The following is a 124,266-nucleotide window of genomic DNA, read 5'->3' as shown; positions in this document are numbered from 1 at the left end:
ACGAATTCACTTTTCGTATATTTTTTAGACGTTTTACTTCATGAATCATCTATTCACGGTAAGAAAAAAGTACCCAAAATTGAGTTCCTTTCACTCATCACGTGGCTTCCGTGGGACTAGGTAAAATTAAGTTAAAGAAGAAAACTTAATTTTGAAAAATAATAAAACGGAGCGGACTGGAACCGAACCATGGACGTTGAGATTACGGGGCCCGTGTGTTGACCACTCGTCTATCAACGCTTGCGAAAATGAAATGGTTAAAGGCGCATAAGAGCAACCTCAATGAAAATAAACTTATATTTGAGTTCGTTTATTATTACTCAATAGTTGAGTAAATTTTAACCAACGCCGCTTTTCTGATTCACTCAACGGCGGACCTCAAATGATAGAACCCAACGTTGAGTTTTTTTTTAACTTAAATTTGAGTATTTTTTCTTACCGTGTTGAGACCTTATTTCTAATGTAACATAAAGGAATAATCGTTTGGAATACCTCATCCCTTTGCATTATATACTTGCAGGGGTTATGGTTGGTCTATCATGCGGGGCATTTTACCCCAATGTTGTGGTGCGTTTTGGCCATTGTTGTCGAGCGTCTTGCCCCAATGTTGTGGTGCATATTGTACCATGAATCAGGCGTTTTGCCCCGCTATCATTTTGGAACCAATTTATAAAATACCTTGAAAATCATGAAAATTCATCGTTTTGTAGTTCGAAATTACTTGATCTTCGTAGAAAACATGGTAACGAACCATACACCATTACTTTCTTCTTGATGTTAGCTTCCATACGCCAGCAATTGACGATTTTTTTTTTAAACGGTGCATTTTGCCCCACCTAACCCTACATCATATTTTAATCACCCCTGCTAAATTGTACTCATTACAGTTATCTGTAACCTTATCATTCCCCTGTTTGTGTTTGCTTGTGAAGAGGATAAAATCTGATTCCATTTAATGGCTAAATTTCAACGACATTATTGTAAGTGTGCCAGTTATGGCAATGGCAGTAGTGCTCAAATTTGATGTAGTTTTTTATGGCTTTATTTGCATATGGCAAAATGAGTGCAGTTTCGAACCCCTTTGGATACGGTTTTGTTTTAAGTTTGCTCTCTGTTTTGTGCATGCGTTCGCTTTCATAGTTTTCGGCTGCATTTGCCTGATAAGCGCTGGCACTCTGCCCCCCGGACGGTTATACGTGTGTGATTGGTGGTTTTCTCACTTTCCGGGAAACTTTAGAATCGAGAAAGAAAACGTGATTCATCAAGTTTGGAAGCATCAGAAGAGATGTCGCTATCTGCGTTGTTTGATTTTTTTTTCTCTCGTGTTATGTCTGTGTTCCGGCAACATGTTGCCCACTATACCCCTCGGTTCATCCAAATGAGCCAACTGCCCTTACGTCAAAGTAGGTTCTATTGTCAGGTTGTTAACGTTGAAGATAAGCGAATTAAATTGTTGTCATTATACGCAGTAGTGAGTTATACAACGTTTTCCGGTGAATTTATTATCCTAATTAAAACTTATGAAATAACTAATTGTATTGTACTTTTGTTTTGATTAACTTGCTACACAATATTAAATCTAGTTTATTCTGTTGCCGATACAAACACTAATTGGAGACAAATTGTATGAAGGTAAATTGCAAACAAAAGCAAAATCTAATAAATTCTACATTTACAGCTTCGAGCTAACTCACATAAAAAACGAGTTTTGCTGCACAGAATATCCGAAAATTACTTCGTCAACAGTCTGTTTGTCTGTGCTATGTTCATTCATGTCGGTTTGTTGGTGCCCATACATCACAAATGTTCTTCTAATCTAAACTCACACATTCATACCAGTCTGCAAGTATGATACACGTCCAAAGCGTACCAGACTGCTGTTTCCGTGTTGCTCCTGTTTGACGCGTGACTGCTGAAAGTTTCAATTACAACTAGTGGTGCAAACCGCCATGTATTGTAGAAAATTTGTGGTATGTTTCAAGATGTGATAGAAGGTCTGCTTGGCTTACATCAGGCATTTGACCATTCACAAACTTGCCACCCGCCACTCAAAAAAGCTCGCTTTAGGTGCACTATTTAACGAGTTTTGTTGGTCTGCCCTAAAGCTGGGTTTAGACAGGGCAAGTCAATAGATCAATTCAGTTGAATTCAACTGACTTGAACGTTTAAACCATGCCATTCAACTCTATTCAACTGACTTGATCAACTCACTTGAATTGAAAAAAGTTGAACCAGGATCAACTTTTCAAGCCAATTGAATTGACTTGATCAATTGACTTGCCCTGTCTAAACACAGCTTTAGGCAGACCATCCGAACAGAATTTAATCCTTTTTAAAGCAAACCAAGGTCGAACATTCAATTGAGCCACACTATAAAATAGTGTATTCATGGTCACTTGTGGTCTGGAGCTCGGTCTGCAGTAAAGAAACAGCTATACACCCATATTCTTGTTTTAGTTCGACCCGTATTTTCCATACAAAAAACTTTTTTTTTTTTGTATGGAAAATACGGTTTGAACGAAAACAAGAATATGGGTGATAATGTGGCCATAATATCTGTAAAAATATAAACGCATTTTTTAATTATTTACACCTGTGTCTTGTACAGGTTGCACATGTGGACGTTTACAGGTGTTCACCCCTATTCTGTATTTCGTTTCGAACGAAATTCTCATACAAAAAAATATTTTTTTGTATGAGAATTTCGTTCGAAACGAAATACAGAATAGGGGTGGTTTTTATCGTCGGTAAGCATCGGAAGATAGGATTTTCTTGATTCATAAAATGTGATGAATTTTGCTAATTTTTTTGTCATTTTTTAATAAGGTTTTTAGACACATGGGATTTTTGGACAATATTCCAGAATATCGCGATCACTGCAGATCGCAACGTCAAGCATTTTGACGTTTCACTGCAATCTGAAAGATTGCAACTGCTCTCAATTTTCCTCATATTTAAGTAGAATTTTGAAGAAAATCGAGGAAAATTTGAGTCATGAGTGACCCCCGTCTTTGCGAAAGTGAACGGAATTCGAAAAATAAGTGAAATTCAACGGCCGTGTTTTCATAGTATTCCTTCCGCTACTCACCGATAGGTGACCAACCGCCAACTGGTGGCATTTCAATACATCTTCATTCATAAAATACACCTACGCACGTATTTACGTCAGATTCCGAGGTCAAAGCGAAAACTGTTGTTTACATCTGTTGGGACAAATCGAACTATAAATTTCGGTGAAATTAAGCGCAAAACTCCAACCTAATCCGTTCCGCCAGCTACTTCGAAGCCATTCTACAATGGACCGCAGCAGGCGGTTATCGAGCGAAAGTTCCTCCGGCCCGATTGCCCCCATCAATTTTGCCACCGATAAGTACCCATTCTGTATTGTATGGACACCGATTCCCGTGCTGACATGGTTCTTCCCGTTCATCGGCCACATGGGCATTGCCATGTCCAACGGAGTGATACGTGACTTTGCCGGGCCGTACTTTGTCTCCGAGGATAACATGGGCTTCGGTAGGCCCACCAGATATCTCCAGCTGGATCCCTGCTTCGTGGATGGTGGCACCGTGGAATGGGACGAGTGTGTCTCGAAAGCTTCCGTGGTCTACGGAACCCGGATGCATAACCTGTTTTGTGACAATTGCCACTCGCACGTCGGAATGGCCCTCTCGCTGATGAAGTACAAGCAGTACACTAACTGGAATATGGTTGTGCTGGCGTTTTGGATGTTCTTTGTCGGAAAGTATGTTGGCATCAAAGGATTCCTTAAAACGTGGACCCCGTTTTTGATAGTCTTGATAACATGCACCCTGGTGGCCGTCTATCTGAAGTAGGATTGAGACGTGCTGCTTCCAGCAGGTCAGGAATAATAGCAACATGTATTGAAGCAGAGGTTCTGGGCGGTAGATTTATTACTCTTCTTAAGAAGTTTATGTGAGGCAGACTTATAAATGTATTTATTTTAACTTATGTACTGAACTGATCAGTGGAATGTTTTACTAAGAAAAATAGAATAAAGCTTCTATAAACGTGGCACGGTCGCTGTTCCCCTATATCATAGAGAATTCATTACTATATTCCCGGTTAAGATAAAAGGCGTAACGCTTCGCTCTTAAAATGCTTCGCTAGTCCATACTAGCGAACTACGGATTTGTGCTTAAGCGACATTAGGTACCGCGAAGTGTCATAATTCTGAGCAGTGCTTAACTCCGCGCATTTCGCCAAATTTTGCAGTATATTACAATTTTATCTAACTATATATAAATAATATACAATTTATAATTATGTTGGACATTTTTAAAACTGCGTAAAATTAGGCCTCAGTTGCTCAGAATAATGGCACTTTACGGTATAAATAATTAAAATCAGTGCGCTGGGAAGCTTTTCTAAAGAATGGAAGCACAAAATGTTTGGATTTGGCCACGTCCCACTTGGGCGCGTTAGGGGTCGTTTCATAATCCACGTGGAAATTTGAATCATTTTAACCCTTCCCTCCTCTCTACAATTATACAAAAATATGAAAGAAATTGCTTAGTTGTGCATTTAAGTCTTCGATAAGCTTGTTTTCACAAAATTTGGAAAATTAATCAGCTACATAAAATATCATTAACCAGGCTTGCAAAATGCTCATTACAGCTAAAATGCTATTTTTGGTAATTATGAAACTATGAGTTACTATAATGATGATTTTTATTAGTGATTGCTCGCTCATCGTTATAGCTAATCGCTATTGTGACCTTCTGAAAGCTAAATTGACAGGTCATGCACACAGTTTACCTTCTCTTCTTGCATCTTGTAAATAAGAATGATCATTAAACTATTTCATAGCAAATAGCATTTTAGCTGTAATGAGTATTTGCAAGCCTGCCATCAACAATTGTTTTCATTTGATCTCATTGGTAAACATGGTTTATTTGTAATATATTGAATAATATTGTAAAATTAAATAGATAAATTAAGCAAACAATTACAGCTGTTTGATTAATAATTAAAAGGCTATGTTTATAAAAAGGTATTAGCCGATTTCACTCCATTTAAGACGCATGGCCCTTTTGCCTCATAGAATTTAACACTCTTGCCCCATGGCAGACTCAAAAAAGATTTGAGATGATTTTTTTTTGTAAAAATCTAAAACAACTTTTGACGAGATTTAATTTGCATTCAATTGCTGATTTATGAAAGCAACGTTATGAACTTGCAATACGATGCACAAACTCCTATATTTATCCACTATTTGCCATATATAGAACGTACAGTTGTTAAGGTGGCACTCTTGCCCCACCAGACGCTAGTTAGACAAATTTGATGAACGCAAAACCTAATTCAAGATCCAGGAAAAATATTACGAAAGGCTTAAAGTATGTTCCATTTAGAATTTGTCAATTCTCCAAGAGAAAATACCACACAAGAACGCTAACGGTAGGGTTAACTACTCCATTTCCAGCCTATTGACCACTTTGTCAAGCAGTTTTGGCGTGACTTTCTACCAGCGATTTCACAAAATTGGACCAACTAATTTCTATTTTTTTTATGAAACGCACAAATGTTGGCTACTTTTCTCGAGGTTCTAGAAGAAAAAATTTCAAAATAATGTTTTATTTCAAAGTTCTAGTGGTAGTAAACGTCATTTTAGCTGCTCAAATGAAGTGGTTAATTAAGAACAACCCGCACTTAGTGTTTCTTAATCTAGCGCAGTTTAGCACCAAACGGATTATTATTATCACTAATGGCTTCCAAATTTATTTACCTTTCCGCACGTACCGTTAGATTTGATAAAGAGAAACCAATCGTTGAGATATTTTCAAAAGTCTAACACAGGGCTGGTAGCAATCACTGCTGTTAAAAATAGTGATTTTAGTGACCATGTTGATGAAATAAGTGACCAAATAGTGACTTATAGTTGTGATAATAGTGACTAAAAAGTGATCTAGGAGTAAATTTTAATGAAAACTCTTAAGGCACAAGCGCAATGTGGGCGGAAGCGGAACGAAAACGGAAAGTTTGACAGTTGTCACAAATGACATCAAGATGCTTAACCGAAGTCGATTTGGGTCTAACTAGTTTTCAATCCGACAAGTAGGCTTACTCGGATTGGGCTTTTCCTCTGCCGCTGCCGTTCCGCTTCCACTGTCATTGCGCTTGGACCTTTTGGAATTTATTAGGAGCACAACTCCTGTGAGCTTCAGATGAAAATTCAAAGGACATTCTAAGCATAATTTCATAAAGTTTGTGGGAGAAAACGAGTCATTGGAAAGATTTTGAAAATACTAAAAGGAGGATTACAATTAAATTTGAGAATAACTCCAAGACATCTTCAAAGGAATTCGGCAAATGAATTCATGAGAGTTTGCTAAACAAATTATGAGAATAAATCTAAGGAATTATTGAGGAGAAAGCCAATGAATTCCTAGGAGACTTTCAATGTGAGTAGAATTCCAAGGGAAGGAGTGAGATTGAAAAGGAAATCTGAAATGAATTCAATGAATCTTCGGAGAATACTTTCTTTTTGTGGAGAATTTCAAGGTAAGCTAAAAGAAAATTGAATTCGGAGGATAGCTTTACGAAAATATTGTGGAATATTCCAATGGAAATCTCCGTTAAATATGGAATGGACTATTCTGAGGTTTTCAGAACTACTTGAAAGTTCCCAATTTTTTCCTGAAGTTAACCTGGAAGTTAATGAAACTGGCTTGAAGTTCTTTTGTAGTTTAAAAAACTAGCCTGAGCCTAACAATACTTCGCATCAAATTCTTAAACTTCCCTGAACTTTTTAGGGCTTCCTAAAGTTTTCATGGATCTCCTCTAAAGGTTTAACAATTCACTGAAGTTCTCTAAACTTCTTTAAACTTTATATGACTTCTCTAATGTTGACGTTTCCGGATGTTCATATAATTTTTATCACTTTCCAGAAAACAGCCGGCGCCGGTGGTGTAGAGGTAAGCGTGACTGCTTTCTAACACCCCGATGGGTCTGGGTTCAATCCCAGCCGAGGTCGGTGGGATTTTTCTGAGGCATAAAAATCTCTGGTCACGTCTTTCTTCGGAAGGGAAGTAAAGCCGTTGGTCCCGGCCCATGTGTGTTGAATGGGTGCGATATCCTACGCAGGTGTGGAAGCTGCCTTCCTGCACATTCGATTGCCGTCAATGGATGGCAATCGATGTCCGTCGGTGATTGGCACTAGATTGCGGAACAGAGACCGACGTTAAATAAAGGAAAGAACTTTCCAGAAATTCTCTCGGAGCTGTGCACAAGTTTCCGGAAATTCCCTTTGATTCTCTGATCTGTCTTGATGTTTTCGGTGTTTTCCTAAGGCTCTCAATTCTATTGAAGATCTCGGTTCTGCTCGAAAATAAATGGAATTCCCGTAAGCACCTTTAAATTTCCCTGAAATTATCTGGACTTCTGTGAAGTTCTTGAAATATTTTTGAAGTTTTCATAAATTCTCTGAAGGTCTCTGTACTTCCTTAAATTTTCGGAACATCTTAAGGGTTCTCGATTTTTTTTTTCAGCACATCATAGAACCACAAACGAAGTGACAGACGACTAACTGGCGAAGAAATCCATTAAAATAATGTGGTTCACTGTAATAGAATTTTATTGGAAGCATGTGCCATCATCCACCAGATGGGTTAGTTTTTTTGTTTTGATTTGAACAAAGTTGATTTTGTGTACAATGATTCTTTGACAGTGTGCAAAGAGTGCGTATCATTTTGTCATTTTTTTATGCATTTCAGTTTTGAGTAGAGTGAAAGAGATAGAACCAAAACATTCCAGTACATTTGGTGAAAATGCTAGTTCAATCTAGTAGTAGTGTTGCCATGTGGTACAATCCAGTAGTAGTGGTGTTGCCATGTGATACACTGAAAAATTGAAATAGTAGGTTAGTCACCAAAGTTTTCGAGCCGCTCCGTCTGTCACTTCGTTTGTGAATAGAACTATCCTGAATGTTTCTAAATTTACGATTATAGATCTTTAAACTGCCCCAAAACTCTGAGCTAAAGTTACGGAAACTGCTATTAAGATCTGAAATTTCCCAAAGAGCCGGAGGCGAACCAGCCTCAGGCTGAAAGCCTCCCTAATAAAGAAAACTTAACTTAACTTAATTCCACAAAGATCTCTAGATCTAGCTTTTCTGAGGTGTTTATAACTTCTTAAAAATTTACACAAGTTTTCTATATTTCTCAAGTTCGCTTGACACCTGTGAAGTTCTCTGAAATTCTAGGAACTTCATAAAAGTTCCTGAATTTTTTGGATGCTAAAGGAAACGCTTTGAGGTTCTTAAAGCTTCCAGTAAGTTCCCCATTTTTTCAGCGGGCTAACTTCCCATATGTTCCCGCAGTTTATTTATGGATCTTCACGAAAATTCCAGCTTTTTCTTTCCTTTCCTCAGAACTTCTCCAAAATTCCTACATTTTTTGTGAATGGGACTGCAATGAAGATCTCTAATCTTCCATAAAGTGAATTACGAACTTGAAATACATAATATATTTGTTTTCCTTAATTCAGACACTTTGAAAATTTTACATATTTTGAACTTGTACTTGGAATACGAAACTTCAAGACATTGAATATTTTTTGATCTTGGACTTATTAAACTTAAGTACGTTTTTCTTTAACTTTTTTAAAGTGAGAAATTCAATAAGTGCTAAACTTCAACATTCAATGGATTTGATTATAAAGCTGTTTCTTTAAAACTGATTGCCATGTTTGAGTTGATTACTGTTGTTTTTGATCTTCCAAAAAAGCATATTTTGAACGCATTTTAAAAATAGCTTTCTTATTATAAGTTTGGAATTTATCCATTAAAGTTCTGGAAAAACTCTGGAAAACTCAAGAAATTATTTAGAAAAAATAGTTTTTCTCTATCTATGTACAGAGTATAGATAGAGAAAGACGATTAAACGTCACAAAGCAAAGAATGATCAATCTTGAAATAAATTCACGCTAAAAAAGTTGAAAATAGTGACTAATTACAAGAAAAAGTGACTTTAGTGACTTGGGCTTAAAAAAGGAGACTTTTTAGTGACTGGCTTGAAAAAAGTGACCAAGCCACTAAAAAGTGCTGCAAATAGTGCTGGAGGGGCCGGGCAGGGCTGAATACGGATCAAAACTAACATATCTCTTGTGAAGTTAAGAGTAGTTATATTAGTTATATATATTAGTTTTATTTTCCAACTAATTTATCTATGCTTCTTTCTATTGTTTGGATCAAGTACAACTAATACTAATCTACCTTTATGTATGCTTTACTCCCTTTTATAACGTGATTTCAATGGACTAAGGAGAAGGAATAAAATTACTTCGAACAGGATATCAACAAATTCAGAACCATTAGAGACCAGAAATCAACAAGGCACCTGTGAGTTATATACTCGGAGAGGTATTTGATAAATAATCAAAAAGTGGTAAGTTAAAACCATAGTGGAGCCAAGGATCATGAGAGGTAATTGTCAATAATTCATTAATTAGTAGAAATAACCATATTATCCTATAATTGATACTACTATTTTATATATCAATGAAATTAGTCATAACAGAGTAAAAGAAAGAGTTTAAAAACAGATGGGGGAAGGACAATAGACACAAGTTGATACAATACATTAGACAAGTTGGGGTTAATACACAAGACAAAATTACAAAATAAGTGACGACAGAAGACAAGACTGGGACAAAAATCAACCGTAAAAAAAAATAATGCACAATTATATTATCAAAACTATTTGAATCAACACAAAAACAACAGTGACCAAACGGGCACCATAGCCTACGAAAGTCTGTGTGTTGATTTAAAACAGAGGCTCATAGAAGTAAAATTTATCAATAAAAGGGGTCCAGTGTAGAGTTTAAGCTAGTGTATGCTGCCACTGTGATCACTACCAAAAAAAAATGACCGTTAAATGCCTGTTCTATGAACAACTTGCGAGTGCTATGTCTGTTTGTCTGTGGTAGTACAGCCAACCTTATCTGCCATGTGTGCCATGTTATGCTTAATTTAAATGAATATAGCATAATCGGAAGAAAAATCCAAAATTCCGGGATGAACGGGAAAACCACGGAATTGCTAATAGTTTTCACTTGTGGTTACCTTTTTACTCTACATATTGCCGGTAGGTAGCTCACCCACGCCATGCTAAAACTGCCATCAGATAGGGGAAATGTTTCTATAAAGAAATCCCCCTCCCTTACTACCGATGATTTGTGTCTTGTTAGCTAGGGCCATGCCGAAATAAAACAATATTTTGAGATTTTCTTCTTCTAGAACCACAAGAAAAAAATCAAAATTGTGCGTTTCATAAAAAAATAGTAACTTGTTGGTCCAGTTTTTTTTTAAATCGTCACGCCAAAAGTCTGATGCGCAGATGGGCTGACAAAATCGGTCATTACTGTAATTTCATTCAATCGTAATTCCAAATATTTCTCGTTCATCTTCAAGATTGATGTTTACGCTCGTGTTTAAGGTACACTTTGGTGCAATAAGACCCTTGAAAAAGCGCATGGGTTTCGTAAAACATTAGAAAATGTCTTCAAAAAGGGGCTGACAACATCGGGTCATTATGTATTGCCGCTGGAAGCATAATTGCCCCATGTGTATATGAAACTCTATAGAACAAGGGAAAATAATGCATCCATCGGCTGTTAGTACCTACTTCACTTGAGTAAACATAGAAGCCTTTCTGGATAAAACTATTCGGATGAAGAAATTTTATCGACTTATGATTTTTATTTCAATGGCAACAATTTATTAACAGTCGCTTTACCAACTACAAACAAGAACTTATCATCTTTCGATTCCGCGTTCCTGGACATCAGTTCCTTCGTAGCCTGGCGCCGGAAGCGGATTCAGCCTTATAAACTAAAACACTGGTACTGGATTGCACCCATCGAAAATTAGGGGCATCGGTTTTCAGTGAACGGAACAATACTCTCGGGAGGAAGAAACGACAAGATGGGAACGAATAAAGAGAATCCTAAAACTTCTTAATCTTCTCGTTAATCGCATCGACGTTTTCCAACAGTTTCTTCCACTGTGGCACCGTTAGACTGATTCCCTTCTTGCCTGGCATCGTTTTTCCGTCCTTTTCGTAGTACTCACGCACATTCACGTAGACCTTATTCTTGAACTCACTCACCGTTACCTTGCGGTTGCGGTCCAACGGCCATTCCTCTTCGCCCTTGTCATTAGTTGTGCTGCCGGAAGTACCGTCAGTTTTGGTTTTCTTGACCGGAGTACGCTAAAATGCCCACGTTTATTTAGAATGACGATTTGAGTGCTCCGGACAATACTTACATCATCTGGTCCGGAATCGGAATCCGAAGTATCTTGCTTCTTGTTCTTTGGCATGTTTAGATTTTGGCTTCAAGGAACTGAAACCAAACGAGCACTTTGGAGGTTATACTTTCCAGCTGTGCGGAACGGTATTCGCTTTATTCTGATTGAATAAAGATAACTAATTAGAAAATGCTACTCACCGATCAACAGATAAATAGGAACAAATTTAGGATTAAGTAACGATAAATTTCTATTTAAACTCTGTATTTTTTAATAGTTTTGCCGGACAAAAGTGTAAGCGGATGCTTGATTGTTTGACAACTAAAAACTGTAAAGAGCGCGGTGGAATAGTAATGGGCGATCCCGATTAGATTTTCGTTGAATCGATTTTCCTATGATATCCGATTAATCGATAAAAAAAAATTTAAAGCGTATTAGGTCTGTTCCTAACAGGCGGCGCCGGTGGTGTAGTGGTAAGCGTGATTGCCTCTCGCCCCAAAGGGCCTGAGTTCAATCTCAGTCAGCGTCGCCGGAATTTACTGAGGCATAAATTCATTGATCACGACAAGGATCACTTCTTCTTTCGCTTGGTCCCCGGTCCATGAGTTGATGGGTTGATATATACCTATAATAGGTACACTAATGGCGGTAAGCTTCAACTCGGATTAACTTTTAATACCGTCCCTGTTTGGATGATGTGCAAAACATTTGCTTAAAGTTGCGTTGATTAGCACTCATGTCGACATCAAAGCAGCCAGACATTCTTGATCGGGATTTAATCCGAGGATAATACCGGTTGGAGCTTACCACCATAAGAAAATTTCAAAGCAGGGGTAAATCCTTCCTTTGCTACTGCACAAACTTTTCTACACAAGATATGTTGTGAATGCGATAAATTAGCAATAATTAATCACTTCATTCGAGCAGTTAAAATCACAAACGAAGTGACAGACGACTTACTGGCGAAGAAATCCATTAAAATATTGTGGTTAACTGTAATAGAATTTTCTTGGAAGCTTGTGCCATCATCCACCAGATGGGTTAGTTTTTTTGTTTTGATTTGAACAAAGTTGATTTTGTGTACAATGATTCTTTGACAGTGTGCAAAGAGTGCGTATCATTTTGTCATTTTTTATGCATTTCAGTTTTGAGTAGAGTGAAAGAGATAGAACCAAAACATTCTAGTACATTCGGTTAAAATGCTAGTTCAATCTAGTAGTAGTGTTGCCATGTGGTACAATCCAGTAGTAGTGGTGTTGCCATGTGGTACACTGAAAAATTGCAATAGCAGGTTAGTCACCAAAGTTTTCGAGCCGCTCCGTCTGTCACTTCGTTTGTGGTTAAAATGACGTTTACTACACTCGAACTTTGAAATAAACCATTATTTTGAGATTTTTTCTTCTAGAACCTCGAGAAAAGTAGCCAACATTTATGCGTTTCATAAAAAATAGAAATTAGTTGGTCCAGTTTTGTGAAATCGCTGGTAGAAAGTCACGCCAAAACTACTTGACAATGTGGTCAATTGACCCATTGGGGTGAGAAAGCAGTCACGCTTCCCTAATAAAAATTGTATGGTTAATTTGCTTAACGACGTGTTCTGGGTATCATCCAAACCATTTGTGGAATAGTTCAAAGATTTGGGTTATCGTTCGTTTATCGTTATTTTTTATTAGGATTACCACTACACCACCGGCGCCGGTTAAAGAATGTTACTTGGGAAGATTGATATTTACCAATAACAGATCGGTTAAAAAAAATCTGTTATTCAAGCTACCAACAACGATATTATTTGAATATTCTCTTCTGGGACTAATTTTCTCAATTATTACTACAAAATATGCGTGATAATTTTGAAATGATTTATTGACATGTAGGGTTTTTGATCTAATTTCCGTCCTACTAAGCACAACCCGCGCTTTACCTCTCTTTTCTGAACGGGTTTAAACAAAAATGGAATATTTCTGTCAAAGATGACTTGCAAATGTATTCACCTTTCCATACGTACCGTTGGATTTGATAAAGAGTCACAAATTGTTGAGATATTGTCTAAAATCTAACACTGCTTCTTGATTCTAAATTCGTTCTACGAGTTTTAATTCCGTCCTAACGCATTGAAACGCCATTAGATTTTCTTCGTCCAACGGATAAACGTAGAAAAAGAGGGTTCGCTAGGAGCCCTTCTTTTGTTTTGAGAACAATGAGCGTAAATATTCATACAATGCGCTCTAACAGGATTTATGTTGTAGCTAATGAACTAACGCATCGGAACAAACCTATTATTGATTAAAGCACGGTGAAATCATTGATATTATTGATCTTTTCTGATCAATAGAACGGAAATGGGCGATTACGACGAAGTAGCGCTCTACCCTATACATTTGTTTTCGAAAATAACAGCTGCAGCTCATCAAACGCAACAAAGGATTTCATTGAAAAGAAAATACCAACAAACGCCGGCTGCGGAAGCACAAGGAGAACGAAAAAAAGAATGTTCGTGCTGATCAGTGCAACCAGAAGAGTGGTCAGCAAAAAGATCGTTTAGATGAAAATAATGCAACTTATCAAATAGGGGATAGTACAGGTATACCTCGATATAACGTAACTGTCACTTTTGACTTCCATCGGCAATATCTCGCTTAAAACAATTGAATCTTATACATTATTATTACCTATAGATTGGAGATTATCTCATCTGTCCGATGTTGTTATTACTTTGCTTGTTTGAATGATCGTTTGCTAGAAATCGGTGGTGGAAGTCAATAGTGACAGTTACGTTATATCGAGGTACACCTGTACCAACAATCAATACGAAACTAACGATTTTAAATTGGCTCACCACTTTAGTAGCCTATTGGTCCCAAGCAAACGATTAACGTACCCTATTCTAGTCGAAATTCTATTACTACACTATGTTTGTTTTGGTTCGCTATGAAAGTTTGACAGATAACATCAGGGGTGTGTGGATTCATGCAGAACATGCAGGGGTGAGTGAAATAGCTTGGGACTGCTTGGGACCGTTGTTCTGGTACTGAGTGAGCCAAAAATAATAATGATTTTCTTCGGGACCCAGTGGTCTTAGAGTTACCTCTATGATAGTACGTTGTATTTGAAAAATAAAAGCGGGAAGGGATCTAATTGTAAATAATGAACTAATAGGCGAGGGGGCCTTATAAATAAAAATAAAAAAATTGCATTATAACACACCATCGACTGGAAATGCATTCGGCAACTTGGGATTTAGGTAGTGATGAAACTTCGCTACTTAGAACTATTCCACATCCGCAGACAGTACATCTGGATCAACAATAGAAAAGGACCCATCAGCATTTGTAAACAAACCGTTCCAAAGCCCTCTACTCACAAAGCCAAGGCCACCCACGCAAACCAACACCATCATTGGATAGAGGAAACTTCTATCTACACGATGATGGTGTTGGTTTGGTTGGTTGGTGTGTATATTATGAGCAAGACAAACTCGCACTTTTTTGCCTGTAGATTTGAAGAAATGCTTAAAATTTTCTCATCCATTCATGTATGAGTTAGCTAAAGAAGTATGCGTTTGACTACTGTGTTACCTGACTTATAACGAATATACGTTGTATACGATTACCCCGAATACAACGTATGACTCGTCTAATTTAAGGTTAAAGGTTAAAGTTCACATCTATGGAGTCTTTAATCAACACCATGCTGACTTCATTCTGGACTCTGAAAATGAATGTACTCCCAGTCGTTGGGGATAATGAAACATTGCAGTTCATTTTTGACAAAACTGCTAATTTAGGACTGTAATTTGGTTCACCACATCAAAAACCAACAAAATTGCTATTTGGACTTTTTACTAACGAATATTTATGAAGATTTCTGTGTGAACGAATCATTAAATCCACTGTGGAAAAATGAAGCGTTTCACACAGCAATTGAATATTCTTTATTTGTGCATAAAAACCAAAGACCCAACGACTGCGAATACGAAGAAGTCTTTGAATACAAATTAGCAGACTACGAAAAAATAAAATTTAAATTAAACAATGTCAATTGGAAATTAATTTTAAGGAATGTAGGAAATGTCGAAATTGGTATACTGCCCATAAATGAGAAATTGGCTAATAAGCCATTTTTGTCAAAATCGAGAAAATGGTGTTAGTTGATATGTGGCACTTTTGTCAAGGTCCCCACTGTATACAATTTTGAAAAAATTGATTCGTGCGGATAAACGACTTGAAAAACTAGATGGCTAATGTGCAATATAAATGAGAAATTGTCTAATGTGCATGATCAGTCTCAAACCGAGCGCAGCAACCAGTGTGTTTTTAATAGGGAATTTTTTTTTAACATCAAGTAAGATGGTTTTATAGTCAAGTGGACACAGGCATCATGTTGAAAATCGGAAGATTCAGGACTCTTTAATTAAATATATTATGGAAAGAATGTTTTTATTTATTTATGACAGCTTTATTGATGTATAATAAATGGAAAGAGCAAGGGAAATGAAAATGGTAAATGTTACAATATAATCACACATTATTATTATGCTCCTTCATTGGTATTATGATTCTTCATCCGATATGTCATCGTGGGTTGGAAAGTTATACCAGTACATTTTTTTGTCGGGAGGCAACAACGGTAGAATTTTTTGTATTATTCCTTGCTTACGTGTAAGTTCGACTCCTTTTGGTAACATCCGGAAATGCATCGTAGATGAAATTTCGAAATCAGCTGATTGAACTTTTGCTGATTTGTTCTCTGGTGAAGAAGTTGCACGATTTTGTTGCTCCAGAAAATTCATTGGCGTACGTAAAATTATACGATCCTCTTGAAAATATGATAAGCTTCACCTCATTAAGTTTCGGTCGAGGTCTCAGCTTGGTTGTCGGTTTGCATGTCATATCACAGGTAAAAAAATCAAATGCCTGCATTTTCACTGCGACGGAATTTTCTTGAGCAGTGTTGACACAAGTATAAAAATCTTCAAATGTATGAACTTCCCCTTTATCAGCTGATTTCATTCGTTTTTCAACAGCATGATGGAACGAATCAGCGGACATAAAGGTGTGTTCCGGTTCAAAATACTTAAATTCAATAACGTTAGTCTCAAGCAACGTTGAATTTACAAGAAGGATCATAAATAAGAACAGAATCCAGTTCTTATTCTGACTACTACAATTATCTAGCCAAAGCACAATATGCTTAGCGCTCCGCTCAATTTGCAGATATTTTAGAAAGCAGCTCGTGATGTCTGATGCCTTTCTTCCGCTAATGGATTCATCCCAAACGAAACCATAAACTAAACCATGCTTTGCTCCTCCAACTGGAGCAAACGTTTGGTGCAAAATGTTTATTCGCTTCGTGAATATGACGGTTTTATAAGAGTCCATCCTTGGTATTTGAACCACCTGTAATAAACATCAATACTCAATTAATATTCATGTGTTGTTATTGAATGCAAAAAAATACCTTTTGCAGATCAACGAACAATTATTGCTTTCTTATTGGTTTTATACTTTTGATATTCTTCGCGAGATGTGCGTGCCCGTAGATTATGATCGTGCCACATTTTGCAGGCTTCACAAAGATCAATTGCTGGTTCGTTTGTTGGTGAATCATGATTATGGCCAGCCTCAGCTACATGCTGATGGTGAATTTCACATACTTCGCATTCTTCTAGTCCAAGCTTGGTGAATTTGATGTTCATAGCTCGAAGTATGCTGTAGTAAAAAATATAATTTTTTAAATGTCCACAGATTTATACAAGAAAACATACCCGCAGTAATATTGGTATGAACACTTCGTATTTTCATCGGTCTGCTTTGCAATATATACATCAAACAAGCGTCTGCACGGGAAAAAAAGAGTTCCCATATTCGTGAACCACAGCCGTGAACCATAGTTCACGGTGTATATTTGAGAAAATTTTGGTCTGGATAGCTGGCCGTGATTTTTAGTTCACGGTCCGTTCCCGTTTTCGGGAACGGATTTTTTTCCAAGTGGCTGAAAGGTCCGAAGGCAAGTATTTAACATTTGGAGCATGGATCCGTCGATAGTGAGATATCGTAGGATTAGTATGTCTTCCGTGACCATCTTTTTCAGATCTCTGCTCTTTAATTTTTGAAGCATACCCCTCTTATCAATATTCCAGTCACGCGATGCTTCTTTCTTGAACGCGCGAGAGATAGTATTACTGAAATTTACAATTGATGTACTACAAACAAATACTACGCCTATTAAGAACAGAATTCATACCTGCAAGATTTTTCATACCCAATTGTGTTCAGAAAAAATGTTGCACAAACGTTCTGCGAACTGAAAAAGGAATCTTTCAAATGATATTTATATGTAAAACATTTCCGATGCACAACGGCACGTATGCGTCTACGTTTAACTTCGATCTGCAGAACGTTTTCCCGGATAAAACCTTTTTGATCGGCAGGCGTCTTGTTCCAATACGACTCATTGATGCGTAGCCGCATTTCTCTATCTATTTTAGATTCACAATCCAGAGGACATGCTGCACAATTTCCAGGCACCACTGTGTGTTTTATTCGCTTAATCGTTTTAGTCTCCAGAGCTACTGCTTCTCGCTTTGTGGGTTTACGACGCGGAATACTGTCATCTGGCTCCTGCTCACTTTCACTAGTGGTTCCGTATTGTTGTAGATAATTTAAAGCCATATCTAGCTGGAATTCACACCACAATAAACGAGAACGTATGCACGTTAGCCAAAACAAATGACCGTTTGGTGAATTTCCCTGAGATTGTAATTGAAAAAATGGCTACTATGATTAAAAATCAGCCTTTATAGAAAATGGCTATTAGTTTCGTTGTTTTTATTCAACGGCATGTTTCCGGCATAGGCAAATACTGTTATGTATATTTTAAAAGACAATTTTATCTAGTAAAACTTATTCAACCAACAAAAATGTTAAAATTGCATTTTTCTCGATTTCGTGCTTGAGGCACATTAGCCAATTTCTCATTTATGGGCAGTATAGACGTTCTCTACAAAATTTTAACAGAAAAAATTTCGGAAGAAATTCCTTTGAAGAAAAAAATACGCAACAGAAACACACAAATCCAGTCTGCTATAACAGACAAATAAAAAACTTGAAAAATCAGAAGCAAAAAGCAAACTTCATAAAAAACACAATAGTAGTAATAATTTATTAATTTATTTGGATATATGCGATCAACTGAATTTAGCTATCAGTACTGCATTTGAAGAATATAATGCAAAAACAGAACATGAAATAAAGTCCTGTCCAAATAACTTCTTTAATAACGTAAAAACCAAATTAAAATCTGACAATTTTCCTTCAATAATGCATCTCGACGAAAATGTCGGTGATAGCTCGGAAAAAAACTGCAATCTATTTGCAAATTTTTTTCAAGAAATACGACATTTTCTGAAGAAGATCCAGATTTTTTTTTCCAGAAGTTTTAAGGGACATTGGCCTCAATCAACTTCAAGTGCAGGATATTTTGCAGGCTTTAAAAAATTTAGACGCCTCAAAAGGTCCTGGACCTGACGGAATTCCTCCAGTATTTATTAAATGTCTAGCAATGGAACTCACACCATTTTTAATATGTCCCTGGAATCTGGAACCTTTTCAAAAACTTGGAAAAGCTCATTCCTAGTGCCTATCTTTAAATCTGGCCGAAAATCTGATGTACGTAATTATCGTGGTATAGCCATTATCTCTTGCATTCCTAAACTTTTCGAGGCAATTGTCAACGAAAAATTATTTCTCCAAATCAAAAATAAAATTACTGACATGCAACACGGCTTTTTCAAGGGTCGCTTGACCTCGACAAATTTACTTGAATTTATAGACTATTCATTGAATGCAATGGATAATGGAAACCACGTAGAAGCTCTCTATACAGACTTAAGCAAGGCATTTGACCGCATTGACATACCAATGTTACTCTTTAAACTGCAAAAAATTGGAATTAAGTCAGGGCTCCTGAAATGACTTGAATCATATTTAACTAACCGCCAACAAATAATTAAATTCAACGGAAAGAAATCGAGTCCAATTCAAGTCACTTCAGGCGTCCCCCAAGGCTCTCATTTGGGACCTCTTCTTTTTATTCTATACGTAAACGACATTTCTTTCATTCTCAAAAAACATAAATTGCTTATTTATGCCGACGACATGAAGCTCTTTTTGGAAATAAGAAATGAAGAAGACATAAATGTATTCCGGAATGAAATACACATATTCTACATATGGTGCAAAAAAAGTCTACTAGAATTGAATGTAAAAAAAATGTAACTTAATATCATTTAGCAGGAAAAGAACAACTTCAAATCTTTCAATTGTGAAAGAGTTAGGGATTTAGGAATTATCTTAGACTCTAAACTAACTTTCATAGACCATTACAACACAATTATTCACAGGGAAAATAACATGCTAGGCTTTATCAAGCGCTTTTGCTATAACTTTCAGGACCCATACACAATTAAAACACTATATATCGCCTATGTGAGGTCAATACTGGAATATTGCAGCATTGTATGGTGTCCTTTTTCAATCACGCACGAAGAAAGATTAGATCCGTACACGGTAAGAAAAAAGTACCCAAAAGTAAGTTCTTTTCACTCATCTCGGCACTATAGTGCAGGAACCCAAAAGTAGGTAAAGCGGACCAAAGTAATTTTTATTTACTTGTGGGCAATTCGTATGGAATTTTCCACTAGCTTTCTACCCAATAGTAAGTTAGTTGTACCCAAAAGTAGGTAAATATGATTATACTCAACGTTGAGTTCCCGCACTTTACTACCCCTGTTGGGTGGTTTTGCTCCTCCGTTTTTGACAACATTAGAAGGCGAAAAGGAGACAAACTAGTCAAAAGTAGGTAAAAGTGAACTTAAAGGTAAAGGAAAAAGGTACTTTTTTCTAACCGTGTACAAAAACAATTTCTATTATACGCTCTTCGTAAATTAGGTTGGACATCATTTCCTCTTCCATCATATGAAGCACGCTGCATGCTTATAAACATACAAACATTAAAAGAGCGTCGTGAATATGCAATGGTTTCATTTGTAAACGATATCGTTTCGCAGCGCATTGACTCCACAGAACTTTTATCAAAATTAAATTTCCATGCACCTACTCGGCAAATCTGAAATCGAAATTTATTTGCCATAAAACATCATCGCACAAATTATGCAAAATATGGGCCATTAAACCGCATGATGGCCTCTTACAATCAATACTGCGAAACCATTGACTTTACAATGTCTCGACATAAACTAAAACAATATTTTTACTCCATAAGGTATTATAACTCATAAAAAATAGGAAAGCTGACACTGCTTAATTTTTATTAAAGACAAAATTATAGTTAAAAGTATAATTTTGTCTTTAATAAAAATTAAGCAGTTTTGTCCAAAGTTGACGAAATAAATAAATAAATTTAAGAAAACAAAACTGTATTCGAATATGTACTAGTCTACGTTGGTTGACGAAATAAATAAATAAATTTTGCATAGCATTTGAAAGGTAAAATAAGACGAACTATACGTTGTATTCGGGGTAGTTGTATACAACGTATATTCGTTATAAGTCAGGTAGCACAGTACTGTCGCATTAATGGCCCTTCGCTCATTTTCAATGTCTATTTAATTTTCATACTGCCGTACTCTAGCGGAACTATCAACCTACCCTCTTTAGACCTTTCTCTAGCTAATAAATTATCAAACTAAAGCTCCATGTTAGATAGCATTTCCAATCAACTCTGAAAACAAAATAATGTTGAAAAAAAAAATTATAACCAAATTTTGGTCTTATGCACTGCACCTAAACCGCATCCTTGGTTCGAATGATTATTCGCTTACCCAAGCCCTACTGATGAATTTACGTTACGGTCGACCATCAGATGGAAATGATGTGAAAATTATAATGACGTTTTGCTACCTCTCAAATCGTATGGAATATTTTTTAGTACATCCACAGAGAACAGACATGGAGGCTCGAACAAAATTTCTCTAAAAACTTGTGTAAAGATTCCTATTCGACTTAAGCGCCACTAACGGCGACTTCCCCACTTAAAAACCCTCTTTGACAACATGATGGCACTGGCGTTGCACAAATTACACTAGACACTAAGTGCCAGTAGCGCCAAGTGGCAATTTTCAACAAAATTTATCGATACTAGCGCCAAATTGGTCGAAAGTGGAAAATTTATAGAGAAAATCAGGAGATGCTAACATCATGTAACGGCGACGTTCCCACTTATTTTACACAAGTTTCTGACCGAATTTGAACGTCTGTTCTCTGTGGTACATCATCAGTTTTGTAATTGCAAATCTGAAAACTAGGTGTCGCATGGCCAGTTTTACCTTTGCGTAAATTCATCAACACCACTTATCAGATGATATTGAGATAATCGTCAATTCGCATACTTGTCATCTTAATATTGGATGATTTTAGTTCAATTTTTGAAAGCCTACGTAGACGTAAATCAAACGAAAAATAATTTAATAGTGAAATATTTTTCATATTTCTATTGAATGATTATTGATTGATCTTGAATGGTATTTCGGAAAATCAGATGAAAATCAGTAGTAAGATTAATTTCAAATATTTATATTTTTATTTATTTGGAAAAAAAAGAAGACAAATAGACTTTCTGGGCAGAATGACATTATAGCAGGGGAGGCAGGGTTAAGGTCATTCGTGTGACGAATTTTAAAGAGGACGGAGGAGCAACAGCAGAAGAACAGAAGCAGCAGCAGAAGCGGCAGCAGCTGCAGGAACAGCAGCCGAGAAAGCAGCATCCCGGATTCGTGTAGCCGTGCCCGAGTCTGGAAACCTCGGTCCGGTCACGACACATACGAAACATATGTTAATATTCATTGGTCAATTGAAAGTAATACGCACGTTCTTGTGCAGAAACTTGTTTTGTCATTCAAAATTTTGGAAACATAGAATCTGTAGTCAACTGAATGCAAATTCATTCTACAAAAGGAGGATGGTTTGGTTCAGTGTGGTCACATAGAAGGTACACTCAAAAAATTCTACACGTTAATGCTACGTGAAAAATCACGTAGATCTCAATACGTATATTTTTTGTGAGTTTACCTGACGTAAGTAAAATTTAGTTATCAGTATTTGATGTTCATAAGGAACACATTTCATATCCACTTTTTTATCTCATAGCATTTATGTGAAAATCACATAAGTTGAAGGCACTCTTTTGACAGCTTGACCTTCACGTACATGCTACGTGTTTAACTTGTATGAAACAATAAGAAACATGGCCACTCTGCAGTACATACTGCAAGAGGTGTTAGCTGATTTACAGATTTTGAACGGTAAAAGTTATTTTATTGTATGAATAATGTGGTATAATTTGTATTATTTGTTTTACAGAGTGGGGAGTTGAATTTTTCGAGTTACAGGGCATAACTACGGACCAAATTCCAAAGTTCTTCCAACCTTCCAACTAAAACAATTTGGAAGTACTCTGTACTCTGAGATAATTTACTCCAGACGAACATAAACAGCCAGCAACCTTACAGAAGGAAAACAGTGTTCCCGCGAATCCACGAGAACTTACTCCAAACTTATAGATTATTCCAGCAATGAAACTTCCGGTGAAACCTTCCACTCCATCAGCTGTCCCCAAAGCAATTCCACAACCAAAACAATTAAGTTGAAACTCCACCGGCATCACCTGCCCCAGCATCAGCGTTTCACCGCCTTCGCCGTGATCATCTTGCGTTCGAAAATCTCCCTCAAGGATCCGGGCGACTTGCTGTTCGTGTTCATGGAACTGTTCCATCTTCCGAAGCGGCCAGAAATAGGCAGAATGCAGAATCACAAAATAATGTTATCCAAGGTGAAAAAAAGGTTTATCGCTATTGCAACACCAGTAAATGTGTTAGTTTAATGAATGCAATAAATAATAATGAGATAATTAACGCAAGTATTGAGGTATTTACTTTACATAAATCAATGAAATTCTATAGAAAAGTAAGTACAATTCATCCAAAAATAATATATTCTTCATTTGGTTTTAATTTAAATTATACCATGATTCTATTTAAAATCTACTGAAATATGTCGTTGTCAATACTGAAATTTCACTTAGCTTGTACGTGAAACTCCAATATTAAAATTAAGAATGGAAGCTTTCTTCACTACATGGAAGTCACGTAAGTAGCACGTGAAAAGTGCGATGGAAAAAATCCACATATGTTTTCACGTAGCATTAACGTGTAGAATTTTTTGAGTGTACGCATTTCACACCAAGTTGGACAAAGAAGGGCGTTTTTTATAATAAAAAGTGTGAATAAAGTGCACGTTTACGTGTAATCGTTTTAGTGCCTTCGGTGCACTTATTTCTTATGATGCAAACAACAAATGCTCTGAAGACGTCAATATAATTTGACCTACATGTGCGCTTTTATCACACTATTTGATTTTATATTTTTTATAATACTCAATATTTTTATAATACTCAAAACACCATTGCTGTACCACAGATTGGACATTTGAGGATACAGTGTTCAATCCTTGACAGCACCATGAGCTATCTTATCTTGACACCTAAGAAGGAGGAACGCCATGTGAGAAGCGAATACTGACCCCATCCAACTGTACTTCCGTTGCGGTTATCATAAAGAACCATCTTTTCAAGACAGCACATCCAATTGCTAATTCCTACAACAGTAAACAATATGACTCAACCAGCATGAGCACCGACACCGGCTTTTCAAATATTCGTTTTGCATACTAATGAGCGTTTAACCCAAAGACGACTCAGGCTTGTTTGTCTCGTCTCGTGCGGTTGTACTTCAATCACAAATCAAAGCAAAGGGTGCAGTATTGTCACATATTTTTCAATCCCGAGGTGCTGGGAAAATTGGTATGCAATTGCACCCAGGATTGACGATTGACAGACGTACGAACAGAATGCGACCGCCAAATTCACCAATTGTCCAATCGATCACGTGCTAAATGCACTGCTCGGTCAGCGCCAAGAATCACGCGTTATCACCGGTGCGAAGGCGACGCGTTCCTATTGGCTATTAAAGGTTATTTGACCATTAGCGATGGCACAGTGAATTTTTGATCGGCGCTACGCGTTGATATGGTAATGATGGCTTTTTACGCTTGTAAGTTGCGTCGTTATGACAGCCAACCCAACCATGTAGGTGTTATCCTGAATACTAACGCGATCGATTCCTTGGAGATCATCACGCACAAATATAAATGCTACGGTGCACGTTTGACGAACTGGTTAAAATGTATAAAAATGTGATTGTCACAAGCGTTTGGCTATCAGTCCGTGGAGAGCTGAGCAATAGAACAGAATGAGATTGTTTTTGCTGTGCTTGTTTTTGGGAGCAGTATCTGCAGAGGCTCCATTTGCCGGATATCCAGCATCGGGATGGCGTCCTCAAGGTGCCCAGTTTAGATTACCAACAGAATATGGAGCACCTCTAGTGCAGCAGAAGGTGGAGGTCGAGATCAGCAAAGAAAATGTCGCCCACGCTGCCCAAGTCGTTGAGGCCACCACTGAAGAGTTGTTGAGCAACGAATACCTTCCACCAACCACCACTGATCAAGTAAGGTCTAGAAGAGTTATTTAAAAATATTTGGTACTGACTACTTAATCTATTTTCAGCCTGAGCTAGACCCGATCCGTGTTCAGGGATTACCAGATGACCAATACCGAGATTTTCAACGATCCAATCTTAAACAAACACAACAAAGATTCCACCAGCAACAACCAATATTTCCACTGAGTGGCCAACTCCGTGCTGGCTCAAACAATAATTTGCAATTTGGACGTCAGGAACAGGCACAACCGACTCAAACTTATGGAGTACCAGATCAAGATGAGCCCAACTCCGATGATCAACCAGAGAATCAATATCAGGGTTTTCAACAAGCCTCTAGAACTAATCCAGCGACTCAACAAGCACAGCAGCGACAGTCGCTCTTTCCACAACGCAACCAACTTAGAGCCCAACAACCAGCTGCTAAAAATTTCCAATTCGGACGCCAGGAACAGGCACAACCGGCTCAGACGTATGGTGTACCAGATCAAGATGACAACGAGTCTGACGATCAAGACTTGCCGGAAAACCAATATCAAGGTTTTCAACAAGCCTCAAAAGTCAATCCAGCGCCTCAGCAACCATTCTTTCCACTGAGTGGCCAACTGCGTGCCATTCCTGCAAATAATTTCCAATTCGGCCGCCAGGAACAGGCACAACCAACTCAATCGTATGGCCCGCCAGAAAACGACTCTGGAGATCAAGACTTGCCAGAGGAACCAGAGCCAACCAATGTTCCAGATTCTGACAATGATGATGACGACAACCAAAAAGAACAGGGTCCGACCGACGGTCGTCCAGTTATTGCCATTGCCAATTCGTTCTCCGGTCAGTACTACGTCCTCGGTCAGGATAGCACGCTCCAACGGGTCATGTATGCAACTTCGCAATCAGATGACGATCGACGTAATATGGGATTCACCGCTCAGCTTCGTTACTCCCAGGTTGAACCGATCCGAGGACCTGTCTACGCGTACAACGAACAAGGTCAACTGATCAGAATCTACAAGTAGGCAGAAAGTCGGAAACACCCCAGTCCCACCAGTGCACGGTCAACGATATCCGGAGTGACCGTAGTTAACTATTCAAATCACGTTATCGTACAACGTATTTCGTATCGCACAACCGTTCGCATCTTTTCACACCATCCAACGAACACGTGAGGAAGATTTATTCTGTCTCCTATTTATTCACCTTTCTTGTAATTTATTTTCATACGTAAATATGCATCGATGAACGTTTTATGTTTCGGTTTCGAAAAGTAATAAATTTGACGATTTGATGATGATGGCAATTAAGTATGCAGTGATTTAGAAATATTGACAACTAAAGCCATACCCATAGCCTTGATCTAGAAAATGACTCGTGTGGATTCATTTGAACATGTTTCAATTTTATTGTCCGTTAGGGAATTGGTCGTCCACGCTAAACATTTGCTATAATCTTGCATTCTGCTGCATACAAATTATTGTATTTGTCGAAAAGTGAATGATCTGGTTGGCTTTTTTTTATCAAGTTCGTTAGTTTTATGGAGCCGATAATTCATTGTTCTTTGTTTGTAACGAAATTCACTTAATTCTATGTCTAGTAGGAGTTGGGCCGAATACTCGCGGCTTATCAGAGGATAGAGGGGTACATTGTCGAAGGATATGAAAAGGGGAGGAGCTTGGGAGTAGGGTTTCGTTGTCTCGTCAAAGCGATGTCGCCAGTATGAACGGTCGTGTGGTTCTAGATTCGTCTAGACTTCGACCGGCTATGGTGACCAGTGGGCGACGATGAGACTCATCGAGACGGGGGACAAGACAAACAAAAACTTATAGTAAAGAGATACAAAAGACAAACGAATTAAATTCTTATACTAGACATTTGCAGAAACACATAAATCGTCATCTGGTTGGCTTGCGCACAGCTTATCCACAGAAATATCTCTCGATTATGTTTCTCCTTAGGTGTACTGGCAACTTCTAACCACCGACAAGCATACATAACGCATTGAGTATTTTCACTACAATACATCGTCACTCAAACATTACCGCCATCTGGTGAGTAAACTATCATAAGCAAAGGCGGTGGTGCGTAAACGTCAAGCGCATGCGAATTAACTATCCGCGCCACAGAAAAAAAATATCAGGAAATTGATGGTTAAATACGTGTTCGACGACATACAAGCAAGTTTTATGTCTGTTTGTCTGTGCTATAGCTATTATACGGTAACCAGCGTAAACACATTAATGTGTATAATTTCACACATTTCGTGAAAAAAGGGGCCTACTCATAAAATGTGTAAACTGAGTTTACACATTTATGTGTAAACCCAGCAAACGTCAAAAGAAGTGTATTTTTTACACATTTTTCAAGAACGGTTTTTACAGCAAAATGTTTAAAAAGTAATCATTTCTAGAACTTAAATATAATGGGTGCTCATGGTTTTAAATATATTAACTTCGGATTTTTTTTATTTGTGTCAATGGTAAAATAAAGATTGCTCGATTATTGTATATATTTTATTAAAAACAGAAATGTAATATCAACAAAAATAAGTAGCAGCACCGGAGGTGTTGGTAAGCGTGATTTCCTCGTGATTTCCTCTCAATCCCAGTCGACGCTGCCGGGATGTTCTGTGGCATAACATCTCTGATCGCGCCGAGGATCACGCCTTCCTTCGGAAGGGAAGTGAAGCCATTGGTCTCCGGTTCATGAGTTGATGGGTCGATAGGTAGGGTCCAGGTATGGGAGATTCCTCCCTGGCATCGGTAGCATTGATGCTCAGCACGGGAAACAAATCAAGGGAAGAAAAACAAAAATCAGTATATGAAGTATATAAACTAAACTAAAACTAAAAGCTATGAAAAAAGTATAAATCACCTACCCTCTAGCATGTCCATCGTTACGCACTGTCCAGTTTGGACCGTAGTTCCTCAATATGCTGTTCTTCACTGAAATTTAGCAAATGGCGTAGGATGCAGCAAAGTTTGAAGTTTTTTTTTACCCATTAATGAGTATAAAAATACACATTTTTTGACTGGTACTACATTCTTAAAATGTGTATTTTTTACACATTTTAGGATCTCCAAATTTACACATTTTTTGACAGCTGCATATAAATATTAAAAATGTGTATTTTTTTACTCATTTATGTGTACGCTGGTTACCGTGTAGGACAGTGCTACCACCGGTTGGAAACTAATACCACAGACAGACATACACATTAGTACCAACAATCAATACGAAACTAACGAATTTAATTTGGCTCACTAGTTGACTAGCCTATTGGTCCCAAGCATACGATTAACGTACCCCATTCTAGTCGAAATTCTAGTACTACGCAATGTTTGTTTTGATTCGCTATTAAAGTTTGACAGATAAAATAAGGGGTTATTGGTTTTTCCTATGTTTCGAGGGGTGCATCGATTAGCTTTGGACCGAAGAGAATACCAAAGCTGAACCAAAAAGTTGAGCACGTTTCTTCGGGAATTTCTTGTCTTATAGTTACCTCTATGCTAGTCTCGGTCAAAACGTCCTATGTGGTTTTTGTGATTTTACCGTTTCTACTGAATTTTCAACGTTATTATTCACTGACTACATTAAAAATAGTATTGCAAAATGCAATGTTTCTAAAAAGTTAAAATAATAATCTGCCGAACTTCAACTTAATTTTTTTCAAAATTACACGTGCCCTCTTTAAATACACAGTCAAACTTTCATAGCGATTCAAAACAAACATTGTGTAGTACTAGAATTTCGTCTAGAATAAGGTGCGTTAATCGATTTGCTTGGGACCAATAGGCTAGTCAAGTAGTGAACCAATTTAAAATCGATAGTTTCATATTTGTCCACGCACTGGGAATCCTCTTCGATAAGCTCCAACGCCTGGCAACGGCTGAGCGAACTATCCGGAAATGGTCACTGGTTCAGGGGTTTTAGCTTTTGGGAGGGAGGGTACCAGCACAGGTACCAGGGTTCCACTGTTCAAGGACATCAAGATCCGAGCTTGATCTTTCAAAAAGGTAATCAGCTCGTCATACGTAGGAACCTTCTCTTTATCGTTACCTGTTGACCGTTCTCATTCCCTCATTGTGCTTCGATTCAAGCGACTGCACACCATGTGCACGAGCAGGGAGCTCCATAGAGATCTCCAAGCGCAATCTCACGAACACTAAAATCCAACATCCATACATAAAAATAAAGAAGAAGAAGAAACAAAAAGGTATCGCGATATCACAACTACACACAAAGAATTATCGTTGATACAATTAAAAAAAACATTGGTAGAATTAAAAGTTTGCGTTGGTTCTTTTTGGTAGAAAGTCTTTTGCATTCAAAACAAAAGTCAGCCAACTGTCAATTCAAAAGTTAGCCGCACCCTATTTTTAAAAGTAGAAACTTTCAAACCGAATTGTACTACTGTCAAAATAAAAACATGGCGGTTTTTAATTTGAAAGCAGATTGTTTCTAATCCACAACATACTTTTGGCAGGAAAGTGTGATATAGTTAAAAAGATATGGTCTATTTTGAATCTACATCAAAAATATTTTTAACATGAAAACGTTTACTTTTAGATGAAATACTTAAATCTTTTAAATATAAAGGTTATGTATTCAAAATAAATGTTTATAATATCAAGGGAAAAGTATAGCAGTATGAAAATGAAAAGTTTTCTCAAATATCACTTTTAAAATGAATGTTTACTATAGTTAAAATGATTTTTAAATCTTTCATTTTAAAAATGGGATATTATTGATATCACTATTCTTGTTTTCAAAATAAATGTTTATGGATCTTAAAAAGTTAAGCTGAGCCCAGGACGTGTGACTCTAAAAATATACAAGCCAAATATCCAGTCCAATCCTGAACAATTCTTTTTTATCCTTACACGACCCTCACAAGCTTTTTTTTTTGTGCATGATCGTTCTCATAGGGATAGAAAAGCAATGTTTGGATTTGGACTGGATGATTGATTTGTATAATCTTAGAGTTACACCCCTTGCCCTATTTGCTGTATCTAACATAGCTTTTTTGTGTATCAAAACACACGTATGCAAATCAGCATTGTTGATAATTAAAGAAATATCTTACAATAGAGGGACCATTCTGTTGGTTTGCATGTGTTTAGAGACTCAAGAATTTGGCTAGTCATTGTTGATAAAGGCAAATAGGAAATAATGTGAGAATACCTGATTTATTAAACGGATAGCATGGAAAATACAATGCAGGTTTTGTACCTAGTTTGAAACAATGCCTTCATTTTGAATCAATATTGAATGATATATTAATGACTGTAATAATAAGCCTGAAAAATACGTTTCAATGCTGTGCTTGTTCGCAGCACCAACACCCATTTTGCAGGCTAAGTATGCAGGCTTTTTACAATGAACTCAAAATGGAAGCACGGCTTCAAAATGGGTACAGAGTCCTTAATGATAATTAATTGTCAAACATAGTTTATTTGAAGATATTCAAGATTTATTACATCTCAGACGTTCTGGGATAGAAGTTACTGGGAACGGTTTCTGGAGCTACAGAACTGATTAATGTTTCTACAGCCTCATGCGGCTCCGATCGGTGAAATGACTCAGGAGCTGCCACCGCCGTTTCAGTGACCGGTGTGGATACGTTTTGTTCAGCTGTAGAAGATAAAATAACAACATTTAAAATAATATACAAAGATAAATAGAAATCTATCCTAATTTCTAGAAGAGTTGTTGCAAAGTTTAATATGTCTCGATCGATTTTTATTTTGGATTTTTGACTTACCAAGGATATGCAAAACAAATATTCAAGCGTAACTATTCAAATCAACGTAACTGATTTTGTGAACAATCACTTCAATCGACGATTTGATTTAACTGCTAACTCACCCACGTAAACACCATCATCAGGTAGGGGAATCTCTCTCCTACTATCTGGTGTTGTTAGTTTCTGTGAGTGAGCTAGCAGTTACCACAAATCGTCGATTGAAGTGATTGTTTACGAAATCAGATACGTCTATTTGCATAGTTATTCTTGAATATCAATAGATATTGGATTTTTTTTCATCATGTTTTAACTTTATGTAGGTACACGGCCAATGAGATCAACTCAAATTTGTGTTTTGTTCACTCAAATTCGCTCATATGTCGTTAACTCATAGACTGAGATAGTTTTCCGGTATTTTCCTCAAAAATCTGCTCGAATGTGAGAAAAATCGTTGAAAATTTTACAGTCTAGGTGTACAAAAATAACTTGCTACTTACCTTTCGGTATGGGCTCGGACCTATAGTCGCTATATTCATAGTCTGGCGGATAGAATATCGATCCATCAAAAAGCGGAACCGATTCAATATATTGTACACCAACAATTGAAAAGGTCCTATCAACTTTTATAAACCAAAAGTTGATTATTCTTTCCTCGACAATCAAACGCAAATTACTGGCATCATCGGATAGGGGAATCTTTCGCCAACCCAAAGATAGTGTTAGTTTGCGTAGGCGAGCCTTGAATCACGAGAAAACGGTTTTCAAAGTTTTGTTCGCAATAGCTGATGTGCTCTTTTCTGTTGTTGGTCGTGATTTGCTCGATTGGTTCCGCTATTTGACAGCTCATTTGGTTCCCGAGATTCTATCCGCCAGACTATGAATATAGCGACTATACTCGGACCCTACTTGAGTTTGTTGTTTGATAATAACAGGATCTGATGGTCGGAGTCCGGATGGCGTGTCATCTACTGTGAAGTAAAAAATAATAATAAGAAAAAAATGAGGTTATGCATTTTTTGTCAATGGCTGCTTTGCCTTAAAGGTTATGTCAGTTATTCTTTTTATGTTCTAAGTTCAAAATTATTTATTAATATTACTCACCAGCTAATGTATCGAAGCTTGGATCATCCTCTTTTAGGGGTTCCTCTTCGTCCCCGAAATCTTCAGAGATATCGGAATCATCTAGAGATTCCAAAATTTCAACCTCTTCACAGCAAAAAAAAATGTAATATCGATCAACGTAATTCAAGCTGATGTATGAAATAATGATGTAATAGCAAAAAGCAGATGCAATATTACATCAATGGATGTAATTTTGTTCGCAAAATCGATGTACATCGTACAATGTGATATTACACAACCGATGGATTGACCTGGTTGCAGCAGTTTCGATGTAATATTCAACAACTTTTTTTGCTGTGTTCCTCCTCACCTACATCTTCTCCTTCTTCCGCTTCCTCTTCATACATCTCAACGTCCAGAAATTCTGGCTGAGGTATCATGTTTATTTTCACTGCCCTGAATGTATATTTACTTACTATGAATCGACGTTTTAATATCGACGGGCACGAAATACAACCACTACACAGGACACGCGACTTGTAAATGTGAGCCAACGCCGATTGTGTTGTACGATTTGACAGTTGTACAATTTTCACGTTAAAAGAAAACACTTTTAAATCGACAACAGAACCGATGAAAAAACACTGTTAAATCAAACAAATCACTTTCATACTAAAATTTTTCACTTTTATTTCAATAAAAACAAACCACTTCTTAAAACAAAAGTGTAAAATATTCAATAGAACAATTTTTATATTCTGTGTGTACTGAAAAAGGTAGCGCGCGGTCTCACGCACACTTTTGTGCATCTGGAGAACTCTATTGCTCTGTCTGCTCCCCCAACGTCGTTAGGATTTTTACATGGCGTTCGAATTGGTCAGCCAGGCACAATATGGTAGCAGAAGATTCCTTTTTCACAGGCTATATAGCGAAAAGCGAGTTGATGTGGTTTTTAATTAGCAGGCGCTTGTTATCGAAGCGACTGACCAGTAAATCCCAAGCGATCCTGTAATTATCTCCCGTAATGCTAGTTGTATCAAGGAGTTGCTTGACGAGTTCCTTGAGTGCTGCCATCAAGTAATGGAATTTATCTACAGCAGCCAAACCCTTATTGTTGTGGATTAAGCTACGATAAGCATCATAAAATGGGATCCAATTGTCTATCTCGCCATCAAAAGTTGGCAAATCAATTTTTGGCAAGCGCACTACAGATATAGAAACCTGAGAGGTATTAGCAGCAACATGGCGGTTCACTTTATTTGCGGTGAGGAAGTCATGCAACTTGTAGCACTTGTCCTCCATTTCATTGCGTACCCTTTGTCTCGGATTTTTCATCCATTAACAATTCCAACTCAATTGAAGCGTTAGTAAATCGATCATATAATAATTCTAGCCTACTCAATCTAGAGTCGATCTTGTCTCGATCGACCTCGGCATCGTAATTATTGACGAAGTTCCCGATGGTCTGTATTGCGTCCGTAATGACGCTCACTGCCTTTTATGGTTCCCGAAGCGACGTCATATCGCCTGCTGAGATCGTCACGTGAAACACAGACCACCAATTACCACCACAATCCAAGCCAAATTCTTAAAAATCGATGCCAGTCCACTCAAAATCCGAAAAACTTGCTTACTCTACGAGAGTACTCACCAGTCGACACGCCAACCCAAGCACCCAACTCACAATCGATGGCGCAGGTTCTGTCGCCCAAACCTGGAAACGTGACGGCACAGGTTTTGACGGCCAAACCTGGAAACGACAGCAGTCAAGGTGTTGGTTTTGTCGATCAAACCCACGAAACGAATCCAATCACTAACGCACTTGCACGTTCAAATGGACTTTCTTTTCTTGTCCACTTTTCTTGTTTTACGGAGTAATTCACAGCATCCGATCTCCGATAAATGTTCTTTACACACGCGATATACTACTTTCGGTAATCGCGTACACGGACAAAGCGACGGGAGTCCAAACCTTCTCCACCAGACCAAACCACAGAAAAGGTGCGCCGTCCGATCGGCGATCGATTGTATTGCTCACAATTAACAACGGTGATGATGCTGCAGCAGCAGCGGTGAGGTCGCAACAAAGCGACGGCACGTATGAAGTTGATTCCACTTCGAACGGAACAATTCAAGACCAACCATTGAAAAGGGCTCAACTCCATTTTGTAAACAAACCTTGTAAGGCCATTTACTCGCGAACCAAAACCTACATTCGCAAACCTAAATAACAATCGGGTTGAGGAGAATTTCCCCTACCTGTTCATTGTGTTAGTTTGCGTTGGCGTACTTCGGTTCGCAACAAAATGGCCTTACAAGGTTTGTTTACAAAATGGAGGTGAGGCCTTTTCAATTGTTGGTCTTGAATTATCCGGTTCAAAGAACCAAAAAGATGTCCGCGCACTGGGAATCCTCTTCGATGAGCTCCAACGCCTGGCAACGGCTGAGCGAACTATCCGGAAATAGTCACTGGTTCAGGGGTTTTAGCCACAGAAAGTTAAACATGGTTAAACCATACCAAACTTTTATACCTACCGAGTCGATCAAGAGTGATCGAGCCAGGAGGATATTCCTACGTGATGTAGATGTTTGTGTTTTCCTGCTGTGTGGAGTGTAGAGCGAGATACAATTCTGTGCGGCGTGTGGGTACAATATTGCTGATTGCATCTGAAACTGGACTGTCCCAAAAATGCAAAAGTGTGATAAAAGTGCACGTTTCCGTCAAATCGTTTTGATGTCTTCGGAGCACTTATTGCTTGCATCATAAGGAATAAGTGCACCGAAGACACCAAGACGATTAGACGTAAACTTGCAGTTTTATCACACTTTAAAAACGCGCTTATTAGTCCAATTTGGTGTGAAACGCGCAATAGATTTAGATTTCTGCTTGTTCTGTGTCGCTTGTGCAGTGGTATCTCGGACCATCGCGTTGTCCGCGACAATATTTATTGTGGATAATAGGGTACGTCAATCGATTTGCTTGGGACCAATAGGCTAGTCAAGTCGTGAGCAAATTTTAAATCGTTAGTTTCCACCGGCTGGTACCTCTATGGTAGTAACATAGAGGTAACTCTAAGACCACTGGGTCCCGAAGAAAATCATTATTATTTTTGGCTCACTCAGTACCAGAACAACGGTCCCAAGCAGTCCCAAGCTATTTCACTCACCCCTGCATGTTCTGCAGAATCCACACACCCCTGATGTTATCTGTCAAACTTTCATAGCGAATCAAAACAAACATAGTGTAGTAATAGAATTTCAACTAGAATAGGGTACGTTAATCGTTTGCTTGGGACCAATAGGCTACTAAAGTGGTGAGCCAATTTAAAATCGTTAGTTTCGTATTGATTGTTGGTAGTAGCACAAACGAAGTGACAGACGGAGCGGCTCGAAAACTTTGGTGACGCACCTGCTAATGCAATTTTTCAGTGTACCACATGGCAACACCACTACTACTGGATTGTGCCACATGGCAACACTACTAATGGATTGTACCACATGGCAACACTAAATGTACTGGAATGTTTTGGTTCTATCTCTCTACTCTTTACTCTAAACTGAAATGCATAAAAAAAAAATTACAAAATGATACACTCTTTGCACACTGTCAAAGATCATATTGCACACAAAATCAACTATATTCAAATCAAAACAAAAATACTAGCCCATCTAGTGGCTGATGGCACAAGCATCTAAGAAAATTCTATTACAGCGAACCACATAATTTTAATTCTGGATCAACAATAGAAAAGGGCCCATCAGCATTTGTAAACAAACCGTTCCAAAGCCCATTCCTCACAAATCGAAGGCCGCCCACACAAACCAACACCAGCATCGTGTAGGTAGAAATTTCCCCTATCCGATGATGGTGTTGGTTTGCGTGGGTGGCCTTCGCTTTGGGAGTAAAGGGCTTTGGAACGGTTTGTTTACAAATGCTGATGGGCCCTTTTCTATTGTTGATCCAGAATTGATTTCTTCGCCAGTTAGTCGTCTGTCACTTCGTTTTTGGTAGTAGCATAGAGGTAACACTTAAGGGCCACCCACATTAGATCCGTTTGGGTTGCGTTGACGTAAATTTGACAGTTAGACAATAGATTTAGCTGTCACTTTGTCGCAACGCGTCTGATCCGGATCTAATGTGCGTGGGCCTTTAGACTAGAAGGTCCCGAAATAACGTGCTCAACTTTTTGGCTCAGCTCTGGTACCATAGAGGTAACTCTAAGACCACTGGGTCCCGAAGAAAATCATTATTATTTTTGGCTCACTCAGTACCAGAACAACGGTCCCAAGCAGTCCCAAGCTATTTCGCTCACCCCTGCATGTTCTGCATGAATCCACACACCCCTGATGTTATCTGTCAAACTTTCATAGCGAATCAAAACAAACATAGTGTAGTAATAGAATTTCAACTAGAATAGGGTACGATAATCGTTTGCTTGGGACCAATAGGCTACTAAAGTGGTGAGCCAATTTAAAACCGTTAGTTTCGTATTGATTGTTGCTGGTACTCTCTTCGGTCCTAAGCTAATCGATTCACCCCTCGAAACATAGGAAAAACCAATAACCCCTAATTTTATCTGTCAAACTTTCATAGCGAATCAAAATAAACATTGCGTAGTACTGGAATTTCGACTAGAATGGGGTACGTTAATCGTTTGCTTGGGACCAATAGGCTAGTCGAGTAGTGAGCCAATTTAAAATCGTTAGTTTCGTATTGATTGTTGGTAGTAGCACCGGTTGGAAACTCTAGATAGAGCTGGAATTAGGGCCTAACAGCTTTTGTAAACAATGACTTCCCCTATCCGATGGTTAAGGCCGGCGCACAATGCATACGTTTTCGGGTTTTTTGACAGATAATGCATGGGCTAACTGTCAAAAAACCTGAAAACGTATCTATTGTGCGCCGGCCTTTATTATTCTGAATTTACATCAAAACGCAGCCGTGCCACCGGTATAATATGGCTGCGAGGGTGAATTTCAAATTTTGAAATTCAGCCTGAACGCAACCATATTATACTAGTCAGTTATGCGCGAAATCGAAACGCGATCAAAAACCGACCAAACGTCACGTCAACGACAAAACCAGGCGCGAAAAGTTTATAAACAAAAATCATCGTCCTGTACCGTTGGTTTTTGATTGGTGTCGTAATTTGTAAATTTTGTTGCTTTGTTGGTTACGATAGCCTAACAGTAGAAATTGTGTATAAGGTCAAGGAAAAACAAGAAGACTACTAACAAGATCCGTTGTGCACGAAATAATTCGTAGATTATAATAACATTGATTCAATTTCACTATGCTCTTCAGTCAAGAGTGAGTATTATTAAGCTATTGGTCCTGATGCAGTAGTTTTGCAAATTAATCGATTCATTACAGCTACCAACGCTCGGTAGACGATGTCCAATCGATCATCCAGTATGCAAAGCTGGATCACAACAATCTCACCAACACGGCACAGGTAATTTCAAGTTTTGTGTGCAACAATGTTAGTGATATTTAAAATAAAGGTTTGCTTTTAGGCCATCTACTATCCGGATACCGACCAGGACATGTCCAGGTTGAAGCTTATCGAAGCGGATGATCACATTCTGCAACAAATCAAGGAAGGCAAGTCCGTATCGTTCAAAGGGGCTCTTAACGAGAAGGTAGTTATTTGCACCGAGTCCAGGACGTACGAAGTCAAGGAAGCGGAAATTTCGAACAGTCTACTTCTGGTTCCTCATTTGAAGCAAGCACAAGCCACCAGTCGATCTCCGATCAAAAGTCCCAAAGGTGGAGTAAATACCTCGCTGGATAGTAGTACGGAAGAAATGGAGGGGGTTGTGGACAGTATCGATGAGGTGGAGCGTAAGGATGTGGTAAAAATATTCCACGATTACTTCGAATGCCGACAGGTTAAACCAAAGTATAGGAAGATTATCGATTTGCTTCGGTTAACCAAGTATTCCGGGACGGAGAACGAACATCTTGTGGAACGGTCGCTGCTGTTTCGATTCAACCAGCTATTGGATACAGTTCAATGCAGCAAGGAGGAATTTCAGGATGGGCTGAGGAAGTACCGAGCGATCGAGATTGAGAATCGAATTCGAATGCTGGACAGCGAGTATGAATACCGGATAGTGACTTTGATGTTGGCGTTGATTGGGGAGAATTCCTGGAACCTGGATGAGATTGATAAGGCTTCGACCGTTGAATCGCTGGATGGTATTATTCCTTATGAAATAGTCGATGGCATCTTCGACGTTTACACGGAGAAAAGTGAACGGGTGCCGGGAAAATTCAAGTATCGCGAGGATTTGGTGTGTTCGTTGTTTGCGGAGAAAATTTTACTGCAGGGTTTGAAGTTCCATATCGACGATTTTCTGACCACGTGGCAGGCGACTTTACCCGAAGGATTCCATGCTGATGAGAAGTACCTTCGGGGGATTGGTATTGTAGATCGCGAAGGAACGGTTCCCTGCGTGAAAGGGTTAAATGAAGCGGATTTGCCAACGAATTTGCTCGTCCGATTGGTCACCTTGTTCCGGGCAAAAGAACGATGGAATTTGGAACAAATTCAGCCGTATATTGAGTAAGTAAAAGTCAGGGAAAATGAAGCGTAAGTGGGTGGAACTTACCGAATGTTCTTTTTTCGTTGCAGGTGTTTCACGACACCGACGTTGGGGGTGACGGCGATTCTGGCTAAACACACTCGATCGCTGGTCGTGAATGGGGTACGGATCTACGTTTCCAAGCACTAGCGCCGCTCCGTTTAAGGATATTTCTTTTGCACTACTTCACCGGTAAACGCCAAGAGTTCATTGTTTTAAGAATAAATCTGCTTTTTTTTTCAAACGCTTCGCTAGCTATGCACTTTTATGAAAATCACACGAATTTCTTCTGTTTCTTGTTACGTTGCTTCTTGAACTGAATGTTCTCCTGGACGACCTGTTGCACCAGTTTGATGGCGGATTGTTTCTTCTCGGATGAGAAATTGACGGCGGCGGCCGATGTGGGGTATCTGCAATGGAAATTCACACAAATGTAGATATGGAACAATCGAGCAGCTATATACTTACTTCAACTCCGTACGATCCATCACGATCGGAGACGCCAGCAGTCTGCTCAGCTCCAACCGCCTCGCCTTCATCTGGCGCTTCTCCCTGCCTTTGGCCAGTTTCCGCTCTTCCTCCTGTTCGCTGTCAACATCCGAGTCACTCTGGAATTCCTTTGCCACCTTGTCCTCCCAACTTCGGCTGTCGTTCGCTCTCCGCTGGTGCAGATCCATCTTCTCAATGTCACACGCTAAATTGACTCTTTCCTTGATCTGCTTCATCATCCGCTCGGACGTCGGATAGATCGGCAGATCTTCGGTTCTACCCAGTGATTGATTTAGCTTGACATAGTCCTTGACCTCGTTTGGTCCGATTAACAGCACCGTGATACCTTCCTTGCTGGCACGGGCTGTTCGCCCGGATCGGTGCACGTAGTTCTCCGTCGTTTTGGGTACCTGATAGTGAATTACATGGTCTACGTTTGGAATGTCCAAACCTCGAGCGGCGACATCCGTGGCGATGAGCAATGCAGCGGGATTTTGAGTGAATCGTTCCAGATTCTTCAATCTCTGCCGCTGTTGCATGCTGCCAAACAGGCTGAGCGGATCGCAGTTCAGATAGCCTAGTAAGGATACGAGACGCCGGACGCAGTCGATCGAATTGCAGAAGACCAGGGTTCGTCCAGGATGCCGCTGCAGGAAGTAGTACAGATAGTAGTCTTTGTGTTCGGCTTTGCACAGGATTCGCGATTCGATCAGCGTGTGAGCCGTTCCGTGCTGCTGGGTGATGTCCACCACTTTCGGGTTGGTCATCCCGATGATTTGGATCAAATTGTTCAACCTCTGACCGGTTGTCTCTTTAGTGAGGTGAAGCTTCTTGTTCTTCTTGGCTTTGGCCACCAAATGCTCCGGAAGATCGTGATCCATGGTCAGGGTAGCCGAAAAGATATAATTCCGTCTGAGTTTGGTAGCTTCCTCGTTGTTGTTGATCATCTCCAGTAGCTGCTTGAGCTCTTCAAAGTGTCCTTTCTCCAGCATCCGATCGGTTTCGTCGATTACCAAGAATCTGTTGGGATGGAAAATGTAAGGATTTATGGGTGAAGGACAGTTTGACCAACTTACCGAATTTCATCCACCTTGCAGAGATGCGGATTCCGGGCCTGTATCAGCTCCCACAGTCTACCAGGGGTCGCAATCACAATTTCGGGACATTTCTTCAGCATCCTCTCCTGTTTGACGGTGGCCAATCCTCCGAAAACGGTCGCTATCTGAATGTCGGTGTACTTGGTTACGGCCTTCAAGTGATCATTGATTTGGACGGCCAGCTCACGCGTCGGAGTCAAGATCAGTGCGTACAAAGGCTTATCCAGCTGCGTGGATTGCTTTTCCTTCTCCAAATCCTTCTCCATGCGGATCGAAGAATTGTCACCATTCGGCTGCGGGTAGTACTCTAGTTCCTCCGGGGGTGGTGTTAGTTCATGTCCTTCGCGATTTTCCTCCTCCTTCTTGGTACCTTTCGACTTTTTCGGCGGACGATATTGTTCCGAGGCTTTGAGCTTCAGAATTCCTTCCAGGAGAGGAATTCCGAACGCAAGTGTTTTACCACTTCCGGTTTCTGCCGCTCCAAGTAGATCACGTTTGCCCATGATTGCAACCGGGAGTGAAAGAGTTTGAATTTCTGTCGGCTCCCGGAACCCCTTGTCGGCCAGGGCACGAACAAACGGTTCCGATACACCCAACTCGGTCCATTTCTGTAATTAAGGAGATCTGGTTATGCAACTGTGCAATATTGTGGTTTTCAATGAACTTACAAAATACTCTGCTCCAGAGTAACTTTCCCCGGTTCCTTCCCCATTCATGGTACCATTTTCCTTATTTTTCTTCTTGTTCTTGCGCTTTTTCTTTTTCTTCTTGTCCGATTTGCTGTCGTCTTCGACGGGTTTCTGCAGCATGACGAATCTTCCGGGAACAAATTCCTCTTCGACTTCATCCTCATCATCTTGGTCCTCCCGAACGGATTTGTTCTTCCGTTTATCCGCTTTTTTCTGTTTCCTAGCGGGTTTGTCATCAAATCCAGAATCATCGTCCGAATCTTCGGACATCGGTTCCGGTTCCCGCTGCTTTTGTGCCTTCTTCTGCTTCTTTTTCGTAGGACGTTCCTCCTCACTGTCCCCATCGCTATCGCTGACGGCACTTCTCTTAGCGCCACCCTTTTTGGTCGGCAGCTCCTTCTCGGTGTCACTTTCATCTTCCAGAAGAGGCTCCTTCTTCAGTTTCTACGATCGAAAGATAAAACATTAAGCATCTATCGAGCAAAAATACATATTCTATACATACCTTTTTTTTGTCCTTGGTCACCAAGGTCCGATCGTAATTCTCCAGTATTTCCAACCCGATCAACCCAGCCAAATCACCCCCCTCGTCAGAGATCACCGGTCCGCTGAGTTTCACATGCTTCCAGGAGGCTTCCGGCAGGGTTCTCGGCCCACTTGACGGCGGAGGCGGCCTGTACCGGTGCTTGAACTTTTTAGTTTTCTGTACCATTTTGCTCGAGGTTTTTAAATTATTCAATCGAATTTGTAACAAACGTAACAACTTTTAGCAAAAATACACGTGCTGCAGCTGATAGTTAGCCGAAAACATGCGCACAAAACAATCTGCTGTCACAACAGTTTTATACCACTTCGAAAAACTGGCTGCGGCGGCGGTGTCTTCAAATCAGCTGTCAAAACACATCGTTCGGCCATCTTCGCTTCGCTTCGTGTCTGTGCCAGCCCAGCGTTTTTGAGTTGGTTGGCTGCTTGCTGCTGGACTTGGGGTTTCTCTCGGCTTTCTCTCCTCGACCGAACAAGGTGTGTGCATTGTGTGCTCCCGCTGTAGCCATAAAAAAAGTGGAAGATTTCCATTTTTTTCACACAATTTTTCCAGCGAGGAAGTCGAAGTAGTAAAAGTAAATGTTCGCGTATAACTATCGAATTCGGGCACAATAATCATCCGACAGTAAAGTGAAACCCAGAGTTCATCAAATTCCCAACGCGAAACTTCGACTGTAAAGTGACGAATTTGGTGAAGAAAAATTTTTTCACCTTCCGATCGCCATCTTTTTTCTTCGATCGACCGTGTGCGCGTGTGTGTTCCGAGTCGAGTACCCCAAAGCGGAGCGCTACACAGACGGAACAGTAGTTTTTCCTTTCGCTTGCATATATCCATCGAGGGGCCGAATCTTCGATAGTGTAGTGTGTTTCAAGCGGAAGACAGACGAACGACAACGGTGGAAAAGTGCACTAGCCAGCAACGCACATCAAGACGTAAGAATTTCAAAGTGAAGAATACATACTGTGTTCGGTCGACTCGTAGTTGAAAGCAGTAACTAGGAAAAAAAAAAGTAGCAGTTTTACGTTTTACGCAGCTAACAGATCCATTTTGTATCGGCTTTGCGAGGAAGAGAAAGCACGAGAAGGTAAGCATCGAGCTAGATTGGGTATGTTGCATTGAAAAATCAATAATTTTCTTTCTCTGCGCTTGACTAGGGTGCCTACATAGTACGCAGCATACGAAGACATATCTTTGGTGTGATTTAGACAGTAATGCGAAAATGACCGAACGCTCCTAGCAGCGAAATGCAAAAGCGTTGCCGCACAGCCTAAAAATGTTAATTTTGTGATTTTTTTTAACTGAAACGTAGTTTCATTATATAGGGGAAATGTATGTAATGTCGGCCTAAATGCCCCTAATTTGGGCCCATACATAAATTCATCAATCGACTAAAAACCAAAAATATCCATTAGTACCGTCCCAATGACGCGTTCATCTAGATAAAATTGATAAATAGCAGATTTCTAGCGATGGGTCCAATCTTAGATCAATAGGCCAACATTAGAGCCACTTCCCCTACATATGTTGGAGTGCTGCTGCGTTTATCCAAAAAAATCTCTTGTGAAAATCTGCGGTTTAAAAATGGCCGTGCTTAGAACATAGCAATCATAAATAATTTTAATTATTATGTTGTATCGTATGAACTAGTGATGGACTAGTACACTAAGACAAATAAACTTAAGAATTTCATAAGGCTCGACTTATGAACGACACATGAATTTCATAAGGGTGAATTGTAAATGATTTTCGGCTAACATTAGGTAGCTCTTATAAGCCTTTAATTTAATAATTCGTATCAATTAAAACTCATGCGATTTGATCTACCGAACAACGGGAGTCGCTTCTAGACCAGGTCTGGAAGGTCTATTTTCATTTAAAAACTTGAGCCGGGTTTTACACGGTTCGTTTTTACAATCCTATTAGGGGCTGTTCATTAACTACGTAGACATTTTATTGGGATTCTTGTGCGGGTGGTGGATTTCGCGTAAGTGCCTCTGCTTACGGGTCCACCCCACCGTTTTTGGCCCTTCATACAGCGATATTGTGAATTCAGATCGGTAGCTCAAATTGATCTTGCTATTAAGTGGAGCTGCATACAAGACAAGATCTTCGAAGGGATGGTGGCTACCTTACATACATACATACATTCTTGTGCGGGTCGCACAAAATTATGCGGCAGTACGTTGGGGGAGGTCTGCTCTAGACTGTTTTTGATTACTTCTCTGGGAGCATCTGGATCATTTGGTCCTCCACGTCTCAGCGCAACGTCTTCTTCACCACCGACTGAACCTCGCCTTTCCGATTGCCAACCTATGTTATCCGATGGACTTGTGATGTATTATCAAAATGTGTGACCTGCGAACTAAGATTGACGACTTATTCTTGGCTGCTGTTGAGTCCAACTACGATACAACCGTTCTTACCGAAACCTGGCTAAATGATCGAATGCTCTCAGCACAATTATTTGGCAGTGGGTTCTCAGTTTTTCGCAATGACCGGGTGAACAGTGTCAAATCACGTGGTCGTGGCGTCTTTATTGCGGTTTCCAAACGACTGAATTGTTGCCTCGTTCCTGCTCCGGTCAGTCACACAACATTATAAGCATCGGCGTTTATGTTCCTTCATCCTGACCGTAAATCTAATTTGAATTGCGTTGAGAACCATACCAGTATTGTCCCGATTACGTTACAACGATCTAGCTCTGCTATTTGGCGACTACAACCAGTCTGGGCTTGTTTGGCAGATTTCCGCGAATGATCATCCAACTATTAACATTCTTCGGTCGTACATGCCTGCTTCCTGCTGTGGTCTTTTGGATGGTTCCAGCCTGCATGGGTTAATGCAAATTAATTCTGTACCAAACAGAAACCCTCGACTGCTTGATCTAGTGTTGGTGAACGAAGCCGCCGCACTAGAGTGCAGTGTCGCCAAGGCATCAGAGCCTCTGATACATCTAGACACCGATCATCCAGCGTCGGAAGCATTCATCAATCGATCACTCCTGTTCTCTATGCAGACATCGTTGATGTACAAGGCCTGAACTTGCGTAGATTGACTACGGTGCATTTAATCAGTCACTGGTCCAGGTAGATTGGCAGTCACTTGACTTGTGTTCGTCCATTGATAAAGCCGTTAACTATTTCGACGAAATTGTGAGTCGATTAATAATGCCGATTAATGTGTGCCTCTGAGGAGACCTGTTCCAACACCTGAATGGTCTAATGCTCGATTTGCAGCACTTGAAGCGTGTGAGATCGAAGGTTCTTCGCAAATACATTCAGTCCCGTAATCCATTCACCAAGCGATTATTTTCGTTAGAAAGTAATTGCTACCGAATGTACAACTGTTTTCTATACAAGAAGTACTCAAGTCGTATGCAGACCAATCTCCGGCGTAATCCTAAACTATTCTGAACGTTTGTAAAGACAAAAAGGAAAGACGATGGGCTACTGGTTGAGATTCATCTGTGTGATAAAAGAGTCAACACTTCTTTAGAAAAATGTAACCTCCTGGCTGAGCATTTCAAGAGTGTTTTCAACGATGAGATTCAAAGATACTCCTAGTGACGCATTCAGCTTTGATATTTTTACGGTCACATAGGAGCTCGTCGACTCTACCATCCAGAAGCTGAAATTTTTCGAACGCTGTTGGGCCTGATGGCATTCCATCGTCCATACTCAAAAGATGCTCAACAGAGCTTTCCTCTCCGCTTTCAAAAGGAATTGAAAGCCAAGTTTCAACACGAAAACCGAAGCTGTTTTCATTGTAAGGAAGTGAGCAGAGCAAGAATATGTACAGCTAGGCTTTCGTTATAAGCGTGTTCTTTTTCATATTCATTTCGCGGTGATACACTCATAAAATAAATTACATAACCAGTGGAAAATATCCATGTGAATTTCACATAACTTTCATGTGATCCCATAATTGGAAATTGCACCACTAAATCCCATGAACATGAACATAACATATGATTTCTCATATAGAATTTCTAATGCTATGTGATATTCAGGTAAAAATCATTGTTTTTGTTTTTGGAAAAAATATTATGTGCGTTCCTAATAGAAACTAAGTGAAAACTTTTTTCAGTGTAGTGTAGCTAGTTAGGTGTCATAGAAAATTATGCGTTAAACACGTCGCTTGAAAGCTGAAACAACTCGAGCTCATTTTAGAGCTTCGAAAATGTAGATAATTGATAGCTAATACTAAAGAATCTACTACCGGAAAGCAAGACAATTGGGCACAACAGAGAATAGCTGAGAAGAACCATTCCAGAGCATTGGAGACAGCCTGGTCGTAACAGGACACCTCGGGCTTTCAACCGATCGCCTTAACATGTTGCGTCAGTACGGTGTTTTAGAGGATAGTCAACCGTAGACTCGTCCTGTACTAACGACTACCTTCCACTCCGAACACGGTACCCTGAATCAGTTTCTCCGGGATCATAAAGAAGCTGATCAGCATGTGGAGCTTGTCACTCCTGATATTGCCAAGAGGATTCCCTGAAGAATCTGGTGTCCCGCAAGGGTCAGTGATTGAAGTCTCTCGCTTCCTAGTGCGGATGTTCCGCAACTTGCCCAAAGATATGTTCATCTTTGTATGTGTCGACGACATCGTCCTGGTAGCTGTCGGTATCACACTCCGTGGGATTCCACCTGTCAGTAGAAAAGTGCTCCTATACCGATGTCTACTCAATAAACCATCAGGCTGCACGATCTTACTCCGACGGAAAAGTTGAAAATATTGGATGCAACACTAAGCATTTACTACCAACTCCAGGATCCCCGCAGTGTGCGTCATGTTCGTAGCCGTAACATCATCTAATGACAAACGAGCGATATTCATAGATTCAACTAGCACAAGGATCCGAAACTAAAAAGCACCCTTGAATCCAGAGAATTCAAAGGTTCGCTCCAAGAAGAAAGCGTTTTTCAGGATCCGGCGCACTGTGAAGGGCAGTGAAGAGCTCAATCATCCTGTGGCTCAGGCTGCCAATCAAGCTTCTTCACCAGGGTGGTGTCCTGGATCAAGCACCCACCCGGATATTTGGATGACTCTTTGGAGCAACAATCCCACATTATCTTATCCGGTTACCAGGGTGGCCAGCAAACCGGGAAATCCGGGAATACCGGGAAATATCCGGGAATTTGGAAAGTAACCGTGAAAACCGGGAAAAACCCGTGAATTCTGCATGAGAACCGGGAAAATAAATTAACCATATCATAGGAACAAATTTTTACATCAGAATTTCAGAATAAACCATTAAAACAGAGTGATCCTTTAGCAAATGAATGTCTTGTTCTATTTGTTGCATAATTTTCTTCAGTATACCGTCTTATTGTTTTTAGAATTTAATCACTCAGCAATATTGCAAATTGATTTTTGTCGTTTCAATTTCAGATGTAAAGTGCATGGTCCTCTAAAGAAAATATTGAAGATGCTGGAGTTTGGAAACAAATATTTGTAAAAACCGAAACTGAATTATTCTTTTCCGGGGTTTTAATTTTTCGTTGTTCAAAATTATCATGATGAATTCCAGAATTAACTTGGAATTCTGCTCTGAATTATCTTGGAATTCTGCTCTGAATTATCTTGAAATTGTTCTGAAATAAACCAGAAAACACTCCGCGTAATAATTACCGTTGAATTATTTTAGGAATTTTCTTCCAACCCCTTCTAAGAATTTATTGGAATCCTTCATATAATTCCCGTTCCCGCCTATCCGGAGACTTTGATTTTAACTCTATTCAAAACAAAAGAAATCTTTCGAAAATTAATTTATAAACCCCTTGGAGTATTTTAAAGAATTTCGTTCTAATTATCAGCAAATTTTTTGGAATCAATTTTGTTTGGGTTATGTGATGAATCATTCGCACTAGGGTTGAAATTATTGCCAGAACATTTTAAGAACTCTGTTTCTTGTTGAATTCCGATCATAATTCTCTTGGAATTCTTCTTAAAATTCATCTGTCATGTTCCTCACGATGTCCATACAAATCTCATCAGAACCACGTAGGAATTTTCTGCAATGTTTTATTTTTATTTTCACAATTCTTTTTTAAATCTACTAAAATTACCTAACAGTTTAATTTAGAATTTCTCCAAAGAAATCCTTCCAAATTAATCTAACAATTTCTATGGATTTCATGTAAGAATAATTCTGGAAATCTGCTCTTCTCCTTCGAAAACTGTGTGGGAATCCTTCTCAATATTTGTTTTTAATCAACACTTTGAATTCTTTTAAATTTTACTAAAAATTCCAGGGTTTGTCCGCCAGATTCTACAGATTGCTATGTAATTTGTTATTACCCTTAAAATGCTTCCAAGTCTCAGAGCGTGACAATTATGACTCCACGACTCATAAGTATGTTTTTTTTTTTTTTTTAAATCTGTGATCTTGAAAAAAATTCAAAATTTCACATTTTTTTTTCACATCCAGTTTCAGACTCAACACAAATTTCAAAGCTCCAGAATCTTGGGAATCTTCTTAAATCACTTTTTTTTTTATCCTATCAGTAAATTTTGTTTTTTTTTTTTTTTTTGTTGCATATTAACAACCGGGAATTTTTAAGATTTGAACCGGGAAAAAACCGGCATTTTCAAAATGAAAATTCACTGGCCACCCTGCGGTTACGCACTGGACACACCAAAGCCTCATGTGTTTCTGTTGAGCTAGAGCTAAACGATGACCAGACAACCACATATAAATCCTATACGTTTGGCAGTAGGCAACATCACGGGTCTTATTTAAATACGGCCCGCCTGACGTATACATGGTGGAAAGGAACGGAAAATCGTGTTACCGTAGAACCCCGTTAGTATGAATAGCTTAAATGGCATTTAAATGACGCTCATTTAGAATTTGTTGAACTGGCACCCCACACAGGTTTCCAATGACTTAACGCACAAGTTAAACAAATTCTAAATGAGCGCCGTGTAATTTCCATTTTAGCTATTGAAACTAGAAGGTCAGGCCCCTGCCGACAACTAGTCACAGTGCAACACTGACTCAAGCCCCGGTAACGAACAAGGACACCGAAAAAGGAAGATAGACGATACTAACCCACACCAAGTAGTATTACCAAGGACAAGCAGCAGGATGAACGACGATAGAGACCCAAGTCCGATCAAGGACAACGATACGTAAATTACGAAAATGATTAACAAAGGCATTAAACCCAACCGATCACACCGGGCAAGGACAAAATTTCAAGAGCCAAATCATGAATCTCTACACTGCTTAAACATAAAGACCAGGGGGTTGAAGCCCTCCTTTTCCATAAAGAAAAACAAAATATTCTTTGGTTCCAGAACCATAAAATTTGTAAAATATAATAGTTGAGTGGCGTCGCCCTAACCTCAATCTACCTGTTCAACAACTCCCAAAACTCAAACAAATAAATCAGTATTGGTTTCAATTCATACAAATCAGTGAAACCAGAAGACCCTGTGCCTTTTGAAACTGATTTAAATGTGAAAGTGATCCTAAATAAGGCCACTGTAATAGTTTGAGATCACAAAAAATTATCCTACACGAGATCTCAAAAAAAAAAATGGATGAATAGTCAAAAGGCCGTCAGTACTTTGGAAAATAATGGTTTCAAACGTTGATTTTTCCGAACTCGTTCACACAAATTAACACTTCTATCAGGTAAGCCCCATCTTTCACCTTCCTGATTGTGGCCCCCATACAAATATGACAGATGAGAAATTTCACAGTATCGATCTTGTTTTCCGCTAATCAACCGATTGTTGCCCGTCTACTAATTAAACGGTAGTCTCGCTCAGGTGCCGACGAAACCATATAAAATCAACCGATCATGTCGAGTGGCACTAGTCAGTAATTTTCGCCGTTGCATTAATCGGTCTATTTCGTGGATTTCGTCTACTGTTAAGCCACGCCCCTTATGAAATCTCATATACGTCGATCCCCTGCTACGACGTTTACTAAAGTGGGCGAGCTTTTGACTATTCATCCGAGACACTAAGGCTGTGTTCCATTTGGTGAATTTTCACTTCAATTTGGCAGATGGAAAATTTTCAAATAAACCTGCTATCCCAGCAGACTTATTTCTGACAGACAAGGAATAAACTTTGTCGGACGCTTTCTCGAAAATCGACCGATCAATAACAGAGGGATTTTCGAACATCTTAATTTATTTTCGAAGTGTCAAATTTAAGTGAAAAATTTCCAAATGGAACACAACCTCAAGTCCTAGATGCATGAAAATTGGTCCATGTTCGTGACCATGCTCAAATCCTACAATCTTTTTTGTTTTCACGGTTATGTCAACTCTTCCAGTGTACTAAAAATATTGTACAAGGTGGAGAGACATCGAATGAATTCCTTCCCCGAAATTAGCCAGAAATGCAATAACAGGACGGACAAAAGCAGCGACAGGTCGAAAAAGCAAAACGGTAGCAGTACCTACCTACGCTGGTGTGGTGGCAGGAGGTGTATCGAAGAGTTTTTTTTTTCAAATTCTGTTAAAATAAACGTACTGGAAACAAGAGTGAAGAATGCATGCTGACGTTGTAGTGTCACTGCGAATTCGTCCGGCAGCATCCCGGTCACCACGACATTTATACCTTGGACATGATTATAGTACCGTTATACCAACCGGTGGAAACTAACGATTTTAAATTGGCTCACTACTTTAATAGCCTATTGGTCCCAAGCAAATCGATTAACGTACCCCATTCTTGTATAAATTCTTGTACTACACAATGTTTGTTTTGATTCGCTATGAAAGATTGACAGATAAAATGAGGGTGTTGACGCCGGGATAGGCTGGCCGATACTCAGGGCCTGAGGTGCAGTAATCATTCTTCACAAACTTCACAATACAAAATAGTCCATATTTATTTTACAATATTTACAATTGCTACACACAAAATCACGGCCTCCCTGTTCGGTAATTTTTTACTGGGTTTTTGAACAGCTGAAAAAGTCAGTAAACTTAAAAAAATTGTATAAAAGTGATTTTTTCTTGAAATTTATATAGACTGTGTTCTTATTACATTTATTTGATGATAAAAATAAAATATGTTAAAATTGTTCGTTGCATTACGTGTGACCGTTATTTTCAGTTTACTGACTTTTTCAGCTGTTTGAAAACCCAGTAAAAAATTACTGACCCCAGTAAAATAATCTCTGTGTGTATGTTACTACACCCATTCCCGATCTGTGGGCAAGGGGTGGGTGCCAACGAGGCGAGCGAGCGCGCGCGGTCTACACAGAGTCCGTCTGTGTAGACGATGGACCGTTTGGTTCGGCGGTCAACTATCGAACTGTTCTATTGCTGCTGCTGCTTCTGTTGCGGTGGAAGTGGGGTAGGATGAAAGAGGTACATCTAATTTCAGGCTATAGAAAGCACAGTACGTTCTACCCTGTATGTGCCTATGCGACCGGTTTGATCTGCTTGTGAGAAGTGTGGAAATGTCCCAGACGATGAAACTATTGTTTCTCATCATATGGACGTCATCAGCTGTGTGCTGTATATAGCCGAGTTGGAGAGTAAGAGTGATAATCTTTTCTGCACTATGGGCACGGGGGTGACCATGGGGGTCAAAATATTATTAATCAAATGCGGTTCACGTTCGGCGTGAACAGAGGGGTTCGTGGATTTTCCTATGTTTCGAGGGGTGCATCGATTAGCTTGGGACCGAAGAGAGTACCAGAGCTGAGCCAAAAAATTGAGCACATTTCTTCGGGACCTTCTGGTCTTAGAGTTACCTCTATGGTTATATTCCTCTAATCTAGTACGTCAATTGCGGTAATTTTTTTTTAATTATAGTCACTTTATACCCCGTTCACATTACAACGTATATTACGTGATATACGCTGTCTTGCAATGAGCACTCATACATCTAGTTTTCACTGGAAATCCTATGTATGAGTGCTCATTGCAAGATAGCCTATATTACGTGATATAGGCTGTAATGTGAACGGGGTATTAAACGCTCTTGGGTCATTCGTGACTTGTCCGGGGGTACTACAATCATGTCTGTCGGTACTATTATAGAGGACCATGAGTACAACGCGAAGTAGAAGAATCATATTGATGCGCAAGACTACAAGAAAAGGGGATATAGGGGGGCTGATGTTGGAAGGAGTTTTACTCCTTTTGTGGCTCAGTTCCTACTTTGGTGAGGAAAGAAACACAACATTCTTTACGTTCGGCTGCTGACATATAGGCCTGATATTTACATCCTTATGAGCAATAAGTCTCCCGTTTACGGTCATATTAAAAACCGTTTTCTCTTCTGTTTTCCGCAGATCTCTATCATGCAGTTCCAAGGAAACGGACAACCCCATCCGGGAAGTTTTCGCCCACGTAGCGACAAACCGGATTTCTACAGTGGAAACGGTGGCCCCGGAGGTAAGCCACACTTTATGAACAAACCAGGTGGACCACCCTCGATTCCTCCCTTCAACCCGAACGGTTTTGGAGGACCTAAGCCCATGTACAGCCCTGGACCTAACGGGCTCGCCGGGGGCCGACCTGGTTTCAACAAATTCCGCCCAAACAACTATGGCGGCCCGAACGAACTCGGTGGAATGATCCAAAAGAAGGAATTTGGAGGACCCAAGCTATTCGGTACCGGTGTCCCTGGAATGATGGGCAATGGAAAGCCACTATATGACAAACCTCTCGATGCATTCGGAGGACCCAAAAAGTACAACACCATGCCAAACTCGTACGGTAGCAGAAATAGTTACGGTCCGAAGCCTGATTTCAACAACATGAGCAAGGAGGAACGTGCCAAGATCCAATCGCTCAAGGCCAAATTCCCAGGACAAGGTCTTGTGAAGCCCATCTGGAAGGACCTAGAGCCATTCGAAAAGGACTTCTACGGTCCTCACCCAAGTGTGATGGCCCGGACCCCGGAGGAGGTACAGGCGTTCCGAGAGCGTTCTCAAATCACCGTCATGGGTAATAGTGTGCCACACCCATCGCAGAATTTCGAGGAGGGTAACTTCCCCGATTTTGTGATGAATGAAATCAACAAGATGGGCTTCCCGAACCCCACGGCTATCCAGGCACAGGGTTGGCCAATCGCTCTCTCGGGTCGCGATTTGGTCGGAATTGCCCAGACCGGTTCGGGTAAGACACTGGCTTACATGCTGCCGGGCATTGTCCACATTGCCCATCAGAAGCCACTGCAGCGAGGTGAAGGTCCGATTGTGTTGGTGCTTGCGCCCACCCGTGAATTGGCCCAGCAGATCCAAACGGTGGTGCGTGATTTCGGTACCCATTCGAAGCCATTGATTCGCTACACTTGTATCTTCGGTGGAGCACTGAAAGGTCCTCAGGTAGGTTGGAATAGGGGATTTTTTTATTTTGCAATTTATGGTTTTTATCTGACGGCGGTGTTCTTTTAGGTTCGCGACTTGGAGCGTGGTGTTGAGGTGGTGATCGCTACCCCTGGACGTTTGATTGACTTCCTTGAACGAGGCATCACGAATCTGCGTCGCTGTACCTATTTGGTGCTTGATGAAGGTATTTGTTTTGTTTTTTATTAGAAAATTAACAAATTTTAAGAACTATCTTTGATTGTGTCACAAATAGCCGATCGTATGTTGGACATGGGCTTCGAGCCACAAATTCGTAAGATTATCGAGCAAATCCGACCGGACCGTCAGGTGCTGATGTGGTCCGCCACGTGGCCCAAGGAAGTCCAGGCGTTGGCCGAGGATTTCCTTCATGACTACATCCAGATCAACATTGGATCGCTGAACCTATCGGCCAACCACAACATTCACCAGATTGTCGATGTGTGCGAGGAGGGTGAAAAAGAAGGCAAGCTATTGGCGCTGTTGAAGGAAATTGCTAGCGATATCAACAACAAGATTATCATTTTCGTTGAGACCAAGAAAAAGGTGGAAGATCTGCTGAAGAACATCATTCGAGATGGATACGGAGCGACTTCGATCCACGGAGACAAGTCCCAATCGGAGCGTGATTATGTGCTGCAGGACTTCCGTCACGGAAAGAGTACCATTCTGGTGGCCACAGATGTCGCTGCCAGAGGTTTAGACGTGGAAGATGTGAAGTATGTGATCAACTTTGACTATCCGAACTCATCGGAAGATTATATTCATCGAATTGGCCGCACGGGGCGGTGCTCTTCGTATGGTACGGCGTATACGTTCTTCACGCCCGGAAACGGACGTCAGGCTAGGGAATTGCTATCCGTTTTGGAAGAAGCTGGACAACAACCGAATGTGGCGCTGATTGATTTGGCAAAACAGGTACGCTAGTTTGATTGTTTAAATAATGTACTTTGATTAAGTGTGGTCAATCAATGATGCTTATTTTAACCTGTATAGGCTCCTGGAGGTAAGGGTGGCAGATGCCGTTACAACGTTCGAGGTGCACTGACTTCCAATGGGTACAATCGGGACCAGAATGGTTTCGGAGGTGCAAGAATGTTCCAAAAGAAACCCTTCGAGAATCGTTACGGCGGACCGCCAAGTGGTGGTATGGGGCCGAACCGATTCAGCAATCCTGGACCGAATAAGTATGGTGGACCCGGTGGATATCGTGGTGAAAATAGTTGGAACAAAAATGCCGGAGGCTACCAGACAGTGCCACAGCACCAGTCCCAGAATGGAACTCCACAGCAGTCGCCACCGCAGCAGCAAATGTACGAACATCAGCAAACGCGGTTCTATCCGAAAAATACCATGTACCAGAATCCGAACCAGTACGAGGAATTCTCCAATCAAATGGTTGGAGGAGCTCCACAAGCTTTCAATGGCCACAATGGAACACGCTTCTATTCAAGCAAGCCCCATCAGGGAGCCGGTGGTATGCAGCAGACTCAGCTCGGTGGCCCAGGAGGACGGTATAATCCCAACAACCAGTACAACGGCGATGTTGGTCCAAAACCAGCCGGAGGTCGTCCTCCGTATCAGCCGAAGCAGCAGCAGTACAATAACAGCTATGCTACCGCCGGTACGGGAAATCCATATCCCGCTCAGTTGGCAGCTGCTGCGGCTGCAGCCGCTGCTGCCGTTGGTGGCGGACAAACCATTCCAACTGCTGGATTTACCACCGGATTCGATCCCTTGGGAGGCGTACAGGGAGCGATGGGCACATTCACATCGTCCTACCAAATTCCAGCCGCCGCAGCTTACTACTCGTATCCGGCGGCCACTGCTCCGCCACCACCACCACAGACCCAGGCCCCGCCAGTTGTTCCCCCCGTTCAGCAGTAAGTTTCCTGCTTCCACGAGAAATAAAGGTATACAGATATATACAGCACTATTGCATGCGAATTCAAATTTATCAACCGGAAAGATTGTTAATTTCCATATTAATTTTAATTTATTAACCGCAACGGAAGATGTTTGTTTTTTTTTTTGTGAAGAAGAATCTTCCCATTATTATTAACGGCGCAAAAAAAATATGTGTTTTCTTTTCACCTTTCGTAACATTTAGAAAGATTCCAATTTTTCCCTCTAATAATAATTACTACACGTAAAAGCGTTCTGTTGCAAAACAATGATATAGTAGAATAATATAATTGTGAATCTTATTATGAAGTAACAATTTGGAAATCGGATAAACAAGAAAACAGAATGAATAGTGACGTTTTGTCTATTTCAGAGTGTTGTTGGCGGTCAACGCAACCCATTCACGTATGTTTGTTAGATCGTAAGCGTAATTACCCACACAACAAAAAACACAGACACACTCGAAAATCCGAGAGAAAGAGAATAAGCAACACGTAAACATTAATCTTAATCTTTCAAAATACACACACGTATATTATAATAGCATATTGCATGCAGGCAAGAAGGTAGATTATCTATTTATTGAACGAGGAAATATTCATACCTAAGCAGACGAAGAAGGAAAGAAAAAAACTATGCATTTTCCAACATATTCATTAGGTTCTTTTTTTGTTGAGTCGTTTTTTTTTTAATTTTTTTTTTCTTAATGGTCAAAATTCAATTCCATGATGTTAGGGATTTCCTTTCAGTTCGACAGTGTTTTGCGCTACGTCTTTCGAGGTGTTGATGGTTGACGCTGGTGGGATCTGTTCTTCGAAAATTAGGGAGCAAAGAAATTTGCTTTAGGCTTCATAAGTCGCATGGCATGGTGACCGAAGAAATCGATTACCATCCAATCCAAAGAATTTTGGACTGGATTGGAAAGTTCCATGCTGGTTTTGGAGCTTATCAAGAATTTGTATAAATTCATATGGATTGAATAAGGAGAATCTACAAATGGCAATTTGTGGATTCTATCAACCTTGTCCTTAAAATTATCGCTACAATTCTGATGTCAATGTTAGGGAAATTTGCTTTGACGTTCGACACTGACAGTGTGTCCATCGGAAAGCAACTCGCCAGTTAAGTAAAATCGTTTCAAATCCCTCCGATCTGCAACCATCACCTTCAGAGTAGCGCAAAACTCTTGTTCTTATCTAAACTGTGTCGATTAGCTGTGAAATCACAGGAAAATTATCCCCACAAACATTCACAGCCATCATACTACAATCACTTTCATGAATCGCGTATTAATCATGCGAAACCAAGGGTGAAATTCAATACTATTAGTGATGTTCAGCTATAGCATATGTTCACTAATATTAAACCTCTGGCGTCCGGTCGCTTATGGAGCACCCCAGGCGTCTCAGAGACTCCAGAACTACCCCCTTCCCATATCCCAAGTATGTATGTGAATCGTTTGGTACAAACAAAAACAAATCGAGCTGTGAAGAAGAATGCAAAACAATGACTTGGAAAAATGTCCAAACTAGAGCGAATATTCATTTTTGAGTTCGTACACAGACTTTCGCGCGAGAAAGCGAGCGGAAACAGAAATCATTGCATCAAATTTTTCGGCACCAGAGAGCAAAACAATAAAAATGCAATCGATACGAAAACAGAGAAAACTGTTTCGGTAGGACTTTTTTAATACCGTCACAAACGTTGTGATTGGTGGTAGTTTACAAGTATAAACAAAATTACAAAGGAAACCAATCTGCTGCGGAAAGTAAGATGAATCAAGTGTGAAACGAAGAATCAAGAGTAAGCAACTAGCGAATAGTTACTAAAGAAAAACGGATAGGAGAAATCGATAAGAGCTAATTGGAGACGGCGAGCGCCTGAGATTTAAGTGAAATAAATGGAAAAATACACACATGTGATAAACGTCGATGTGTCACTTGTGAGAATGATAATGATATACCAACAAAATGAAGTAAACAAACAAACAAAACACACAATGAAGGCAAGAGACTTGAAAACTTTTTTGTTTTATTTTCTGGAATTTGTGATATTTGTTTAAAATTTCTTTCGTACCTAATACATCGCGCTAACGTTAATTAGAATGCTTATCCCGAAATAAATTTACGCGGACAAAACAAAATGGAACTCGAGAAAGTAAATTTGCGCGTACCATTAACAGAGACACAGAATTAGGAGCTTGCGACATTAAGTTCAAAGAACGGAACCGGTTTTGCCAAAAGCCAAAACACCGCCGTTAAATCTGTGTAATAAGCTACGTAGTAATTTTTTAGAGGCCACATTCCTTTAAATGAAGCATATTACTGAGTCTCGGGGTTGTCGCCCCTCGGATCCAGTAGTCATATTTGTTTTTTCTCATTGAAAACTCAATTCAGTACCTGTTCAAACGAAAAGTAAACAAGAATCAAGCAAAACATAGACGCGAAACATAGTGGAAGAGAACAAAGCGAATGATGAAAAGACGAATTTTAATTTAAGCATCAATTTGAGATGAAAAATACAAACTATTTAAATTGTTTAAGTGAAAAAGCAAATAACAGTAATCAAAAGTCGTCAGTTGAAGACAGTAGTAGTTAAACAAAGCATGGATTTCCTTCTCACACAACTCTAGTCCGAAAAACTGTTGTTTTTATTTTGTATTGTTTTTTTTTAAATCAATATTTATCATACAAAGGGGAAATCCAACGTGTGATAAGGCGGATCGCGCCTCCACCGTCGTTGCAAGACACAAAAGGTGATATCGGTATTTTTATGGTTCTTTTTTTGTATAGAGAAAGAAAAATGAAGAGATGAGAGGTTTTTCAATTCTCGTGAAAGATGCGAAAAGTTTCAAAAGTACTAGCGAAACCAAACAAAGAGTAATTTAGGAAAGGAGAGAAACAACAAGACGCGACAACACAAACTAGGACGTAAGTGAAAAAAAGAACTGAGCGTTTGTCTTCCCAGATAAAACAAAAGACGCTCATTAACAGTATTTTTCACACATAAAACAAGCACATTCACGCGCGCGCTGTTGTTATTAAATACATGGCAACTACATGACATTTAATGACATGAAAGCAAAACGATAGTTGACAGAGAGGAAACATGAACGGAAAACCATAACCAAATTGCCTTTAATGAACTGTGATCGTATCAAATCTCGTCTCGTTCCTTTTTCTCATCACTTTGTTGTAAGAGGACAAGATCGTAAAACTCCCCCCTCCCCCCCTCACAAGGAGGGGAAAGAAACTCATTTTGTACACCTTCATTTGTTGTATCACCTACAAATCTACTATATTTTTTGTTATTTACAAAAGCTAATAAGTACTAGAACAAATACATTCGTGTGTGATTCGGAGTTGTTCATACTCTGGCTGACTGATTATTGTTGTTTAAGAACTACTAGTTAGAAAGTGAATAAAATACATTCAATTGACGCAAAACGAAATGTATGCCAAAAGTATTCATATTGATACACAAACAAAAAAAAAACCCTTTATAAATTATGTTTAAAAATCAAAACGAAATGAAAAATTAAAATTCGTCAAATTGTTCCTAACCGAAAGCCACGCGGTATTTTTTTAGTTTTCTTAAAGCTAGAATCGTTAAACAAACCTATAAATAGCAGAGGAAATTTACTTCTCGAAACCGTAACAAACATAACACAAATGTTGCAATAAAACAAAAAAGTTAACCAGCGAACTTTCTTTCATAAAACATGAACCTAAAATGCGATTCAAGCAAACGTGCACGCATACGTATTCGGTGTACGGTTTGTTAATTTCTACCACATACCGAAACAATTTGTTACAAGCAAGATTGGTGCTCTTGCACTTTCTATTGGGTGATATTGTGATAAACATCGGAGTATGTCGTGTAGTAGGAAGCAGAAGCAAAAGCCAAGCAAACGAACAAGTCATTATCAATATACGAAACAAAACAAAGAAAAACTCGCATCTGTGAAAATGACAACCGAACTAACCACAATCCGGACATAAATACATAACACACACACACAAACAAACAAAAGCAAATCGGGTAACTTTGTAATACATTGTTGTTTGTAAGCAAACCTTAGGATCTATATTTGAGAAAGGTCATCCAGAAGAAACTTGATGAATCTTGTGCAAGGGTTTGCGCGGCGAACGGTCCGCGGAAACTGTGAAGTCTACAATAAAGTTTTTTTTAGGAAATACTTAAAAGAAGAAACCCAAACGCTCGCCTCTCTGTAGAGATACCAACAAGTTGATTGACGAGAAAATCGAATCAAAAAGTCACGAAAATGTTTTATTTATCTAAAACGAGAAATGTGTCACTTCTTATTTATGGAGCTATTTTTCACGAAACACACACACACAGGATACATTTTTTTTCGTATCAAAAGCAAACAAAAACTACCAACTGTGAGCGTCATGAAAATGATTTTTTGAAAAATGCATAAACTGTAAATCTCGTGTGAAGAACCGAAGCACACAATTCGGGAACATATAACAGGAGGTAGCGAGTGCTTCGAGCATGACGGTTGGATTGGTGTGCTCTCTGAGAGCCGGGCAACAATCCTGTCATTCGACGCCACGTCGATTTACACGATTCGATGCCCTAGTGTTCACCGATTGCGCAAGAAGCCTCACATATTTCGCTCCACTGGCAGATACTGCTTAGACGAAACGGAAAAGACCGAAGGAACATGAATAAAATCGTTTAATAAAAAAAAAAAAAACAGCAACAACAGTAAACTAATAAAAATTTATCAAGTTTAATGGGCAAAATAAATGTGGACTTTTTCATTTTTGTTGTTGAAAGAAACTCCCTTTAAAGACTGCTTATAGTACTATTTGGTTCGTGGAAAAGGAACAATCGAAACGAGTGTCTGACGTTTTTAGGCGTAAACTTCAAAGGACACAAAATAAGATCCATAGCACGATCCGGAACAGTCCACGTGAAATTCTGAAGTATACCACATGGCTGAGATTCAGACTCAAGAAGAACGGAGAATGATCATCCTGGAAAGGTTCAGAGACACCTGTCTGAGGTCAGATCAACAGATCATTAGGCTAAGTTTCAATTCAAACCAAATATGCCCCCAAGGGGGAAGAATGTAAACTTGTTGAAAAACGGAAAATTTATAGAAACAGTAACTGTTAAACGCTGTCCAGACTGGAGAGTTATAACATGTTATAACGGTTGTCAACTAATTGCAACACAGAAACCACCATCAAGATAGCGCTATAACATGTTTTAACTCTGTAGTCTGAACAAGGCATTAGGCCATTCTGCGCGGCGTGTGAGGTGAGGTGACAGTGAAGTGACAATTTTCACCTCGGGTGAGGCACAGAGAACAGACGTTCAAGTTCGGTCAGAAACTTGTGTAAAATAAGTGGGAACGTCGCCGTTACGTGGTGTTAGCATCTCCTGATTTTCTCTATAAATTTTCCACTTTCGACCAATTTGGCGCTAGTATCGATAAATTTTCTGTTGAATATTGCCACTTGGCGCTACTAGCACTTAGTGTCTAGTGTAATTTGTGCAACGCCAGCGCCATCATGTTGTCAAAGAGGGTTTTTAAGTGGGGAAGTCGCCGTTAGTGGCGCTTAAGTGGAATAGGAATCTTTACACAAGTTTTTAGAGAAATTTTGTTCGAGCCTCCATGTATGTTCTCTGTGGTTTTGATATCTTTCAAATTGGCGTCTTGCAGTGAAACTTTTCCAAGCTTTCGCAACCTACATTTCGGAGTGAGAACTACTAGAAGGAGGATAGTTTCCAAATTTTCCAAGTAAAACAGATGCTTTTTGGGGCAAATCGGTCCATGAGGAAAAACTAATAATTTCCCGTGAAAACTTTTGCTTGAATCGTGTAAGAAAACGTATTTGAAAACTATTTGTTATTATTTCGGTATGGATCGGAGATGTTTTCATGGAAAATTATCCATAACAAGTTTGCACCCACAGGGAGAGGTTAGTGTAATTTGTGCAACGCCAGCGCCATCATGTCAAAGAGGGTTTTTAAGTGGGGAAGTCACCGTTAGTGGCGCTTAAGTCGAATAGGAATCTTTACACAAGTTTTTAGAGAAATATTGTTCGAGCCTCCATGTCTGTTCTCTGTGGGTGAGGTGAGTCTCCGTGCAATTCAAATATTTTTTTGTATGAGAATTTCGTTCGAAACGAAATACAGAATAGGAGTGGGAGAGTCACCTCACGTGAAGTGACAATTGTCACTTCAGAAGTGACAGCGTGTCACCTCACCTCACACGCCACGCAGAATAGGCCTAAATATATTTAATAAAAAGATGAAGAGGAGCCCTTCAGCCAAGACAACAAATCTGGATCAACAATAGAAAAGGGCCCATCAGCATTTGTAAACAAACCGTTCCAAAGCCCTTTACTCACAAAGCGAAGACCACCCACGCAAACCAACATCATCATCGGATAGGGGAAACTTTCACGTACACGATGATGGTGTTGGTTTGTGTGGGCGGCCTTCGATTTGTGAGAAAAGGGCTTTGGAAAGGTTTGTTTACAAATGCTGATGGGCCCTTTTCTATTGTTGATCCAGAAATCAACTTTGCCAGAATCCAAGCGACAGATACAGTGAGTGAAGGTGGAAGCAACGCATAGAAAAATGAGCAAATACACAAACCCTTCTTCTGAGGATGTAATCTTTGCTATAAAATTCGTTCGAAGCATTTACCTTTACCACAGACAAACAGACGTAACTCTTCATTGTGTATCTTCGTTCATGCATTTAACGGTTGATTTGAATATTATTAGTTCCGCGAACTACTCGCCGCAGCGCTGGCATCGGATCACTTTGACGTTTCTATATATTCTATAGAACTTTTATGCAATATTGTTTACGAGTTAGCGAGCAAGCTTGTTTTCCGCGAGAAGCCAGAGAGATGTCGTTACTGAGGTTATATGTTTTGAGATACTATGTTTTCAAGAACAAGTTTTTCAAAGAGTTACGTCTGTTTGTCTGTGCCTTTACTGTCTCATAGCGTTTGTATGAGAAAATGGAAGAGTTGCCAGTCTTCTTGATTTGTTGTCTTCGCCTTCAGGCTAAATAAAATGTAATGTTACAACAAATTAACACGTAAATTGTTATGATGCCATGCTGGAGGGGGCATTGAGCCTGGTCGCCAGTGTAATGTTGATGACCAATTATACACCTTCCATGCAGCAATCAAATAGATAAAAATGAGATGGTTCTTAAATATTGACTTATGCGAGTCGATTGAAATCAGCCGAATATTAAATAAAGGTTACTACCGCGTACATACCATGGCTTATATCATGTAATCATGTAATCTAGGCTGTCTTGCAATGAGAACTTATACATCTAGGTTTCACTGGAAATCCTATGTATGAGTGCTCATTGCAAGACTGCCTATATTACATGATATAAGCCATAGTCTGTACAGGGTATAACCACAAACGAAGTTACAGACGACTTTCTCCGAAGAAATTAATTAAAATAATGTGGTTCTCTGTAATAGAATTTTAGTTCACCTTCCGCCCCTCACCGCCAGGTTCGCTAGTATTTTTGTTTTGAATTAATTCAAGTTGGTTTTGTGTGCAATGATCTGGCAACTCGCGTTCTCGCTCGCATTGACGGGGTGCTGTTTTCTCACTCATCGAAGGAAATTTTGATTAGAGTGAGAAAGTAAGGAACAGTCAGTGCGGGAGCCGTGTGCGTTACTATAGGTGCGGCAGAAGGAATGTAGTCGACTCTTTTGTTCTTACGGTGTTCTTACACATGATCCAACGTTACGTCACACTATATTATGCATAAGAACGTCGTTTTAATGAAAGAGCTGACTTGTTTCCTTCTGCCTCACCAATCGCTTTGATCACAACAATTGCGATTCTCCGTCGGTTCGTTTCGCTGCGCGAGTTAAAGTTTTGATCGTCGGAGGTTCTTTTTAAATAAAGATCTATTCACTACTGCTGCTACCTAAAGACTACTTCAATCAATAATTCCTACAGAGAACCTAGCACTCGCGAAAAGTGTCCACTATGCAAGTCCGGAGTCCAATCGGTCACCCGATTGCGGAATGCTGATGAAGCTCGCTGCTGTTGTCATTCTGTGCATCCGTCCTAGATGCTGACGAGAGCACCGACGATGGAATTTGCCAAGAGCGGTTGGCACCGGCGTTAACTCGCCCCTCCTTAGTGATGAACCTCCAGGGGCATCGTATATCCAAATGAAGATGTGTTTAGGTTTCCGACGTTTTTTCCAGGTTCCGATTTTCCACGATGATCGTTGGTGTTTGGCATCGTCTCTAGTTTGATATTTGTTGTTCTGCGGGAGAAAATGCTGAGGAAAATAATGATACCGATTATGGGGAGGATGGTTATCCCTCCAAAAAGGGACCAGTGTGGGAAATGCAGACTGTAGCTTTTTAAACGGAGTAAGTCCAAATCTTTCCGTGTTTCTGTTTGCAGTTTGTGGAGATGTTCCATACTAAGGTTCAATATAAAACTGTCCTTGGAAATAGCTATTCCGTCCAGATGAAGGTGGACCGGATTTCCAGCAGTGGCTCGAGTTCTGCCGGCATACGAAATGTTGTTGATTCGTATGGTGCAATTCTCGTATCGAATCAGATATGATTCAGTGAGAATTCTTTCATTGGTGCTGCAATCTGATGATAGGGTGAAATTGCTCATTGAATTCACCAGTAAATAATACTAATCGATGGGAACAATCTCCTGCTGTATGGGATTTGATGAATAGTTGCAAATGGCTGGTCTCGCATCTATTAGGTTTGGTATGCATGTAGACTCGGTTACTTCAATGTCCTCAATTCGATAAATGATGGGTTCTAGGTTCTTGACGATAAATTTCTGTGTCGGATGGATCAGGAAAGATCTCTCTGTGGTGTGGATTTGTTGTTGGTTGTGGAATGTTGGGAAAACATAGATTCTACGAAAAATTCTGGGGTCTAACTTCGGCATCTTGATGAATAATACGATCTCCTTGCGGTTGATGGCGATTGCTGTCTTGGCATAGGTTACGACTTCGGAATTTGAGTGAACTGTAATATTTTCTCTCTCTAAATCTCTCCAAAACATTTCAATTTCATTTTTTGATAGAATTTTTTCATTTAATAATCCTACTTTTGCTAAGGCTATGGTATCAATAATGTTGTTTATTTTATCATTTAATTCCTTAAGGTTGAAAAGAATATTTATGGAATATAGTTCCGAAGTTTTTGAATTGAACAGTTGAATAGCATCTTTTGTTTTAAATACTGTCTCTTTTAACTGTAATGCCATTTCTCGGTTAATCTTTACTTGTATATTGTTATTTGCTACGAGATTGTTAATGGTTGGATTGATTAACTTTAAATCATCTGCGTCGGGGGATCCGGCAATAAATTTCCAAACTTTTCCTACTGCGTCCCAACGTTTCTGTATCTTGGTTTGTAAAATAGTTCCTAGTGAGAGGTTTATGTCGTCAAATTTTTGGACTATCATATCTGTAAACTGCGTTTTTCCTACTTTATTAAATTTATCTCAAATCGGTTACATGGTGGTTCAAGATTTCTATGTTAAAATGATGTAGGTAATAATAGGAATGAATCTGAATTCTGCTAACACCTTGTTCGAAAACAAAAATTGGTTGATCTATCTTTTGTATTTGTAGCGTCTATGTTTGTCTCAATAGTATTGGAAGTATAAAGATTGTCAACATCTTCCGTTGAACTTTTGAGGATGATTTTGGGATGGTCTTCGCTGGAAACTTCTGCCTGTGGAGAGAAACCAGGCAGTCACTTCGGGGTTGTCCTGTTTGCTGCGATGCTACTGGGGGCCCTGATGACGATCGAGCCGGATGGCTACGGTGTCCTGATTTCTGCTTTGGTTGCTACGGTGGGGCTCGTGGTACCCGTTTGTGATATGTGCTTGGCTCCTTGGACCAATCGCTGGAATCTCTGATATTCCACTTTTGAGGATGTTTCGCACTAGCACTGAGTTTACGATTTTTACCGCGGAACTTATACGATTTTACGATTTACCTCTCACTCCAAAAGGCCTGTGTTCAGTCCCAGTCGGTGCAGCCGGATTATCTGAGCCATAAAATCCTCATCACGCCTTCCTCCGGAAGGGAAGTGAAGCCGTCCCCGGTTCATGAGTTGATGAGTCGATAGGTAGGGTCCAGGTATGAGAGCTAGCTTGCTGGCGTTGGTAGCATTGGTGCTCAGCACGGAAAACCAGATCGACGGAAAACAAATCAAAGGAAGAAAGAAAAAAAGAAATGAGATTAACAGAACTATATCTGTACAAATTCGGAATAAGTTTCATATTTTTGAATTTTCTGCAGAGCTAAATCCGCTAAGCTAAATCTAAACTTTTATCGAACAGTCCGCAATTAAAAACCCAGTAAAAACATTACTGACTGGATTAGTGTGTATATGTTATGTGCAACTTATCTGTTGTAATATTCAACGAATTGGTTCGGTATTGGTGCTTAGTTGAAAGTTCACAATCGCATAAATTGTTTCGTCCACGTCTTTGGAGTCGTCAGCAACATCTCGAAGCGCTGCCAATAGTTTTACGAATTTAATATCAATTGCAGCCGAGCAGACTCCGGCATCCTTAAGGCAGTTCTCCACGAGTCTTATCAAATAACTATCCGTTAGAAAATCGAATCCGTATTTGTACTTGAAGTTGACGACCAACCGAGCAAGGTCCAGCATTTCTCTTCCGGGGAGTAGCTGCACAGCAACCTGTATCCAATTGACCAAAAATCGCAACCCGGAGTCCAGCAGCGATGGCTTCTTTTCGCATCCCAAATCGTCCAGAGTTAGCATTTTATGCCTCAGAAATCCATTGACCAATCCGACCAGTTCTGGACTGATTTCCTGCCGGCCTTGGACATGGTCATAGCCAAGTTTATAACTATCGTTGAAATGTAATCCACAAAATTCCAACTGGAGCTTCCACAGCGGGAGCAAATCTGGGCTTGATTCCTGGGGCAGCATTTACTGAATTTGACCAACGATTTGCACAATTCAATGAAGAAGCCTGCTGCTTAATTTGATCCAAATGTATCCGCAGTTGAAGTGAGATGAATTTAACGATTTCTACCAAAATCTGATCCGGAGGGGATTTCCCACTGAGGATTTTCAATTTCTCTGATAGGGATTTCAGCGTTTTCATATCCAGAACAGAGTTGTTTTGAAAGTTGAGATACACAGCAAAAAAAAAATGTAAAATCGATCAACGTAATTCAAGCTGATGAATGAAAAAATGATGTAATAGCAAAAAGCAGATACAATATTACATCAATAGATGTAATTTTGTTCGCAAAATCGATGTACATCGTACAACGTAATATTACACAACCAGCGGAATGACCTCTGTGCAGCTGTTTGGATGTAATATTCAACAACTTTTTTTTCTGTGTACTTACTCAAAATCCACACGGAACTTGCCGTTGGCTCAGATTCTATTCTTTCAAAAATAGGGTAGTGAACTACTTCGGTCTAATCGCCCATTTTGGGCCTATCGAGCAGAAAACATCAAAAAAATCCATGATTTCAGAGTTAACAAGTCAATTATGGGTTTGGTACGATACTTTAGTCAATTAGCTGTCGAACGAAGTCAATGAGAATGCGTTATATGAAGCTTTGCACCCATAATTCACAAAAACAAAAGAAGCGCTCCGACCGAATCAATTTTTATCTTCATCCGAAAGGCCGAAGTGAATTCATTGGCGATTCAATGCGTTAGGCCGAATTTAGAATCCGTAGGCCGAGTTTGGCATCAAGAATCAGTGTTAGACTTTTGACAATATTTCAACGATTGGTTTCTCTTTATTAAATCTTACGGTACGTACAGAAAGGTAAATAAATTTGGAAGTCATCAGTAATAATAACATTTCGTTTGATGCTAAACTGTGCTAGATTAAGAAAGACTAAGTGCGCGTTATGCTTAATAGGCCGGAAAGGAGGTAGTTAACCCTACTAAGAATCTCCACTAATTGTAAGTACTGCTTGGAAGCCTCACCCAAGCTAAGAATTATTTCCAAATAAGGCAAACTCTTGTGGAATAATTCTGCCATTTCCATCTCGCTAAACTTCTCTATATATTACTTATGCGAAAAATTTCGCTGCCCGCTTCTGATACACACTGAACAGTCGATACAGCAGCGCCGTTGAGTTATCGAACACATCGTTGTAGATCCCTACTGCTTTCGCCCGGATCGCGAAATCGTCAGACTCGGACCAATGCCGCAACAATCGAATTGTGGTGGAGCAGATCACATCCATTCGTGTGCATCGTATATCGCCTTGAGCACCATCCGACTCACCCTTAGCAACAGCTCCGTGTGCTCTTCCGCCCAATGGCAATCTTCCAGCAAGCAAGCGCATTGCACTAATATGTGTCGTTTATTCTGAAAAAGTAAAATTTATTACACAGAATCCTTCTAAACAAAATCAACTCAGGCATAACATTTGATAACGGCACAAAAGCATTTGTAAACAAACTTTCTAAGGCCCTTTACACGCGAACCAAAGTACGCCCACGCAAACCAATACCACTTTCGGAAAAGTGATAGTTGCCCCTATCCGATGATGTTGGTTTGCGTGGGCGTACTTTGGTTCGCGTGTAAAGGGCATTAGAAAGTTTGTTTACAAATGCTTTTGAGCCGTTATCAAATGTTATGCCTAAACTAAACTTACCACCTTCCCACTGAACTTCACCGCCAAATTATGAATTCTAAGCACAAAGCGGCATCGAATTCCATCCACCGCCTCGCGACACACTCCAATCCTCAGTATTTCCAGCAGGTCCTCCTTCCTATCACCATCCTCCGACTCTCCGAAGACCGTCAAAAGTTCCATTACGGATGAGCGAATGCATACCGAGTATGCCCGTGTTCTGTCAATGTCTTCTCGGTCGCGGTTGACTCTGACTTTGGTTAGAAGCAGGGACTGAAGAAATCTGTAGCAAAAATGGCAACAAGCGCGATTCATTGACAGCTCAACATCGTTTACTTGTGAGCAAATGTAAACCCGATGTGTTCACCCCTAATCATTTTGGCCTATGATCTTTTATTATACAAAAGAAAAGCAGATAACAACTAAACGTCATAATGACATGCTGTTTGACAACAGGCTCTCCCTTTCAATTTTTGTTAGAGAAAAAGAGATAACATACGGTACCTCCTACTTTAAGCTAGTACATATGAGTAGATAGTGTTGCCGTGAGGTACACTCGAAAATTTCAAATGTAAGTGCGTCAAATCAAATTTCGAGCCGCTCCGTCTGTCACTTCGTTTGTGGTATAACCAACCGGTGGAAACTTACGATTTTAAATTGGCTCACTACTTGACTAGCCTATTGGTCCCAAGCAAATCGATTAACAAACCCCATTATAATCGAAATTCTAGTACTACACAATGTTTGTTTTGATTCGCTATGGAAGTTTTTTTTTTAACTGGTTCCTTTATTTGCCAGGCTCAGTCGTGTGTGACAGTTTGCGGAGCCAAAACTCAGTTCTGTTTGAATTTACATTTTAAACAGCAGTAGAATTCTAGGTTAGTATTGAGTACCATTTACTCGTGGCGAGCTCGAGGTTAATGGGTAACAATTTCGATTGGAAGGATCTAGGTAGTAAACTGGTTTCTGAAGCCTCCTTCAGATACTACTCTTGGACGGTTGACCAAATCCTGGGCAGGGGCAAGTAGCACAGAAACAGGAGGATATTAAGACTGGGACACAATGGCTGGAAGTTGTTTGGAAAGGAAGGGATGGTCCGTCAGACATACAAAGGAATTCGTAGATCGCCTGCATGTAGGGAAGATCACGGGTTCCCAATACATCTCTTACTTGAAAGGTTGGGTTGTCTACCTCGGGCCACTAGGGTATCCAACAGTCGTGCTCTGGAGGCGTCATTACCCGGGCAATACCAAACTGCGTGAACAATGTCATCATAACCGGTTCTACACCTACATATATTGCTGTCAACGAGGTTTATTATATACAGATGTGCGTCTAGCGAGTAGTGGTTGTGTTTGAACCACGCTCTCGATGAAACATTTGGAATAATGGAATGTAACCACCGCCCAAGAGAATTACTTGTCCAATCGTTTTGCCAACTTAAAAGAGAACTCTGACTACTAATGGGAAAATTCATCATGTGAAATTCTTCTACACACAAAAAATATTGAAATATAAATAGCATAAAACTTACGCTAAATCGCAACTCTCCGTACCGACGCAAAGGTCGGTATATAGGGAGAGAATGCAAACTTATAGCGAATTCGTTTATTATCGGGGTTAACACCAGTTCCAACCCAGTGCGAAACCGAACTTTTTGTCAGTGTGAACCTCAACCTGAGCTAGGTTTTAAAAAGAAACGAGCAAACTGACGTTTGTCAGAAAACAAGCAGACCCAATCTTGATACCCGATCCAGGTTGGAACTGAATAATAAACGAATTCGCTATTAGTATAAAAATGGTTTATGCGTGCAATAGTATAAAATCGAAATATGCTTACACACTAAAATTTAGATTCAAGTTCCAGCAAACTGAATTGCTGAACTGGTTCCAGCAAAATCACATTTCACCGACCATCCAGCATTCTGAAATGTTTTGCTGGATACTCGGTAAATTTTATTCGATCTGTCAAATGAAATGTCAGTTCTAGAAAATTCAATTTCACTTGTCGTATGTTTGATTACCAACTAAAATATTCGCAACTAATTTGCTTAATTCTAGCAAAATTTGCTCTTCGAAATGATGTTTAGTGTGTCACCAAGAATTAAGTGCAACATTTTTCAAGTATATTTATAAAAATCCATACTGAATTCCAGAAAAAATATCGTTTTTCCCCAATTTTTGCAGCACGAATAAAAATCGCAAGATGACAGGATCAGAGACACGTTTGTCTGCTTTGCTATAGAAATTAACCAAAAAATTGGTGTACCATGTACCAGTATACCATATATGATAAGCTTTGAATAAATAAAGATATTTAGAATGATTTTGTGACATCCAATGAATTCCGAACTAAAATTTTCCATTCCCTTCCACTGTAAATTAATTGCTGCTTCTATTTACTGAAGTATCAGCAAAATTTTGCTGGGTTTTCAGTGATGAGCTGTTACTTAATTGAAGGATCATTTTACTGGTTATCCAGCAAAAATATTTTGCTGGAAGGATTGCTGAACTTCCAGTTCGGTAAAATCCAGCAAAATATTGCTGGTTTACGGCAATACATATTGGGTGTGTGCAATGCATAGATACCGAGACTGTTTTCGCCTTGTTGTTAGACTGAATCAGTGTTGTCGAATAATGAGAGAGAACAGCCCTAATAAAAAATAACCATAAACGAACGACAACCACAGAGAACAGACATGGAGGCTCGAACAATATTTCTCTAAAAACTTGTGTAAAGATTCCTATTTGACTTAAGCGCCACTAACGGTGACTTCCCCACTTAAAAACCCTCTTTGACAACATGATGGCGCTGGCGTTGCACAAATTACACTAACCTCTCCCTGTGGGTGCAAACTTGTTATGGATAATTTTCCATGAAAACATCTCCGATCCATACCGAAATAATAACAAATAGTTTTCAAATACGTTTTCTTACACGATTCAAGCAAAAGTTTTCACGGGAAATTATTAGTTTTTCCTCATGGACCGATTTGCCCCAAAAAGCATCTGTTTTACTTGGAAAATTTGGAAACTATCCTCCTTCTAGTAGTTCTCACTCCGAAATGTAGGTTGCGAAAGCTTGGAAAAGTTTCACTGCAAGACGCCAATTTGACAGATATCAAAACCACAGAGAACATACATGGAGGCTCGAACAAAATTTCTCTAAAAACTTGTGTAAAGATTCCTATTCCACTTAAGCGCCACTAACGGCGACTTCCCCACTTAAAAACCCTCTTTGACAACATGATGGCGCTGGCGTTGCACAAATTACACTAGACACTAAGTGCTAGTAGCGCCAAGTGGCAATTTTCAACAGAAAATTTATCGATACTAGCGCCAAATTGGTCGAAAGTGGAAAATTTATAGAGAAAATCAGGAGATGCTAACACCACGTAACGGCGACGTTCCCACTTATTTTACACAAGTTTCTGACCGAACTTGAACGTCTGTTCTCTGTGTCAAAACGGCATTACCATTTTCACTTACTCGCCATCTGTGAGTCAATCGTCACTTTGATTCTTCAATAGAGTACACCTCGGTGCTCGGCCTCGACTGTATAAACATTGGTTTGACATTTCTCACACGTGCCAAATCGATCGAAATTTCTTCGTGCTTTGTTTTGGTTTGCTTACTCGCGTGGATTAAATTTGATCGGATACACCGAACCGGATATTTTTTTTTCACGATTTTACTAAATTCATATGCATTTTCGGAGTAACGAGTAAAGTTTAATGTCTACGATGGAAACCGCTAGCAAGAAACAGAAAATGTCAGATGAGGAGCGGCTCGAACTTGCCGCTAAGCTCGATAATGATTTGGACCAGTACATGAATTCTCTGGAGAAACGAAGATATACCGAAGGATGGCCTGAAGATCGCTGGGAAGAGGTTGGTGGCGCTCTTTGAAAATTTCAGCTATTGCTTGACAATTATAATCTAACTAGGAAATGGCAAAGCATCCATTCTTTACGCGCAAAGCTCCTGAACCCGGCGAGGAACTTAGCCCTCTGATGGAGGGTTTGCAGCAACTAAAATATGATCCCGAGGAGAACACTGCACAGGAGTTGGCCGAAGCCTATAAAGAAGATGGTAAGTTTTACATGCAGCATAAAAAGTTCCGTCTGGCCGTTCTTAGCTACACGGAAGCGCTCAGTTTCGGAGTTATTGATCCGGAGTATCAAGCTGTACTGTATAACAATCGAAGTGCCGCCAATTTTTTCCTGAAAAACTATCGCTCCTCTATGCTGGATGCTGAAAAGGCATTACAATTGAAGCCAGATTATGACAAGGCTCGATGGAGAGCGGCCCAGAGTGCCGGTTTGTTGGATAAATTTGATCCATGCGTTGAGTATTGTGATGTGATACTACGAAACGATCCCACTAACAAACAAGCAGTGGAGCTGAGGAAAAGTGTGCTTGCAAAGAAAACCACTAAGGCAAGGGACGCTCGTAAAACAACACAGGCGGAACGACGGAAGCAGGAACAACTGACAAGGACGCTTGATGCGTTAAAGAAACGTGAGGTTAAATTTGAAGAACCCGATGCTCTAACGAATGAAAAACGTTTGAAACCGATATTGGGTCCACTTAATGAATTTATGGTGAAGGCTGACAGCAATGGGGTGTTACATTGGCCAACGGTATTCTGCTATCCGCAGTTTTTGACCACTGATTTCCAGCAACAGCTGTCTGAAGAGTGCACGTAAGGATGACTAGGAACTTGGAAACGTCATGCATGTATGAAATTGAAATGTTTTTCCTTGCTTGTAGAATGGAAGATACATTGATCAATATGTTCGAGGAACAATTTGAACTTGACAGGGACGGAGAATACTTTCCACACAAATTGAACGTTTACTATGAAAACAGGTTGGCTGGTCGAGTTTGTAAGGTTGATGTCAAAAAGACCATAAAGGATATCATTCGTGAGAAGACGTAGGTTATTATGGTGTTAGGAAAACAAGTTTATAAATTAACAACGTAAATTTAATTACAGATTCTACATCTATAATGGGACGTTGGCGTTTTTCATAGTTCCTAAAGATTCGAAGCATGAAATGGATTTTTTGAATCAAACGCGGGTACCGCTACGATTACAGTGAGGTTAATTTTAATGCTGATTGTACGTAATATAATACATACCATAATCTGAAATCTGTTTGCACATACCTTTATCACAATTCAACATGTTCTGTTAATAAGTATCCATAAACAACGTAGACAATTTTCGAGCCACCCTTTTTTTTAAGATGTTTATTTCTTGAATTAGTGTGGTTTCCATTAGAAATACTCTGTATGAATTTTTAAGTGACACAAATGTGCCTTAGTTCATTTGAAATGTGTAATTATTATTTAAAGTTCCTAATTCTATCATGCCTGTTTTAAAGAATGACGACTTTGGTGTGATTGGTTTGTTGTAACTAATATCGAAGATAACATATCAAGAAGACTGGCAACTTTGCCTAAATCCAATTGACAGACACAGTAGCGCTGCGCTCGAGCGAAGGTGAAAGCAACGCATAGAAAAATGAAAAAATAAACAAAGCTTTCTTCTGAGGATAGACCCTTTGCTATCCAATTAAATAGAAGCATTTACCTTTGAGCGGCAGATAACGCGATTGTGCCTGTCGGATACTGGTTGTATGAGAAAATGGAAGAGTTACCAGACTTCTTGATATGTTGTCTTCGCTATTATTTAAAGCTACAACTAACCTACAACTATCAGATACACCTAAACTACTACATACAAATTGCTTATAAAATCATATTCAGATGTGTCGAAGGGACGATCAAGAACCATCCTCAGCACTCTATTCTGAGCGACCTGAATTTTGTTTCTATGAGCAATCTACCGATAATCTTCTCAACAGTACTGTGATGTGGACAAAATTACTACGCTCCCCTTAAAATTCAACATGGTAATATTAAAGACATTCGTGATTAATATGATTACTTCATACACCCGCCATTTTATCATAATAGAGATGAACTAGCCTAAGGCTAAAAATCTCTTAAATAAAGTCTTAAAAAAAAACATTTTATCATAATATCGTCTGAATATGGTAAAATCAACAGAAATGCTGTTAAATTGAAAAACAAAACGATTACTATCTCACGTCAAATTATGGTAAATCCGGCTTTGTCGTTTCATGTTACATGGCCCCCATTTTGTAGAAAATAATTCTACGAGTACATATCAGCCATCAGACGAAGAAGCTGCTCTTTTGTTGCAAATAATGGCAGACGAAAAAATTGAAGTTATTTGTGACGGAACTGTGATGTGGAGCTCATGAATGGTAAGAATACATACAAACAGAAAGTAATTTAAATTCAATGAAAGCTTTTTTCTTATTCTTTCATTATCAAGCAGACAGCAGTAACAATTAACGATCACTGAATGCAGTGTGAAGTGTCGGGTTTTCATCAGATGGTGCGTATTATGTTAGATATAAAACTACATTATATGATATATGCATCTTATTTGATTGACCCTCAGTCGAATGACCTCGAGGCTGCATAGTGGTGCCAACGGTATCAAAACACGCGCTTTTTTATTTACGCTGAAATGGTTGATTAAAGGTACTAGGTGTCTTCTGAGAAGTTTCTCGGGTTACAGCTCTCCTTCTTATGGTAAAATAAAATTAAAGAATTATCCACCTAAAAGCGAGATGCAATTTTTTTTTTTAATATGATGAGATACAAAACAATTTTGTTCGGCAACCCTAATAAACAAATACCATAAACGAACTGTATCCCGGATTGGTAAACTATCCCACAAATGGTTTGGATGATACTCCGAACACGTCGCTAAGCTCTCTTTTATGGTTATTTGTATTGGGAAAAGCTGCAGAAAACATTACTGTTAACAACTTTGCTGAAGACTATAACTTTCTAGTTCTTATAACTGCTGAGATATAAAGGTTTTTTGTAGAGACATCGTTAAAATCAATTTTGTATCTGTAGCTTTCTACAATATTTTTACATGTTTGGCATGTTCTACAAAGATGTTAAAAATATTACAAATTACACATCTTTTCAGAAGACTGCAAATTGCTATCATTAAAATTTGAAAAGTTATTTACATTTTGACGTAGGACTACGTCTTTGATTTCTATATGGGGGTACACTTTGTGAAAACCGAAAATGGAACATGTAACAAATTAAGAAAGATTTTGAACGTTAATAACTCAGCTGCCCCTGGTCCAATTTCAAATTTTTTATCACCAATCGATCAGAAATATGGCTACGCATCGATGACAATGCTTTCGAATGTTGATTTTTACTAGAAACTATTGAAAAACTGGTAAATGTCCAGCATTGTCCAAAAGCGTTGAATTAACTAACAAATGCACCAATTACCTACATGCATATGCTGCTTCCCCAGCACAGTCGTCAGAGAGTAGTAAGTAGACGAAACAAATCGAAGTGGCATTCGCCTCCGATCCTCGGGCACGTGCGAATAGGGAGGATGGAATTGCGTAATATTTTGCACACTCATCGCCATATTCAGAACCAAACGCAAATTCTTCGAGATAATCACCATCCGTCGTCTGGCTCGCCGTGGCGGTGTCTGACGTATTTCCGGTCTGATTTACGAGGTGTGCTGAAGGTGTTCCTGAAAAATGCGATCCGTGATGCTGTTGTCACCTACACTAAACACGCCAAGCGTAAGCGGCCATGGATGTCATCTACGTTTTGAAGTGACACTCTGTTTGGTTTCGGAGGTTAAATCATCACCAACTTTGGCAACAAAACGGCTCTTTTCAGGGCCACCAAGCTTATTACAGTTTGCCTGTTTGTCCATATTCAGAACCAACGATCACACAAAATGCTCATGTAATCAAACTGGAAGCAGGGGTACAAATTATTTTGATCATCCTTGATCAACTTTGATTCGCCACGGCCGGATATTTTCGCCAGGGAGACAGCTCCCACACCTGGACCCTACCAATCGACCCATCAACTCAACCGGGGACCAACGGCTTTACTTCCCGAATGAAGGCGTGATCAGATATGTTATGCCGTAGAACATGCCGGTGGCGCCGATTGAGATTGGACCCAGGCCTGCTGGGGTGAGAGAATTAATCTCGCTAACCACCGGCGCCGATATCTTTCAAGGTGATATCACGGCGAATGAGATCGACCCAAATTTGAGTTTAGTTATCTCAGAAATAAGAAATAAAGTGCAGGAACTCAGCGATGAGTAAATTTGCCTCATGTTTTCCCAGGTTTTTCCAGGATTTTCCAGGGAAAAATTTCCGAATTTGAGAAAAGTAAAGATTGGATTCACTCAGTCTATTTGTTGAGACAAATTTACTCATCGCTGAGTTCCTGCACTTTTGGCGATTCTGAGTGAACTAAACTCAAATTTGGGTAGTTCTCATTCGCCGTGTACGCAAAAGGAAAAGAGCCAGTGTCGCTACTTGATAGCAAACTACTCATAATGGGAGGAGTCTTTGTAGCTTTTATACCACTTGGTTGCACATAATTCTGCTTTAACCTGAAAAGATATAAAAGAGCGCTGCTGTATGGCATTAGCTCATTTTCGCTTCGGACGGCGTGGTGAACAGCAATAGCAGCAGTAAGAAAGGTGGTGGCTAGTCCACTCCTTCACACCTATCAAGCAACAATTGACTGGTCGTGGCAAAGGAGGAAAAGGTCTGGTAAAGGAGGCGCCAAGCGTCATCGCAAAGTTCTTCGAGATAACCGCCATCGGTCGTCTGGCTCGCCGTGTGGTGTCAAACGCATCTCCGGTCTGATCTACGAGGTGTGCTGAAGGTGTTCCTGGAAAATGAGGTCCGTGATGCTGTCACCTACACTAAACACGCCAAGCGTAAGTGGCCATGGATGTCCTCTTCAATAAAACGGCCCTTTTCAGGGCCATCAAGCATACATCAGTAAAGAGTTGGAATAGATTTTATATCTGCTTGTTTGTCCATATTCAGAACCCGAAGCCCCCAACGACCACACAAAATGCTCTCCAGAGTTGTAATCTTGTAATCAAACTTGAAAGCAAGGGTGCAAGTGATTTTGATTAATTCTCTTAATCAACTTTCTCTTTGAAAAAAATTACTACAAATTTGGTACGCCTAAAATTAAAAAACGGAAAGAGTTGAGATAATAGATAATTGATCAATTAAAAGAACTAAATGCTCTTCACATTTATTCCGTCCACTAGCGGTCCTACGTCAAGCTTCCGTTCGTGTCCCTAGGCACAGACCCTTCTACTTTTTTTGGTTGAAAGTTACCCAACTTCCAATACCAATAACTTCTAAACGGGCAAAAACGAGCAGGCCATTCTTTGAGCAATTTAAAGTACAAGAAAATGCAATGAAATGGTGAAGAAACCAGACCGCCCCCACGTGACCCTTAACCGAAATACTTGCATTGAAACTTGTTACTTTTCAGAATTTGAAATGGCGATTTTGTGAAACCACGAGACTGTTATCACAGAGAACAGACATGGAGGCTCGAACAAAATTTCTCTAAAAACTTGTGTAAAGATTCCTATTCGACTTAAGCGCCACTAACGGCGACTTCCCAACTTAAAAACCCTCTTTGACAACATGATGGCGCTGGCGTTGCACAAATTACACTAGGCACTAAGTGCTAGTAGCGCCAAGTAGCAATTTTCAACAGAAAATTTATCGATACTAGCGCCAAATTGGTCGAAAGTGGAAAATTTATAGAGAAAATCAGGAGATGCTAACACCACGTAACGGCGACGTTCCCACTTATTTTACACAAGTTTCTGACCGAACTTGAACGTCTGTTCTCTGTGCTGTTATCGAGTAGGTGTGAAAAAAAGACATACAAATGGATAACCAAGCAACCTGGGTTATTTCTAGTGACTAACAAAATGACTCGGGATCAAAATCAGACCACCCCCAAACGACCCTTGACTGAATCGCTTATGTACTTTAAATATTTTTCACTTTTGTCAATAAACAATACCAAAATCATTCATGTTAAATGTTTATTACGTTCCGATTCAAATTGTACGAATCTCAAAGAGCGATTGCAGTTTCATTTTCGTCGATATCACTGTTCTTACTGTTGTCATCTGTTATGGTCAAAAGTTGGAGAGCATCCCCGGAGCACACCTCAGTTTTGTTTTTCGGTAGTTCCCTCATGTTGGAAATTAACGGATCGGAGGATTCCAGAAGACGGAGAAGAAGATCTGTATTCGTGGCTTCTCTGGAAAATTTTCTTGTGTGGTGGGTTCTGTATTACTTGGTAGCTTTGTTTCTGCTTTCCTGGGCCTCTTCAGATAGTTGCCCAATGGGTATTAGAAACGAAGAAATCACTTTCGCCCCGTGTATGAGCACTTTATGAACAGACAGGAGGAGATAGTACCATTGATATAGATCGACTAGTTTATGAGCCATTTCTATTCCGTAGCTTTCGAACCTCTCGCAGTAAATTTTGTAGCCTAATGATAGTATAAGAATTATTAGTTGAATACACATTTATCCAAGTATTCATATGATTTATTACCTGACGAAACTAAGCCTCTGGTGATGAATAGGAGAACGCCAAAAAGAGTGTTGTGAGCAGAAATGTCTGCCGTGAGGCATAGGAAGCCAAGTAGGAAGCGGAACACTTTTTCTCATTTCCAGATAAATTGATTCATCAGAGATGCTCCAAAACTTGATCTTCAAATTCTGTATCGGTTTTGCAAGGATCCTGCTGGTGTTCAAGAATGTTTTTGTTGCGAAAAATGGAAAATGTGGTTATGATCTTTTGAGTGCAAATTAGTTCAGCTCAGTGGAAAATCATATAATAAGACAATTGCCGATGGAAAGTGGTGAGATGTTGAATCAAAAATGCTTTAATTTGCGTTATGAAAAATTCTTAATCTGATGTAAACAAACGGTTTGGTTGACGTATCCTCTCGAATTCGCGGGGCGCACTCTACGTTGGTGGTGCATTAAAAAGGCCTATAACCAGTCCTATTGTAAATATGTGGCTAAAAATCACTTTAATGGCGGTAAGCTCCAACTCGGATTAACTTTTAATATCGCCCTGTTTAGATGATCTGCAAAGTGTTTGCTTAAAGACGTGTTGATTAACTCTGATGTCGACATCAAAGCAGCCGTCAGTCTTGATCGGGATTTAATCCGAGGATAATATCGGTTGGAGCTTACCACCATAATAGAGTTTGAAGAAACATCAAATATATTTTATTAACAATATGATCCACTCTTTCGCTTAGCTGGCGAACCGAATTTCTAGCGAAAGCACCTCTGTGTCCAAAAAGGCTATCAATGTATTTGTTTATCGTCACGAGGGGTAGACCAAATGAAAATTTGTTTAATATTTCAAATCAGTGCTAACATTTGAAAACGGCACAAAAGCCATTTGTAAACAAATGGTTTGTGGGCCCTTTACTCACTACTTGAAGTACACCCACGCGACACAACAGCAACATCGGGTAGGGGAAATTTTCCCCTTCCTGACGATGCTGTTGGTTTGCGTGGGCGTTCTTCGGGTAGCGAGTAAAGGGCCCACAAACCATTTGTTTACAAATGGCTTTTGCGCCGTTTTCAAATGTTAGCACTGAAATGAATGTATTTCAGCATTTTATTTTATTTGATGACAACAGTGACATGTCAGACACATTTTAAAGTAATATACACAATGTAATTAATGAAAATAATTTGACTCTTACTTTTGTAATATTTAAGTGCTATATTCCCACCCCTCGATTGTAATTGAATGATTGTTGCTGACCTTTTTCAACGCTAGATGGTGCGAAGCAATATTTTGCGGGTCTCCATTGCAACATTTGAAAAAGGCATAAATGGATCATATTGTTAATATGATATATTTGGAAACATCCTATTGTCACAGAGAACAGACGTCCAACTTCCACCAGAAAATTGTGTAAAGATTAGTGGGTACGTCGCCGTTACGTGGCGCTAGCATCTCCTGATTTCCTCTATAAATTTACCACTTTCGACCAATTTGGGGCTAGTATCGATACATTTTCTGTTGAAAATTGCCGCTTGGCGCTACCAGCACTTCGTGTCTAGTGTAACTTGTGCAACGCCAGCGCCTTCAGGATGTCAAAAAGAGTTTTCAAGTGGGGAAGTCGCCGTTAGTGGCGCTTATGTCGAATAGGAATCTTTACACAAGTTTTTACAGAAATTTAGTTCGAGCCTCAACAAACCTTTGTTATCCAATTTGTTCTGAGCATTTACCTTTAGCGGCAGATGACGCGATTGTGTATGTCTTATATCGGTCGTATGAAAAAATGGGAGAGTTGTCAGTCTTCTTGATATGTTGTCTTCGGTTGAAGCCAGTGAAAAGTGCCAACAAATGGTTCACCCTAGAACATCTGGAAATGAAGCATAGGAGAGATCAGGTGTTCACAAAACATGTGTAACCAACAGGGCCCAACAAAGTCACTTTCAATCGAAAATCGTCAAACGACGAAGAAGGTGTCAACCATTACTTTCAATTGAAAGTCATTCTTCGAGCAGATCCTCTTCAACATCAACAGAATCGCTTTCGATCAGTTCTCATGCTGTTTGTTTTGGCTTGATTCGTGTTCATATTGTCTTTCATTGTCAAACGAACTTGCTTTCGCATTGAAGCGAAGCTGTTCGATCCAAATTCGCGCAGTTTTTCTGACTTTTGTTGATTGTTCACTCGGGTCATTTAAGCGCAGGCGCATTGATCTCTGCACGTAGATGTCAAATTCATCATCATAGGGAGGTTTGTTTACCCATCAATATGGGTTTGTTTACCCATCAATATGGGTATTTTTAGAATCGGAGTTTCGTCTAGAGGCCGGAAATCGATGACCGACGCCATTTTGAAATCCAGATGATGGCATCAAATTTCAGAAAAAGTGGGAAATACTGACAGCGACCCATCAATATGGGTATATTTGGAATCATGATGACGTCTAAATATTGAAAATCGATATGCGACGCCATTTTAAAATACAAGATGGTGGATTGCAGTTTTAAAAAAGAGGGAAATACTGTCAAATACCCATCAAAATGGGTATTTTTAAATCGGGGTGATGTTTGGAGACCGGGAATTGATATCCGACGACATTTTGAAATCCAAGATTGCAGCGTATAAGAAAAGTGGGAAACAGTTATGCCGACCCATAAATATGGGTATTTTGGAATCGAGTTAACGTCTAGAGATTGGAAATGGATATGCGACGCCATTTTGAAATCCAAGAAGTTCAAGTTTAAGAAATATAGGAAGTACTATCAAATACCCATCAATATGGGTATTTTTGAAATCGGGATGACTTCTAGAGGCTGAAAAACAACATCCGACGCCATTTTAAAATTCTTGAAATTTTGAAAAAGTGTGAAATTCGATGAAATACCCATACATCTGTTTTTTTAGAATCAGGGTGATATTTAGAAGCCTCAAACCGATATCTGATGCGATTGTGAAATAAAAGACGGCGGCTTTCGATTTGAAAAAAGTGCCTATTTTCAGAACGGGGATGACACGTAGATGCCGAAAATTGACGTCAGATGCTGTATTTAAATCTAAGATGGCAACTTCTGGATTCAGAAAATGTCGAAAATAGAGTAAAAGACATAGGTCACAATGTGGGTATTTTTTAAATCCCACTAACGTCTAGAGGCCATAAACCGATGTTTGACGCCATTTTTAAATCTAAGATGGCGGATTTTGTGAAAAACTGGCAAATACCGATCAATGTGAGTATTTTTGGAACCGGGAAGACATCTAGAGGCTGGAAATCAATGTCCGATGGCTCTTATTTAAGAAGAATAAAATACCCTACAAATGCTGTCGAATATTGATTTTCAGCATCTACGCGTCGTCCCCGTTCCCGAAAATACCCATATCTTAAGGTATTTGAAACATTTTGTGCAACCCGATGGCCGCCATATTGGATTTCAACTGAAGTCAATAGTGTAGTATTCTTAAGGATGCTTTCGAAACCATTGGGAACACTTAACTAGAAACAATAAATGATTCCTTAATGACTGGTGCTGCTCCTAGCTCATGGAATCTTTGGTAGTTCCTATTGAAAAGATTCAAAAAATTAATAAAGCTGAAGAGAACCGGCCTGTGAACATGCTGCCACTCTATGAAAAAGTTCTGGAGTTGACAGTGGAAGAACAGCTTTTGAAGTATGTTTCTGAAAATAATCTCCTGACTCTAGAACAATCAGGGTATCGTAAAAATAATTCTTGTGAAAGTGCGTTGAATCTTGTCCTTGCAAAGTGGAAAACTCATCTTGAAAAGCGGTTTAAAGTGATAGCTTCTAGACTTAAAGGGGGCATTAGAAACTATCTCTAGAAGCAAACTAATGCAAAAGTTAATGAAATATGGGGTTTGTGAAACCGTACTGTTAATTTTTCCTCAATTTAGCGTGACATAATAAATGGATCGCCCCTAATCTTAAAATGGGCTTCGTCAGGTTGCAACCAAATAACCTCAAATGTTTGAAAATATTCAGGAGGATGATTTTTGCTCGATCAATTTGAGAATAAGTAAATTATGTATTCACCGACTGTAATGAGCCACCCACCATGAATATGTTGCGCTTGCGCTATCTGTCAAATTTACGTCAACGAAACGCAAACGTGTCCATTGAGGGTGGCTCTTATGGGGTGTTTACATCTGTGAAAATTTGCTAGCGCTAGTGTACTAGCCAACAAATTGCTCCTGAAATCTCATGCTAGTAGACGCTGATGCACTGTTTACATTATGCTGGCTACTTGTTTGCACACTGCTAGTACACTAGCGCTAGCAAATCCGCACAGATGTAAACACCACATTAAGAGCAAAACCTTTAGGCCACTCTCAACATGGAACGCCCCGTTTGTTCCAAGTAAGGGACCATGCGTTAATTATGTCACGCTAAATTCAGGAAAAATAAACCCCTTTCGTCACGTTTTTCCTTTACGGTAATGCAGCACCCCTAAGCTCGTCGTCCAGTTTAAAAAATTGAGTTGTTGTCCCAACATCTGCAGACGATGCGAATTTATCTTGAAATTTGTTTATTTTTAGGCGGAAGCTTAGGAATTGTGTCATTGCATAAGACCCTTTTCACTTATGAACTGCCCATGTACGCGGGACTCTCTCTCTACTCATAACTCAATTTGCTGTTGAGTATCTTGTGTAGAATTGAAGCGCACGCAGTTTGGACCTTTTATGCTAGCTCCCCGAGCGCCAGTCGGTTCCCTATTCGACATCTCGTATATTTACTGGCTAGAGCTAGTCATCGTCACCGTCGCCGTTGTCGTTGCTGAGTTAGTTATTTACCATATGATCTAGTTGGATAACACGTCGGGTGGAAATGGACATCGATTAAGTTCCTTTTTCTGGGCTGCACATGCTCGTGTCTTTTTTGTTTAGCGTAACATGCGTTGATGATTGGGACAACGTTGAAAAAGAGCGAGTAGAAAATCGCTTAATAAATTGCAATTAACATGTACGAGCTGCTCAATTACAATAATGCTTAGGGTAAACCAATCGGTGTTATGGTAAGCAACAATTATAATTTCTCTTTGGGGCGTAGGCTAGTCAACCGCTCTCGGGTGTCACCGTAACAAGGATTTAGCATGGTAAATGCTGGAATATACCATGCGTCACATTTTAATGGCGGTTTAATGAGTGTAGATAACGATTACCGCTGAGGTCAATTATCAATGACACAATTGCAAAGATGATTAGGTTTTCTTATCTAATATCTTATAGTTAATGTTGGTTGTGTTGAATCTTGTGGAAGTAGCTAAATTCTATTTACACTGTAGTGCAAAATTAATCAGACAAACATAACATTTAAAAGATAATGTAAATAAAAAGCAAACTTTAACATATTACAGAGTGAGGCAGAGTAGCTAAGTTAAGACTTTATCATTAACACAGATTTCAAAGTTGAATCCCATCCGGTCTCACCAAACGGTGTTTATTCAATCACCGCGAGGTGAGTAGTGGTGTTCTCCAATACACAACGAAAGGCTGCCTGCAAGTAGCGAGCTGCAGCCCACATAAGCGTCCAGGAGCTCTTCGTGAGTCGCTGTGGGCCATCTATGTCAAGCGCGTCATAATAAAGAGTATAAACAGAGAGAACCCCACTCAAATTCCTATTCCTACACAAAACACAAGCTCCTGCTGCAGTTAACAAATAAGATTTATTATATAAGACCACGTAGTCCTACGTCACCATTGCAAACAACCCCTTAGGGTTGTCTCTTGTAGTTTTTAGCCTTAATATCTATATAATCTCTATATAATATCTGTAAAATCTCTAAAATAAAATTAATCATCATCATCACCAAAAACCACATGAAACCACTGGAATTCAGCACGAAGCAACGAGGGATCTCCAAAGGCGTCAACGGCTGTAGTAAGGACTGTAAACAATGAGGTAAATGATTAAGATCAATGATTAACAATTAATATCTAATTAGTCCATCAGTATAACTTTCAGTGAATCATTAATCATCAATCACTGGCCCCAAAAAAGCAGGAAGAAAGTGGAAACAGGCCAGATTAGTTCTAAGATAGTGGATGAAAGTTAGAAATGTGCACAAATTGAGTTTGGGAAATCCGAGCATTCTCCTGATCCATGAAGTAGCCTCTGGGGGAGAGCTACTCTCTGTGGGTGGCACCTCGCGTAGCAGGTCGCAAAACGGTTGAGGAAACGTCTATGTGACTTATTTAAGTACTTGGGAGTGCTACTTGGGACTCCCCTATGCCATTTAGGGTGGCCTACCGGCTATTAGTTTAGAAGTGACGATTTCGTCCTATTATTTATTGGAAAATATCGAAGACGCCATTTTGAATTTGTTTTGCCAGATTCAACTATCATTTTCAGCTTTATAAGCCAAATTTCGGGTTGGAAAATTTCACGATTTCTCTGGGCATATAGTGTGATTGTACTAGCCACATAAAATTACTAATGCTTAAATGGTCCTCCGACCCAGTCCTGCCGTCTGCCGCCTACGATCTTCACAGTCGTTCCGGGCCTGTGGTTGGATGTGGAGAGGGGGTCTTCCAACCCACTCACTATGGCGAGTATCCGCATGGTAATGTTAATTTTCCTTCGCTGCCTGATGTTTCCGTGATTTCCAGAAATAACGTCCAACCTCGTGCTACCATTTTTCATAAACAAGACGTCATCATTTATTACCAGAACATCGGTGGAATGAATTCTGGTGTTAACCACTACCGCTTAGCTGTAGAGCATATAGAGACTTGGCTCGATTCTCGAACGCTCTCCAGCCAGGCGTTTGGACGCGAGTATGAAGTCTTTCGCTGCGACCGAAATCCTAAAAACAGTCGGAAATCTAATGGAGGTGGTGTTCTTGTGGCAGTCTGTTCCGGTTTGAAGACGAGAGCTTTAGAAAATGACGCGTGGGACTGTGTGGAACAAGCATGGGTTGCCGTTGAACTGAGTGATCGCACACTGTACGTATGTGCGGTGTACATTGCTCCTGACCGTGTTTGTGACAACGAACTTATCGAAACCTATTGTCGGTCTGTTTTCGCCGTAATGGAAACTGCAACTCCAGTTGATGAGATGAGTTCTACATAGGTGACTTCAATCTAGCTGGTGTTTCGTGGAAACCATCTCACAGTGGCTTTCTCTATCCAGACCCTGTACGCTCTGTATTACATACAGGATCAGTTAGCCTTCTCGATAGCTATAGTGCAGCAACGCTATCTCAAATCCATGACGTAGTTAACGAGAACAATCGAAGCTTAGACCTCTGTTTCGTTAGCGCTCAGGACACTGCTCCAGTTATCTCGACGGCACCTTCTCCACTAATAAAGCAAGTTCCTCATCATCCTCCTTTGGTTGTCACTGTCCAAGATAGTCACGTTCGGGATTTTGAAGACATTTCCACAAACGTGTCATGTGATTTTCGGAAAGCTGATCATAGTAGTATCATCGACGTGCTGTCTAGCATAGACTGGGGAAGCGTCCTGGACCCTGATAACGTTGAAACCGCTGTGCAAACTTTTTCACATGTCTTGGCGTATGTCATTGACAGACACATTCCAAAGAGAGTTCACCGAAAAGGGTCACACTTCCTTGCGAAAGTTGAAATCGACCAAGCGAGCGGCACTAAGGAAATTCGCCAAGTTTCGTACGCTGTCACTGAAACATCAAGGAAAGGCTCAATCATGAGTTCAAGCGAGTTAGCCATCGATGCTATTCGCGATATCAACGTGGGTTTCAGAGTAAACTCAAGTCACACCAGAAGTCCTTCTGGAATTACGTCAGGCCCGTAGCCAGCATTTGGTTTCGGGGGGAGCTAATTTTATGACATAAAAACTTCAATGATTTATAAAATGTTCGCATAACTGAACATCGAATGATACTGTTGCTCACGGGATCGTATTGGGATTGGGTTTTTGTTTTGGTCAGGAGTTGGGATACTAGGTTGGTGTTTCGCACCCGTGAGGGTCTTTTGGTTCCCGTTGCGAGAATCGTTTAGGGTTACGATTCAAACGGTTGCCAAGCCGATGCGAAGGTAATCGGCTCACGTGTGCTAGGATGGGGAGGTTTTGTGAGCAGAGTTTTCCTTCTTCAAGGATTCGTGAAGATCCAAGTTAACCAGATCTCTTCAATCCAGACTGCTGGCTAGTTGCCACAATCTGTAATTGATTCCAATTGGTTGGGTTCCACCTAAAGAGAGTCCGGTATCACTTGCCAAATTTAGTTGGTGGCGAGTAAGGGGCTTCCGGATACAATCTTTTGGCTGGATTGCTAACCAATTCAGACTCAAGACCTGATATAACTTACCGATTGGGTTTCGGATGAGTGAGCTGCATCAACGAGTAGTCAAATAACACACACACACTGATTTTATTTCTTAAAAAGTTCCGCTTATATAGCGGGTCGGGGCCCTAGAATTTGGGCGTTGGTACATCGTGCGCATGTGCGCTTTGCTGCTATGCAAGGGTCTAATTCACCTACGCTCAAGTCCCTACGTACAAGTCCTATGGCCTTCAATGCATCGCCTAAGTGACGATATGGTTTTATTGCGTCCCGAATTTTATTACCTTTCTTCTATTTTCGGGAGTCGGGCGATGCGTATGATCATCCCGCGCTACAATTCTCAAACAATTTACTTCTTAAAGTAAACGCGGGCCTTACCTCTTGCAGGTAATTTACTGAACCTTCCCTAACATCTTCTAGCTGGTTCTATAAATGCGCCCTTGCTTATTTAAGTATTGTTCTTCTAATACTCGACCGTACCACCGCGTATCGAATCTTTTACGACCTTTTTATGGGCTAGCGTTCTATCGTTCTATCCTCATTTCCCTATCGAGCAGATGCCCTTCGCTCTGTGCACGGTTCAAGTGCACGCCTAGTGCGCTGCATGCTATGATGCCCTTTTAAACGGAGAAGCGGCAGAGAAAGTAAAAGTCTATTCTTATCGGTAGGCATTCGTACTGTGCGTACGGTTGCCTTACTAGGCATGGGCTTGCGGCTTTGCTTGCCGGCGCAAGGCTGAGCAGTACACGTGTGTATCTATGCCGTCCTTTGGCTTGTGCTACCTCGGTCGTAAACATGGATTGACTTTCGTCACCATGCGCCGTTTATTTGGGTGCAGTACCAGCAGGACCTCTTCCGAGCAGCGGCTTGTCTTTGTTTTTCTTTTCTCTTTTGCCCTTTTTTATAAATAATAATTTCCTACCGAAATACTTTCGCTTTCCCTTGCCACTCTCATAAGGTGAATGACCTGGCAGAGTGAGCCGTCCTCTCGATTAGGGAATTTCTAATAATTACAATGTCGCGTTCGCAACATTCCGGGCCCGGTAAATCCCTAGATTTACCTAATAATTTTAATTTGGTCAAATTGAATCCGATAAGCGGCAGTGTAATGGCCTTGTGGCATTAATGTTGGATGCTTCTTAGCCTTCTTGGCTTGTATAATGTTTGGTGTTTAATTCACACACATAATAGATAATTGTCTTACGCGTATATTGATTATAATTTTGTTTCACACATAAATATGATTTGTTTCACACATAAAGTAAACATGAATTTGTGAGATTTGCTCAAATAGTTAGAATTAGCTACATAATTGACAATTTGGCCTCTCTCGTAGTATTATATATTTTTTTATTGTCTTCTTTTTTCTTTTTCTTACTGAGAGAGTTATGTCGTAGTACAATATTTAGGTTTGTCAAGTATTATCCTTCTGTGAGGAGATATGAACTTAGATTTTAATAGAATTTAAGTTGTAAATAATTCCATATTTTGAGTGATAATTAATTATTTCTTCGGCTTCTTTGCCGTAAATATTCTCGTTACTTACGAGTTGTACATTTATGTGTTCTTATAGTTTTAAACTGGATTTAACCTGGCAGATTGGCTAATCTGCTCTCGCCGTTGGCTTCTGGATAACTTGTCTTCTCGGTTGGCGGCCGAGATCCTCTGGCTCGTTCTTGCAGTCCCGTTCGGTTGGTTGACCACCCGGCAGTTGTCATCTTCCACGTACATGTCCTTGAATTCTAGCTCATGTTGTATTTCTCGGTTGGCGACCGAGTATTTGTTGTCTTCGGGAGTTTTTGGGCGATCGGCTGATCCCAATTGTCATGTCATCATACGATTACTGTCAACCGGTTGGTTGGGTCTTCCCTTGAACTGGTTGTGATTACGGGTGATCGGTTGATCCCCGGCCGTGTTGAGCGTTGTCTTCCTTCAGTGGAGAATTTGTATTTCCGGGCGATCGGTTGATCCCCGACTGGACGTCATCTTTTCTTTCTATAATTTCAGGTAATCGGTTGATTCCCTGGCTCGTTATCCATGCTTGGCGTTTGTCATTCTCGTGGCTTCCGATTGGTGTTCGAAAGCGTTGTTGTTGTCAGGGAGTTCTGGGTGATCGGTTGATCCCCAGCCGTCATGTCATCTTATGCGTAGGCGTTGGCTTCTGGGCATCTTTTCATGGCTGCTATTGCTGTATTATGATTCGCGGAATCGGAGCAGGTTGTGTGATCACCTGGACTTTCATATTCTCCGCCAGCGGCGTTGTCTCTATCCGCTCTTCCCGATTTTCGGCCTTGTTGACCGTATAAGTTTTTTGCGTAGTCCTTTTTATATTTCTCAACGTATTTCGATGTGTGAGAAAGGTTGTCATAGAGTCCCAAAAGGAGGCAATTAATTGCCATCCGAAGCCGTATATATCATATAATATACGCCCGTGCATTAGTGTATCTATGATGAATTTGAATAAGCGTCCTATCATGTATAGACCGATTACTGTGGACGTTATGTTCCCTAGCCAGGACGACCAAGAAATTAGCTTGTCCCAGTATTTATTAATTACGTTGTCAATCATCTTTTCTGACACTAATGCTTCGAAATGAAATCCTTGTTTGCTCGGATTTTGTCCTGTTAGCATCTTATGCATTACGTTAGCTGCAATGCGTCGATCTCCCTGATCGTAGATCATCGTTCTCATCTTCTTCAAACTTTCTGCGTCATATATGCCGCTCTCCATTAGATTTGGTAATGGAGTATAATTCCATTTGGTTACGATATCCGTAGTTAACTTTTGTGGGGGTATTGTTTCCCTAATTTTTCCGTCGAAGGTATACCACCTTCCTCCAAATTGGAATTTGGCCGGTAACAATGGTGTACATTCAATCTCAGTACCTCTTAACTGCAAAGTTCTAGTGACCGGCGTTAAGAACATTGTTACGTTCCCGTATTTTACAGGTAATTCTTGATGGCATCTTTCTGATGCGAATGGTTGTACATACACGGGTTTACATTCTAAAACGTGTAGTACTTCTCCGGCAACTACCGCGGAGAATCCGGATCTTTTCATTATGCTATTCACGAACTCGGTAGGATTTATCCTAGCCAAAGTTAGTTTTGTTTCCAATAAAGCTTTATCAAGCTTGCACATTTCGGTCATGACCGTGTTGTAGACATCATCTAATCGTTGTCCAACATAATTTTCGACGAGAGTTATTTTTGAATTAAAATATGTGAATATATCGTGGTTTTTTGCGCCCGATGGCTTTCTAGCGAACGGCGACTTGTACTCTGTCGTTTCGATTATAAATATTCTGGGATGATCCGTGTTATAGCCATTGTATCCGCATATTTTGGCCACATCTTTCGTCCGTATCGAAAATAAATGTGAATCGGATATGGACGTATATACCGCCTTCTGTTTGTCCTGTTGAGCGTCCAAGTTTATGGTCTTATTTACCTTCCCTTCGTAGATAACTTCAAACTCGGTGTCTTCACATCGTTGATTTAGGCTTACGTCCCATGTTGAATAGCCATCCTCGGAGTCTAGACATTTTCCATGCGAGTATGGGCATACTAAGCCATGACGCAGTAATATCTGGTCATTCTCGTTGTCAACGACTGCCATATAATTATATAAGGCAATTTCGTATTCAAAGTATACGAGCGCGTTGATCCATGTATATTCAGGGGTTTTATAAACTCCTCCGCTACAGGAGCTGGACCAGACACTTCCTATTACTAGTGTCTCCCCTCTTGTTGTTTGATTTCTTTTTAATTGGTGAAGACCTGCGTTCAGCGTTAAGGGAATCGCTCCTGTCATATGTACTCTCCTGCATTCGTCAGGAGTAAAGTCTTTGACTATGTATGAATAGCCCCTCTCGTAGTCCGACGTGTGGGAGTGTATACCACAATGTCGGATCGATCTCTTAATTATCATTTTGCATTGATATACCATGGCGGTACTCTTTGCATTTCGTTGTAATACCTGTATTGGTACTTCTGTAACGGACAAGTTCTTAACGGACGGCATACATGATTTCACATCCAATAGTGAGTAGCTTGTCATGTTTACATCGGGATTCGCGCAATCATATGCGATTAGTCCCGATGGTTGCTGTCCAAATGCTGCTGCCATGAAGTACATAATCATTAAAATTGTCAAGTACCATGGCGCATGGATCTTAAGAGAGGTTGTTGACTTTTTCGCGGGTCGACTCATATTCATTTTATCGCGCAACTCTTTCACCTTTTCTATGTCGATCTTACGTCTTTTTCCCCAAGAGTTTAAATTATCTTCAGCTCGTTGCGTTTCTCTCGACATTTTAGGTATTGTCATTATGGATGCTGGATGTTCCATGGCACCCTTTCTTTTTATGTTGTTGGTAATTGTTCTCTGGCCCGTATAAGCATGTTTTGCTTTCTCGGTCCTTATAAATTGTGTTGCTTGCCTCTTTCTTTGGTGGAATTCTCTAGCCGACGTTACTGGTTTTTCTATAATTTCATGATGAATATTTATGCAATGCGTCTCGATATCATCCTCCGGTGCTGGCTTGGGTTCAACTTGATGAACATTTATATAACGTGTCTTGATTGCAGCCTCCGGTGCTGGTTTGGATCTAACGTCCAACACGGCTATTTTCGCCGCAGCTCTGGTATATATACCTTGAGCGGTTTTAATTTCAGCAGACCTTACTTGTCCATCCGGAGCTTCGTTTATTTTTGTGACTCTTCCTTTTAGCCAGCTACCTTGAGGAGTTTCTTTGTCGGTTATAATAACCACGTCGTCCACCTTTATTGGTTCCACCTTATTAGTCCACTTACTTCGTTTAAGTATCGTGGGTAAATATTCCTTGCGCCACCTATCCCAAAAATACTTTCCATAATGTTGCACACGTCTATAGTGTTCCTTGCTCAACGTGTTCGCTGTTGGGGAAAATGGTGGTACGTATTCACCAGCCCTTCCTATTAGGAAATGGAATGGCGTTAACGGTTCATCGTCAATACTTTCTACTGGGATGTGGGTTAATGGTCGCGAATTCAAAATAAATTCTGCCTGAATTAGAGCTGAACGTAATTCTTCAGCCGAAGCCTTGTGAGGGTATCTCGCCTTTGGCATTGCATAGAGGCATTTCTTTATTATTTGGATTAGACGTTCCCATGCTCCTCCGAAATGCGGTGCTACCGGAGGATTGAATGACCATTTGATATCCATTGCCGCGGCCTTTTCTGCTCCCATTGATCTGTTAATTTCATTTACGGCGGCCTTCATTTCTCGTTCCGCTCCGACGAAATTCGTACCGTTATCACTATAAAGGTACTTGACCTTGCCTCTTCTATGTTGAAAGTTTCGGAGGCATACTATGAAAGCGTCAGTATCTAAACGCTCTGCTAACTCAATGTAAACCGCTCTGGTGGTCATACATGTAAATATTACACCCCATCTTTTTTCAGTGGAACGTTTTACCTGCACCTCCAGCGGGCCGAAGTAGTCTACTCCGGTATGTGTGAACGGGTTTGCATATATGCTAAGTCGACATTTTGGGAGTACCGCCATCTGTGGCAATATGGGGCACGCCTTTCGAATTTTACACTTTTGACAAGCGGCCTTTACTTGATGCAACACTTGTCTGGATCTCATGATCCAGTACTTTTGATAAGCTGCCCCTAGGACAACATTATCTCCTTGATGCAGGTACTTCTCATGATACATTTTCATGATAAGCCTGGTAATGTGATGTTTATATGGCAGAATTATAGGTTGCCTAGCCGATAATGGTATAATATTTGTATTTTGTAAACGGCTGCGTGATATCATTACACCGTACTCATTTAATGCTGGGACCAGCGGACTTACGTCACACTGTTTAGTTAGATCTCCGTTTTTCGACAGATCTTCCATTGCTTGTGTAAGGCCTTCCCATTGAGCCTTACGAATAATTGCTTGTTCCGCAATCTTTTTATCCTCGTAGGTAATATTTTTGTTGAATTCTCTTTTGTTCTGGTTCCAGTCTGCGAATTTCTTTAATATGCAGACATGTTTAACCAATTTGTCCCAGTCTGAGTAACGATAATCTTGAATGAACTTTAGTTCTTCTTGGTCGGTGTAATGAACCAGTACTGTATTTTTCATTTCCTCTAATGTGTTTCTTTCAAATTTAGAGGTTGGCCATATTGAGTTCCAAAGGAACTCCGGGCCCTTAAACCAGATAGAATTTGTCTTAGCCTGCTTGGTTCCTTCGTCAGCAGGGTTGTCCGCAGTCGGCACATAGTGCCATTGGTCCATGGTTGTAATTTCTAGTATCTCGCCAACTCGGTGAGCCACGAATTGCGAGTACTTACGATGATCCGAATATATCCAAGACAATACGGTTTGGGAGTCAGACCAAAACGATGTCTTAATTGGCTGCTTTCGCAACTCTTGTTGTATGGTTTTTGTTAACCTTGCTCCTAGGACTGCTGCTTGCAGCTCTAGCCTAGGTATTGATAGTTTGCGAATAGGTGCTACCCTAGCCTTGGCGACTAATAATCTAACACTCGCAGTCTGTCCAAGGCTATTTAGTCCTCTGACATAGATGGTAGCTGCAAATGCATATTCTGATGCATCAACGAACGTATGCAATTCGAACTGCTTTGCGTGTTGACTGAAAATCCACCTAGGGATTTTCATATTGGTGACCTGCTTCAACATTTCGATCCACTGTTCCCATTGTTTGAACAAATGGTTCGAAATTTCATAATCCCAGAAGGATGTTTCTTTATGCAGCTCTTGCATTAGTATTTTACCGTGTATGGTAAGATTTGAAATCAACCCCATTGGGTCATAAATACTCATGACGAATGACAGGATTTCGCGTTTAGTAGGTCTTCGTATACCTTTCTTAACGTCTTCGTGCATTCGATCAAATTTTAATTGGTAGCCTATGTAGTCAAAGGCGGTGTTCCAATATACACCCAGCACCTTTTCGTGGGTTGATTCCTTGTCCTCAAATGTTTTAACATTACTTGCTTGAACTCTGTCTTTGGGAAGTGCAGCTAATATCGACTTGTCGTTTGAGACAAAATTTCTTATAAAGAAACTTGCCTTATTGTGTATTTCGATTACATCTTTTATTATTTTTATAGCCTCTTCGGAGGAGTCGAAGCTATCAATGTAATCATCAACGTAGTGTTGCTTGACTACCGCTTCAGCTGCCTCTGGCTTTGTTTCGCTGAATAAGCCGGCGTTGTAATTTTTTACAACTTGGGCGCACGCTGGAGAGCATGTGGCGCCGAATATCATAACTTGCATTACGTATACATCCGGCTTACGATCTTCCTGACAGTCGCGGAAAAGAAAGCATTGCTTTTTCTGATCCTGCTTGATTATGCCTACTTGGCTAAACATTTCTTTAATATCGCCCGCTGACGCAAACCGACCTTCACGAAAACGCGTTGTCATCCCAAATGACGATGTCGTTGCGTCAGGTCCAGATAGCAAGGCAGAATTTAAGGAAACTCCCTTTACCTCTGCTGCTGCGTCAAATACCAATCGTGGTTTCGGGGGCGACTTATTTTTATTGACCACAACGAAGTGGGGAAGGAAGTAAACATCCTTTGCCCATTCCCTTACTTCCTCTGTGCTTAATTTTCGGGCATACCCTTTAACAACATAATCTTTTATTGTATCGATAACCCATTCTTTTAATTGGGAGTCTTTCTTTAATTTTGCCTCCAAGTTCAATAACCTTTTATAGGCTTGATTATAACTATCGGGAAACTGATAGTCATCTTCCTTCCACAACAAGCCGATCTCGTATCTCTCGCCTGTGTAGTTTAGAGTTTTCTCTATCAGTTCCTTTGCTCTGATATCTTGCTTGGACTCTGGCAAGCTCTCAATAACTTTTACACCAAAGTCCTCTGTTGTGAAATATCTTTGCATCATTTCGTGCATTCTTTCGTCCTCTTGAATCATGCATACATGATTCTCTTGGACAGTATCCGAGATATTTCCGAATATCAACCATCCCAATTCTGTTCTAATGGCAATGGGTTTATTTTTTCCCATTACCCTTTTTTCGATTGGATACAGCAAGTGGCTGTGATTTAAACCAATCAATAGCTTCGGCTGAGCATTCTTATAATCGCTTATTGGTAGGTTCTTCAAATATGGAAAATCTTTTTGTAAGTTTGAGTAGTTGACCGTCTGAACCGGTAAATGCAAATGAGCAGCTGTTCTCACATTCGTAAGGGTAAACTCTTCTCCAGATTTTCCCATTATGCTAAGCTTTACTCGTTTGCTTCCCTTCTCTTCCCTTGACACATTCTGTGTCCATTTGATCCTTAATGGATCTGGAACTCCTTCTAACTGGAGTTCTTCTGCTATCCCTTCATCCAGCAAGGTTAGCGATGATCCGGGATCTAGAAAGGCATATGTTTTGATTATACGGTTTCCATTCCTTAACATTACTGGCATGATTTGGTAAAATACTGCCGAGGCCTTTTCCTGATGCAGATTGGATCTTTCTTCCTTTATCTCTGCTTCTTCTACCTTAATTTTTGCCGAATTATTTTGGGGTGGTGGATTTGGCTGTTTAGGGTAGAATTCCCTTTTTGAAAAATGCAACAGCTTATTATGTCTCCCGTTGCAATTGCCTTGGTCGCATCGCAACGGAGTCCAGCATGTCCCCCTGTGTTTATTAAGACACATGACACATGCCTTATATTTAAAAATTTGATTGGCTCGCTCTTTGGGAGTCATGTTCAAAAATTGCCTGCAGTCCTTGATCCTGTGTTCTTTATTACACAAGAAACATTTACCGCCGCTGGTCTCTTGATGAACGTTTACTCTGTTTCGACGTTCTCCTTGAGACCTTGTTTGGCTGTACAAATCTCGTTGAACATCGGCCTTGGGCTTAATCCAATTGTACAGATCTTGTAACGTGGGCATAATATTGCCCTTTTGCACGTTACTTTCAACGACCTCCATCCATTTTATTTGAAGATCGTGTGGTAATTTATGAATTACCTCCTCCACTAAACGTGGATCACGTAAATATTCATTTTGGTTAGAGGCTACTAAATGGGCCACTAACCCTTCCAGGGCATTTGCCACTTCCACGATTGCTAAGTGACCCCCGGCCCTTACCTTCTCCAGATCCTCGCGAAGTTCGCGATAGACCCTTTTCGATTGACCAAATTGTTTCTCCAATCGTTCCAATATACGTGGAACATTAGATTGGTCCAACATTAGCGGCTGCACACTTTTGGCAGCCTGGCCTCCTAATGCTTTCTGCAAACGCATTAAATTTTCTAAGCTGGAGTATTTTCCTTGCTCAGTGGTGGCCTCAAACGTTTTTTTGAATGTGGGCCAATCCTTGGCGTTTCCAAAGAATTGTGGAAGGCTCATTTCTTGCCTTCTCATATATAGAGTAAATGCGTCACCTTCTTCAATTTCTTCTCCGGTCTTTTCCTTACTTACTTTTACTTCTGTCTTTAATTTGTTTTTCTGGATAACATGGGCAATGTCAAGCAAAACATCTCGCTTGCTTTTGTCCTCGTGATTTTTGTTATCCAGTTGCTCTTTGTAATGAGCAAGTTCCGCAGCCATTGAGCTTGCGTGAACTTCTGCTGACTTTTGTGCCTTAGCACGAGCTTCTAATTCCACCAGTATTTCAGCCAGTTTCTGGTTGATCGATTGCATTTGGAGTGCCTTTTCTTGACACTCTTTTTCTTCTACGTTACATTTTGCACAAGTCCAAGGATCTTTCGCCTTTGGCAGACTTGGCAGGTTCACACAACCATAGTGGAACCATCGATCGCATTTATCGCATGCGACCATATCCTGGGCTTCATCTTTCTGGGTACATAGACGACAATGTCCAAGGACATTGTTGACGAATGTGTAACCGGAAGCCATTTTAACTTCTTTTGTTATCGTTTATTAAATGTTTTTCGGATTTATTAACCACGGACACTCTGAAACCCTTTCTTTCAGTTATTTCGGATTTACAGACACTTTAAACTTTCTTTCTGTATTTTTCGGAATATTTCCTACGAAATTTCTTCTGGTTCGATCTTTTTTCTCTCGCACAAGAGTGCTTCGTTGCACACGTGGGTGCTGATTTATTTGGCGCACAAGAGTGCCTTTTGTCGCACACGTGGGTGCTTGCTTTATTTAGTGCACAAGAGTGCTTGCACACGTAGGTGCTTATTTATTTGGCGCACAAGAGTGCTTGCACACGTAGGTGCTTATTTATTTGGCGCACAAGAGTGCTTGCACACGTAGGTGCTTATTTATTTGGCGCACAAGAGTGCTTGCACACGTAGGTGCTTATTTATTTGGCGCACAAGAGTGCTTGCACACGTAGGTGCTTATTTATTTGGCGCACAAGAGTGCTTGCACACGTAGGTGCTTATTTATTTGGCGCACAAGAGTGCTTGCACACGTAGGTGCTTATTTATTTGGCGCACAAGAGTGCTTGCACACGTAGGTGCTTATTTATTTGGCGCACAAGAGTGCTTGCACACGTAGGTGCTTATTTATTTGGCGCACAAGAGTGCTTGCACACGTAGGTGCTTATTTATTTGGCGCACAAGAGTGCTTGCACACGTAGGTGCTTTATTTGTGGGCGCACACGTAGTGCATAACTTTGGCCCTGCACAAAGTACTATCGTGGCACACGTGGGTGCCTAATTAATTAAATGTGGGCGCACTCATTGGTGCATAACTCTGGCCCTGTACAAAGTGCTACCTGCACAAAGTACTATCGTAGCACACGTGGGTGCTTAATTAATTAAATGTGGGCGCACACATTGGTGCATAACTCTGGCCCTGTACTAAGTGCTATTTTTGCACACGTGGGTGCTTGATTTAATAAATGTGGGCGCACTCGTGGTGCATAACTTTGGCCCTGCACAAAGTGCTACTTTTGCACACGTGGGTGCTTGATTTAATAAATGTGGGCGCACTCGTGGTGCATAACTTTGGCCCTGCACAAAGTGCTACTTTTGCACACGTGGGTGCTTGATTTAATAAATGTGGGCGCACTCGTGGTGCATAACTTTGGCCCTGCACAAAGTGCTACTTTTGCACACGTGGGTGCTTGATTTAATAAATGTGGGCGCACTCGTGGTGCATAACTTTGGCCCTGCACGAAGTGCTACTTTTGCACACGTGGGTGCTTGATTTATAAATTGATGCTCAAAGGAGCTTACACAGTTCTCGTTCGTTCGGATCTGCAGCACCAAAGTGCTTGTTCACTATGATTCACTTAATAACTTGTTAAGAAAAATCTTAATTGGGACTTACCTGATACCCTTGCCTTGGGTATTCGTTTTACACTTTCTTATATATTTTTTTCTTTTTTAAACTAACAGTTTACTGAAACTGTTTTCTTTTGGCCTGTTCGAACCTTGCACTTGGCCTTTTGTTTATTTCTACGCACTTAGATATAGCTTGACTATATCTTTCTTCTTTGGTTGTACCCTTCCAAAGGGTCACTTTGAAGTCCCTGGTTTCACTAATCTCGCCTGCTGGAAGAGGCGTTTTAATCCAGGCTTGGTAGGCCTTGGAAGATTTTACTTTACTGACCTGACGGTCGATTTCACTGAAGCGTTCGGCAAGATAATTAATTTCTTGCATTAAGTCCTTCATGAGGACTTGCTTCAATTTTCAATTATACTCTTTTAAATTAACTTCTTCACTCTGGTCTTTTGGCGCCAGTACACCTTTTTTCGAGTTCACTTTTTTAAACTTTCACTGTAGAGGAAGTTTCCTCTCTGGAGCCACCATGTTGCTCACGGGATCGTATTGGGATTGGGTTTTTGTTTTGGTCAGGAGTTGGGATACTAGGTTGGTGTTTCGCACCCGTGAGGGTCTTTTGGTTCCCGTTGCGAGAATCGTTTAGGGTTACGATTCAAACGGTTGCCAAGCCGATGCGAAGGTAATCGGCTCACGTGTGCTAGGATGGGGAGGTTTTGTGAGCAGAGTTTTCCTTCTTCAAGGATTCGTGAAGATCCAAGTTAACCAGATCTCTTCAATCCAGACTGCTGGCTAGTTGCCACAATCTGTAATTGATTCCAATTGGTTGGGTTCCACCTAAAGAGAGTCCGGTATCACTTGCCAAATTTAGTTGGTGGCGAGTAAGGGGCTTCCGGATACAATCTTTTGGCTGGATTGCTAACCAATTCAGACTCAAGACCTGATATAACTTACCGATTGGGTTTCGGATGAGTGAGCTGCATCAACGAGTAGTCAAATAACACACACACACTGATTTTATTTCTTAAAAAGTTCCGCTTATATAGCGGGTCGGGGCCCTAGAATTTGGGCGTTGGTACATCGTGCGCATGTGCGCTTTGCTGCTATGCAAGGGTCTAATTCACCTACGCTCAAGTCCCTACGTACAAGTCCTATGGCCTTCAATGCATCGCCTAAGTGACGATATGGTTTTATTGCGTCCCGAATTTTATTACCTTTCTTCTATTTTCGGGAGTCGGGCGATGCGTATGATCATCCCGCGCTACAATTCTCAAACAATTTACTTCTTAAAGTAAACGCGGGCCTTACCTCTTGCAGGTAATTTACTGAACCTTCCCTAACATCTTCTAGCTGGTTCTATAAATGCGCCCTTGCTTATTTAAGTATTGTTCTTCTAATACTCGACCGTACCACCGCGTATCGAATCTTTTACGACCTTTTTATGGGCTAGCGTTCTATCGTTCTATCCTCATTTCCCTATCGAGCAGATGCCCTTCGCTCTGTGCACGGTTCAAGTGCACGCCTAGTGCGCTGCATGCTATGATGCCCTTTTAAACGGAGAAGCGGCAGAGAAAGTAAAAGTCTATTCTTATCGGTAGGCATTCGTACTGTGCGTACGGTTGCCTTACTAGGCATGGGCTTGCGGCTTTGCTTGCCGGCGCAAGGCTGAGCAGTACACGTGTGTATCTATGCCGTCCTTTGGCTTGTGCTACCTCGGTCGTAAACATGGATTGACTTTCGTCACCATGCGCCGTTTATTTGGGTGCAGTACCAGCAGGACCTCTTCCGAGCAGCGGCTTGTCTTTGTTTTTCTTTTCTCTTTTGCCCTTTTTTATAAATAATAATTTCCTACCGAAATACTTTCGCTTTCCCTTGCCACTCTCATAAGGTGAATGACCTGGCAGAGTGAGCCGTCCTCTCGATTAGGGAATTTCTAATAATTACAATGTCGCGTTCGCAACAGATACACTGTTTTCACCCCTCACCATCCCTCTCCAAAGGGGGAGTTTGGTAAAGAGAGATGAAAAAACCGATTTGTACCTTCCTTAAAAGTTGTCCTAGTTCGCTATTCTAATATCTATATACAATCTTCACACTGCCGTACTCTAACGGAACTATCAACTCTATGCTTTCATCTACTCCATCTATCGTATAAAAATTACCACTACAGTCTGTTATTTGAAATTAGCATCTTCAACTATGTAAATCGTTGACTTCACGTAGAAGCAATACTAAAAACATATAGTCAAAAAAAAAAAAAAATGTCAAAATTCTTGTTAATATTTATGGATGTCCGGCACCAGAGCTCGTATTCCACCTTTATCTGCAACCAGCCAGTGATGCAAAATATCATGACACTCACGTGACACTCGTCTTCGCATCAACCGACTATCGCTGACAGATCGTTTTGTCACGCTCTGAGAGTTAGAGCCATGGCAAACCGATGTGCGGTATAAGAGGTGAGGAGAAAGGAAACTAGTGGACTCTTTCATTCTGACGGTGTTCTTATGCAACAGCAGACGTGACGTCACGTCTGTTGCTGCGTAAGAAGACGCGAGAACGAAAGAGTCCACTAGTTTCCTTTCTCCTCACCTCTTATACCGCACATCGATGGCAAACAACAATCACCAGTAATGGTCGCTGCTCACAAGCAAAACGTTACACTCGCTGCTGATCATGAAAAGCACAACGAAAACAGTGAAGAATTCTGTAGTACGATGATGAGAAAAAGCGAAGCGACAGAAGAAAATGAAAACAATGCCTTCGCATTCCAAGTTCGTCTCGGCAGGTGCGACTGTGTGAGTTACAAACAAAGCAGGCAACATGAAACGGAAGCTGTTGGGCTCACTCACCAACACACTCAAATAAGCAAGCAAAGCAGCAACTGCTTCAAAACGAGCACAGATGAGTGTCGTGATTGTCGGGAATGACCAGATCGGTGATGGATTACAACAGAAGACGACATTCACCAGTTGCTTTTTACTTCTTTCGTCAACTTGATGGATGGTCAGCTTCGACGAGCACATTGATAGGAATGTACAAAGCGTTACTACCATCAACTGTTTGGCGATCGTGATTGTGATAGGTCGCAACTCTGGCAACCACGCTGGTGAAATCACAGAGATAACAGTTAACTTTGTCAAGTTGGGATGGCTCTCTAATATCTGTAAAACCAGGCAACAATATTTGGAACACCGGAAAGATGTCATAATTTTTTGTGAAACGTCCCATCATGTTTTGGATCAATCCATCGAGTCATGGAATGAAAACTGCTCTTCGATAGTATTCCTCTGGTGTTTCTACTGGTTGATTTGCACGTATTGTTAGCTTGGATGCACGTGGATGCAGTCGTAACTGCGCATTCGAAAACAGACATACGCAGCTTTGAAAAAAATTACATTAAATTTTGCTTCAGCGTCAGCTCGTCTCTCCTTAAAAACCTGTATTATACTGTTCGCATGATTAAGAGCCGATATGAGGTCCACATATTTAGATTGTAATCCTATTGAAAGTGGTTGCGTTGAAAGATCACATTGATTTAATAAATATATAAGATGTTTGTATCCTCTTATAAACAGAAAATGCATACTTTGCCTGAAGAATAAACTTCTAATATTTAAATAAGTTTTTAGACCGGTCCTGCTTTATACTGTGCCAATATGGTCTAGATCTTGCACTACCAGGAAAAAAAACTTCAAAGGATTAAGAACAAAGTTCTGAAGATGATTTTAAAATTGCCTCCCTGGTACAGTACTACCGAAGTACATAGAATTTTGAATGTTGAGACTTCAGAACAAATCTTGATAGAGCTGGAATTAGGGCGTAACAGCTTTTGTAAACAATGAATTCTCTCGTCGATTTTTAGCAACTCAAGGCACCCCTACACAAATCAACATTTCCATCGGGTAGGGGAACCCTATTCGATGGTAATGTTGATTTGCCAGGAAGAGCCATGTCTTTCGAGAAATCATCGAGAGAAGCCATTGTTTACAAAAGCTGTTATGCTGTTGATCTTCAATTGCAACGATTAATTCCCTTTATACATAGATAAGATGTAGTTTTAGTTTTTAGTTTTGATGTGAATTGTTATACTGACATGCAGGCAGGCATGGAAAATCATTTACATTCATTTCATGCATTCATTTACATTCATTTGCCTCTAACTTTTTTCATCAACAGCATTCCACAAAATGATGTATAGAGCTTTTGTAGGTTTTGTTATTAGCTACATCTTTTGCCCATAACTCAAATCTGTATCTCTTATGCAACGCGAACTAGATCGGGCAGAACTTGTTACTGTTTTTCAGTGAATGTAAAATACATTCACTGAAAAACAGTAGTGGTTTCTGTTCGCTCTGGTTCGTCATGTATAAGAGATACGGATTTTAGTTGTTAACAAAAGTTGTAGTTAATAACAAAACCTACAAAAACTCCATACATTATTTTGCGGAATTCTGTTGTTGAAAAAAGTTAGGGACAAATGAATGTAAATGAATGCACGAAATGAATGCAAATGATTTTCCATGCCTGCATGCAGGTTTAGAAGACCTGTTTAAAATACTGAATTTCCAAGGCAGGAACAATGTAGAATCACTTAGATTTATATCAGGTGGCTTGAGCATCTGGGTTAAAACGAAAAGTAATTTATTTTGAATTTTGAACAATTAAAGAGTTAAAATCTAAATAGAAACAATGTGTGACTCTTTATTTAATCCAATGGTACATATGGAAAGGTTAATAAATTAAGAAGTCATTTGTTGTAGAAACATTCTATTTTGTATGAAATTGTAACGAGGTTACAGACTTCCATCTAATAAAATATAAAGATCCCTTAAGTGGTTGACACCCTTCCAATCCTATTCAAAAAGAAAAAAAAAATAATTAATTAAAAATTATTTCTTTTTTAAATTTGAACAGTTATCAAAACTAGCCTTCGCTATTATCAAAAAAACGTTCTCTATCTCTGATCCCTATTCGCAATGAAACACCAGATGGGTCTAAGTTGGTGGTTTTCGAACTATGACAGAACGGATGTAGGCCACGTTCACTAACACAACGACTTCGGGAAACGTTCGCACATAAGGGGGATAATAGATCCCAATCTTTTGTAAGGCTGCCTCTTAAAGTTTGACCACGATAGAGACAAGTTTGATAGTGCTCATCGGAAAGTAGACGAAAACGTACATTGTGCGAGAATTATAACTCGAGTAAAACTTAAGTAAAAGTAAAAGTTAAGTCGTGAAAAAGTTGTTAACGAATATTAGTGAAAGCTAGAGAAGATATTTACGGAAAAAAAAGTGGTCATAGAAGCCGCTGACAAGGAGACTGAGTGTCCCATAGGACGCAGCGTTGCTGCCCGAATGAACGTAAGTGAAGTGTAAAACCGTATAAATTATAAAAAAAAAAAATAGGGTTATAAATCAGCTCTTGCTAGGTGGAACCACTTGCACGAAATCCTAAACGCACGGGACCACCAGCACGTTAAACCTACGGTTCTGTAGTGACAGGTAAAGATAATAGATATGATTCGAGGTTAGGTTTTAATGCTTTTTGTAAAACCGTTTGAAGATTTCCCTTCAAACGAAGGTGTACCCCCCAGGACCAGTCTAGCGGAACCGTGCACAGTGACACCCCGTGGAAACCTTCACTGTATGTTAGTTGTTTTGGGCCGATAAGGCACACGGCGTGGTGAAATTCGTGACTGACACGTGGAACGGTATTAGCTGACGTGACAGCAAACGTTTGGAAGCTTTTTCCACTGACATCGTAAACTCACCACCATCGTCCCCGGTGTTCTCGGCCACAAGCTCAACACCATCGTCCCCGGTGTTCTCGGCCACAAGCTCACCACCATCATTACCGTTACGTCGCACGGTCGTCGAGGACACGAACCGTCACGTATGTACGCTACCGCCGGAGAGCGAGTGAGTGGCGAGTAGCTGAACTACCCAGCAAGTGCACTTGTCCTGCGTCGTGTGACCACGTAGGAATGCGCGCGCGCGAAGAGAATTGGCAAGTAATTCTGAGTAAATGAAAATTGTTAAAACTTACTAACCCTAGTCGTTAAGCTATAGCAATGAATAGATAGAAGAGCTAGGAAAGGAAGTTGGGTTTCGTTAATGTCTCGACAGAATAAAATGGAAGTAGCATGACAAGATTGTAGATTCTTTTCTAGAAAGCTGAAAGCGTGGTCTTCAAAGAGGTAGTTTTACAGGGTACATTCGGTTCGGGTCGCAGTAGTATAGGCTCTGGATTGGCAAACCTACAAAGGACACCAATCTACCCTGAAGTTGTTCCGTTTTTGTTCTATAAGTTGTTGCTTAGCACCGCGGTGTTCAGAAGTTCGGTTTTGGGTTGGAGGTCAAAGACAAGGACTCGCCCTGAGGTCTCAGCCGGGTACGGGATTTTGAGATTTAGCACGCTCCTTCGCGGCAGGTTTCGACTTGTCTGGCGCTTAAGCGGAGGCTGTTTTGTTCCTTCCTTTTGCCACCCTCCTATATCCCGTTACAAAATCCTGCTTGAAAAAGAGGGGTACAGTGCGGATTGTGTTTAGAAGGCTACAAATTGGGTCTACACCCTAGTTCCTACGGAAGTGGAACGAGGCTGACCTTTCATAAAAACTCGATGGTCCCATGATCTTTAACAGAATCGCTGCAAACATAAATTGTTCATAGGTACAGCCCGAGTCTCATTGCCAGAGGGGGCTATAGGCCTGAAGCCTCGTCCATAAATTATTTTAATATGAAAAATAAAAAAAACCTTACCCAGGTAATGGATATCTATTACCTGTACAGTACAGGTAACAGATATCTATTATCTTGGGTCAGATTTTTTTTCACATGATTATAATAATTGGGGGGGGGGGGGGCTTCAGTCCCATAGCCCCCCCCCCCATGGCTACGTGCCTGAATTACGTTAACGAGCACAAAGAGTCTGGTCTACCATCCTCAATGATGTTCAACGGAGAAGTTGCTTCCACCTCTCAGGAGATCTGTCGCTTGTTTTCAGACAAGTTTGCCACCGTATTCTCTGATGAGATATTAACCGACGAGCACGTTACTCTAGCAGCTAGTAATGTACCACTCTCCGGTCTAGCGTTGGATGCAATTGACATCAACGTCGAGATGATTTCCACTGCCGCACAACAACTTAAGTCGTTCTTCAACCCAGGACCAGATGGTGTCCCATCAGTATTTCTGAAGAAGCATATCGCCAGCTTGCTGACACCGTTGCAGCATCTATTCAGCATGTCAATCTCGAGTGGTATATTTCCATCTTGTTGGAAATTTGCACATGTTTCCTGTTCACAAAAAGGGAAACAAACGGGACGTGGATAATTACCGTGGAATCACATTGTTCTAGTATGTAAGTAGTGATCAACACGGCTTCGGTTCCGGTCGTTCTACTACCACTAATCTACTTTGTCTGACATCGTATGTCACGGAAAGCATGACAGAACGGGCTCAAACAGACGTAATTTACACCGACTTGTCGGCTGCATTCGATAAACTGAACCATGTAATTGCGATTGCTAAGTTAGATAGACTCGGGGTAAATGGCAACCTCCTGCGATGGTTTCGCCCTTATCTCAGTGATCGCCAGCTGATGGTAACGGTTGGTGAATGTCAGTCTGCTACTTAGCCAGCCACGTCAGGGATACCTCAAGGAAGTCACCTAGGCCCGTTGATTTTCCTGTAGTCCTCGAAGGTCCTCGTCTATCGTATGCAGATGATCTTAAAATCTATTTCCGGATCCATTCTATCGATGACTGTCGCTTCCTCCAATGCCAGCTCTAAGCGTTTGCTAACTGGTGCAACTTGAACCGAATGGAGGTCAACCCCGCGAAGTGTTCAGTTATCACCTTCTCTCAATTATCACCTCTTGTTCAATTATGTACTTGAGGAAACCGTGTCAACCACGTAAAAGACCTGGGAGTTATTCTGGATTCCCAGCTAACGTATAAGCAACACATCTCGTTCATTGTCGACAAGGCGTCAAGATCTTTGGGATTAATTTTCAGGATTGCAAAGAATTTTTCCGATATACATTGTCTCAAATCGCTATACTGTACCCTGGTGCGGTTCACTCTGCAGTATGGAAAGTCTTCACGTAAACATGCACGGCGCTCAGCGTGAGTTCAAATTTCAGAAGTGCAAGTTCATTCAGAGCGCGTGTTCTCTCTCAGGCTAATGTTTACACACGAACATCGAACTTGAGAGAAATGAACAACATCTGGGGTGAGCGCAGCGTAAATGAACTCAGGCTTGATGTTTCGTGCTTGCGCCTGTGCTCGAACATCGGGGTTGCACTCGGAGGTTTTACGTGATGGTTGGTGTTGGCGAGTGAATAGGGGGCTGTTCATTAACTACGTAGACAGTTTAGGGGGAGGGGGGGGGGGGTTGACAATTATCCACGGCCCATACAGATTAAAAAAAATTTGTATGGACAATTGTCTACGCAGGGGGAGGGGGTCAAGAATCCCAAAAAAACTGTCTACGTAGTTTATGAACAGCACCTAGATGATAATTGCGGCTTAATGTGGGTAATTTAAAGAGAGATTTTGTCCGGTTTTGCGACAATCGTCAACACCAATATCTTTCTGACTGCGCGTAGTTGCCTTTAATTAAATGAATTAAAAATTGCTTTTAAAAGACTTAAAGTCAGTCAAGCATTGCGCAATGTTTATAGTGCAGTTCAATTTTAATTTAGTAACACAATAGTTGGGTAAAGAAGAACTGCATTATAACACACCATCGACTGGAAATGCTCTCGCAAAACGTGGGGCTTTAGGTAGTGATGAAAACGTCGCTAGAACTATTCCACAGCCGCAGTCAGTTTATGAGCAACAAGAGGGACGCACATTTTTGCCTGTGGACTTGGAGACATACTTCAAGTCCCCGCGTACATCGTACGGGCTAGGCAAAAATGTGCGTCTATCTTGTAAACTGTCGCTTTAATGGCCCTTCGCTCATTTTCAACTTCTATTCAATTTTCATACTGCCGTACTCTAACGGAACTATCCACCTACCCTCTTCTAAAGATCATTCTCTAGCTAATAAATCATCACACTAAAGCTTCATGTTAGCATTTCCAACCAACTCTGAATAAAGAAGGATTGATAGAGGAAGTGGATGCAGTATAATGGAATAAAGGAATGTCGGACAAAAGCTGCAGAAAAAATTGGTAAAATGGTTGGTGGGTTTTATTCTTTTATTATTGCCCAGTAATATACTCATTTTTTAGTTTCCATTTATTTAACCACATAAACAATAAAACAACAAATCGAATCAATCAGTTGAAAATCGAAATAACAAATAACGAAAAAATAAAATATTTATACAGTTTGTTGGAATTTGTCAATGGCAGCAGGTAGCAAATCACGATTGAACCGAATGGTCATCAAATCATTAAGCATTTGTGGGGACATTCGCAACCGATGTTGCTCCAGCAATAGCTTGATTGCAGAGAAGCACCGCTCAACTGAGACCTGCGTAGCTGATGCGGACAATGCAATCGTTGAAAGTGCATAAAATTGTGGATCTTCATAGCGTCGAGATTCCCAATATTTCACAATATCTGTGTTGACTGGAAGTCGACTTTTTGTGTTTGCCTCAGCATAAGATCAACTTAAGAAGGGCACAACCTATAAGTAGATGCTTGCTGGCACTCTTCTTCGAGTAAAGCCTCCAAGTCGTCTTCTGTTGGGTTTTTGGAATCTTGATTCGATGTTCCCGGGTGCTGTTCATCGGAAGGACTGGTATTAAATGTTGTTAAAATATTGCTTACTTTAAGAATGTGCTCCTGTGTGGATTAAATAATACGAAATGGGAAAAGGTACTGTGAAACAACGGGCTTATATAAATCACGTATGATTTCAAGAAAGATGTGGTGAATTTTATAAATGCTCGATTGATATATCAGTTCTGAATAAATCGTTTATATTTTCATCGTTACTTTTCTCATTGAAAAAAAGACTTGAACAGAAAATAGATTGATATTTAAGCTACATATTATTTTTAAGGAAACTTCAGATGTAATTTATTTTTCAGCCATAATTTATACTCAAACAACTTTGATCCTATCTGAGCAGTGTTTCAGTCAAGGGCTTCAATTTTTTTTTTCAAAGTCCAAAGTGCATATGGATGAAATCCATAAACATTTATAATCACAGTATCACAGTCATTTGATAAATCACTTTCAGGAAAATCCTTACAAATCAAATTTCCATGTATTGTCAGTTGTCATCGATACTATTTTTTTTTTTAATATTTAAATCAACAAAAAAAAAATACTTACAATTGCAGCAAGCTTGTCGTCTGCCGTAACATAAGGAGAGTCAATGAAACACCAGCGTTGATTGAATAGTAACGCGGCCCGGAATGCGTTTTTATCCATCATTACTGTTGCTCGAGTAGTTAATCCATGAACATTTTTTTCGGAAAACCTGCTGCCTGGTGGGACTTGTTTTAGTTTCAGCTGACACATCTTCACAAACTTATACACGTCGCCCAAAATTAAGTCATCCGATTGTAGATTCTTCGTTAGACCATACACAGGTTCAAATGCACATGAAAATTCTATGACGTAATCCCAGCCGTCCTCGGTAAGCCGGAGTTCATCAAATTTGCAGCCCAAGTCTTTATAAAAAGTACTTTGGGCATATAGGCATGCAACCATCTCGTACATAGAACCCCATCTGTTTATATTCGGTTTTCCGACAGAATTTCACTATTTTTCGGGTTTTCTTCAAACTTTCGTCCTCTCCATTAATCACGTCCTTCACCACCAAGTTGATTGTATGCGCGGCACATTTCAGAGTAGTAATACAAGATTCGTTACCATGCAGAAAATTGCTTTCTACCGCCTCTAACATCTCATCCACTTCTTGATCAACCTGTGCTATGTCATCGTTGGCGATCTACCTATTCATCGTTTTTCTCTTCTTCATTGTTGAACATGTCTTCATAGCTTCTTGTTTAATTTCCCGTACACATTTTAGCATATTCTTGCCATTGTCCGTAGTACACGAATAAATATGCACCACACCGGAATCATACAAGTTCAAAACTCCTTCCACTCGCAGTCGCAAGTTTTCAGCAGTCTGGCGTGTGGTTATTTCCATCATGGACAGAGTTCGCGTTCGAAACTTGCCATTGACTAGAGTTCTCGCATTGATACCAAAAATTTTCCGGTTGTGCCGTTGAGCACCATCGAATTCCAAAGAAAATAATCTGTTGAGTTCCTTAGCAATCATGCTTCGTACAGTCAGGAATCCTTATTGCCGGGGTAACGGGGGCGTGAATAAGGAACCGCGAATAAGGATACCCACAGCTTATGGGATTTTCACTAATGGGGGCTGTAATGGATTATCTCATTTGTTTCAATACATAAAGCTATACTGTCTTCGACAAAGTTGCTGTACTGGGTTAGACCAACAAGCCTGTGCTATTGGATTCGGGTTAAATTGAGAACTACGCCGCTAGAGGCGCTTCACTTTTATGTTACTTATGACTGGCGCTATAATATATGGATCATATTTCCAACATAGAATATTTCGTGATCCTGACCATATAGAAAGTTGCTGTCTTGAGCAAAGTTGTTCAGGTGACCAAGTCCTTTCGGATGGTGGCCATATTAGTTCAGAACTCTCTCACTACGCAGCGCTAGTGTACATGTGCAATTCCTATATAAACTGTATCTCGAGAGCCTGGCCATATAGAAAGTTGCTGTTTTCAGCAAAGTTGTGCAGGTGATCAAGTCCTTTTGGATGGTGGCCATATTAGTTCAGAACTCTCTCACTACGCAGCGCTAGTGTGCATGTGCAATTCCTATATAAACTATATCTCGAGAGCCTGGCCATATAGAAAGTTGCTGTTTTCAGCAAAGTTGTGCAGGTGATCAAGTCCTTTTGGATGGTGGCCATATTAGTTCAGAACTCTCTCACTACGCAGCGCTAGTGTGCATGTGCAATTCCTATATAAACTGTATCTCGAGAGCCTGGCCATATAGAAAGTTGCTGTTTTCAGCAAAGTTGTGCAGGTGATCAAGTCCTTTTGTATTGGATGGTGGCCATATTAGTTCAGAACTCTCTCACTACGCAGCGCTAGTGTGCATGTGCAATTCTTATATAAACTATATCTCGAGAGCCTGGCCATATAGAAAGTTGCTGTTTTCAGCAAAGTTGTGCAGGTGCGCAAGTCCTTTCGGATGATGTTCATATTAGTTCAGAACACGCTCACTACGCGGCGCTAGTGTGCAAGTAAATTTCCTGTATAAGCTGTATCTCGAGAACCTGGCCATATAGAAGGTTACTGTCTTGAGAAAAGTTGTTCAGATCACTAAGTCCTTTCGGATGATGGTCATATTATTTCAGAACCCTCACACTACGCGGCGCTAGTGTGCACATGAACTTTCTTAATATGTTATGACTCCAAAGCTTGTACATATAAGATGTTGCTGTGCAATGTGAGAACAGGAACCGGAAAAAGGATGATGTGTAGAGGCCGAAAATCGATGTCAGATGCCATTTTGGAATCCAATATGGCGGCCATCGGTTCAAGAAAAACTGTCAAATACCGTACAATATGGATATTTTTGGAAAGGGGATGACGTGTAGAGGCTGGAAATCGTTGCCAGACGTCATTTTGGAATCCAAGATGGTGGCCATCGGGTCAAGAAAAACTGTCAAATACCCTATAATAAGGGTATTTCCGGAAAGGGAACGACGTGTAGAGGCCGGAAATCGATGCCAGTCGCCATTTTGGAATCCAAGATGGCGATCATCGGGTCAAGAAAAACTGTCAAATACCCTACAATATGGGTATTTCCGGATAGGGAACGACGTGTAGAGGCCGGCCATTTTGGAATCCAAGATGGTTGCAGTTGTTGTTGTTGCCTGCTTTGATAAAATTTACACAAAAATCAATTTTACGGATGTTCCGGATCTTCTCACGGACCATCTGGTGACTACTCAGAGCCATTGAACAGCAAATATCTAAAATCACCATTTTACTACATTTCACGTAGTTGCAGAGCAAAATCAAGGCCTACTTTAATCAAATTTGCGCAGCAATACATTTTATGGGTGTTCCGGATCTTTCGGCGAGCCACTTGGAGCCAGTGAACAGCTAATATATAAAAAAAATCATAATATTACTACATTATATACAGTTGCAATTAAAAATCAAGGCATACTTTAATGACATTTACTTAGCAACCAATTTTACGGATGTTCCAGATCTTTCGGTGGGTCATCTGGTGACCATTTGGAGCCAATGACCAGCTAATATTTCAGAAATCACAATTTTACTGTATTCCATATAATCGCGGAGGAAAATCAAGGCCTACTTTGATCAAATTTACACAGCAATCAATTTACGGATGTTCTGTATCTACCAGCGGACCATCTGGTGATAACTCGGAGCCATTGAACAGCTAACATATCAAAAATCACCATTTTACAACATTTCTCATTGTTGCAGAGAAAATCAAGGCCTACTTTGATCGAATTTATGTATCACTAAATTTTACGGATGTTTCGGATCTTCTGGCGGATCACCTGGTGACCACTTGGAGCCATTGAAATGCTTATATATCTAAAATCATTAATTTACTACATTTCATATAGTTGCAGAGAATAATCAAGGCCTACTTTGATCAAAAATACATAATAATCCAGATTAAGGTTGATCCAGGTCATCGGAAGGCCTTCCGGTGGACGCTCAGTATTTAGAACCAGGTTATGGGTTGATTTTGTTAAAATATTAATCAGCACTACCCATAGATGCCTGTTGCTGTGGATTTTCAGCACCACCTTGTTGTAGACGACTGGTACCTTTTCTCCCCCCGATGGCCTCTCGGAAACTCGGAATAAAACCGGAACCACTTGGCCATTTTTTTCCAATTTTTAGTAGACCATAATTTGGAACATTTTTCTACTCACTGTGAAAATTTCAACCAATTTCATGGTTAAACAAAAAAGTTATACCTATGCAAACATTGCTATTCGTATACCTGTTCGTAAAAATAAAAACTGCACAAGCGCAGAAGTAAAGCAGGTGGTGTTCGTTTGAAACGCTAATAACTTTTCGGGGGTAACTCGGATTCACATCCGATCTTCAGCCAAGATGTTCCCAATACTCCAAAAATGAAACATTTTGTACACGAAGAAAATCGACCCACTACAGCGCCACCTAGAGCCGCGAATGTGAAAGTGGCTCGCTCCCCCATACATTTTGTCGATTTTCCCCATACAAATTTCAAGCCGTTTGAGCGAGGGGTTCCCGTGAACCAAATGACTTCAAATTTTGACAGGGTGATTCTGACCCTCCAAACTACCATTCCAGAGGGTAGCGTTTGAAATTCCAGACTTTGACTTTTTTTTCCATATAACGCTGAAACACTCTAGTGACCATGGAAAACATGTTGCCGCCATATTGGATTCCAAAATAGCGTCTGGAATCTATATCTGGCCTCTACACGTCGTCCATTTTCGGAAATTCCCAAATTGTAGTGTATTTGACAGTTTTTCTTAAACTGATGGCCACCATCTTGGATCCCAAAATGTCGTCTGGCATATATTTCCGGCCTCTACACGTCGTGTCCTTCCAAAAATATCCATATTGTAGGGTATTTGACAGTTTTTCTTGAACATATGGTCGCCATCTTGGATTCCAAAATGGCATCTGACATCGATTTCCGGTCTCTACACGTCATCTCCTATCCGAAAATACCCATGTTGTTGGGTATTTTACAGTTTTTCTTGAAACGATGGCAACCATCTTGGATTCCAAAATGGCGTCTGACATCGATTTTCGGTCTCTACACGTCGTTCCTTATCCGGAAATACCCATATTGTAGTGTATTTGACAGTTTTTCTTGACCCGATGGTCGCCATCCTGGATTCCAAAATGGCGTCTAGCATCGATTTCTGGCCACTACACGTCGTTCCCTCTCTGGAAATACCCGTATTATAGGGTATTTGACAGTTTTTCTTGACCCTATGGCCGCCATCTTGGATTCCAAAATGACGTCTGGCATCGATTTCCGGCCTCTACACGTCGTCCCCTTTCCAAAAATATCCATATTGTAGGGTATTTGACAGTTTTTCATGAACCTATGGTCGCCATCTTGGATTCCAAAATGACGTCTGGTATCGATTTCCGGCCTCTACACGTCGTCCCCTTTCCAAAAATATCAATATTGTAGGGTATTTGACAGTTTTTCTTGAACCGATGGCCGCCATCTTGGATTCCAAAATGGCATCTGACATCGATTTCTGGCCTCTACACGTCATCCCTTTTCCGGTTCCTGTTCTCACATTGCACAGCAACATCTTATATGGACAAGCTTTGGAGACATAACATATTAAGAAGTTCATGTGTACACTAGCGCCGCGTAGTGTGAGAGTTCTAAAATAATATGACGATCATCCGAAAGGACTTAATCATCTGAACAACTTTGCTGAAGACAGTAACCTTCTATATGGCCAGGTTCTCGAGATACAGCTTATACAGGAAATTTACTTGCTCACTAGCGCCGCGTAGTGAGCGTGTTTTGAACTAATATGACCATCATCCGAAAGGACTTGATCACCTGCACAACTTTGCTCAGAACAGCAACTTTCTATATGGCCAGGCTCTCGAGATACAGTTTATATAAGAATTGCACATGCACACTAGCGCTGCGTAGTGAGAGAGTTCTGAACTAATATGGCCACCATCCAAAAGGACTTGATCACCTGCCCAACTTTGCTGAAGACAGTAACTTTCTATATGGTCAGGATCACGAAATATTCTATGCTGGAAATATGATCCATATATTATAGCGCCCGTCATAAGTAACATAAAAGTGAAGCGCCTCTAGCGGCGTAGTTCTCAATTTACCCCAAATCCAATGGCACAGGCTTGTTGGTCTAACCCAGTACAGCAACTTTGTCGAAGACAGTATAGCTTTATGTATTGAAACAAATGAGATAATCCACTACAGCCCCCATTAGTGAAAATCCCATAAGCTGTGGGTATCCTTATTCGCGGATAGCCCGGCAATAAGGATCCGGCAATAAGAGATACCGGCAATAAGGAATCCGGCAATAAGGATTCCTGACTGTATGATGTTTGCAACTTTTGGGATCATCGAAGCCATTGCTTCACCGTATGGCGGAATATTTAGAGCTTTGGCGAGAATTCCAATTGTCGATCGAAATGCTTTCGAGTTGAAAAAGTTAAAAGGAACCGAGTTTATGGCAATCATTTCAACTAATCCGCATTGCAAATCGACAGGATGTACTTGCACAGTTACTTTCTTCAGTTTCTTAGATGGAGAGGCTTCTTGAAGTTGATCTGACTTTCGCTTGTATCATGTGATTCCGATTTGCGATGCAATGAGTTTTCCAATACATCCTTCAACTTTGCATTTGAACAGTTTTTCATTTTCATCGTAGTGAAAATAGCGTGCCAAAGGTTATCAAATTAGCATTAGAAAATATGATTTCTAAGTACAGTGCTATATGTACAGCCATTCCATAGCAAAACGGTATAGTGGTTTTCAGAATTTTGTAAAAATTGGTAGTTTTGTTCCTTATGGTTAAATATTAGACCTTTAAATTTTTATTCTGTCATTAGGTTGACCATTTCTATGTTAGGGTGATAATTTTTTTTATATTACAAAAATGCATAACTTTTGAACCATTTCATAGATCAAAATACCAAATGAAAGGTAATTTATTAAAAAAAAAAATTATGTTAAAAAAAGGCGAAAAAGGATTAACAAGTTTTGTGTACATAAGTTGATAGACTCGTTTCAAATGTTACGTGAGTATTATTCATGTGTTCATTTTTAATAAACAGGGCCCCGCTGTTGTGTCACTTTTTGTCGAGTGAGTGAACTCAAATCAATCCGTGCACTCGTCTATGTATGAATGTTTACATCGCCAGTAAAATTCAGAATTATTTGGTGTGTATGTCATTAAAATAAGTATATCCATTCACACAAGAAATGTATAGTGAATTCCAAATAAGTCTGACAAAAATATAACCCATAAAGAGCTTTCTTATATGATTTTTATACCCCTATCACGAAATTTTGCAAACAATTCAACACAAAACGTTTTTTTAGTTGCAATTTGCTTTGACAATTTTTGGATGGAAAGAAAAAAAAAAAAAAAAGCGCAATGCTGCACCTTGAAGACTGTATGGATCCCAAGCTATAACAATGGTGCTGAATGAATTGAGTCCGTTGAGCGTCGATTTCTTCGATTTGCTCTGAGGAAGCTGCTTTGGAGAAACCCTTTTCGTCTACCCAGTTATGAAAGTCGATGTCAACTGATTGATCTGGAGCTTCTACGTACTCGGAGAGACACTTCGCGGGCCCTGCTCATCGTGGATAGTTTACCTGGAGAAGATCAACGTAAACGTCCAACCCCGAGCGCTGCGAAATAACGCTATATTAAGATTGCCTCAGCATCGCACTAACTATAGCATGAACGGTACTATAGACGGCCTTCAACGTGTGTTCAATCTAGTTTCTTCAGTGTTCGATTTCAACCTGACACGTGAGATGCTACGCCGGCGCTTTTCCCGTATTTTCTCTGACGCAGTAAACCGTTGAATGACCATGTATTTTATTGTATTGTGTATTTTAGTAAGCTGATGGACTATGTATTTTAAGGTACAGGTTAAGAAATCTCTCAGCTTTAACAAATTTTCAAATTTTCTTCTGCACAAAGTTCGTAGTGCATTTCAAACCACAATCTGAATCTCTAGTTGTATCCACAATCACAACATAGCAACATATTTCTTCGAGATTGGTATCAACCCAACTGACGCTATGATAAATGTTTCCAATTATGCATATGCGCAAATAATGAAAACTCAAGTTGAAAACTGCTGGCTCTCAACATAAGATGAAGTGCACATTTTCATGCCGATTATCGCTAGATTTCGCAATCCATGTGCAGCAGAGCAGTGACATCGTGGGTCCCTGGACTGAACGATTAAGGGAGCAATAGGAGGTAACCGCGCGCACAAACTGCAACAACGCCTTGAACTGCCGTTTGTATGCAAGATGTAACCTCAGGAGATGCATATGAGATAGGTAGTACGTACTCAAGCCCTCGTCATGGAGGCACTTTTATGATGTGATTATTGTCCGCGAGGTAGTCGTGCAATTTGCTAGTTGCCGCCGATTGATGGCTCTTTGCTTTCCCGCGGCGGCGGCGCCGTATGGGTAGAATGCGCGTGTGGACATAACCACGCGCATATTTAGAGAGAAAATTACCCCGCGCACGGCCACGGTACCGTCGTGTTCCTATAAAACATACTGATGGGCCCCTCTGGCCATGCTAGCAGAATGCTTGTGGACATCGGTAAGACAACCAAGATGTTTCTATTTACGGTAATATATAATATCTAATCCTGTTAAACGAATCATAATCTGTCGGCTAACGAAGGACGGTTAGCTCGACCGGCAGTATGCGCGATAGGCTGCGGGAGTCAGCCGTTGTTTGTTTTGAGTCTAAATTATGTCTCATTACATGTTCGATGGCGTGATGCTTTCAACTGTCGTATGTATCCGTCAGCAAAACCCGTGTCGTATGATGCTGCATGATAATATATAGACCAACAATTGAAATAGGCGGAACAACCAAACGTAAACAATGGCTTTAAACAAAAAATTCTCAAGAATCAAAACACTCCCTCGCAAACTAACAATGCCATTCGATAAAGGCAGTTTGCTCTATCAGAGGACGATGTTAGATTGCTTGGATGTGCTTTGGTTCTCGAGGAATTTGCGTTTAAAGCCATTGTTTACGTTTGGTTGTTCCGCCTATTTCAATTGTTGGTCTAGATATGTACCACATAGGGTAAATTATGGCTTCGGCACCCATTGACTGTTTTCGGCAACCGAAATCGAAACGTTTATTTCACTGTATTTTCCCATCAAAACTCTTCGCTGAATGTATTAAGCCGATTCCTTACCTTTTCAGCTTCAATCTGATTACATTTTTACGACTGTGAATTCCTGTTATATCATATTTTTCTTTAAATGAAATATACATACTACAAAATACGGCTGATTTCAAGTTGCCGATAATAGAACAGCTGGTTAACACACAGTTCAAATGGAAAGGGTGCCGAAGAAAAAGAGACTGCCGACAATAGTCACTCTCACCTGAGAAGTTTGGAGCGTTGTAAAAACATGTTCAACCCGTTTTGATCAATTCTGTCGATTGGAATTGGTAGAACAGCAAGCAGCAGATAAATGTCAACAAACAAACCTGTCATGTATGTGTGTGACGCTGAGAAATCGCTAATAGAAGTTCGGACGCTGCTTAGATTGACGAGAATACGTAAATTCCCCTATAATATTGTGGGTTTAAAAGAAAGGAACCGACAAAAATTCAAGACCCGCCCACGATGCTCTGATCGAATCCTCAAGTTCAGCTTTGAATTGTTAAGCGCATATCTTTGCCCTGTCATCTACTCTGCCGCTAAGCCGTTGTTTTATTTGAATGATCGACAAACCCAGTCACAACCGGTTACTAGTCGTTGTTCCGTACTGAGATACGCGCGTTCACAAAAGCACATGAAAGCGCCATTGATGAAGCTTATAAATCCTCTTATATGGACAATACCAATAAGCTTTCCTACGCCCAATATGGTTCCAGTACATAAGCCGTCATCCATCCCCCTTGAAGATCGATACAATGCAGACCACTGTTTTCCTTTCCGTTCAGTTCAATATCTTTTGAAGAATCAAACGCGCCAAAAGGCAGTGATTTGCCAAACTAATTGACCATAATAAATTAAATTTATAAGCTCTTCCGATCGGTGCAAACAAACAAAACAGTGGGACTCATTCCATGAAGTTTGACTACACAGCATCATGGCTCGGTGGCGACAATGCCAGACAAATTTCGATGGCGTTTTGGTGAGTGGCGTTGATTGACTTGTAGTGTGGTGCGTTTTGATTGGCCTGTCTCCGATAGAATGCCTGCTAAAAAATTAGCCAAGCGAATTAATGTGGTCATTTTTCATTAGTGCAAGAGTTATTATTATTTTATTTACAGAGACGATAGTATACATTAAAATTTCTGCAACAAATAATTACACGTAATTGGCTTCAAGTGATAAGACTAGCATTTGAACGTAGGGGTATAAACAAATAAAAATGTAGGAACCCTATGTTTATTTAATAGTTTATACAATACAAATTGTTTTGCCATTTCCTTCACGCATATCCGGACTGATTCGAGATTTGGGCGCAACTGCATTTGTAAACAATGGCGTCACCCAACAAACATTAAAAGCTGAATAAACGGTTATATTAAAAATGTGTTTCTTTAGCAAAAAATTGCTTGTTCAGCTTTTATTCGCGAGAAATTGGTGATTGAAGTAATTTTTTACAAAAGCAGCTACGCCCAAATCTCGAATCACTCTATAAGACTTGAATGAAAGTGATCCGATGCATAGTAACCCCATAAGGAGAGAGGTAATTTGTGAAAGGAGAAAAGAAACTTTATTTACGGCAAAGATTAATTCTATTCGCAAGTTTAAGATGATTATCGGTTAACTACGTGCCAGATTTTAAATGTCAAATGAATCATAATAGATTTTTATTCCAAAAGTCTACATTAATGCAGAAATATATGTTCGAATGAATGGATGACCTCATTCGAGTAGTTTAAAATGACGCTTCCTACCAGTTGAACTTTGCCCTGCAACATAACTTTGATACTTTTTCTTCTATAAAATCTCGAGAAAATGGGCCTTATTTATGCTTAGTTTGAAAAATCTGGAGTTTATTTATTTAGATCTTGACTTTTTTACCTAGGGATGAGTACTTAAGGGGGTTAGATTTTGATAAGTTCTTTAGTGGAAATGACACTGATGAAGACTGCACATTGTAGTCGAAATACGTATCTGTCATGGATACCAAAATTAATTAAGTGGAGTTAAATGGAAGATAACCTTTTTTGCTGTTTTATTTAAGCATTCCGCTAACAACCCAATTTCATTACTTCAATACTTTTGAATATAAAAACCAATAAATGATCCATAAAATATTGGAAAACGTTCCTTAAAAAACATCCAAATGATCCATAAAACATCGGAGAAAATCCCTAAAAAAGTATGGATGATCCATAAAAAATATCAATATTATCAATATTTTATGTGAAATTTAGCTTCACAATTGTAAAAATGTACCGCTAAATTTCTAAAGAATGAGCATTGAAATTGTACGAAACATATTGCAATTGATCCATAACACATTCAGCAGTGAACCTTAAACTAAAGAAAGTCATCCATAGAAAATCAAGTTTGCGCACCTAAAAATATAGCCATGTTCGGATTAATGAAAGCAACTTCCTCAGAGCAGTCTCGTTTTGGACAGCTTGAAGCTGAAATAGGTTTTATTAAACTAATATAAAGTCTAAACCAATCTGAATGCTTATAATAAAACCTATTTCAGCTTCAAGCTGTCCAAAACGAGACTGCTCTGAGGAAGTTGCTTTCATTAATCCGAACATTCTTGATATAACCTCAAAATGTCAGAGGAATCAACACCACCGTTGAGTGAAGAATAGAACAGCGATCGAAACTGTACGCTTTGTGAAGGCCATGACCACGTAGATGATATGGTCCAGTGTGATGTCTGCGATTTCTGGACCCATTATAGTTGTGCTGGTAAGACAGCAGCTGTAAAGGAGGTTCCGTAGACGTGCTCAAAGTGCACACATATGCTGAAGGTGCCGAAAGGAACCAAGAAGTCCGTCCAAAAGAAACCACCTAGCAGAAAGAATTGTGCGTGGAGTGATGCCGGATCCAAATTTTGGGAAAGGAAGTACCAATGAGGTCAGCCTGGAGTCAGCCCTAGACCAGTTGCAGCAGGAGAAAAGCGCAAAGAAATTCCTCCATGAAAAGCGATAGGAGGCTGAGCGGGAGATTTTTCAAACCTATAGTTATCTTCCGTCACTCTTTCAACAAAGATTTGACTAGATTAAGGATTTAGGGATTCAATTATTACTTTAGTGAAGCACGCAAACGATGTAGAATGAGCTACTTACTAGTTACTTAGGGTAAATCAAGTATATAGCGTTTAGGAATAAATTGTAGGTTACCAAATTTTAGGATCAAATTGAAGTATCTAGAGTAAGCAAATTTAGAGTTATTAAATTCAATATTTTCACGAACTCCTCCTTTAACTAACCGACTTCAGTAGCTAGTCACTAAAATTTAATTAAACGATGGGTATAATAACAAATTTAGGCAATTAACTTAATTTAGCTATAAAACGTGTTCAAGATGGTTTGGATAAACTCACAGTTCCGTTGAACCAAACGTGACGTCTGTCATTTCTGACACCGACCGTTACCTTAGCTCTCCGAATCTCCCACAGGGGTATCGCTGGGTTTGGCGGTACAGGGTTATCCCGATATTCCGAACAGTCATGATCCATAAATTAGACGTATATCATTCACGTTTTGGACACTATATTATTAATTTTGATCCATAAGTGGAGAAGGGGTCTTCCAACCCGCAACTCAAGGCAAGTATGTTCGTATCACCAGTTCCGCTCCTGATTCGTCCGTTGCTTTCAGCGCCTCACCGCCTCAAGAGCAACAACCGGCTGGTTCGACTGAAGCGTCATACTCCGATGGCTTCAAATCCCACATCACCGATGGGACATACAGCACTGCACCGGATCTTGCTCGCCACGTTTTGGAACATCCCAGACCAGAACGCGCTGCCTGCTGCCTCAAGGAAGCCAATGAGCCACTCAACCCAGTCGCGCTTGCTGATTCCTGTCATCGTAGTCGTTCTGGCCCTGTGGTTGAGAATGGTGAAGGGGTCTTCCAACCTTCTACATCAGGCAAGTATGCGTTTGTTGAAAACAGTTCTTCTCCTGATCCGTCTCTGTGTTCCAGAGTCCCACCATGCTCGTTTCGGCTGATCGATCATTCTGCAGACCTCCAACTGACCTCGTTCGACCGCCTGTTGGTGTATTACCAGAACGTTCGTGGCCCGCGAACAAAGATTGATGATTTTTTCCTGACTGCCGTTGACTCTGACTACGATGTCATAGTTCTTACGGAAACCAGGCTCGATGACCGCATTAATTCATCTCACTTATTTGGCAGTCTATTCAAGGTATTAGGAAACGACCGCAACCACCAGAATAGTACCAAATCGCGTGGGGGAGGCGTCTTGATTGCGGTATCCAAACACCTAAGCTCCTGCATCGATCCTGCTCCAGTTTGCACTTCTCTAGAGCAGCTATGGGTCAAAATAACAACGCCTCGTAGATCAATAAGTATTGGCGCTATGTATCTACCTCCAGACCGGAAATCTGATTCAAGCAGCATTGCAAACCACATCAGTTCGATTGGTACCGTGTTCTCTCGACTAGAACAAAACGACCTATGTAGCTCTGGTATTTTGTGACTACAATCAGTCTGGGCTCTCATGGAACGTTCCTGCAAACGATCTTCCTAGCATTGATGTTCTTCGCTTGAACATGCCCGCATCCTGCTGTGCTCTCCTTGATGGTTTCAACCTGCATGACTTAACGCAAATCAACTCGATACTGAATAGCAACTCTCGGCTGCTTGATCTCGTTCTGGCGAACGAAGCTGCAGGACTGGAATGTTCTATCCTAGAAGCCCCAGAGCCTTTGATTGGCATCGACAAGCAGAGCAGATTTCGTCGCGCTGAGTCACTCGCTTATCCAGGCAGATTGACAGTTCTCTGACACGTGTTCATCTATTGATGAAGCCGTCAACTACTTCGCTGAGGTCGTTGGCCGGGCAATAACTGATTCTGTCCCATTGAGGAGACCCTCTCCCAAACCCGCATGGTCCAATGCTCGACTACGGAATTTCAAGCGTCTGAGATCGAAGGCCCTCCGTAAATACTGTCGTACTCGTAACCCATTCACCAAACGATTATTTTCAACAGCGAGCAACGAATATCGCACATATAACCGCATTATTTACAAGAGCTACACAAGGCGTGTGCAGGCTAATTTACGGCTTAATCCAAAGCAGTTCTGGTCATTCGTGAATACCAAACGAAACGAGGAGGAGCTACCAGTCGAAATTCACCTGGGTGATAGAATCGCCAGCAATTCCCTTGAGAAATGTAATCTGCTGGCAGAACATTTCAAAAGCATTTTCAATGACACTACGGCTTCGTTATCCCAAGTTGCTGAAGCGGTGAGGGACACTCCAAGTGATGCTTTCAATTTTTCGATTACCTCGGTTACAGTAGACCTAGTCGAATCCGCCACCAAGAAACTGAAATTTTCTAATGCTGCTGGCCCTGACGGGATCCCCTCAAGCATCCTGAAGCGATGCTGTTCAGAGCTTACAACACCGCTTTCAAAGCTATTCAATATTTCATTACAGCAGGGGGAGTTCCCTACGCGGTGGAAATCGTCATTCATGTTCCCGATCTACAAGAAAGGAGACAAGAGAAACGTCGTAAATTACCGAGGGATCACATCACTCAGTGCCTGTTCTAAAGTTTTCGAAACCATCATCAACGACGCATTATTCTCTAGCTGCAGTAATTACATTTCTCCTGACCAACACGGTTTTTATCCCAAGAGATCAGTTTCAACAAATCTAGCTTCGTTCATTTCTTTATGTCTTCGGAGTATGGAAGCTGGAGCGCAGGTGGACGTTGTATATACAGATCTTAAGACTGCATTCGACCGGGTTGACCACTCCATACTGCTAGCTAAACTTGAAAAACTCGATGTATCCTCGGGTTTAACTCGTTGGTTCAAGTCCTATCTGACCATTCAGGAACTTTGTGTTAGAATCGGATCAGAGCAATCGGACTATTTACAAACAGCTCCGGTGTTCCTCAAAGTAGCAACTTGGGACCATTGCTATTCTCGATTTTTGTGAATGAGGCCGGACTGATCCTCCCAACTGGTTGCCGATCGGTCTACGCGGATGATGTGAAGATCTATGTGATTGTTCGTAGCTTCGCCGATTGCTTGCGGCTTCAGCACCTAATCGATACTTTCGAAGAGTGGTGCTCAAGAAACTATCTCACGTTGAATGTACAAAAATGTAATATTATCTCATTTCATCGCAAAGCTGAAACCAGTGGCATTCAACCACCAACTTTTGCAACGTGTGGATAATGTTCGTGACCCAGGAATCACGCTGGACTGCGCCTTAACATTCAAGTTTCATTACTCGGGCATCGTTGCGAAAGCTAACAGGCAACTCGGGTTCATTTTCATGATCGCTGACGAGTTTCGCGATCCTGCCTGTCTAAAAGCTCTATACTGCTCTCTAGTGCGATCGATCTTGGAATTCAGCTGGGTAGTATGGTGCCCGTATCAAGCAGTTTGGATAGCGAGGTTTGAATCTGTTCAAAGGAAATTTGTTCGGTATGCCTTTCGTCACCTTCCTTGGAATGACCCTGTGAACCTTCCACCGAACGAAGATCGTTGTCAACTCCTGGGTTTTGAAACACTAGAACATAGGCGGACGATTAGTCAGGCCGTGTTTGCAGCGAAAGTACTTATTGGTGATATCGACTCTCCAGGAATCTTGGCTGAATTCGAAATCTACGCACCCGAACGAGTTCTTCGGTCGAGGAGTTTCCTGCATCTTGGACCTCGTGCTGCGAACTACAGCTTGCATGACCCAATACGGTTCATGTCTAGGCGTTTCAACGAGTTTTACGAGTTTTTCGACTTTACCTATGCAGCGGAAACCTTTCGTCACCGTATTCAACGCAGACTCCTGAGAAGGACGAGGACTTCTACCTGATTCACGGACAACTCTATGCCATAGGAGGATAACTTTTTTTTTATGCTATAGACTTGATTAATGTTCGTTGTAATTGTATTGTATTATTGTGATTCATGTATTTCGAAAAGATATAGGGTTTATACGGCTTTTCTAGGCTTTTCCCCATCAGGCTTCATTTAGATACGTTAAGTCCAATGAAGAAAAACAAATTAAATAAATAAATAAATTAAATAAATAAACCTCTGCCTAAAATATATGGACAGGACAGTTAACCTAATTAGATATGCAGTGGAGTAATTTTTCAAGGTTTATGGATCAAAATAAAAAAAAAATAAAAATGGTGTCCTAAACATGAATAATATACGTCTGATTTATAGATCAAGCCTATATTTTTATGGATCATTTTCTTTAGTTTAAGGTTCATTGCTGAATGTTTTATGGATCAATTGCAATATGTTGATGGGTAATTCGTACAATTTCAATGCTCATTCTTTAGAAATTTAGCAGTTCATTTTTACAATTGTGTTGCTAAATTTCACATAAAATATTAATATTATTGATATTTTGTATGGATCATCTACACTTTTTTAGGGATTTTCTCAGATGTTTTATGGATCATTTGGATGTTTTTAATGGATCGTTACTCTATATTTTATGGAGCGTTTTATCAATTCTAAAGGTGCATACTAAGGGCTGCCTTTTAAATTCGTCAATAAAAAGCTGAGCTATGATTTATCAAACCTTACATTTGCCGTTACACATTTGACCAGGAGCATCGTGTTCAGAGTGAAGAAGATTATTATAGAAGCTTTTTATGGAAGCTAATTCTCGACGCTTATCCGTCGCTTCGCACTTCTAGCTCAAAAAACAATGGAACATCATTTTAAGGTTTATGAAACAAAATCAAAAAGTTAGTGTCCAAAACATGAACAGTATATATCTATTTTATGGATCATGCCTATATTTTTAAGAGCGCAAACTTTATTTTCTATGGATCACTTTCATTAGTTTAAGGTTCATTGTTGAATGTTTTATGGATCATTTGAAATATGTGTATGGGTAATTCTTACAATTTCAATGCCCATTCATTAGATATTTAGCGGTTCATTTTTACAATTGTGTTGCTAAATTTTACTGAAATTTGGATCATATTGATATTTTATATGGATCATTCACACATTTCAAGGGATTTTTACTGGGGTTTTATGGATCATTCGGGTGTTTTTAAGGAGCGTTATTATATTCAAAAGTATGTTTGCCGTTTGGTAAAGAGAGATAATCAACTCGATTCGTACCTTCATCAAAGTTGTCCTTTCTCGCTTTCTACTCTCTATATACAATTTTCACACTGCCGTACTCTAACGGAACTATCAACTCTATACTTTCATTTTCTCATCTATCGTATAAAAATGACCACTTTAGTCTGATATTTGAAATTAGCATCTTCAACTATGTTAATCGTTAACTTCACGCAGAAGAAATACAAACATATATAGTTAAAGATGATAAAATGGTTAATTTGCTTATTAATTTCGATCAACGACTTTTCATAAATATTAA

The 124,266-nt window shown here is 40.2% G+C and overlaps 7 protein-coding genes and 1 pseudogene across 8 annotated transcripts; 5 read left to right on the top strand and 3 right to left on the bottom strand.

Moving 5' to 3' along the window:
• Positions 1 to 3,162: 3,162 nt before the first annotated feature.
• Positions 3,163 to 4,034, top strand: LOC135708025 (transmembrane protein 222). Its single transcript, XM_065229963.1, has one exon. The coding sequence runs from the start codon at positions 3,297 to 3,299 to the stop codon at positions 3,834 to 3,836; it is 540 nt and encodes a 179-aa protein (XP_065086035.1). The 5' UTR covers positions 3,163 to 3,296; the 3' UTR covers positions 3,837 to 4,034.
• A 6,691-nt stretch (positions 4,035 to 10,725) lies between these two features.
• Positions 10,726 to 11,593, bottom strand: Ssb-c31a (single stranded-binding protein c31A). 2 transcript variants are annotated; one of them, XM_065229962.1, is made up of 3 exons: positions 11,473 to 11,593; positions 11,291 to 11,367; positions 10,726 to 11,234 (listed from the first exon to the last, which is right to left on the bottom strand). In XM_065229962.1, exons 2-3 carry the CDS (start codon positions 11,342 to 11,344, stop codon positions 10,971 to 10,973), a joined length of 318 nt encoding a protein of 105 aa, XP_065086034.1. In that variant the 5' UTR covers positions 11,345 to 11,367; positions 11,473 to 11,593; the 3' UTR covers positions 10,726 to 10,970. The 2 variants fall into 2 exon arrangements, with proteins under 2 accessions (XP_065086034.1, XP_065086033.1); XM_065229961.1 differs by having other exon boundaries at positions 11,291 to 11,406; positions 11,473 to 11,592.
• A 12,955-nt stretch (positions 11,594 to 24,548) lies between these two features.
• LOC135708022 (probable serine/threonine-protein kinase fhkB) lies at positions 24,549 to 26,127 on the top strand. Its single transcript, XM_065229960.1, has 2 exons — positions 24,549 to 24,851; positions 24,911 to 26,127. Exons 1-2 carry the CDS (start codon positions 24,597 to 24,599, stop codon positions 25,856 to 25,858), a joined length of 1,203 nt encoding a protein of 400 aa, XP_065086032.1. The 5' UTR covers positions 24,549 to 24,596; the 3' UTR covers positions 25,859 to 26,127.
• Positions 26,128 to 36,801: 10,674 nt separating this feature from the next.
• Positions 36,802 to 38,454, top strand: LOC135707983 (sister chromatid cohesion protein DCC1). Its single transcript, XM_065229893.1, has 4 exons — positions 36,802 to 36,955; positions 37,019 to 37,100; positions 37,162 to 38,213; positions 38,283 to 38,454. Exons 1-4 carry the CDS (start codon positions 36,939 to 36,941, stop codon positions 38,380 to 38,382), a joined length of 1,251 nt encoding a protein of 416 aa, XP_065085965.1. The 5' UTR covers positions 36,802 to 36,938; the 3' UTR covers positions 38,383 to 38,454.
• LOC135707982 (ATP-dependent RNA helicase DDX24) lies at positions 38,442 to 41,304 on the bottom strand. Its single transcript, XM_065229892.1, has 5 exons — positions 41,013 to 41,304; positions 40,487 to 40,951; positions 39,798 to 40,426; positions 38,701 to 39,741; positions 38,442 to 38,642 (listed from the first exon to the last, which is right to left on the bottom strand). The coding sequence occupies exons 1-5, from the start codon at positions 41,217 to 41,219 to the stop codon at positions 38,507 to 38,509; spliced, it is 2,478 nt and encodes an 825-aa protein (XP_065085964.1). The 5' UTR covers positions 41,220 to 41,304; the 3' UTR covers positions 38,442 to 38,506.
• A 179-nt stretch (positions 41,305 to 41,483) lies between these two features.
• On the top strand, positions 41,484 to 58,295 carry LOC135707995 (uncharacterized). The gene is made up of 5 exons (XM_065229920.1): positions 41,484 to 42,135; positions 51,328 to 52,365; positions 52,435 to 52,552; positions 52,622 to 53,304; positions 53,383 to 58,295. Exons 2-5 carry the CDS (start codon positions 51,337 to 51,339, stop codon positions 54,271 to 54,273), a joined length of 2,721 nt encoding a protein of 906 aa, XP_065085992.1. The 5' UTR covers positions 41,484 to 42,135; positions 51,328 to 51,336; the 3' UTR covers positions 54,274 to 58,295.
• Positions 58,296 to 70,600: 12,305 nt separating this feature from the next.
• On the top strand, positions 70,601 to 72,104 carry Dpit47 (DNA polymerase interacting tpr containing protein of 47kD). The gene is made up of 4 exons (XM_065229959.1): positions 70,601 to 70,845; positions 70,902 to 71,659; positions 71,728 to 71,892; positions 71,954 to 72,104. Exons 1-4 carry the CDS (start codon positions 70,690 to 70,692, stop codon positions 72,057 to 72,059), a joined length of 1,185 nt encoding a protein of 394 aa, XP_065086031.1. The 5' UTR covers positions 70,601 to 70,689; the 3' UTR covers positions 72,060 to 72,104.
• Positions 72,105 to 106,559: 34,455 nt separating this feature from the next.
• LOC135707968 (uncharacterized) lies at positions 106,560 to 108,054 on the bottom strand (annotated as a pseudogene).
• Positions 108,055 to 124,266: the final 16,212 nt, after the last annotated feature.

The sequence above is a fragment of the Ochlerotatus camptorhynchus genome, unplaced genomic scaffold (genome assembly GCF_037179485.1).
Source record: "Ochlerotatus camptorhynchus isolate MF236.1 unplaced genomic scaffold, CSIRO-AGI_Acam_v1.1 ptg000324l, whole genome shotgun sequence".
Taxonomy (NCBI): Eukaryota; Metazoa; Arthropoda; class Insecta; order Diptera; family Culicidae; genus Ochlerotatus; species Ochlerotatus camptorhynchus.
The sequence above is the reverse complement of the archived record's forward strand: the minus strand, read 5'-3'. Positions and strand labels throughout refer to the sequence as shown.

What these genes read in the sequence shown, in the direction of transcription:
- Dpit47 (XM_065229959.1), top strand. Translation starts at nt 70,690, where the DNA reads ATGTCTACGATGGAAACCGCTAGCAAGAAACAGAAAATGTCAGATGAG. An exon ending in CTGAAGATCGCTGGGAAGAG is followed by an intron (nt 70,846 to 70,901) that starts GTTGGTGGCGCT and finishes TAATCTAACTAG; the next exon opens with GAAATGGCAAAGCATCCATT. An exon ending in GATATCATTCGTGAGAAGAC is followed by an intron (nt 71,893 to 71,953) that starts GTAGGTTATTAT and finishes ATTTAATTACAG; the next exon opens with ATTCTACATCTATAATGGGA.
- LOC135707982 (XM_065229892.1), bottom strand. Translation starts at nt 41,219, where the DNA reads ATGGTACAGAAAACTAAAAAGTTCAAGCACCGGTACAGGCCGCCTCCG. An exon ending in TGACCAAGGACAAAAAAAAG is followed by an intron (nt 40,952 to 41,012) that starts GTATGTATAGAA and finishes TTTCGATCGTAG; the next exon opens with AAACTGAAGAAGGAGCCTCT. An exon ending in ATGGATCGTACGGAGTTGAA is followed by an intron (nt 38,643 to 38,700) that starts GTAAGTATATAG and finishes TTTCCATTGCAG; the next exon opens with ATACCCCACATCGGCCGCCG.
- LOC135708025 (XM_065229963.1), top strand. Translation starts at nt 3,297, where the DNA reads ATGGACCGCAGCAGGCGGTTATCGAGCGAAAGTTCCTCCGGCCCGATT.
- Ssb-c31a (XM_065229962.1), bottom strand. Translation starts at nt 11,344, where the DNA reads ATGCCAAAGAACAAGAAGCAAGATACTTCGGATTCCGATTCCGGACCA. An exon ending in CCGATTCCGGACCAGATGAT is followed by an intron (nt 11,235 to 11,290) that starts GTAAGTATTGTC and finishes TGGGCATTTTAG; the next exon opens with CGTACTCCGGTCAAGAAAAC.
- LOC135707995 (XM_065229920.1), top strand. Translation starts at nt 51,337, where the DNA reads ATGCAGTTCCAAGGAAACGGACAACCCCATCCGGGAAGTTTTCGCCCA. An exon ending in GAGCACTGAAAGGTCCTCAG is followed by an intron (nt 52,366 to 52,434) that starts GTAGGTTGGAAT and finishes GTGTTCTTTTAG; the next exon opens with GTTCGCGACTTGGAGCGTGG. An exon ending in CTATTTGGTGCTTGATGAAG is followed by an intron (nt 52,553 to 52,621) that starts GTATTTGTTTTG and finishes TGTCACAAATAG; the next exon opens with CCGATCGTATGTTGGACATG.
- LOC135708022 (XM_065229960.1), top strand. Translation starts at nt 24,597, where the DNA reads ATGAGATTGTTTTTGCTGTGCTTGTTTTTGGGAGCAGTATCTGCAGAG. An exon ending in CACCAACCACCACTGATCAA is followed by an intron (nt 24,852 to 24,910) that starts GTAAGGTCTAGA and finishes ATCTATTTTCAG; the next exon opens with CCTGAGCTAGACCCGATCCG.
- LOC135707983 (XM_065229893.1), top strand. An exon ending in ATCTCACCAACACGGCACAG is followed by an intron (nt 37,101 to 37,161) that starts GTAATTTCAAGT and finishes GTTTGCTTTTAG; the next exon opens with GCCATCTACTATCCGGATAC. An exon ending in CAAATTCAGCCGTATATTGA is followed by an intron (nt 38,214 to 38,282) that starts GTAAGTAAAAGT and finishes TTTTCGTTGCAG; the next exon opens with GTGTTTCACGACACCGACGT.